The sequence below is a fragment of the Rhinatrema bivittatum genome, chromosome 1 (assembly GCF_901001135.1).
Source record: "Rhinatrema bivittatum chromosome 1, aRhiBiv1.1, whole genome shotgun sequence".
Lineage (NCBI taxonomy): Eukaryota > Metazoa > Chordata > Amphibia > Gymnophiona > Rhinatrematidae > Rhinatrema > Rhinatrema bivittatum.
In genome coordinates, this window is record NC_042615.1 from 694,805,239 (window position 1) to 694,949,417 (window position 144,179).

The following is a 144,179-nucleotide window of genomic DNA, read 5'->3' on the forward strand; positions in this document are numbered from 1 at the left end:
TCATAGAGCAGGAGCCTCCTCCAAGACTCTCCACTCACTCTGCCCTCTGTTTTGTATTTTTTTTACTGGCACAGCAGCGGTGGGAGCAGTAACAGCAGTGGTGGCTCCATGCGCCTTTTGCCGCTGCTCTGCTCAGGCACCTCTTTCTCACCAAGGCCACCTTCCTGGCTTCTCTCCTCATGTATTTCTGTTGACAGCCGACGGGAGGCAGCGAGCAGGCCTCTCACCGCCAGCTCAACTCCTATCCTGCTCTCAGCCATTGGGTTCAAGCTGGGCCAAGGCAATAAGTAATAATTGGAAAAACAAAAAACAAACCTAGCATTGGGGCCTTCAAACCTGCTCCTTCCCACACTAAGGGGGGAAACCAAGCAGCAAGAGGCAGCCCACCTAGAGTCCAGACCCTATTCGTCGGGTCCTACCTGGATCCTCCTGACCACCAATGTAAGTCAAAACTAATATGTTTATTTATTCAGAGGAGAGAATAGAGAGAAGGGAAAGCACCTGAGTCAGTGAATATGTGTGAGCTTTTGAGTGAGTGTGTGTGTGTCAGTGAGTGCATGTGAGAATGCATGAGCCAGTGAGCATATGCAACTGCAACATGACTGCATGTGAGTGTCAGTGAACAAGTGAGAGTGTATGTGTGTGAGGGTGAGAGAGCATGATACAGTATGTGAGTATGGGAGAGAGAGAGCATATGTGTAAGTTGGTGAGCATGTATGTATGAGCATGAGAGCATGTGAATGAGTCAATGATGTATATGTGTGAGAGCAAGTCAGGAGTCAGCATGTGTGAGTGTCAGGGAGCATCTGTGAATGAGAATATGAGAGAGTATGTGTAAGAATGAACATGTGTATTAGAGAGTGTCTCTATATGAGAGAGAAAGGAGAAAGTTTGTATATGTCACCACCTCTGAATAATCTCAGGGAGCTGTAATCAAAGGTTTCTAGGTATGGAAAGCAGGAGAATTTTTTAAAATCCTTTATTGTTTTTAATTATTGGATGGTATTTCATGTGTCTCTTGCTTTAAAATATTATATAGATATTAGATAAAATTTTAAAATGTTTTCAGTTTTTGATTGGATGCTCTATTCATCAGCTGTTTTGAAATATTCTTTTTATTAGTATGGTTTTAGTATTATAATTTATATTTTGTGTTTTCATTGTTTGATATTTTATAAGAAAAATGGATGGTGATGTTTCTGTTTTTCCATTGTTGTAATGCTTGTCTGACTTCCAGTTCAGTTTTCTCTGCATGTTTCTATTTATACTTTATGACCACCCTATTTTGTACTTGGTGAGCTTCTGTCTGTGTTCTAATTGTGTGACTGAGGTGAGGTATTCTCTAGTGTGTAGTTTCTGTGTGAGGATCTATATATTTATAAATGATATGGAAAGAGGAATGACGAGTGAGGTGATCAAATTTGCAGATAACACAAAATTATTCAGAGTAGTTAAATTACAAGCAGATAGTGATAAATTACAGGAGGACCTTTCAAGACTGGAAGATTGGGCATCCAAATGGCAGATGAAATTTACTGTGGACAACTGCAAGGTAATGCATATAGGGAAAAATAACCCATGCTGTATTTACACGATGTTAGATTTCATGTTAGGAGTTACCACTCAAGAAAAAGATCTAAGCATCAAAGTGGACAGTACATTGATTGTTGGTTCAGTGTGCTGTGGTGATCAAAAAAGCAAACAGAATATTAGTAATTATTAGGAATGGAATGATGAATAAAACAGAGAATGTCATAATGCCTCTGTATTACACTATGGTGCGAGCGAACCTTGAGTAGTGTGTTCAAATCTTGCTGCCGCATTTCAAAAAAGATAAGGGGCGGATTTTCAGAGCCCTGCTCGCGTAAATCCGCCCAAAACCGGGCGGATTTACGCGAGCAGGGCCCTGCGCGCCGGGAAGCCTATTTTACATAGGCCTCCCGGCGCGCGCAGAGCCCTGGGACTCGCGTAAGTCCCGGGGTTCTCCGAGGGGGGCGTGTCGGGGGGCGGGCCCGGTCGTCGCGGCGTTTCGGGGGCGTGTCGGCAGCGTTTTGGGGGCAGGTACGGGGGCGTGGCTACGGCCCGGGGCGGTCCGGGGGCGTGGCCGCGCCCTCCGTACCCGCCCCCAGGTCGCGGCCCGGCGCGCAGGAGGCCTGCTGGCGCGCGGGGATTTACGCCTCCCAGAGGGAGGCGTAAATCCCCAGACAAAGGTAAGGGGGGGGTTTAGACAGGGCCGGGCGGGTGGGTTAGGTAGGGGAAGGGAGGGGAAGGTGAGGGGAGGGCAAAGGAAAGTTCCCTCCGAGGCCGCTCCAATTTCGGAGCGGCCTCGGAGGGAATGGGGGTAGGCTGCGCGGCTTGGCACGCGCCGGCTATACAAAATCCATAGCCTTGCGCGCGCCGATCCAGGTTTTTAGCAGATACGCGCGGCTCCGCGCGTATCTACTAAAATCCAGCGTACTTTTGTTTGCGCCTGGAGCGCAAACAAAAGTAGGCTATTCGCGCGCCTTTTAAAATCCGCCCCAAAATTTGCACTGGAGAAGGTACAGAGAAGGCAACCAAAATTATAAAGGGGATAGAATGGCTCTCCTTTGAGGAAAGGCTAAAGAGGTTAGGGTAGGGATGTGAATCGTTTTTTGACGATTTAAAATATCGTCCGATATATTTTAAATCGTCAAAAATCGTTAGAGGCGATATATAATAGGAATTCTCCCGATTTATCGTCAAAAATCGTAAATCGGGGGAAGGGGGAGGGGAAGGGGGAGGGCGGGAAAACCGGCACACTAAAACAACCCTAAAACCCACCCCGACCCTTTAAAATAAATCCCCCACCCTCCCGAACCCCCACAAAATGTCTTAAATTACCTGGGGTCCAGTGGGTGAGTAATAAATCAGCCGCGTTTTGGGGCGCAGACCGACACACGCGCACACATGTGCACCTGCATGCCGGTTTGAGTTGCCATCATAAGAGGCAGAGCAACACCGGTGTTCTGCTCTAATCCCTCCATGGCCCCAGGAAGCCTAATGAGAAGAAGAAGGGAGGGGTGAATTTGGAGAAGAGAACAGCCACTTTGCTACCTAATCTAGCCCTTCCACTCCTATACTGCAAGGAAGAGGAGAAGAAGGAATGTGATCCTGAAGCAGAAAGAGCAGAGTACAGCCACTCTGCTCCCAAATCTAGCCTTGCCCTCCTATTCTGCAGGAAAGGAAGTGAAAAGGGTGGAGGGTTGATCCTGACGCAGACACTGCAGAGCAAATAAACCCCAAAAAGATTTAGCACAAGTATGAAACTTGTAACCAGCAGTGCCAATAATTAAGGCTTCAGCCTTGGCCTTGATGATTGGAACTACTGCTCACAAGTTTCACATTTGTGTTAATTCAACCCTTTATGGTGTCTGTTACCCAGGGCTTAATTTCTGACAAAATGACCGAGAACAGATGTTCTGCTACCTTTTTTTTCCTGGACTCAATGAAGCGGAGCAGGGTGGGTGGTGTAACTCAGTTGTGGTGCCCCAACATAAATGGAGTGAGAAAAGTATGTTCACATATATTTGAGTAAGAAAGAGAGAATTCACTCCTAGCCCTTACCCCACCCCCTTGCATAGCTCACACCTGTGCTTGGCCTCACTCCTTCATCTCCCCATCCCTCCATCCCCTCAACACACTCCTGCACCACAGTTCCACTCCCTTTCTGTCTACAAATTAAAGGGGGTCATTTTTCAAAGCGATCGCACGCGAGTGCGATCACTAAAAAGGGGTGGCGTCAAGACCGGAACAGGAGGAGTCGGGGCGGCACCGGGGGGGGGACGCCGCGAGGACATTGTAGACAGGGAAAAGGTAAGAACCCTTTTCGCTGCCCATTTCGAGCCCAATAGCACCACTTTTTATGATGGCACTATTGGGTGCAAAGGCCAGCAGCGATCGCACTGCAGAGGTGCAATCGCTGCCAGCTTTCGCAGGCCAGCCACCCGCTTCCCCCCCCTCCCCGCCCCCCTGTACCGCGCGATTCATGATGCTGCAGTGTCTTAGAAAATCTAGGCTTAAGTTTGGCAATAGTCCAAAGAATTTATTACTTTAGGCTACACCACAGAATGAATATCTTAAACAATAAGGGGTAGATTTTCAAAGGGTTACGTGAGTAAGATACGCACGTATCCCACGAAAACCTACCCCTGTGCGTGCCGAGCCTATTTTGCATAGGCTTGGCGGCGCACGCAAGCCCCGGGACACGCTTATAGAAATGAAACATAGAAACATAGAAATGACGGCAGAAGAAGACCAAACGGCCCATCCAGTCTGCCCAGCAAGCTTCACACATTTTTTTCTCATACTTATCTGTTTCTCTTAGCTCTTTGGTTCTATTTCCCTTCCACCCCCACCATTAATGAAGAGAGCAGTGATGGAGCTGCATCCAAGTGAAATATCAAGCTTGATTAGTTAGGGGTAGTAGGGGTAGTAACCGCCGCAATAAGCAAGCTACACCTATGCTTATTTGTTTTATGTTCCGGGGCTTTCCAAAATGGGCGGTTCGGGGGCGGGACCTGGGGCATGGCGGCGGGCTGGGAGCGGGCCGTGGGTGGGGCCAGGGGCATGGCGGCGGTCCGGGGGCAGTCCTGAGTGCTCTGGCACTGTGCCTGTGCCGGGGCATGGCGCGCCGGCAGCTGACCAGCGCGCGCAAGTTACGCCTGCCTCAGGCGCGCACAAATGTACCCCGCACAAATGTGCCCTGCCGGGTAGTGCGCACAAATGTACCCCGCGCATGTAACATTTAAAATCTGCCCCTAAAAGTTGAATTTTCAAAGGAGTTACGCATGTATATGTAACATACTATCCTAGCAATTTTCAAAAGCCATTTACCCATGTTGTGCACGTAACAGGTGAGACCCGAATAAAAAATGATTCTTGGATCCTCCGCCTGGTGCACAGCTCAGCGCATGTTTGGGCATGTATTTTGGATGGGCTAGAATAACTCCCAATGCAATAATGGGATTAGCACGTCCAAACAAGCGCATAGCTAATAGCACCCATCACATGTAAATGCCATGAAGATGAGGCTATTAGCTATTGCCCCGAATGTAGTAAATCTCTGCCCGGCTAACTTATCCTTTTTAACGTGGCAGATTTAATGCCAGCCCTGGAGCTGATGTTAAGTCTCACTGCGAGTCAAGGGTGCATTGCTTTTAGTTGTGTTTTTTTTCCTGGCCAGCCTTTTTTTCTTGGCCAATTTTCTGGTTCAATTTAAATGTTCCTGCCTATTCTCAATATCATGCAGCAATGTTTATCCACATTTTTTTTTTTTAGGTTGCGATGATGTGACTGGCACTTGGAGAAACGAGAAGGAACAGACTGGAAGGGGAAGGCATAAAAGCAGAGCTCCAGATCTGCATTGCTTATTGCAGGTCGAGAAAACGGACACTCATATAGAACGCCCGTTTTTCTAACGGGGCACAGCCACAGCTCTCCTGGGTGTCTGCGCTAGGAATGCAAAATTTCCCTAGCACGTCCTTTTTAATGCGGCAGCTTATCTACATATTGCATTGGGTGCCCAAGGTCTGTGGAAGTGCGCGCGTTAGGAAAATGGGCTCCCAATACAAGTGCCCATTTTACAGTGCACTTTTATTGCATTGGCTCCCTTGTTCTTTAATCTGTAAAGAACTTGATTTAGCTTGAATAGGGTGTCGGCTGACCCAGAGCAGGGCCAGTTTATTTTGAAACATCCAGCTAATTCCTAATAACAGTCCCGTCTCTTTATCATGTATTGTAGTCTTCTTGAGTGGAGGAGTAGCTTAGTGGTTGGAGCAGTGGGTTGCAAATCAGGGACGCGAGAACAATTCATTTAAACCTACATTGCTTCAGGTACAAACTTACTGGGAGATGCATCATGCTGCAGTAATGCTCTAACACGCTTTAAACAGCATATATTGTGGCAATATACGTGATATTTTGCATGGCCCTGCCCAGGTTCCCTCCTCTATTACAATGACAGGCTTTGCATGCGATTTGCATGCAAGAATAATACAAATGCTCGTAAAGCAGGGAATTACTAGGCAATTTCATGTTAATATTTTATCGCGGCCGACCGAGATAAAGTGGTCAGCTACGATAAAATAACTACTGCCAGAGAATCGGTAAATGTGATGCTGGAGCCCCCGGGACCCTAATATGAGTCCTAAGTCACCAGCATTTGTCAAGACAGAGTTGGGGGTGTGGGGAGGGGGGTCCATCGCCTCGCCTCGCATGAAGTTCTTTTTTTTTTAACTTTCAGGTGTCAGGGCTGCCTCGAGTGGTGATCCTGGGTTGAGCCGGGAGTCAGCCCTGCCCCTCGCTCAATGTGATCTTTTTTTTTCCCGGCTATTTTTCAGTGATCGGCCCTTTAAGACAATGGCGGTCCCTTGAGGTTGGGGCCGCCATTGCACCTAAAGGGCTGCTAGTCGCATTGTTTTGCCCCGCAGTGTTTGGCCACGAGACAAAACCAAATGCCATAGAACAGCAATATTTTTTCGGGGGAGGGGGTCCCACTATTGTGGTGACGCCCTACCGTGATACTGGGACCTCTCCCATGAAAAACATCATGGCATAGTGGATCTAGGTATTAGATTGTAAGCCCTCTAGTGACAGGGAAATACCTACTGTACCTGAATGAAATTTACTTTGAAGTGGCAAAAGGCAGATTGTAAATAAATATTAATATTCTGAGTTAGAGTTGTGCTTTTTCATTCCCTGTTTTTCCCTGAACTAATGCTGTAACTTCTCTGCGTGCTCTCAATGGTTTGTCTTGATGTAATATTTTAAAATCAAATAAATAGGAAGCTTAAAAAATGACTTTAAATCAGGACAAAAAGTAAAGTAGTACTTTCATGTAATCCTACAATTGGTATATAACAAGAACAGAGGTTCCACAGCCAACTAACCAAAATGTAGTCTCTTCCACTGCCTTGCACTTAGGGAAGGTAATTTTATAACTGTGTAGATGGGGAAAAAGTTTGCAAGTAACTTTTAGATGCAGACTTTTCCCTCACATTTTCAAAGTGAACTTATATGTTTGGAGGTGAATTTTTAAAACATTGCATGCATCAAAATTAGCATAGGTATGTGAGGAGGAAGCCTCTATTTGTGTACTCCATATTTTATAAAAGTCGAAAAATACATGCATATTTCACTTTCATATGCATATATACGTGCGTAAAAAAAAAGGGACGGTCTAGGGGTGTTCCGGGGTTATTTGGAAAGACCCTTAAAAGCACGTACATTTCCCCATTTACTCGCATTTTTTTACACCCGCTAATTATCTGGCATAAGTGATATTAAATGTGTTTATTATATGGTACTGACTGGTTGGGAGGTCGGGGTGAACTGGGGGAGAGTTCAGACTGAAGAATCAGGAAAGTCTCAATGACCTGCAGAAGGACTGGGTGAACTGGTGGACTATTTTATACTGGTGCACTATTTTATAAACTGGTTAAATTCATTTACACACGCATATTTTAATATTGGCTGATTTACACACGTACATTGGGACTTACGCCAATAAGTACTATTTTACGTTCATGTAAAAAGGGATGTAACTTTCCTACTGGCACTGGGTGCACATGTGTGCGCATTCGTTGGCCCATGCCTAGCCTGTCTGCGCAGATATGTGCACTCAATTTTAAGTGGGCGCACATCTGTGGATGCAAATCTTGCTTCTACTGCGTAAGTGGGGGGATTTTAATAGGGATGCGCGCCAACACATTTGCCAGTTTTCTCAGTTTGCTCCCAGTTCGCCCCGATAAGGGATAGGTCTTCCAAACGTCCCTAGTTTAATAGCCTTCCTTCCCCCCTGTGAGTCCTGACCCTTAAAACCCCACTGATTTGCCTAGATTTTTTTGTTTGATTACTTACACATCATCCATAATAGACGTAAACCTACGCAGCAGGGGAGCCCCGGTGCATGCGAGATCACATAAATATTTACATACTAATTTCAAGTTAAAATCCCTGAATGCCCAGGTCCCACCCAGACCATGCCCACGCCTCGCCCCTTTTAGGAAACTTTTCATTTGTGCACAAAGCGGGAGACACATGCCTATCCAGGTGGCTTTTAAAATCCGCTCGGCGCACACCAACGCGACTTGTTTGTGCATCCCCTGACTGATGCACACATCAGGCTTTTAAAACTCACCTTTAAATGTGCGTGTATTTTTAAAATAAGTAGGAAAACTATGCACATTCAATGCACTGAAATATGCAGTTTCAATACATTGTATGCATCTGTGTGTAAGCCTACATATGCATATTTATATAACACACGTATTTCATAAATGCGGGTTAAAAATACTGTTGGAAATCTACGCAGGCCCACAAACATGCATATATGCTGCCACATGCAGATGTTTGAAAGTAATCCTGAGGACAATTTTCAAACAACTGCACATTATGGAATAGAGGCACATTTAAGGCTGCACATAGAATTATGATACAGTTTTAAAATCCGAGCATCTCAAGTACCTGCGTATTATAAAATATGTGTATCACTACCTTTGTGTGAATGCACACAATATATTGAAAGTGAGTATTTCAAAGTGCTGAACAAGTGTACTTTTTTTATGTACTACAAATTTTGGGCCAGATTTTAAATCACCTCCACACGCTGGGCAAATTTTCAAAGGCCCGACCACGCGCGTAATCCCCCAAGACTAGTCCCGGGGCTAGTGAAAGAGGCAGTCCGGGGGCGGGGCTAGAGGCACCCAGCACAGCGCCATTTGCCGCTGTGCTGGGGGATCGCGTGCTGGCAGGATGCCGGCGAGAGCAACTTGCTCCTGCTCAGAAGCAGGCGCAAAAGGTGAGTTAAAGATTTTGGGGGTTTAGGATAGGGATAGGGGGAGTGCAGGATAGGGGAAGGGGAAGGGAGGTCAGGCTAGGGGGTTGGGAAGTTCCCTCCCAGTCCGCTCCTTAATTGGCATAGATGCGCGTTTAAGGCTGCACATATGATACGGTTTTAAAATTCGAGCGTCTCACGTACATGCGTATTATAAAATAGGTGTATCTCTACCTTTGTGTGAATGCACACAATATATTGAAAGTGAGTATTTCAAAGTGCTGAACAAGTGTACTTTTCTTATGTATTAAAAACTTTGGGCCAGATTTTAAATCACCTACGCGCTCCGGGCCAGTTTTCAAAGGCTCGGCCATGTGCATAAATCCCCAAGACACATGTAAGTCCCGGGGCTAGTGAAAGGGGCCATGTTGGGGGCGCTCCTTAATTGGAGTGGACTGGAAGGGAACTGGGGAAGGTCCCAATGCTTCACCACGCGTAACTGCAAAAAACCTCCCCCCCCTTGCACGCACTGACCCGGCATGTTATAAAATCGCACGCCCATGTACGGGTGCCAGGTAGCGCACACACATAGAAGCATGCGCGCAATGTTTTAAAATCTACCCCTTTTTGCGCATATATTTTACTTGCAAAAATAAAATAGGACTTATTCTCATAAAACCCAAATTCAGTGCATGAGTGGGCATATTTTAAAACATGCAAAAAATTGAAATTACCAGTTTACCAAAGACCACCAGTTTGCGCAATCTTTCTCAATTGAGACCCTTCTGGTTCTTCAGCCTGAGCTCCCCTGATTCACCTAGACTTCCCACCAGCCAAAAATAAGCAATAAAAAAATCTGATATCACTTACACCAGATACTTAGCAAGTATAAAATTACACAAGTAAGTTGTCAATTGTATGCAAATAAGTGTCTCTTGAAATAGAAACGTACGATTGTAAGTGTTGGCCCTGCCCCAGAATGCTCCAGACCACTCCATTTTTATGTATGTATATGTATAAAAAGTACATTCGTATTTTTTACTTTTATAAAATATCGATTACGCAAATACAGACTACTTATGCACTTATATGCTAATGTTTTTATGCATTATCTCTTTGTAAATTACTGCCATAAAGAATAACATTCAGAGAGATCTGCTTGGTCCCATATATATATATACTTATTAGGGATGTGAATCGGGCTTCGGACGATTGAAAATATCGTCGATATTTTCAAAATCGTCAGAAATCGGGGGCTCCCCCAAAACGATAGGAAAACCCCACGATATTGTTTGTGTAGGTTCTCTTGTCATTTTGGGGGAGGGCGGGAAAAACGGCACACAAAAATAACCCCTAAACCCACCCCGACCCTTTAAAACTAATCCCTTAGCTTCCCCCACCCTCCCGACCCCCCCCCCAAAAACGTTTTACAGGTACCTGGTGGTACAGTGGGGGTCCCGGGAGTGATCTCCCGCTCCCAGGCCGTCGGCTGCCACTAATCAAAATGGCACCGATGGCCCTTTGCCCTAACCATGTGACAGGGTATCTGTGTCATTGGCCGGCCCCTGTCACATGGTAGGAGCACTGGATGGCCAGCGCCATTTTTAAAGATGGCGCCGGCCATCCAGTGCTCCCTCCATGTGACAGGGGCTGGCCAATGGCACGGATACCCTGTCACATGGTAAGGGCAAAGGCCTTCAGCGCCATTTTGATTAGTGGCAGCTGATGGCCCGAGAGCAGGAGATCGCTCCCGGGACCCCCACTGGACCATCAGGTACCTGTAAAATGTTTTTGGGGGGGTTGGGAGGGTGGGGGAAGCTAAGGGATTAGTTTTAAAGGGTCGGGGTGGGTTTTTTGTTTATCGGCTTGGGCGCAGCCGATAAACAAAACCGCGATCGGGCCGGACGAAAAAACAAACACGATGTGAATCAGAACCAGAATCTGAACAGATTCTGGTTCGGATTCACATCTCTAATACTTATATGGGTGCACGGAGATATATTATAGTATTATATAACCTGCATGTATCTGGTCCTTACAAAATATAAAATATGCATATGTCATATCACACGTGAATATCAGCAAGGAATTGAAAGTGTGTACTTTTTCTATCTATTTTATAAACACATGTGATTATTTAATGCATGATAAAAAGATAACTTGTTTACTTAAAACCCTGATTTATACTCAGAAGTAGGTATAATTTAAAATGTTCGCTTACTTTAAATCACCAGTTTTCCGATACATCTCTCAGTTTACCCAGTCCATTTCCAGTTTATTGAGACCCTACTAGCTCTTCACTCTGAGCTCCCCCCCCCCAGGTCACCCAGACCATCCACTCAGAAATAGCAGACAACAGATAAGTCTGATATCAATTATAGTAGATAATAAGCAGGTGTAAAATTGTGTGAATAAATTGCCTAATATAGTCACATAAATGTCTTATAAAATAGCTACTTACACGCATATCTCATGGCCCTTCCCCAGAACATCCCTTGATCACCCCTTTTTTGCACTGTAAATGTGAGCATGAAACCGAAAATATGCACATACAGAGGACCCTTGACTTATGAACACAATTGGTTCCAGAGGGCTGGTTGTAACTCAAGCTGGTTGTAAGTCAAGACTATTTATTCCATAGGAAATAATGGAAATACCCATAATGCGTTCCAAACCTCCCAAAAGCACCCCTTACCTAACCATTTCTATAATAAAAAATGGTTGTATAATGTCTGTAATTACCAGAAACACCAATAATTTCCTAGTGTACTCACCAAAAAGTTATAAAATGTGCCTAGCCTACCAGAAACAATAATTTCACCTCCTCGACCAGTTCCTTTACGATATCTGCATATGGACTCTCTACCTGGGTAAAATCAAGCTAGGTTGAGAGAACATTGCACAAATCTCATCTTTGGGTGAGTTTCCTCACTCTGAAGGTCATCAAATCTTCACAAGAGTGCACTGTTCTGTTCATACTTCACACTCTGCATGTCAAAGTGGCCCCTAACCCTACACTAATACCTACACCTCACCTCGAGTAACTAGGTGGGCCTCATATAGGGGTACAAATACCAACCTAGTATGAGGGTCTCTCTCTCTCTCTCTCTCTCTCTCTCTCTCTCTCTCTCTCTCTCTCTCTCTCTCTCTCTCTCTCTCTCTCTCTCTCTCTCTCTCTCTCTCTCTCTCTCTCTCTCTCTCTCTCTCTCTCTCAAAAACAAGTTATTTGTAACTCAAGGGCCCAATGTACTTTTGATCTTTATAAAATAGCATGTACCTCATAAGCTACTTGCAAGTGTATGTGTTATTTTTACATCTGGAACTCCTTTGAACATTTATTCAATAAGCTTGCTTTTAAAATTCCTGCATAAGTGCCCTGGCTCATGCACAGACTCACCCATACAAAGTTATGCCTGCTCTATTGAGGGTCAAAGTTGTGTGGGTTAACTTGCACAGGTACTTTAGCATGTAAGTCTCATCTCTGCCTCAACTCTGCCCCCTTTTCCCTGGAACATCCCTCCCCAAAGCACACATAAAGGTATGCATATTTTGAAAATGGCCTGGCCATGAGGGTATCTCCCTGTATGCGCGGAGGTGCCAGGTTCTTTGAAAGGGGCAAGGCTGGGGGCCGGCCAGGACAGCGGCCATTAGACCCTTTCCTGGGGAAGAGCGCGCCGGCCACTTACTGCAGCTCATCAGAGCCAGTAAGTTTAAAAAAAAAATGGTAGGAAGAGGGATTTTAGGGGTTGGAGAGGAGAGGGGAAAAGGGAGGCAGAGTTGAGGCAGAGATGAGACTTACATGCTAAAGTACCTGTGCAAGAGGGGAACTGGGAATGGGCTGCTTGCATCGCCGCACGTTTTAAAAAGAAAACACACACCCCATACGCATGTGTTGAGACCCACCTGCACATGCGTGCACCGATATAAAATCGGGCACGCATATGTGCGCGGGTATCCAATTTTATAACATGTACGCGGCGATGCGCACATGTTATAAAATTGGCGCATCCATGTGCGCGCCGGGAATTGCAGGGATATGGACTCGCACGCATCTTTAAAAATTTACCTTTAAGTTTACAAGTTCCATAAGTGAGATAAAAACAAAGAAATTTGAAAACAATAACAATTTATTATATACCAGGTGACCTTGTGTCTAATTAATTAATAAAACTCATCCCCCTACCCTAAGCATTCCCTTCCTTCCTCCAGCCTGATTTTTTTTACTTCTCTTAACTAGCAGATTTAACACAAGTTTATCATTCGTTATCTAGGGGTATTACATTTACATTGGGAGATTTTTGCCCTGGAATAGATTCCTAACTCTTACAGGTAATGACAACAAGAAAAGTCCCCAGTTACTTTGGAAAACTGCCCACTTTCTAGAGTTGCCTTCCTTGGCTGAAATCCATTCCTTTGCAAGCTTGTTATATAATTGGCATTTCCACAATTTACCATATGATGTGGTGTCCTCCACTCATTTTATATCCATGAGAGGCTGTTCTGAAAACTGGTGCATCTTCTACACATATTTGCTGACATTTTTTTTGCAAGATGTTACAAATTTACTTCCTGTAAGGTAAATTTTAAAAGCCCAGCGCAAGCCAAAATAGGGAGATGCGCACACACGTCTGGCTCTTGCACCCACCAAATTTTTAAAGCCACCCAGACGCCCACGCTGGGGGCGGATTTTAAAAGGGTTACACGCGTAAATCCTCAGGATTTACGCGTGTAACCGCTCCTGGGCGCGCCGAGCCTATTTTGTATAGGCCTGGCGACGCGTGCAAAGCCCCGGGATGCGCGTATGTCCCGGGGCTTTGTGAAAGGGGCGGGACGGTGGTGGGGCGGGGGCAGGGCATGGGCAGGGCGCCGGTCCAGGGGCGGTCCGGTGACGGGATGGGGGCGGGTCTGAGGCCTCGGAAGGAACTGGGAAAGCCATCGGGGCTCCCCTAGGGCTTGGAATACGCAAAGTGTGCACCGCCTTGAGCACGATGACCCTGGATTTTATTTTATTTTATTTTTCATTTATATTTTATTAATTTTCAAATAATATAACAAGACAGCCTTGTAAGGAAATACAGAAACTCAAATCTTAAAGATATTATACGTACATCCACATGTATTTACTAATACAAATATGTGAAATCCTATTTTCAATTGCATTTCAATGGAAAAAAGGAGGGGGAAGAATCAAGGGGGAAATCAAAGGAGATCAAAGGAAATTTAAACCACTTAAATTGCTGCTGTATAGGCCTCTATTTTCTATATGCCCCTTTTAAACATGGCTTATGTCCCCCATCCAGGAACTGTCTCAGTTGCTCGCGCATGAAGAAAATATATGTATTTCCAGCAAACTTTATAACACATTTGCATGGAAACCGTAACAGGAAACATGTCCCTATAAACATCTTCCTCCGCTGTTGGGTAGTCCTGGAAAGGTCTGGATAGACCCTAACTGTACCTCCCATAAAGGGAGTACTGATATTTTGAAAATATGCTTTCATCATCTGTGCCCTTTCTGGTTCGGTGAAAAAGGAAACAAAGAGAACTGCCCTTTCTATAACTTCTAGGGATGTGAATCGGGCTTCGGACGATTGAAAATATCGTCAATATTTTCAAAATCGTCAGAAATCGGGGGCTCCCCCAAAACGATAGGAAAACCCCACGATATTGATCGTGGGGGTTCTCTTATCGTTTTGGGGGAGGGCGGGAAAAACGGCACACAAAAATAACCCCTAAACCCACCCCGACCCTTTAAAAGTAACCCCTTAGCTTCCCCCACGCTCCCGACCCCCCCAAAAACTTTTTACAGGTACCTGGTGGTCCAGTGGGGGTCCTGGGAGCGATCTCCCGCGATCTCCCGCTCCGAGCCGTCCTCCCGCTCCCGGGCCGTCGGCTGCCACTAATCAAAATGGCGCCGATGGCCCTTTGCCCTTACCATGTGACAGGGTATCCGTGCCATTGGCCGGATCCTGTCACATGGTAGGAGCACTGGATGGCTGGCGCCATCTTGTGGGTTACTTTTAAAGGGTCGGGGTGGGTTTTTTGTTTATCGGCTCGGGCGTAGCCGATAAACAAAACCGCGATCGGAACCGGAATCCTAACCGATTCCGATTCTGATTCACATTATTATTTATTATTTTATTTATTTCTTTTATATACCGACATTCAATCGAGATATCACATCGGTTTCCAGATAACCAAGGGAATAGGGCAAAGTCCGCCCTATTTTACAAAAAACAATTATAACATATTATAACATGTCTAATAACTTCCATATTTGTGTTTTCTATATACTCCGTTAAGTTTACTAAGTCAACCCTATTATCCCCAAGAGGTAATTGAGAAACTTCTCTTCTAGCAGGTAAAAATAAAACTTTCTTTAAGGAAGGCAACATTTCTGCAGGGATCTTTAGTGTCTTAACCATGTATCTTTTAAAAGTCACTATTGCAGGTTCTCCCATTACTTTAGGAAAGTTCACCACTCTTACATTCATATGTCGCAAGTAGTTTTCAATTGATTCAATTCTTCTTTGAGATATAATTCGATCTTTCATAAGAGAGGTATTTAAATCTTGAACCTGTTTTAATTTAACAGAAATATCTTGAATAACGATAGCTTGCTCTTGGAATTTTCCTTTTTGTTCTTTATCCACCAAATCCAGTCTTTTATCAATATTTCCCATCTGCTGAGACTGCTCCCCTGAGGGTCCGGGAATTTACCATCATTAGATCCCAAAGGGACTCTAATGTTATTTCCGCTGGTTTTTTAAACTCCCAGGGCTCCAAAATATCAGTTCCTACCTCCTCCCGTCTAGGCTTCACGCCCGATGTGCCTGGCGAGTCGGCTCCCAATTCGAGGTTTCCCCTCTCTGAGGTCTCTCGTCCTTTACCCGGGAGAGATAGCGCGCATGTTATAAAATCGGGCGTATATTTGGGCGTGCGTGTAGGTTTTAAAATCTGCCCCTTGGTGTGCATCTCATTCAGTTTTAAAAAGGGCATGGTGTGGGTGTGGGCTGGGTGGGGCATGGGTATTTTGGGGCGTGGCCAAGAGATGTGCATGAAAAATACATATGTGCTGTGGCCCCCGCCCAGGTCTACTGCTGTGTAGCTTTACTTCTTGTATGGAGGAGGTGTAATTTAAAAAGAAGAGATTATCCATTTCTGGAGGGTTTAAAGGGTCTGGGGGTAACTGAAGGGAGGGCAGGCTATCAAACCAAGGGGTTTGGAGGACCTAACTCATAACTGGGTGAACTTAAAATTGGGCACATGTGCATGTGGCCAGGCTATTTAATAACTTGCACACATATGTGCATGTAAGTTATAAAATGGCCACATATCCTGGCGCGCATTGAATTATACATGCCAAGGTGAACCCGCATGCCAGTTTTAAAACTAAGACGGTAACTTTTAAACAGCCACGATGGCACACATGTACTCATGATTCCCAGCTCTCGCCAAAGGACACATCCATTTTATAATATCCTCCTGTATATGTGCACATGGTATAAAATAGACTGCATGCGCATACATGTGTGCACAGTTTGATATGGACATGCGTATGTGTGCACAAATGCTTTCTGTACCGCATAAGTGGGGGAATTTTAGTAGATTCACGTGCTGACGCAGGTACCAGTTTCCCAGTCCGTTCCCAGTTCACCCAGGAAAGGAATAGGATTTCCTAATCCCCCTAGTTAAATAGCCTTCCTTTTACCCTGTTAGCACCAACCCTTAAAACCTCGCTGACTGGCCTAGATTTTTTTATTTCTTACATGCCATCCATAGCAGTAGTAAAGTTACGCAGCAGGGGATCCTGACGCACTCTTGTACGTGTAAATACTTACGTGCACATTTCATGTTAAAGTCTCAGAACACACATGTCCCGCTCATGCCCCTCCCATTCACCACCAGGACCACGCCCAGTTCTTGCAACTTCTTATTTGTACGCATACCGGGACATATGCGTGTACATGGGTGGCTTTTAAAATGCGCATAGTGTACTCCGGCCTGACTTTAGCACATCTCTCCCGGCTTTGGCGTGTGCTGGCCTTTTACAGTTCACCCTTTAATGTAGGCACAGTCTGGTCTACAATATACAACTTAATGTTTCTACCTATCGCACGGTAAATTTTGTTTCAGTGTCTATCATGGCTAGTAAAAATCTTTTTAAAAAAAGGTCTTAAAGAGGGGATTAAATTAATTGTAGAAGCTTCCCTGGTGGAGGAGATGGTATCAGAGGTGTTGAAAATTGTGGCTGTTCACCCTCTCATTAACATGAACTCTTTTCATCCAGAAAACAGAAAACTTTGATTTTAGGTCATTTTCTAATACTTCTTTTTAAAACTAAGAACATTAAAAGAAATAGTTGCAGTAATTTCTAGATGAAGTCCATTACTTTAGTTTCAGTTCAGTCTGACTTTAGACCAGGACTTGGGATGAATACATCAGTGGTTTTGTTGCTTAATTTGAGATTGGAGCTGGTTAGGGGTACTGACTCATTATTGGTCATTTTAGATCTAAGTTCAGCATTTTACACCATTGATTATGCTTAAGGCTTCTGATTTTAGGTGTTTATAAATTGTAAATATAGGTCTTTATTTTCCAACTAATTGGGGTTCTTTGGGGGTACCAAAAATCAATGCTTAATCAGTATTTTCATGGTGCAGAAACTATTATTGGGTACCTTTTCTAGTTGAATCAAATGCATACATTTGTGCAGCTGAGGAGTTGATAATGTGGAAAAGACACAAAAACAAAGCACAGTATCCAGGGTAGGCAAAATTGAGAGAGTACTAGGGGAAGTGGTGGTTTTCCATTATTTTTCTAATAAGCACCTATTTTATATTTTAGGCATTGGAGGTGTTTTACTGGGGTTTATCAGTTAAAATCAGAAACTCTATAATTATGCTATTTTATTAGAGTGTTTACAACAGGAATGATTGGTATTGGTGAGCTAGCGCTACAATGGTTCTCTTTTTTTTATTAGGAAGAACCCAACACATAGTTATGGGAGAGTTTTCATTGACTTTTATCATGCAGGGGTCCTCCAATGTACTACTATTCAACATTTACAAGTATCCTCTGTGTAATGTTCTGCAGATATCATTTATTTATTTATTTATTTATTTATTTAACATTTTTTTATATACCGATAGCCGTTTGCACATCGTATCGGTGTACATTTAACTCAGAACTAGTAGGCGATGCCTTTACATGGAACAGAAACTAAAACATAAACAGTAAAGTATAGTAACAGATATTACAATGGACAAGTTAAACAATATTAATAAAAGTAATGTACAGTATATTTACAATAGCGACAATAGCGTCAACAGTCATATAGACAAAAGATTTTTGTACGTCCCATATCATATGGGAATAATGTGCATTTACATGTGATTTTGGGTGCTGGACAGGTTGACCCCATCTTAAGATTAAATCAGTGTTTGGTTGAGGATAGAGAATGAATGTTTGCAACTAAATGAAGGCTTTATACCTCATAATTGGAGTTTCTGTGGGTACATAAACATAGAATGCAAGAAGTTTTTACTTCTTAGAATCTGATGGGCTGTCTTAAGTGGCAAACCCACAAATTTACAGTCCGGTGGTTATTTTAGATTCTGATTTATGTATGGAACCAAAACTGTTGGCATTCTGTTGAATATGTTTTTCTCAGCTCCATCTGGTGCGACAGCTTTGCTCCTTTCTGGAACAGCAAGATTTAGCAAAATGTATTCATATTTACATCACCTCCAGATTGGATTACTGTAGTATGCTTTATGTTTATCTGCAAATAAAAGTTATCAATAAACTCCAACTAGTTCAAAATGCAACATTTTGCATTTAATTGGCACAAATTATAGAGACCATGTTACCCTAACTTTTGTAAATTTGCATTGGCTTCCAGTTAGTTATTGTTGCCATTTTAAGATTTTAAATTTGTTTTTAAAGTATTACAAGGGATTAATGCTATCTAGTTAAAAGCTAGGCTGGCCTTATAGAGACTGTCTTCCTTTAAGATCTTCTCAAGGGGATTGATTGCAGGAGACTAAGGAGATGAAATTGGTCAGAACCCAGGCGCAGGCATTTATAAATTCTGTACTTTACTTTTGGACTTTGTTGCCAGTAAAAGCATGTGTATTCAGTGGTTCCTTGGCTTTTAGAAAGCTGATTAAGACTTGGCTAATTCAGCAAGTTTTTATGTAACTTATTATTTATATGATGCAATATTTTTTATATCTGTCTACTGCCTTATGGGATTTTATAGGTGTGAGATTGTTGTGAGTGCAGGTATACGTTTTGACTGATGTTGTATCTAGGGCTTTACAATAGGATATTTTATTATATAATAATATTTAGTTTATTGTGGGGTTTTATCTGAATGCAAACATTCAAAAAAAAAACTTAAGACCTGGCTGTTTCACCAAGCTTTCCTGTAACCTTCCCAGTACCAGCTAGGCTATTGATTAGGTTGCAGACACCAGTCATGTAACTAGACAATCCTTAGCAAAGTCACTGTTACTGTACAGCTATTGTTATGGAGTTATATTTTCCGCCTCTAGCACATTCTTCTCTACCCATTACCCCTGTTTTATTGTAACTTTCCTACAACTTGTTTATGCTTATTTATGTTAAGGTTAAAGTTAAAGTTTCTTATCACACTGTTCATTGTAAACCAATTTGATATGATATTTTTCATGAAGGTCGGTATAAAAAAAGTTTAAATAAATAAATAAATAAATCTGTTTTATATGACCAATGCATTAAGGTATGTAATTTTAATAGGGCTTTTATTATATGATAGTCTTTGTGAATCTTAGGGTAAGGTTTTATGTTTATCTTTGTTTTAGATGATTATTGTGATGAAGTTATATTTTACCTCATCTAGAACTTATTTTGGTAGGTAAATTAAAATCAAATCAAACAAAGTTATGTACCTCAGTATTCCAGCTGTATGCACAAAATCTATTGAATTATGATTGAGAACAGATTAAAGCATTTGTTTTCCAAATGTTTTGTCCATTGCCATAATATGAGAGAAAACCTTTGAAAAATAAAGCCCTCAAATTAATTAATAGCTCTCAGAGAGCAAAATTGTCTTCTGCTACCCTAGTGTTGTAGTTTCATTTCACAGACTAATTACATTCAGAGTAATATTCAGAAACCAAAGCCATCTCTAGGTTTGCTCTGCAAATTAGAATTTGGAATGTAAGACTGAAATAAATGACTCACACAATAATTTTGCATAATTAAATATAAATCTGTATCTGTTTAAACCTATTTTGAATGGTTGCAGTTTTCAGTATATGCACATTGTTCAAGGGTATGCATTCTTATACAAAGAAAGAATATTTAGAAAAATGAAAGTAGGGACCTACATTGGTAATAGCTTATTTTAACAGATTTTTATACTGTGTGTTCATATTGAATATCACTAAGGCTACTATGTTGCTATGATCCAATTTAAACTTTTGGTATCCTGTGTCACAAATCTGCAAAACTGTTAAAAGAAATTATAGAATGGAACTATTGGAGTTGTGGAGGGATTCTAATGTCCAGCATTATTTTACATTGTTCCTCAGATCTGCGATTTAAAACATTAAGTAGGCTCAGCCTAGTTAGCTGTTGTTGCCCACTCCATGTGCAGGCACCTGGGCTCAGTTCCCGAATCAGGTCTTCCATTCCTCAAGTCAGCCAATGCAGAGAAAGCTGTGGAGGCAGCATTCACAGTCCCTGGCAGGGAAACGAAGGAGTCAAACTCATTGCACAATGGTGACACATAGCGGTCGGATTTAGGGCTCATAATTAATTACAGGGTCCTGATGTAAGATCTCTGGTAAAGGACTGTTGTTGCCATGACTGGTCCGAAGTAAACTGAGAGGGCATATAAAAATAGGGGAAAAATTCCCAAGTAGTAGTAAATGAAAGCTCATGGCCCCAGATCCCAGTCCTGTTTCCAATTGTGGTAAAAAAAAAAAAACAACAACAACATTGAGTAAAAACAGAAAGCATCTCTAAGTTTATATTGCTATATATTGCATTCCTTTCCATCACTCTATAATCATGAATGCACGGCTCTTTATACCTCTACAAATATCATTTCTGGCATCAAAATACACAGGGCTCCGATGAAAAATAAATGTGTTTGTGAGTCATGCTTTAAAGCATTGCAGTGGTGGACAGGCAAACAAAATCACAAAAATTTAAACTAAACTAGAACATTTCAGACACCATCAAGAAAGGAAGCATTTTAAAATTCATTTTATGACCATAAAAACAAAGAATGGATAAACACGACTGTAGAAATAAATCAAGCTCTTTCTCCTTCCAAAGAAAGCCCAGATACTCAACACATAACAACATTTTAAAATAAAGTCTTCCTTTTCAGTAGTTTGTGATCTCGAAGGAGTATGGAGCAAACATGGACTGTTCAAGAGAGTTCAAGAGAGCGGGATGCATTTTCAATAGAACCTCAAACTGCCAAATTTTATAGGTAGTTATAAGCCAGCACAAAAATGGACAATTTTTAAATGCCAGAGGACTGGCTAAATTGAATTGGAAAAATTAGATTGATACAAGGCTAAATATACATGCATATCTTCAGGTGATCCAAAATGGGGGTGTAGAGTTAGGAATATTAGCACAGCAGTATAGAGTATGTGCATGTACCATTTGAAAATGCAAAGTGCATACATACATCAAATACAAATCCTTGGGACATCTCTTTTTATGTAGTCAAGTTTGTGTGTTTTATGAAACTATGAGCATACTTTTAGGTGGCTGAAAATCTTGCCTATGGCTGATTTATGCAGATTAACTCTATTTTTACCCACTTAAAAGGTGGCTAAATCTTTGAAAACTTACTCCAAAAGTTTTGCTCTCCTTTAGGGTTTAGTATAGTATAGAAAATGCTTTACAGGGAAAATATGATGAGACTTTCCTTGCAGCCTCTTAATAAATTATATTTTTTATTTATATAAATCTGTATTGATCTAAAATCTACAGTGGTCTTATTTTGTAAATTGAGAAAATTGCATTTGATTTGTGTGAGATGATTTTGCATGAAAAGATGGTATCTGTCTAAAAGGGCAACCGTATAGTCTTATGCCAACTAGTATCGTCTAAAAAATACCTAACTGCATTGGAAGTGTTGCAGTAGATTGGTATAGCAAAGAATAATGAACTGCTGCACCCCATTGAAATGTAATTACACAGCACTCTTGTTCTTAAACCCATAAGGTGAAAGAAAGATGAATAGGGAAAGTAAAAATCGCTGACCCTTCAAAGTTTAATTTACGTTATGCATTCCCTCGCCCTTCTGATAGGTTTTAGAAAGGTCATAATTTAGGGTATTTTGCAGTTGATAAATGATCTGTATGTTTGTGTTCACACACACACACCGATTGATTTGTTATAGCCAAAATATTGTTTCTATAACAACCTGCAGGTGTTTAACTAGGCAAACAGCAGACTAACAGGAATCTAAGTGGGAGGCAAAGTGAATTACTGATCGTTTCTGTAAACAGAGTGCAGTGTTTAGAGGATCCCTTATTTTTGGGGGAGGTAATCAATTTATCCGGGTCTCGGTAGATCATCTGTTCACATTTTCTATTCTGAACCCTACAGAAGTGGTATGACTCCTATAACAAAGCATTGCTTCAACAGATGATAAGTCTTGAAACTTTGCCTCCCTTGATGAAAAGAAACCAGCAGGGTTGTTAGGGCAATTTTCCCGCCTTTCCAGTCTTGGATGAGGCTCCAGTTTCCGGGCACAGTTTATGCATTATGCATCAGGGCTGCCTTCAACTGACAGCCCCTCAGCCAACGTCTACTTGAAAAGCAATGGTGCTAATCAAAGTAGACACATTTGAATGTCCAGACACACACACAGAGAAATTTACTAATCAAAAAGTGTATTTCCTAGGGCTGTCTCCAGAGAAATCCACGGGAAGAAATTGGAATAATTTATTAGCTTACAAGTTTTCGTTGACAGTTAGCCCAAGGCTATTTATCTCTGTAATAGAGAACGTCTCCAATGTGGCAAAATTGACCAAATCAAACAGCTTTGATCAGAAAATGAATCTGGCAAGCCTGTCTGTCTGAGTGTCCCAGGAGAATGGCGGGAAACAAACAAAAAGATTTAACAAGTGGTCAATATGAGAGAGAGAGAGAGAGAGAGAGAGACAGACAGAAAGGAAGAGGGAGAAAGAGTATGTGTGTGTATGTGAAAGAGAGCACATTTGCAACCTGGAAAGCCATGAGACTAGAATATCTTCACAAGTACTGCAGTGAAATACCAGAGAAATAAATTATGTTTCACATCATAACATTTAACATTTTGTTTGTGCATAATCTAAGTGATACAGTCTGAGCTGAAATGTAATTCTAGCCTAAGTAGAATGATAAATAGCTGCATGAGAACACCACTGCCTTCCCATAAAAAAAGAAAGAAAAAAAAAAGACAGTAAAATGTAATCAAGATCATTATGTCATCACCAGCCTCAACTTTCATATATTATCCCTAGTGTGTCCAGTAATTACATATCTGGTGGAACAACAGGGGGTGGGGATGGGGGAGAGAGAATGTGTTACAAAGGATAAAAGTGCTTCTGAAAGACACACCAAAATAAATGGTTACGTGAACTGTGGCGCACAGAACAATTATGAAACATTAAATAATACTCAATGTAGGGTAATTCTGAATAGCCCGCATTGTTTGCAATGTATGTGGACCTGTTTAGCCTACATACAGTGTAGCCAGTTTTCAAAGGAAAACCATTGTTGTTGTTTCTCTTTAAAATTTAGCGTCCTTAAAAGAGTGCATGCTAAAAGTGTGCACTGTGCTATGCTCTTTGTGTGTGTGTGTGTGGGGGGGCGGGGGGGGGGGCACTGAGTGAGGACAAAATAGTAGGGCTGTGCTGTCATTTCAAATGGGAAATGTCAACGGCATGTCAAATGACATTTCTGATTTTGTTTCAATTCAGAAAGAAAAATGAATGATATTTTGTTTGTTTTTCATTTCATTTCATTTTGAAACCACCGCTTGCACCATTAAAAATTTTAAAAAAAAAAAGCTATCTGGATCCAAACCATCTTAAATACAAGGCCCCCTCCGGCTCCCCCACCCCTCCAATCCAGCTCTTATCCTATTGGCGGGTCTCCTAGGGGCAGGATCTGCAATGAAACATAATGTCTCCAGCCTCAGGTTGACTGGTGGCCACTTTGAAAACCAGGAGCTGTGGGGCAGGAGCAACTGGGGATAGGGCAAGTGCTGGCATGAAGGAGGCTGGTGGGGTCCAAGGGGCCAGAGCGGCCCTTTTAATTTCATGGGTTTGATGGGAGGGAGAAGACGCTTTTGTTTTGTTTTTGTTTTTATCTGGGGGGGGGGGGGGTTCATTTTGTTTATTTCATTTTGTAGAAATGAAATAAATGAAATAAACAACAAATTGAATGATTAAAAAGACACAAAAAAGAGAATGAAATGAAACATTATCAAGAGCACACTCCCACAAAATAGCACATGTACATTTGAAAATTGGATGTACATGCCATGTTTTATTCCCTCAATCTAAACATGCCTATGGGAACAGCTCTTTTTAACCATGCTAAAAGTGCACATACTATGGAAGTCCATGGGCAGAGGTGGGCAATTTTCAGTCAGATCAATTTACCACAATAAATTGATATTTATCCAGGTATAAGGCTTTGAAAATTGCTCAAAGAATGTACAACTCTCTAGTATTTATAAAGGGAAATTAACCACGTAACAGATAGTAATCAAAAAGCAAAGCCAAACGCTCCACTTAAATGTAGTAATGCAAAAAACACCGTGTTACGGATTTTTATCTCATTATCAATGGGCCTCATATATAGGCATAAAACTCACTGTAGATGAGCAAAGATTGTTCAATGCCAGATTTTTAATCATAGGTCCAATATTAATTTTTTTCTTCACTTGTGAATTCACCAGTAGTGACCCAGCAATTGCAACATTCAATAGTCCTTATAATAATTATAATGATTATAGTAACATATTTCAATTCAATGTTACTTAGCTTCTTTGTAATTCATAGGAGAAATGCTAGCAGCTGGAAGGAATGCCGCCAACCTATTAGCACACTTTTCGGCCCCTGGAAGAAGGCTTCCGCCGAAACGGTCTGTGTCGGGCCCCGAGATTCTTAGCCTCATGAATTCAAAAACAGCATTTCTCCTATGAATTACAAAGAAGCTAAGTAACATTGAATTGAAATATGTTACTATAATCATTATAATTATTATGACTATTGAATGTTGCAATTGCTGGGTCACTACTGGTGAATTCACAAGCAAAGAAAAAATAATTTTTGGACCTATGATTAAAAATCTGGCATTGAACAATCTTTGCTCATATACAATGGGGTAGATTTTTTTAAAAAGCGCGATCGTGTACTTTTGTTCGCGCAGCAGGCGCAAACAAAAGTACGCAGAATTTTATAAGATATGCGCATAGCCGCGCGTATCTTATAAAATCCTGGATCGGCGCGCGCAAGGCTGCCGATTTTGGGCAGCCTGCGCGCGCCGAGCCGCGCAGCCTGCCTCCGTTCCCTCCCCTCACCTTCCCCTCCCTTCCCCTACCTAACCCATCCCCCCAGCCCTATCTAAACCCCCCCTTACCTTTGTCCCTAGATTTACGCCTGCGAGAAGCAGACGTAAATCTACGCGCGCCAGCAGACTGCTGGCACGCCGTCTTCCGACCCGGGGGCTGGTCCGGAGGCCTGGACCACGCCCCCGGGCCGGCGCCACGCCCCGGTCCCGCCCCCGAAATGCCACGTCATCCGGCCCCGCCCCCGACACGCCCCCTTCAAAAAACCCCGGGACCTACGCGCGTCCCGGGGCTCTGCGTGCGCCAGCGGCCTATGCAAAATAGGTGCGCCGGCGCGCGAGGGCCCTGCTCGTGTCAATCCGGGCGGATTTACACGAGCAGGGCTTTTAAAATCCGCCCGAATGAGTTTTATGCCTATATATGAGGCCCATTGATAATGAGATAAAAATCCATAACACGGTGTTTTTTGCATTACTACATTTAAGTGGGACGTTTGGGTTTGCTTTTTGATTACTATTTGAAAATTGCTCTCCAGATAAGTTTTGTTTTTTGTAAAAATCATATTTACTGCTAATATAGATAGATACAGTATATAAGAATGTATTCACAGCAGATAATTGATTGTGACCTATCTAATCTTCCCCCTACAATGGCTATAAAGGACATTATCCTTACTTATTAAATAGGCGGCACTATAGGACTTTTCTGACTGGTAGATAGTGCTTCCAAGTCATGTATACACAATGGGGTAGATTTTAAAAGATGCGTGCATCCATGTGCAGGCAGGTGAATTTTTGCAAATTACTCGTGGCGACGAAATCGGGCCTTTCCACATTCCCTCCCTGTCCGCTCTAATTAACGAACAGACTGGGAGGGAACTTCCCTACCCCCCTACCTAAATTCCCTCCCTCTTCCCCTCTCTTCCCCACTCCCTAAGCCCTTCTTTTCTTTCCTATTTTTTTGTTTTGCAACTTACTTCATGGCCGGAGCTGAAGTAAGTTGCGCATGCCAGCTGGCTACCAGCTGCCAGTCATTGGGACAGCGTACAATGGTGCCGCCCGGCCTGCCCAACCCCACCCCTTCCCACCCAGACCCTGCCTCCGGGCCCACCCCTTCGGAGAGGCCCGGCACTTGTGCGCACACCGTAGTTTACGTGCGTGGTGGGGTTTGTTTTAAAATGCGCGCAATGCGCGCAACGCGCACAATGCCCAATCACACATGTAAACCCCCGGTTTTACACGCACAGGTCTTTTAAAATCCAGTCAAATATTTTTACAGCACAGACTATATTACAGTTTGGACCTAATTTTGCATTTTTTGCATCCCTGATATACATACATCCAGAAATATAAAGATCTATTGGTCAAACCAGCTGTGAGTCAACACAACAAAAATTCCATCACAGAAGGAACTGGACAACTTTTTGAGGAAGGGGAGACTTTTCTGAAAGGATGGGCTCCACCTTAACCAGAATGGAACCAGGCTGCTGGTACTAACTTTCAGAAAGGAAATAGAGCAGCTTTTAAACTAGAACAAGGGGGAAAGCCGACAATCATTCAGCAGTGCATGATTCAGAGGAATGTATCTTTGAAGGATACTAATGAAACAGGAGAGTTAGGACATCCCAATAGAGAGGTTCCAATAAAAGCAAAAGTAGCCCATGTGGCTATAAGTAAAGAATCACCTGAGCTAAAGAATTCCAAATTATTCATATCAACTGAAAAGAAAGTTGTTAATATAAACAAAAACACACTTTGAAATGTCTGTATGCCAATGCCAGAAGTCTAAGAAGTAAGATGGGAGAGTTAGATTATATAGCAGTGAATGATGAGATAAACATAATTGGAATCTCAGAGACCTGGTAGAAAGAGGATAACCAATGGGACAGTGCTATATTAGGGTACAAATTATACTGCAATGATAGGGAGGATCAACTTGGTGGGGGGTATAGCACTTTATGTCTGGGAGGGTATAGAGTCCAACAGGATAAATATCATACAAGAGACTAAATGCTCAGTAGAATATGGGTAGAAATCCCATGTGTGCTGGGTAAGAGTATAGTGATAGGCATATATTATCATCCACCTGGCCAAAATGATCAGACAGATAATGAAATGCTAAGGGAGATCAGGGAAGCTAACCAATTTGGCAGTGCAGTAATAATGGTAGATTTCAATTACTCCAATACTGACTGGGTAAATGTAACATCAGGACATGCTAGAGACATATAATTCCTGGATGGAATAAACGACTGCTTCATGGAGCAATTGGTTGAGGAACCAACAAGAGAGGGAGCTATTTCAGATTTAATTCTTAGTGGAACGCAGGATTTGGTGAGAGAAATAACGGTGGTGGGGCCACTTGGCAACAGTGATCATAGCATGATCAAATTTAAACTAATAACTGGAAGGGGAACAATATGTAAATCTACAACTCTAAAACTAAATTTTCAAAAGAGAAACTTTGATAAAATGACAACATAAGAACATAAGAACTAAGAACATGCCATAATGGATCAGACCAAGGGTCCATCAAGCCCAGCATTCTGTTTCCAGCAGTGGCCAATCCAGGCCATAAGAACCTGGCAAGTACCCAAAAACTAAGTCTATCCCATGCTACTGTTGCTAATAATAGCAGTGGCTATTCTCTAAGTCAACTTAATTAATAGCAGGTAATGGACTTCTCCTCCAAGAACTTATCCAATCCTTTTTTAAACACAGCTACACTAACTGCACTAACCACATCCTCTGGCAACAAATTCCAGAGTTTAATTGTGCGTTGAGTGAAAAAGAACTTTCTCCAATTTGTTTTAAATGTGCCACATGCTAATTTCAAGGAGTGCCCCCTAGTCTTTCTACTAACCGAAAGAGTAAATAACTGATTCACATTAACCCATTCTATACCTCTCATGATTTTAAACACCTCTATCATATCCCCCCCCCCCCCCCCCTCAGCCATCTCTTCTCCAGGCTGAAAAGTCCTAACCTCTTTAGTCTTTCCTCATAGGGGAACTGTTCCATTCCCTTTATCATTTTGGTCGCCCTTCTCTGTACCTTCTCCAACGCAACTATACCTTTTTTGAGATGTGGCAACCAGAATTGTACACAGTATTCAAGATGTGGTCTCACCATGGAGCGATATAGAGGCATTATGACATTTTCCGTTTTATTCACCATTCCCTTTCTAATAATTCCCAACATTCTGTTTGCTATTTTTGACTGCCGCAGCACATTGAACCGATGATTTCAATGTGTTATCCATTATGATGCCTAGATCTCTTTCTTGGGTGGTAGCTCCTAATATGAAACCTAACATTGTGTAACTATAGCATGGGTTATTTTTCCCTATATGCATCACTTTGCACTTATAAAGGATTTATTTTAAAGGAATTATTTATTTTAAAGGATTTATTTTAAAGGGTCGGGGTGGGTTTTAGGGTGCCGGTTTTCCCGCCCTACCCCCTCCCCCGATTTACGATTTTTTGACGATAAATCGGGGGAATTGTTATTGTATCGCAGCTCTAACGACTTTTGACGATTTAAAATATATCTGACGATTGTTTTAAATCGTCAAAAAATGATTCACATCCCTACTGCTGACTGACTCCTTATGCACGCACAAAAGAACTGTTAGAAAGTTAAACAGAATCAACAAGGCTGGCAATCTGGTAAGACTTTTGTTAATCTTCACTTGTCAGTGTGCTAATCTCACTGCACTGCACTAGACACTCATACAGAAAGAGAAGTACCTCCTGAATCTCCACGGTCATATCCTCCCCTAATGAAAAGAGAAATTACAGTAGCGTTGCTTCTATCTTTCTGATACAGTGAATGAGATCATTGCAGCAGAGAAGATAAAAAAAAGCTATTTCCCAGTGACAAAGGCAACTTTTTTTGAATTGTCAGAGAGTTTCTTAAAACCAGATACTTCTCTATCAATTGCTAGAGAGGAAATAGAGACTTTTATGTACATGCTCAGACCTTTCAGTAGGAAGAAATCAGCGTCACGTGATCTAGATGGCAACTATAGGCTAGTTAAAAAGATGCTTCACCGTTATTTGACCTCGGTCTGGTCTCTATGCCAACTTTCATGCCTTGGCTCCCAGGTGGGTGTGATGTCATATAGGCAACAGTTGGTTAATATAGTTACTTGAACTTGTTTGTTGGTTCAGTGCTCACAGCTCATCCAGAGACTTGAAAAAGCAATATACACAAATGAGATGAAAGTTTTTGTTAAAATTCATGGGACCTGTCCATTTATTTTGGAAGTCCATGTATGAAAGAAAAATTGACTCATTTATTATATTCTACCCATTTTTTTTTAAAACAAATGCACATCATTATACCACAGTAACAGTGGCACAAACACCTTCTATTAGCAGGCATTTTGTGAAGTACATAAGAACATAAGATATGCCATACTGGGTGAAACCAAGGGTCCATCAAGCCCAGTATCCTGTTTCCAACAGTGGCCTATCCAAGTCAAAAGTACCTGGCAAATACCCAAACATTAGATAAATCACAAGCTACTATTGCTTATTAATTGCTGAAATAGCAATTTATGGATTTTTCCTCTAGGAACTTATCCAAACTTTTTTTAAACTCAGTTATACTAACTGCTATAACCACATCCTCTGGCAATGAATTCCAGAGCTTAACTATGCACTGAATGAAAAAGAATTTTCTTCGATTTGTTTTAAATGAGCTACTTGCTAACTTCATGGAGTGCCCCTTGGTCCTGCTATCATCTGAGAGAGTAAATAACCAATTTACATTATCTTGTTCAAATCCTTTCATGATTTTGTAGACTTCAATCATATCCCCCCTCAGTCGTCTCTTCTCCAAACTGAATAGCCCTAACTTCCTTAGCCTTTTCTCATAGGGCAGTCGTTCCATGCTCCCTGTCATTTTGGTCGCCCTTCTCTGCATTTTCTCCAGTGCAGGAATATCCTTTTTGAGATGCGATGATCAGAATTACACACAGTATTCAAGGTGTGGTCTCACCATCGAGTGATACAGAGGCATTAGGGCATCCTCCATTTTATTTGCCATCCTCTTCCTAATAATTCCTAACATTCTGTTTGCTTTTTTGACTGCTGCAGCACACTAAGCTGACAATTTCAATATATTATCCACTATGACGCCTAGATCATTTTCCTGGGTGGTAGCTCCTAATATGGAACCTAACATTGTGTAAATACAGCATGATTTATTTTTGCCTATATGCAACACCTTGCACTAGTCCACATTAAATTTCATCTGCCAATTGGATGCCCAAACTTCCAGTCTCGCAAGGTCCTCCTGCAATTTATCACAATCCACTTGTAATTTAATTACTCTGAATAATTTTGTATCCTCTGCAAATTTGATTATCTCACTCGTCGTATTCCTTTCCAGATATTTATAACATATTGAAAAGCACCGGTCCAAGTACAGAACCCTGAGGCACTCCACTGTTTACCCTTTTCCACTGAGAAAATTGACAATTTAATCCTATTCTCTGTTTCCTGCCTTTCAACCAGTTTGTAATCCATGAAAGGATACCGCTTCCTATCCAATGACTTTTTAGTTTCCTTTGAAGCCTCTTATGAGAGACATTGTCAAACACCTTCTGAAAATCCAAATACACTACATCTACTGGCTCACCGTATCCACATGTTTATTAACTCCTTCAAAAAATGAAGCAGATTTGTGAGGAAAGACTTGCCTTGGATAAATCCATGCTGACTGCATTCCATTAAGCCATGTCTTTCTATATGCTCTGTGATTTTGATCTTTAGAATACTTTCCACTATTTTTCCTGGCACTGAAGTCAGGCTCACTGGTCTGTAGTTTCCTGGATCACCCCTGGAGCCCTTTTTAAATATTTGGGTTACATTGGCCACCCTCCAGTTTTCAGCTAGATGGAGGATTTAAATGATAGGTTACAAAATTTAACTAACAGATCTGAAATTTCATTTTTTAGTTCCTTCAGAACCCTGGGGTGCATACCATCCGGTACAGGTGATTCCTTAGCTTGTCAATCTGGCCTACTACAGCTTCCAGGTTCACAGTGATTTTGTTCAGTTCATCTGAATCATCACCCTTGAAAATCATCTCTGGAACTGATATATCCCCAACATCCTCATTAGTAAACACAGAAGCAAAGAATGAATTTAGTCTTTCTGCAATGACCTTATCTTCCCTAATAGCCCCTTTAACTCCTCGCTCATTTAACGGTCCAACCAACTCCCTCACAGGTTTCGTGCTTTGAAAATATTTTTTAAAGTTTTTATTATGAGTTTTTGCCTCTATGGCCAAATTCATTTCAAATTCTCTCTTAGCATGCCTTATGGATGATTTACACTTAACTTGACAATGCTTATGCTTTTTCCTATTTTCTTTAGATGGATCCTTCTTCTAAATTTTGAAGGATGTTTTTTTGGCTAAAATAGCCTCTTTCACTTCACCTTTTAACCATGTCAATAATCGACTTGCCTTCCTCCCACCTTTCTTAATTCATTGAATACATCTGGACTGTGCTTCTAAGATTGTGTTTTTAAAAAATGTCCATGCCTGTTGTACACATTTAACCTTTGCAGCTGCACCTTTAAGTTTTTTTCTATTTTCCTCACGCGTCACCTAGATAGGATTTTAGACAGTGCTGGGGAGGAGCCGGTTGTCATGGTACACGTGGGCACCAACGACATAGGAAAATGTGGGAGGGAGGTTCTGGAAGCCAAATTTAGGCTCTTAGGTAGAATGCTTAAATCCAGAACCTCCAGGGTAGCATTCTCTGAAATGCTCCCTGTTCCACACGCAAGTCCCCAGAGACAGGCAGAGCTCCAGAGTCTCAATGTGTGGATGAGACGATTTTGTAAGGAACTGGGGAACCTTTTGGGGAAATGGAAGTCTCTTCCGAAGCGATGGGCTCCACCTTAACCAGGGTGGAACCAGACTGCTGGCGCTAACCTTTAAAAAGGAGATAGAGCAGCTTTTAAACTAGAACAAAGGGGAAAGCCGACAGTTGCTCAGCAGTGCATGGTTCGGAGGGAGGTATCTTCAAAGGATACTAGTGATGCATTAGAATTAGGGCATCCCGACAGTGAGGTTCCAATAATAAGAAAAGTAGTCCAAGTGCCTGTAACTAAAAACTCACCTGAGCTACAAAATTCTAAATTATCCCTATCAATTAAAAAGCAGAATGAAAATACAAGCAAAAAACAAACTTTGAAATGTTTGTATGCTAATGCCAGAAGTCTAAGAAGTAAGATGGGAGAATTAGAATGTATAGCAGTGAATGATGACATAGACTTAATTGGCATCTCAGAGACATAGTGGAAGGAGGATAACCAATGGGACAATGCTATACTGGGGTACAAATTATATCGCAATGACAGAGATGAGCACCCAGGAGGCGGTGTGGTGCTTTATGTCCGGGATGGCATAGAGCCCAACAGGATAAACATCCTGCATGAGACTAAATGCACAATTGAATCTTAATGGGTACAAATCCCTCGTGTGTTGGGGAACACTATAGTGATAGGAGTATACTACCGTCCACCTGGTTAAGATGGTGAAATGGACAATGAAATGCTAAGAGAAATTAGGGAAGCTAACTAAAGGGGTCATTTATCAAAGTGCTATATGGCGTTTTCACATGCGTTAAGGCGTTTTCACATACAAAAAATGCCTTTAACGCATGTGAAAACACCATAACATTTGGTGTAATGCAAATGAGAAAAAGGGGAGGAAATTTTGGACAAATGGGCTCACAGTTTTGCAAAGCTGTATCACACAGCTTTACCACAAATTGTAACTATACCTTTTTCATTTGCATGAAGCCATGCAATAGGGCTTTATCACAGTTCCAATGTTTTTCACACATGAGAGAGAGAGAGAGAGAGAGAGAGAGATCAATAGAGGTGAGGTTTAGGTATTAGTGTAGGGGTTAGGGGCCACTTTGACATTCAACGTGAGACGTACGAATAGAGCAGTGCTCTCCTGTGAAGATTTGATGACCTTCGGAGTGAGGAAACTCACCCAAAGATGAGATTTGTGCAATTTTTTCTCTCATCCTAGCTTGATGGACTCTCTCAGACCTATTAGTAAAAATTTGTAACCTATCATTAAAATCATCCATTGTACCTGAAGACTGGAGGGTGTCTAATGTAACCCCAATATTTAAAAAGGTTTCCAGAGGTGATCCGGGAAACTACAGACCAGTTAGCCTGACTTCAGTGCCAGGAAAAATAGTGGAAGTGTTCTAAATATCAAAATCACAGAACATATAGAAAGACATGGTTTAATGGAACAAAGTCAACATGGATTTACCCAAGGCAGGTCTTGCCTCACAAATCTGCTTCACTTTTTTGAAGGAGTTAATAAACATGTATTATAAAGGTGAACAGGTAGATGTAGTATATTTGGATTTTCAGAAGGCGTTTGACAAAGTTCCTCATGAGAGGCTTCTAGGAAAAGTAAAAAGTCCATGGGATAGGTGGCGATGTCCTTTCATGAATTACAAACTGGCTAAAAGATAGGAAACAGGATTAAATGGACAATTTGCTCAGTGGAAGGGAGTGGGCAGTGGAGTGCCTCAGAGATCTGTATTGGGACCTGTACTTTTCAATATATTTATAAATCATCTGGAAAGAAATACGACAAGTGAGGTAATCACATTTAATTTCATCTGCCATTTGGATGCCCAATTTTCCAGTCTCAGAAGGTCTTCTTGCAATTTATCACAATCTGCTTGTGATTTAACTACTCTGAACAATTTTGTATCATCTTTAAAGATGGCGGCGGCCATCTTTAAATACGGCAGCGGCCATCTTTAAATACGGTGGCCATCTTTAAATACGGCGATGGCGGCGGCCATCTTTAAAGATGGCGCCGGCCAGCCAGTGCTCCTACCATGTGACAGGGGCTGGCCAATGGCATGGATACCCTGTCATATGGTAAGGGCAAAGGGCCATCGGCGCCATCTTTATGAGTGGCAGCCGACGGCCTGAGAACGGGAGATCGCTCCCGGGACCACCACTAGACTACCAGGTAATTTTAAAATGTTTTGGGGGGATCGGGAGGATGGGGGAAGCTAAGGGATTCGTTTTATAGGGTCGGGGTGGGTTTAGGGGCTTTTTTGGTGTGCCGGTTTTCCCCGCCCTCCCTCCTCCCCCGATTTACAATTTTTCACGATAAATCGGGGGAATTTCTATTGTATCGCGACTCTTAATGTTTTTTGACGATTTAAAATATATCTGATGATTGTTTTAAATCGTCAAAAAACGATTCACATCCCTACTATCCCGTACAACCAATGCCATAGTCACATCCAGGTGAAGCTGGTTAAGGCAGAGGAAAGTAGCATACATTCCACCAGTGGTATCTGGACCTGCACATATGCTACACATGCTTAAACTCTCCCTGACAGCACACTGGTGAGACCTAGATGAGGCAGGGACAGGGAACAGCTTTAATGGGGACCAAGCATTTGGGTACAATTAGGCTATGCTGCACAACCAAGTGATGGATAACCACCATACCTCTTGCAATATTTTATCAGCCATAAGAAAGATGTTGGAGGGTTGGCAGTAAGACCAGAGAGGCAGGAGTTTTCAGGCAGGTTTTTTTGTGACACACAGTGGGAAAAATATGATAAAGGTAATAGATGAAAGGAGCTTTCAGAGTAACCATTGCTTTGCTCAGTTGCTGCACTTGGCAGGGATGAGTGCCCTTGGGCTGAGGCTCAAGGACCATGGGAATCTATTCCTGAAGGACCTGATAGAGAGGTGCAAGAAAGCAGTGGGGCATTTTTCTTGATGTGTGAAGGGTGGCAGCTTCTTTGCATCTGATTCAATATGTTGGCACCTGCTGGAACTCTACCTTTATAATACTGCAGTGGCTAGTGGAGCAGCAGACATGTCTTCATGATCTGCCTCTGAAAACAGAGATAGATGTGGATTGCGCCCTGGAGCATCATGATTGGGTAGTGATGAGACAGCTGATGGAAATCCTAAAGCCCTTCAAGGATGCTACTGAGGATCTTAGTTCCAGAAGTGCCACCCTGGGCGGTGTCATCCCTATAGTAAATATTCTGGAGGAAAAATTAGAGGGTTTCCATGAGAAAGAGGGAATGGAAGCAGAGATATTACAGTTTGTGGACTCCTTGCAGCAGCAGGTGAAAATGAGGCTGAAACCTCTGACAGAAAACAGTACATATATGTTTGCCACATTTTATAATCCACTGATCAAAGAGTGTCTCACCTTCTAGTTCCAGCATCTCATATACATGAAGGAGATGCTGATAGCTAGGGTGTGTGAACAGGAGCACCAGAGGCAGAAGCACAGAGGGATGTACAGGAAAGAGTGGCCACCCTAGAGAGTAGTGCAAGCATGAGCAGCACCCTGTCAGCTATCACTTCCTCCCCCAATTCAATATGCCAAAGCCACATTGCCCACAAAGAACTATCTCTCCTGAGGCAGGCCATAGCAAAAGCAGTTTGCTAGAGAGGATCTTTGGCCCAATCTAGCAAAGGAGACAGCAGCAGAAATTTCTGTGACACGCTATCTCACTGAGCCCATCGAGGACATGGACATGATTATGCAGTTTAGCCAGACCTAGCCAAGGTGGCTTAGGACTATCTTTTCTGCCCACCAACTAGTATGCCCAGTGAGCAGCCAGCCAGGTACTGGTGAGGCTGCAGTCCATCTGCATACTTCTCCCAGCTGCCTTAGTGGTTAACTCTGGAAGTCACCACAACACACCTCAGACCTGAGCTGTTCTCACTCCATGCTCTTCCAGGAACTGGCCAGGAATAGGGGAGGTTCCAGATCTCTCTTCTTTTCTATGGCTCCACTACATTTTTCTACTTGATGCTAATTTTCCCCAATCTTATTCCTTGCTGAAAACCCATACTAGCACTGAATTCACTTTTCTCATTTTCTGTATCTCACCTGCCATTCTGCCATCTGCAGTGTCCACTACTCTTAAACTTCAAAGATTTCTTCCTCTCATTCAGCCATCTCCACCCTCTCTGACAGCATCTCATCCTTGTCGCTTTTGTTACATCTCTACCTCTCTTCTATGTATTTTCCTGCTTCTCCTTCTACTCTAAGCTGGGGATATGAATCCCAATCATGACCCTCCAAGGCAACTTTTACCCCATCGGTTCATATCAAACCATTACCCCTCCAATATTATCACTATTATCTTTCTCTCTCCCTCTTCATTTCTTTTCTCATGCTTCCTATGGAATGCAAACTCTATTTCCAAGAAGCTTGCCTATAATCATGACCTCTTTTTTTCTCATACTCTTCATCTCTTTGCCTTGACTGAGACCTTGCTTTCCCTTGAGAACATTACTTCAGTTTCTGCTGTCATGGAGGTTATCTCTTCTCCCATATACCTTGCATAGTAGGCTGCAATGGTAGTATTGGATTGCTTTTCTCCCCCTCCTGTAGGTTTCAACCCCTTCTTCCACCTCAGTTCCATTCTTTGTCTTCCTATGAGGCCCACTCCATCCACTTAGTAATCCAACTATCTCTCTAGGTAACTATCATTTTTCAATGCCCTAATAAATTCTCCTTCTTTCTCATGAACTTTGATTCCTGGCTTTCCTTCTTCCTTTATTCATCTTCCTTTCCCTTATTCTTGGTTACTTTAACCTTCATGCTGATGACCCATCTGACTTTTATACCTCAAAACTTTCTTTAACCTTTAATCTTCTCATTTGAGCTCCAACTTTTTTCTACCATCCCTACTCCCAAGCATTACCATTGCCTCGACCTAGTTCTTTCCTCCAACTGCTATTTCTCAGACTTCTCCATCTCACATTTTTCTATCTCAGACCATCATCTAATAACTTTCACACTAAACCATCCTTCCCCATAGCCTTATCACCATCAACATCTTCAGGAATCTCCAAGCTATTGACCTTTGTATCATCTCTATTCCTGTTTCATCTCTCCTTTCCTCCACTATATTGTTTGAATCAGTTGATGAAGCAGTTTCTTCTTACAACACTATACTCTCCTCTGCTTTAGACACTCTTGTCCCTCCCTGACTCATTCTGGGTAAGGCACACTAAAATCCAGGCTTGGCTTACCACCAGTAATCACTTCCTATGTTCCACTCTTCAGAATGAGTCTTGCTAAAATCCTGTGCCTTTGCAAACTTCATACATTTCAATTTATGCTAACTTCATTCAAATCTGCTATTGCACTTTCCATGAAAGACTACTACATCCATCTGATAAACTCTCTTGCATCTAAACCTCAATTTTTCTTTGCCACACCCTATTCCATCCTCAAACTTCCTTCACCTCCTTCCACTTCACTCTCTACCCAGATTACGATGTTAGGGTTTTGATGAATTTGTGAACCACGGGCCGGGATGAGAGATGTCTCTGCCCACAGGGAGGAGCCCTGTGGGCCTCATCATCAGTGGGCGTGGTCTCAGTGACATAGGACACAGCTGTGAGAGAGACTTTATTAAGGAGAAAGATAGAACATAACCCGAGGAGTGGGAAATTTAATAAACACAGTCTTATAGTACTTACAGTGGTCAGGATGATGAAGTATATACGAAGGTCCTGGTAGTGACCTGCAGTGCGGGGTACACCTGGGAATTCCTGTAGGCTGATGTAAATACCTCTGAGTGCAGATCCGATAGTGGCCCGTAGTGCAAGGTATGCTGAGGAAGCTGTACTGTAGAAGTTAAAGAGGCAGAGGTTGGTGATACAGGAACCAGGCCGTAGACCTGGTTCCTGAGGCACAGATAGAATAGCGTGGATGGACTGAAGAACGGTAGTGGCCCGAGGAACGGGGTACGCCATGGAATCTTCAGTAGAGATGATAGAAGTTGGAGAATGTACTCACACAAGGAAGTCCCAGTAGAGATACCCGAGGAGTGGGTCAGGATGTCCCAAGCAGGAGGGCCCTCCGAGGAGCGGATAGCCAAGACGCAGAAAAGCCCTCGAGGAGCGGGTACTCAGAGCGTCCAATTGCCTGGAGGAGAGTCTGGAACAGAAGATCCAAGTTAGAGAGGATTTAACAAGCAAGAGAACTCCTTGCTAACTCGTCTTAACAAGGGGCCGCCATTCTCCCAATGATTCACAGTACAGGGAAAAAAGAGGTGAGCATGAGAGGTTGCAGCCACCTGCGACCAACGGGCGCAACAGTACCCCCCTTCTTAGGGCTCCTCCACAGGGGTTTCGGCTTCCTGGGATGAGCCAGATGGAATTGCCTGATTAGGTCTTTTTCCAGAATATTACTTGCAGGTTCCCAGCTGTTTTCTTCTGGTTCGAACCCTTCCCAGGAAATAAGATATTCCCATCATCTCCCATGTCGCCGCACATCTAAGATGTCATCTACCTGGTAGGTGATGTCTTCTTCTGCAGGGAAGGGCTGCGGTTCAGGTGTCTTCTTGGAATACTTTTACAAGATGAGCGGTTTCAGCAGGGAAATGGGGAAAGCATTGTGGATTTTTAGTGATGATGTTAACTGCAAGCTGTATGTGACTGGATCCAGGCGACGTAGTATAGGAAATGATCCTATATATCGAGGTGCAAATCATGCTGAAGGAAACTAATACAACTAATACAGAAATGGAGTAACTATTTACAGGTTCGATGGTAATTTATAGCGGCAATTTACAATTTCCCAGGTACGGTGGCATATAAACATATAAACATAATTTTGTGTCATCCTCAAATTTGATCACCTCACTTGTCATACCCCTTTCCAGATCATTTATAAATATATTAAGAAGCACCTGTCCAAGTACAGATCCCTGAGGCACTCCACTGTTTAACGTTTTCCACTGTGAAAACTGATCATTTATTCTTACTCTCTGTTTCCTGTCTTTTAATCAACTTGCAATCCACAAAAGGACATTGCCTCCTATCCCATGACTTTTTTGTTTTCTTAGAAGCCTCTCATGCAGGACTTTGTCGAACACCTTCTGAAAATCCAAATACACCACATCTACTGGTTCATCTTTGTCCACATGTTTATTCACCCCTTCAAAAAAATGTAAGAGATTTGTGAGGCAAGACTTCCCTTGGGTAAATCCATGTTGGCTGTGTCCCATCAAACCATGTTTATCTAAATGTTTTGTGATTTTATTCTTTATAACAGTTTCCACAATTATTCCTGGCACTGAAGTCAGCTCAGCTGTCTATAGTTTCTCAGATCACCCCTGGATCCCTTTTTATATATAGGGGTTGTATTAGTCATCTTCCAATCTTCAGGTACATCAGATGATTTTAATGATAAGTTACAAATTCATTTAAATAGGTTTGAAATTTCTTTTTTTTTTTGTTCTTTCAGAATCCTGGGGTGTATACCATCCAGTCCAGATGATTTACTACTCTTCAGTTTGTCAGTCAGGCCTACCACATCTTCTAGGTTCACCATGATTTGGTTCAGTTGATTTGAATCATCACCCATGAAAACATTGTTTAATATTTCCACGTTGGCCTTATCTTCTCTAAGTTCCTTCTTAACCCCTTGATCATCCAACAGTCCACCGACTCTCTTGCAGGCCTTCTGCTTTGGATATATTTTAAAAAGTTTTTATTGTGAGTTTTTGCCTCTATGGCCAACTTCTTTTCAAATTCTCTCTTAGCCTGTCTTATCAATGTCTTACATTTAACTTGCCAATGCTTATGCTTTATCCTATTTTCTTCTGATGGATCCTTCTTCCAATTTTTGAATGAAGATCTTTTGGCTAAAATAGCCTCTTTCACCTCACCTTTTAAACATGCCAGTAATCATTTTGCCTTCCTTCCACCTTTCTTAATGCCTGGAATCTATCTGGTCTGTGCTTCTAGGATGGCATTTTTTAACAATCTGCATGCCTGTTGCACACTTTTTACCTTTGTAGCTGCACCTTTCAGTTTTTTTCTAACTATTTTTCTCATTTTATCAAAGTTTCCCTTTGAAAGTTTAGCATTAGAGCCGTGGATTTATTTACTGTCGCCCTTCCAGTCATTAATTCAAATTTGATCATATTATGATCACTATTACCAAACGGCCACACTGCCATTACTGATCTCACCAAATCCTGGGCTCCACTGAGAATTAGATCTAAAATTGCTCCCTCTCTCTTTGGTTCCTGTATCAATTACTCAATAAAACTGTCTTTTATTCCATCCAGGAACTTTATCTCTCTAGCATGCCCTGATGTTTTACTTACCCAGTCAAAATTGGGGTAATTGAAATCTCCCATTATTACTGCACTACCAGTTTGGCTAGCTTCCCTCATTTCTCTTAGCATTTCACTGTCTGTTTCACCGTTTTGGCCAGGTGGTCAGTAGTATACTCCTATCACTATTCTCTTCCCTAACACACAAGAGATTTCTACCCATAAAAATTTGATTGTGCATTTAGTCTCATGCAGACTGTTAATCCTGTTGGACTCTATGCCATCCCAGACTTAAAGCGCCATCCTACCACCAAGATGCTTCTCTCTGTCATTACGATATAATTTGTACCCTGGTATAGCACCATCCCATTGGTTATCTTCTTTCCACCATGTCTCTGAGATGACAATTAAGTCTATGTATCATTCACTGCTATACATTCTAATTCTCCCATCTTACTTCTTAGACTTCTGGTATTAGCATACAAACATTTTAAAATGTTTTTTTTGTTTGTATTTACATTCTGCTTTTCAGTTGACAGGGATAAATTGGATTTTTTTTAGCTCAAGTGAGTTTTTAATTATAGGCACTTAGACTACTTTTCTTATTATTGGAAACTCTCTTTTGGGATGCCCAACGCTAATGCTTCAATCATTAGTATCCTTTGAAGATACCTCCCTCTGAACCATGTGCTGCTGAGCGACTGTCGGCTTTCCCCTTTGTTCTAGTTTAAAAGTTGCTCTATGTCCTTTTTAAAGGTTAGCGCCAGCAGTCTGGTTTCACCCTAGTTATGGTGGAGCCCATCCCTTTGGAAAAGACACCCCCTTCCCCAAAACATTCCCCAGTTCCTTACAAAACTGAATCCCTCTTACTTGCACCATTGTCTCATCTACACATTGAGACTCTGGAGCTCTGCCTGCCTCTGGGGACCTGCGCGTGGAACAGGAAGCATTTCAGAGAATGCTACCCTGGAGGTTCTAGATTTCAGCTTTCTACCAAAGATCCTAAATTTGGCTTCCAGAATCTCCCTCCCACATTTTCCTATGTCATTGGTGCCCACATGTACCATAACAGCTGGCTCCTCCCCAGCACTGTCTAAATTCGTATCTAGGTGTTGCGTGACGTCCGCCCCTTCACTCCAGGTAGACATGTTACCAGGTGATACTCATTATGTCAAATTATGTTTTTTACAGAATTTTCCTGGGATGACCACAGTTAATGACTAACTTTTTTTTTTCCATTTTAAATACAAGGAAAGAAACAAAACAAAGAAAAAAAACAAAAAACAAAGCAAAACAAAAAAAATGTCTGTGCACACCACTAACAGATATACACTCAAAGGAAGGTTTTTACATTTTTTTACTCTTTTGACTTCTAGAGCCTTTTCCACATGCTTTAATATTCCTCCTGATTCTGTTTGTTTTGCCAACTAACAGTATTATATTACTTATTTTAAATAATGTTATTAGGAGAATTCCATTGTCCACATCTGGGTCTGCCATATTTCAAGTACAATAGATCAGGAAAAAAAATGAAAAAAGATTGATCTGTGTGATTTGTGCTACACTCATGTGTAGCTTTTTCAGTAATGTATATACTGTATACATGGAAAACATTTTTGGTTTGGTTCATTATTTCAGTTCAGTTGCCATATTTTATTCAATTCGGTTCCTAAGTTCATTTGTTTCATTGATTATGTTGTTTCATTTGTTTTCATTAAAGTTAATGGGGAAAGCAATGCATCCTATTCTAGACTCTAGCATTGAAGTTTTCTATGCAAGTTTATTGAAAATTGCAAGTAGGCATCAGCAGCAGAGGGAACAGCAAAACAGTAAGAGTGAAGAAAAGTGGCACCAAGATTGACATAAACAGCTCCAGACACCATGATAGGAGAAAAGCATCACAAATAGTAGCAATTGTACTCCAAGACACCACAAAAAGCATAAAGTGGTATCAACAGTGGCATGAACACCCAATGGCATTGTTAGAGGGACAAAGCAGCACCACCAGTGGCAGGAACATCCCAAGGCTCCAAAACAAGGGCAAAAGATAAACAATAGTGCTATGGAGACCCCCAAGACACCAGAAAAAGGGGGGAAGTGGCATATGAACATCTCAAGGTACCAAAAGAGAGGCAAACCAGTACAAACATTAGCATGAAGAACTTAAGGCACCAAAAGAGGGGCAAAGAGCACCATCAAGAATGGCATGCCTTGGAGTGCTCATGCCATCAAGAATGGCATGAGCACTCCAAGGCACCGAGAAAGAGGCAAAGAAGCACAAATATTTGATAAATATATTAAGTCACCCAAAGAATGGAAAGTGGCACAAGCAGTGTCATGAACACTCCAATACATAGAGTTAGGGATATGGCAGCAAGCACAGTGGCAATACATCTTAAGATACTGAGTTAGGGAAAAAGCATCAAGAGGACTGGCATCAATATACCCAGGCAGTGGCACACAGTGCAGAGTGAGGCAGCAAGAGGAGAAGCACAACAAAATACTGAACAAACAGAGTGGCAGGGCTTGAGAAGGAGGTTGGGTGGTAGGCAGCAGCAGCTAAGGCTCTAAGATCTTAAGACAGCCAGAGTGTTATGGTTTCGAGGTTTTTGAATGGATTCTTGAGTACTGCGGAGATGGCCACCCCCACGGGGAGGAGCCCCATGAGTAATCGCAGTACTAGGCTAGACTCTATACACGCAGACACAGATAATTCGTGTTTATTATACAGCTTGATGGTACTGCCCAGGGGTGGCAGCAGTGAGGTAACCCAGTAGAGTAGTCCAGGGGTCCTCGGCAGAGGTGACCCGTCCCACACTCCAGTGATGGTAGGCTGCGCTGGGTAGAAGAGAGCGTCCCGGATGTAGACTTGCAGCGCAGAAGCTGGAGGTGAGACAAGCTGACAAAGGTTAGTTTGCTCACTGAATAGATAGTTGTATTTGTTGAAGATCCTGGCAGGCAGAAGTAGTTGGTTTGCAGGGACCAAGGCAGGGAGAGCAGGACCTTGAGAAGCGAGTACCCAGTATCCCAGATAGGCACCTGAAAGAAAGCATAGGGCCCCCGAGGAGCGGATACCCAGGTTAGAGGTGAATGGCCCCGGAGGGCAGGGAGAACTTCCAGCAGCAACAAGGAAGTGGCAGAGTAGCTTAGACCGGAGGGGCCGCCCCCGAGTAGCTTAGATCGGAGGGGCCGCCCCTGAGGTTTCCGCCATGACGTGGATAAAGACATGGGTGGTGTGTGCGGGCACACCCTAGGAGGCCCTCAGGAGAAACATGGTGAACACCATCGCCGTAGTCATTCCGGGGATGCCGGAGAGAGCAGCCTGATGATGCGGCAGCAGCCATCTTCCCAAGGCTTGTGGAGAGAGAAGGAAGAAAGGTGAGGCACAGAGGTCGAAGCCATCTGAGACCAATGGATGCAACACTTGCCACTCACATGGAGATTCAGAGAAAACCAGTAAAGAGAGGTTTATCTTATGGAACACCAACTTTTCCACCAACTCTGGTACCATCCAATGATGTGGACTCATGATGTCCCCTGCTGTTGAGAATATCCATTCACTTAGGCACACTGGTTGATGATGTAACACCACCGTGACCGCTTACCTCGTGGGGTGCTCATGGGTCCAGGACTGACCTGGCAGGAGCCCCTCTTAGGGAAGACTCTGTCGGTCCTCACATTCTTGGCGCCTGGTACCTCCTCCTGGGGAAGAAGTTGTTAGTGGCTTAGATGCCCCTCCCTTCATCCCAGGAAAACAAATGGGACTGTGAACAAGGCTGGCAGTATGTACACATATATACAGGTTTATTAGACTATATATGTTGCGCCGGAGATGGACCCTTGGGCCGAGGTGGGTTGACGATACCCATAGGAGGGATCCTACGGGTCCCCACCGTCAGCAGGCAGAGTGAGCTGAAGGACGGAGGCCAGCTGGCGCTTCACCAATAACAGGCCTTGTTCCCTCCGGGTTGAGCCTTTGGGTACCAGGGCCGGCTGGACTTAGGTGGGTCTCCATAAGTTGTGGTCGATGGAAGGATCGAGAGGTCAGCCCAGAGGCAGCAACAGTGGAGAGAAGAAGTCTGTACTGGACGAGGCGGAGTCCCGGAGACTTGGGCGCCAATAGAACCAAAGTCAGACAGGGGGTGCCTAAGCAAGAACAGGCCGAAGCCTGAATAGGCCAAGTTCAGGATGTAGACTGAAGAAGCATCATAGAGCAAGATGGAGTCAGGGCCAGCGGCAATCTGGAAGCAGTGGCAAGTACTTTTGCCCTCACTATGTCATACGGGTCGTATGACATAGTGAGGGCAAAGGTAACGCCGGCGCCATTTTGAATATTGGCAATATGGCGCGAGTGCAGGAGGTCGCTCCAGGACCCCCGCTGGACTTTTGGCAAGTCTTGTGGGGGTCAGGAGGCCCCCCATAAGGAGGCCCCCCCAAGCTGGTCAAAAGTCCCTGGGGGTCCAGTGGGGGTCCGGGAGCGATCTGCACTCGTGACGTCGGGTGACAGGAACCAAAATGGCGCCAGCACTACCTTTACCCTGTCATATGGTAAGGGCAAAGGGCCACCGGCGCCATTTCCATTAACGCAGCCGTGGCCCGAAAGCGGGAGATCGCGGGAGATCGCGCCGGGACCCCCCCCCCCCCCCCCCCCCTGGACCCCAGGTAATTTAAAACATTTTGGGGGGGTTCGGGAGGGTGGGGGATTTGTTTTAAAGGGTCGGGGTGGGTTTTAGGGTTGTTTTGGTGTGCCGGTTTTCCCGCCCTCCCACCTCCCCCGATTTACGATTTTTTGACGATAAATCGGGGGAATTGCTATTGTATCACGGCTCTAACGATTTTTGACGATTAAAAATATATCTGACGATTGTTTTAAATCGTCAAAAAATGATTCACATCCCTAGTGGCAAGCAAGGCTGAGGTCTGGATGAGGAGAGAGTCAAGAGCATAGTCAGGTGATGCAGAGGTCCGGGCTTGGAGAGAGGCAATAGAGTAGTCAGGCAATGCAGAGGTCTGGGGTTGGAGAGAGGCAATGGAGTAGTCAGGTGAAGCAGAGGTCTGGGCTTGGATAGAGTCAATGACGTGGTCAGGCAAAGCAGAGGTCCGGGCTTGGAGAGAGTCAATGACATGGTCAGGCAAAACAGAGGTCTGGGCTTGGAGAGAGTCAATGGCGTGGTCAGGCAAAGCAGAGCGAGTCAATGGCATGGTCAGGCAAAACAGAGGTCATATCCAAGAAGGCAATCCAAAGATAGGTTAAGAATCAGGAACACAGGAACAAAGAAACCAGGAACAGGAGTCAGCGAGGATCAGGAACCAGGAACGAAGGAGAATTACCAGGAGGCAACGAGTACACGACCAGCATGGAGACCTGTTGCTAAGGTAATCCTTGGGAGCAGAGCCTGGCCTTAAGAACCGAAGCTCCGCTGATGTCATCATCCAGGGCCGCGGCTAGGTTCCCACCGCGGGTCCTACTTAATGCTCAGTGATGCATGCGCGCACTAGGGAGAGGCGTGGAGCTGAGTGGCAGCATCTCTCCGCGTACCACATGGAGAGGCCCAATGCGGAGCACAGGGATCTGCAGCTGAGCCAGAGGCACCGGGGGAGTCCGAGGATGGAGCCGGCAGCCCACCGCCACCAGGGACGAGGAACCAGGCACTGGATTCGTCTGAGAGAGGTGAGGGAGCCGGCTGCGGGTCAGCCGCAGCCGGCATACATAACATATAAGTATATACATTTCTACATGACTATGTAAATCACTAGTAGGATGTCAAACAGCATACTTATCTACTCGTGGTTAATAGTCTCAGGCCACACAACTATATACATTTCTACAAGGTAGTGAGAACATTTAATATTTGGCAATTTGGGGTTGTTGGACCCCCACAATATACCAACACTTTAAATGGAAGGGACCTCTTGAGTTTCTGCTTAAGTGTTATTATTATCCTCCCCATTTTTTCCCAAGTCTCACCCATGTGAAAAGATGCAACTGGGCTGGTAGGCAGCGTTGGCCTGGGGGGTCTATTGTATCTAAACCTCTGCCATTTCTTCAGTGCCACTTATGCTCTGCTGAAAATTCCGTGCCAATGCTGGGGTCCATGCACTCCTGGAGAACTGACTCCAGCTCTCTGTCTGTTACTTGAGTCCACATCCTCCTGGGGGATCCAACTCCACCTCCTGGAATGCTACTGGGTTCCACAACCTACAGGGGAACCCAACTGTGCCTCTGGACATGCTGCTGTCATCCACACCCTCCTGGGGGACCACTTGATCTTCTCTGGGGTCCACATCCACCTGGGGGACTCTACTCTGCCTCCTGGAATGCTGTTGGGGTCCATGCCCTCCTGGGGAACCCAACTGCACCTCTGGACCTGCTGCTGGGGTCCACACCCTCCTGAGGGACCACTCAATCTGCCACTGGGGTCCACAACCTCTGATGGGACCACTCAATCAGCCACTGGGGTCCTCTTGCTCATGGAGGACCTAGTATCATATCCTAATCTGCCACTGGGGCCCACACCCTTCTGGGGGACCACTGTACCTCCATATCTGCCACTGTCCTTCAGTTCTTCTCCCTTGATAGAAGGTTTTTCCCTGGCTTGGGTTTGCAGCTCCATGGTTTGTTTAATGTTCAGTGATTCAGGCTCTCTGCAGTCTCAGCTTTCAGTAATTTTAGCTCCACTAAACTTATGACCAGTCATTCACTGTTATCTAGCCTAGATGAGTCACCTTCTCTCAGCCAAAAGCCAAGACCCAGGCAGGACCATGAAAAGAGAATATGTGTATACCTTTCCATCCTGCCGAGGTTTTCTTTCTGTTGTCTGAGAACTAAGTACCCAAAGGTCTGACTCCTCTTATTAGTCAGGGTGAGTATCTGTTTGCTTCCTAGGACTGCTTTTCAGTGTATTTCTCTCAAAAATCCCTTTCTCATTCAGAATTCTTCAATGTAGGATTTTTCCAGTCATAGTTCTGTAATTTAGGATTTGGCTATCCTTTGATTTAAAGTGATATTTCACTGCAAGTTACCAACAGTAGTCCAGGGGGCTGTGACATGAAAAATCCCCTACCTGAGTTTCTAACTCATCTATTCAATGGTTATTTAATCACCTTCACAGTTGGGGGTCTGGCAACCTTTTCAATCTCATTCTGGGTGTCCTGGGTTGGAGGCTTATGTTACATAGTTGCATTGTCCTATTTATTTTCTCTGCTGCAGTTCACTTAAATGGTAGCATGCTCTTTAACCTCCATCTTCCTTGGGAGGTGTATTTCAGTGAGTAAGAAAGGAAATTCTGGGCTACTTTAGTAAAGTTCAACTAGATCATGGCCATGTGTGCCCAGTATGACAAGTGGTTTCTGTCCATTACCTTGGTGGGCTTTCCAAGGTACTATGTGATTGCAATTTGCCCAGAGATCTCCTTTGTATGGGGGAGATACTGGTCTCTGATGTTAACTGTTAAAGCAATGGCCTGTGACAGGAGATCCTATTGTGTGGTGTTGAATGGTGGATAAAGTTTGTGGAGGAAGTGGTACCTTTCATGGTGCTGCTGATGCGGACAGTATTGCATGAAGAGCCTGCGCTTTTTCTTTGCTGCACCTCCACTGCCCCAATGCCTCTGACACTCCCATTCTTTCACTTTAGCTACTAACTTCTCCATTTCCAGTCAGTCAGATTATTGGAATGAAGAGCGATATTCCCTTTCACCCATGGGTAGTATGGCTAACATATAAGGATCCAGCTGCGTGAGGTAAGTGAGCTGAACTTTCAGTTGCAGCTGTGAGGAGTCCAGAAGTATGAAAATTTCTGATTTCAGTCCCTGTTCCTGCTGGAAACCGTGTAATTTTTCCAAGATATTAATTATGGGGATGACATTGTCTATTATGGCTGTTGTTGAACTCAGATCCTCCATGGCATCCTTGATAGCTTCAGGACTTCTATTTAACTAATCCTGAAGCCCCAATGGGCAATCCACACCAATCTTGGCATCCTTACACAGCTCATAATATGGTATCTATTGCTCTATTAGCCTTTGCAGCAGCATCTAGATGGAATTCCACCTGATGGCTACAACCTGCATAAGATGGTGCATAGGTTTCCTGACTGCTTCTTGCTTTTCATGGAGCTGCTGTCTACTCTTCACGATCCAGTTAAAATGACCTGCTATTTCCTGCATCTTTCTATCAGTTATTGCTGGACAAAGCTGCACCTTCCTTGGTACCCAGCCCCAGGGAGTCCCTTATTGCTAAATGTAGCAAGCGTGCAAAGAATCAAAACCCCTAGGAGTTCCCTTCGCTCACTGCCTTTGTCATGTTCCTGTCACTGTCAGTAACCATAAACCAGGAATAGTCATGTGTTTCCAGCCTAGCCACCAGTCCTCCATGACCTCCCTTATCACCTCTAAGATATGGGCTGAAATATGATTCTGGTCCATTACCTAATGTGAAGCTTAGTCACACATACCCTGATAGCGTGCTCCTGCTAGAACTGCTGTCTGCTTCTGACTCATCCAGCTGCCACCAGTGTGCTATCAGGGAAGGGTAATCATGCATAGTGTTCTGGCTAGTACAAATGTTGCTGCTGCTACTTGTCTCTGATTTAACCAACTGTGTCTGCATCCAGGCACAGTACTGAGTATACAGAGTAGGGATCACCCACCTTCTAAATATTGTCCTGCAGGGAATTTTATAATTTGGGGCTAAGACATGCAGCAGCCACTTAACTCCCATGTTCTCAACAACCTTCAGTGACTGATCATCCAGGGCAGTCATTTCCACAATTATCCACCTGTGATGCTGCCTGCCTTTCATCCCAGGACAGTAATGAGGAACACCACCTCATCTTCTCCCTGGTGACTTTCATTGATGCAAGGGTAGGGACTGCTGGCCTGCAGCCTCACTCAAGAAGGAACTGGGGGTGATCTTGAGAGGTAGACTTCCCCTTTGCTGTGACTTTCCTATGCCTGCTGCTGCTTTGAATGGAGGACAAGGACACCAGACTAGTAGCAGCCTCTCTTAAAACTACTAACAGGTATTGTTTTTGCAAATGATAGAGCATACCACTATTTGAAAGGTGCTAATGACAACAGAATTTAATAAAACAGATCACCAATGATTAGGAGATTTTAGTGTTCCAATTTTTGATCACTCCTAGTGTGTGTAAATATTGATAGTGGACTAGTCAGTCACTTTTTTGCCCCTTACCAAACTGGCAGTAAAAATAAGAGCAGACTGCTGCTAATCTACCTTTTTGATCAACCCTCTCTAGCTGTTTTCCTCCTCTTAAGAAACCCCTTCTGATCTTGGTAGAAGATCTTCTGGTTCTCATACTATAGTGTACCTCTCATCATCTACTACTTGTTCTGGACTCAGGTCTCTCAGAAGGAAGCGCTTCCCTCTTCCTCACCCATTGCTAATTTGCCCCTTGATGCCAGTGATATGATGGAATTTATTAAAACAAGCAACTATTTTGTCAAAAATTGATTACTGCAATGCTCTATTACTGGGTCTACCTAAAGCCACCATTCAACCTTTGCAAATGCTGCAAAATGCAGCTGCCCGCATTATCACTGACACAAGCCGCCATGATCACATCACTCCAGCTCTTCAGTCTTTGCACTGGCTACCCGTGGCTTACAGGATAATTTATAAATCTATGTCGCTGATACACAAAGCCATTCAAAACAGAGAAATGCTCTGGTTCACAGATCAACTGCAATTCAAAATGTCTTCCCGCCCAACGAGATTCCAGAATTTAGCCAAACTAAATATCCCAGCACCCAATCTGACTAAACTCTCTAGTACAAAAGAACGATCTTTCATCATTGCTGGATCAACTATATGGAACACCATGCCCTCTGAATTACGCCAGGAACTCTGCCACAAAAAATTTAAACAAAACCTTAAAACCTGGCTATTTAAAAAAGCCTACTATCAATGATCTGTATCCTCAACTACTCTTCCTATCCGCCACAATCTCTCATATATTGCTTATATTCTTTTAATACATAGTTATATACTGTATTGTATTTGTTCAGTTACCATGTTAAATTGTAAAGCGCAATGCTGTATTACTGTTTGAATGTAAACCGAGGTGATGTTTTTTACGTACCCCGGTATAGAAAAATCTATAAATAAATAAAACAAATAAGATTGAGGCTTTTAGTGTTACAAAGTTTGTACATTCTAGTGTGGACACACATACAAATTGCAGGCCAGTCACTTTTGTTAGAAATAGAGCATGGTGATAATTCTTGCTGAGTGACTATGTACACTAAAAAAAATAAATCAGACATAGTGCAATAGTCACACACATAAGAATCAGTACACTGTAATACTGACTCTAACACAGATAAAGCAGGTGAATGTCTCTAAGTTACTGCAGTACACAAAGCTCTACAATCTCTCTCTCTTTATCTTTTCTGCAACCACTGGCACAATGTCAGCTGCAGAGGTAGACTTACCCTGATAATACATACTATAATCCTCTCACAGAGATTACAGATGTTCTTCTGCTACTAGGAAGTCCCCCTCCCACCCCCCCAACCATAACTAGGCAAAATGTCAGTGAGTAACTCTAACAGAACACTTTCATTCTCCTGTAAATTAAACATTTTTTCTAATCTTTTCTTAAGTTTATATTTTGAAGCAAGGAGCTTCAGAACCTCTGTCTTCCCTCTCTGAGATCCAACAGAGGAATGACTGAAAACTATATGGTCACTACTCAAAGGGGTAGATTTTCAGACCGCGCGAATAGGCGTACTTTTGCTGGCGCATCAGGCGCAAGCAAAAGTACGCGGGATTTTAGTAGATACGCGCGTAGCCGCTAAAATCCTGAATCGGCGCGCGCAAGGCTATCGATTCTGTATAGCCGGCGCGCGCCGAGCCGCGCAGCCTACCCCCGTTCCCTCCGAGGCCGCTCCGAAATCGGAGCGGCCTCGGAGGGAATCCTCTAACGCCCTCCCCTCACCTTCCCCTCCCTTCCTCTACCTAACCCACCCGCCCGGCCCTGTCTAAACCCCCTCCTTACCTTGTCGGGGGATTTACGCCTTCCGGAGGGAGGCGTAAATCCCCGCGCGCCAGCGGGCTGCTAGCGCGCCGGGACGCGACCTGGGGGTGGGTCCGGAGGGCACAACCACGCCCCCGGACCGCCCCGGGCCGTAACCATGCCCCCGGGCCCGCCCCAAAACGCTGCCGACACGCCCCCAAAACACCGCGCAGCTCAGGCCCGCCCCCCGACATGCCCCCTACACGCCCCCCTCGGAAAACCCCGGGACTTACGCGAGTCCCGGGGTCTGCGCGCGCCGGTAGGCCTATTGAACATAGGCGCACCGGCGCGCAGGGCCCTGCTCGCCTAAATCTGCCCGGATTTAGGCGAGCAGGGCTCTGAAAATCCGCCCCAAAGTGCTCTTAGATTCTCTTTTACCAAAATAAAATGATGCAAGTCATGACATACAGCTACCAGTTGGAATAGGCTTGTTGAAAAAGTAATAAAACATGATTAAGTACCTGAATGTAATCTGTTTTGAAGTGCCTGAAAAAGCAGAATATAAATCATCCCCAACTGGCTCTGTTCTGTTTGGCTTGGAATACAAAATATGCATTATCTTGCTTCCCCCATTGACTGAATCAAATGAGAAAACTATTCACATTCTTTAGGTAACCATGGCCATTTGATTTAGTTGACCCAAACCAAACTGAAATTCATTTATTGTATTTTTTCATTTGGATCAAAATTAATGCACATTCATATACCATATGTTGCTGCAAGTACTCACTAATTACTGTAGCAGACTTCTCTCTGCTATTGCATTCATCATAATAGCATCACCCTAATGATTCCTAGCTTAAATAATAAAAGTCAAAGCTTGTCCGAGACTGGGTCATTCTCAGTGTAGGCATACTTGATAATATAAGGACATTTTTCATACTATCCACATAGCTACAAAGTTCACAGATACTTTTTATCCGTGGTCATTGCACCAATTTTCAAGTACCTGCAGAGTCTTCCACCTACTTTTTCCAACTAAAACAATGTGTGCTGGTTTGAAAATCCCAAACTAAGTGGTAGATTTTCAAAAAATATGTGCTCGCATCCATGTGCGCGCGCTACCCGGCATGCCCATATGGGCGCACAATTTTATAACATGCGCGCGCCGGTGTGTGCATGTTATAAAATCAGTGGCAGCGCGCGCAAGGGGGGGGGCGTCAAAATTGGCAACTTTCGTGCAGCGACACATCAGGGCTTTCTCCATTTCCCTCCCAGTCTGCTCCAATTAAGGAGCAGACTGGGAGGGAACTTCCCAACCTCCTACCCTAACCACCCTTCCCCTTCCCTTCCCTACCTTCCCCCTAGCCCTATTCTAGCCCCTCCCCATTTTTTAAACTCATGTCTTTCTCCTGCTAAGGAGCAGGAGCAAGTTGCACGCATAAGACCCGGCCACGCGCGTAAAGCCCGGGATTTACGCGTGCCAGGGTTTTAAAATCCGGCCTTATATATATTGTTTTCTACCCAAGGAAAAATGTTGTTGCAAAGGAGGCAATAAAACAAGCAGTCCCTCATCTAAAATAAAAAGGGATTTTTTCAAATCCAAAATGGCAGGAGAGCCAGAAGACATTGAAATATTGAGAGGAGAGGGGGCGCTCTTGAACAGCAACCAAGATGGCTGCTTGATCCAGCTGCTCTTCAAGATCCTTTTTTGAACTTATCCTATGCCCTTCATATTTTTTGAGTCCGTCTTCAGAGCACTTCATCCCTCCATGCCAGGATATGACAGGCTCAAAATCCGGGAAGACTGAGGCAGCCTTTGCAGTGGCTGCTGGCACTAAGCACTCAAAACAGGATTCTCCATCACCGGATAAAATGACTCACCCTAAAACAATGGCATCTGCCGAGCTTATTCTTATGGAGCTGAAACAACCGAAAGAAAAGCTTCAGATTATTATGGAAACAATGTCAGCTATCCTGCTGGATTTGTCAACGGTGTCTCAGCAAATGGCAGCCTTCCAAATGCAGATGGATAATGTGAAATTGCAAATGGCGTCCTTGTTGATTGTGACGGGTCCGCTTCCACAGTTCACTCAAAAGGTGCATCACTTGCAACGGGATTTGAATGATTTAGCTAACCGGAACCACCAGAATAATGTTCAGATCCTTGGAGTTCCAGAGGGCACAGAGTGATCCGACATGATAGGATTTTTAACTACAATGATTCCTGCCTGCCTTCAATTATCTTTGACTTACCTTTTGAGATTGAGTGGGCCCACCGGCTGGCATCCAAGTACCTGCAAAATTCTTGGCTCCCGAGACCAATAATTTTCAAATTGCTCTGTTACCCACAAGCTTCTAGCATTATTATCCGTGGCTCGCACCAGATTGCTAATCACATTTCAGGGGCACTCTTTTCTCTTTGTGCTTGACCTGGCCAAAACCATGGCGGTAAAGCGCAAGGCCTTTCTGGCCTTATGTCCATGTTTGCAAGCGCTAGGTACTTACTATGGTCTTCTTTATCCCGCGCGGATGAAGGTGACCTGTCATAACCAGATGAAGACCTTTGATATGCCTGAGGATCTTGTTTCATTTCTCACCTCCTTAGAAACCATGCAAGAAATGATGACCTTACTTTCTGGAACTGTAATTATTGTCTACATTGTTTTTATTCATGGATCGGGGTCCCGTTTATGGTTTTTTTTAGCGCTTTGCTTGGTGCTTTCAGAACTCTCTTTTGTAAATTTTGTGCTACATGCTAACGCTTTTGTGAAGGACAATAGTCTCCTTTTGCTTCAAGATGGTCTCATATGAATCGTACAATTTTCTCTGTTCAAATGCATGGGCGTACTCTTATAATTTTAGTTCCAGGTGGATCTTGTTTGGCTACTGGCTTTTGTGAAGGACAATAGTCTCCTTTTGCTTTCAGATGGTCTCATATGAATCACACAGTTTTCTTTGTTCACACGCATGGGAGTAATCCCATAATTTTAGTTCCAGGTGATCTTGTTCGGCTACTGTCTCTGCCCTGAGGCTCATTCTATTCAAGTTGCCAATTGTTTGGCTATGGTTGTTTATCACTGTGTGCACTCTCATTTTTTTTCCTTTTTTTTTTTTACTGTATAGCTTTTTGTTGGGCTGTCATGCTGTTTTTCTTTAGTTATTGCTTTGTATTGTATGCCTTACCATTATATAGGTTGTGCTTCCCATTTTTCTGTCTCACAGTAATATGGCTATTGCTGCTTCTTCTTTGCAAATAATTTCCCTGGTCTTGTGTGTGGTCTTTCACACACAATCAAATATTAAAAAATATTAACAAACTTACAATCTCTGTAAGCCGATGGGGCTATACTTCAGGAGACGCATATCTCCTCTGTAGAATCCCTCAAACTGAAACAGGCTTGGGTAGGGGAGGTTTTCTTCAGACCCGAGCAGCATAAGAAGAAAGGGGTGACTATCTTATTTCATAAAAGACTGGGTGTTAAGGTTACTCACCATTCACCAGTTCTTGAAGGTCATTGCGTCTCTGTATAATAGGGATGTGAATCGTTTTTTGACGATTTAAAATATCGTCCGATATATTTTAAATCGTCAAAAATCGTTAGGGCCACGATACAATACCAATTCCCCCGATTTATCGTTAAAAAATCGTAAATCGGGGGAAGGGGGAGGGCAGGAACTTACTTACTTGCCCCAAACCAATGGCAGGAAAACCGGCACACTAAAAACCCCTAAAACCCACCCCCGACCCTTTAAATGGCGCCGGCAGGAGATCGACTGCAGGAGGTCGTTCAGCGGCGGTCCGGAACCCCCCCTGAACGACCTCCTGCAGTCGATCTCCTGCCGGCGCCATTTTCCGTACGGAAAACGATTCGTGGCAGGAGATCGCTCCCGGACCCCCGCTGTACCCCCTGGGACTTTTGGCCAGCTTGGCGGTCCGGAACCCCCACTGAACGACCTCCTGCAGTCGATCTCCTGCCGGCGCCATTTTCCGTACGGAAAACGATTTGCGGCAGGAGATCGCTCCCGGACCCCCGCTGGACCCCCAGGGACTTTTGGCCAGCTTGGGGGGGCCTCCTGACCCCCACAAGACTTGCCAAAAGTCCAGCGGGGGTCCGGAACGACCTCCTGGAGTCGAATCGTGTTGGTCTATGGCCGCCGCCATTTTGCGGCCGCCATTTTGCAAAATGGCGCCGGCTGAAGACAACACAATTCAATTGCAGGAGCCCGTTCCGAACCACCGCTGGACCCCCAGGTAATTTAAGGCATTTGGGGGGGGGTTCGGGAGGGTGGGGGATTTAATTTAAAGGGTCGGGGGTGGGTTTTAGGGGGTTTTAGTGTGCCGGTTTTCCTGCCATTGGTTTAGGGCAAGTAAGTACTTCCCTCCCAAAGTTGATGAAGTATTAAGGCATTTGGGGTGGGGGATTTAATTTAAAGGGTCGGGGGTGGGTTTTAGGGGGTTTTAGTGTGCCGGCTCACGATTTTAATGATTTTCACGATATTTTAAACACCCAAACGGCAACAATACGATTCCCTCCCCCTCCCAGCCGAAATCGATCGTTAAGACGATCGAGGACACGATTCACATCTCTACTGTATAAGCTACCCCGGTGTCTGAATATTTAGCTTTTTTCAATCTTTACACGCCTAACACTGATGATCCTGTTTTTTTCAGGATGTTTTTTCTCAGATATTGGAAATGGGTTCTTCTAGCTTGATTATAGGTGGTGATTTTAATCAGTCCCTAGACTTCCTCTTAGACAAACAATCCAATGCTAGAATTTCTTATACCAAGGCATACAAAGTCCTGCATAATTTTATTAATGCATCTGGTCTGGCAGATCTGTGGCGATTATTGCATCCCACCAATAAAGATTACACTTTTGTTTAACTCTCCTCATTCCACGTACTCCCGTATTGATTACTTTTTTGTTTCTGGGTCCTTGGTCCCTCATGTCTAATCTGCTACCATTCACCCCATTTTGGTTTCAGATCATGCTGCAGTTTCACTTACTATCACACTTACTTCACTTTCAGAGGAAGATAATCTTTGGTGGTTTAATTCAGCATTGCTGGAGGGTCCCTCCTTTTCTGATTTCTTCCAGGATAAAATTGCTGAATATTTTTTGCATAATGATGTCTTATCTCCAACAGTTTGGCTTACATTTAAGGCAACAATTAGAGGCAAGATTATAAACTATAGCATTCAAACTTGGAAGACACAGAGAGCAGTTCTCTCCTCATTGCAAACAAGTGTGGCTAAGCTAGAGAAGGCCCGCATATCCTGTCCCTCTCACACCACCTTAATGAGCTTGCAGAAAGCGCACTATGAGTATAATAAGCTTTTGAGTTCCCATGCTGGTAAAATCATATTTGCTGAACACGCTCAATATTATGCAGAGAATAATAAATATGGTCACCTGCTGGCCAATTATCTGAAAAAGAAAAGGGAAAAGAAGCACATTTAAGTAATTACATCTCCATCTGGTGCTGTTTTGCTGTCTAATATTGATATCTTGCATGCCTTTTTTGACTTTTATTATGATTTATACAAATCTGAATCTTCCTCCTCTGAATCAGACATTAACCAGTTTCTTTCACATTTACCTCATCCCTCCTTCACCAAAGATCAACGACTGGCTCTATATGGTCCCATCACTTCAGCAGAGATCATCACAGCTTTGTCCACCTTGAAGGGCAGGAAGGCTCTTGGACTGGATGGTTTCACTCTGGACTTCTATCGGGCCTTCCAGAAGTTTCTTGTTCTTAGATTACTTATTTTCTGATTTGGTATCTCATCCAGCCTCTAATTTTTCCTTTACAGATGCCTGTATTATGGTGCTTCCAAAGCCAGGAAGACACCCCCCAGTTAGTATCTAACTAATAGATCTATTTCCCTTTTGAACACAGATTAAAGCTGTTTGCCAAGATATTGGCCTCTAGGATAGCGGATGTTATGGGGTTTCTCGTTCACACTGACCAATCTGGCTTTATTACAAATTGGCTTATCTCCAATATTTTCTGGGTTTTTTCAGTTAAAAACCAAAAAAACCTAATTTTCTCATTGGGGTGTTTTATTGGGGTTTTTTTTAGTTTTAACTAAAAATCAGAAGCCCTAGTTATCATTTACAAGCCTACTATCAATGATCTGAATCCTCAACTACTCTTCCTAACTGCCACAATCTCTCATATATTGCTGATATTCTATTAATATAAAGTTATATACTGTATTGTTTTTCGTTTAGTTACCTTGTTATATTGTAAAGCGCAATGCTGAATTACTGTTTGAATGTAAACCGAGGTGATGTTATTTACGTACCCCGGTATAGAAAAATCTATAAATACATAATAAATAAATAAATACATAAATTCCAGATGCCTTTCCAGATAATAATTCCTTAAAACCTTTTTAAACTGTTGCTACGAGCTGACTTTTGTAATAGGGGGAGGCTTGGCTTACATTCAGGGGCAGATTGTAGGAAAATATCAGCTCAGGGGTTATCTGTCTGACTCTATCCTGTGCTTTCTGTGTTGCATGAGCTTCAACAGTTCCCAAAAGCCCAACAAACCGATGCTGTGACCTGGAGCAGATAATGGCAGAACTAAGTCAAAATTTTCCAACACAAATTTCATTTTTTTCCAAAATAAACAAGTAGTAGAGCATCCCTAGAACAGAGGTATGCAAAATACAATGCCCTTTCCATCTATAGTATTGGTTGCTACCCCCTCCCCTCCAGGTATGGTTACATCTCTTATATATAAAAAAATATATATGTACATGTAGCAAGCTACTGTAAACCAGGTTCCTACCACCACAAGCTTATCATATATTGGAGTCTTACAATGTGGACCGAGTTGCATCTGGATCTGAGTGATGTATTTTGGACCTGCTCAAAAGGGGTTTTCAGCCCTGCAGAGACTGCAAGTCACTGCAGCCACAGTGAAGGAATATAAAAATACATCAAAACCCCTGTGTGCTCTCCTGTGAATGACAAATGTTCTGCAAGAACCAACATCCAACACTCTCTGTGTTAACAAGTTGGAAAAAGGGCTGCACTATTTAATCTGCCCCAAGAACAGCACTACATAGCCAGCAGAGGAGGAAGTCAAAGGAATGCTGGGAGACCATGTAAGGTAGAAAGGACACAATTTGGCTGGCTCTGTCTGTGTGTGCAGGGTGGGGATGGCCAGGAGTTGGAGCCAGAAAGAGAGGAGTGCATCTGGCAGTTCTGCAATAAATTATTCTCCTAAAGAGCTAATTATCAAGAGGGAAGAGATGGAGGTCTGCACTCTGAGGAAATAGAGAGCCAGACAGCTGTTCTCACTTCATAGCTGAGCTACATATAAAATCCAAATATGGGACAGAGGAGCCAAGAGTTGAGAGACTGAGTGATTTGCTTTCCAGAGATATCCAGGCCCAAGAACATATGGTTGGATCACCTCCTAAGAGACTGAATTAAGTATTCTAAACTTTGCACCGAGAATATTTTAGCAGAGAAGGGAGAAGGTTTATTTCCCTGCCTTTAGTACCCAAATTCAGTATCTCATCTTAATCATTTCAGCCTTTCAGCCTAATTTAAGCATAAACCCCTGCTGGCAGGTACTGGGAAAGGAAAACTGTTGGACCATGGTCTTTCTGCATGAGACTGAAACCAGGCCAGCTTTCTGATTAGTACCAAGTAAACCATTTAGCTTCCCAGGAGAAGCTTCCCAGGAGAGAGACCTTTCACACAATGCAGTGCTCATCTATTTGGTTTGTCATCTAGCCAGCTACACCATCAGGAGGGACTTCTTCATTTTCTTCATTGTTTATTTTCCACACAATTTTGTGTTTGGGATAGGGTGCACCCTTTACAAAATTGTGACAGGGTCCATTAATTTTGTCATCATTAAAAGCGACAGGGCCATTTCTGATGACATTTTAGTGGGTGTATTTTTTTTCGGTGGGTGGGTTGGACTTCTGGTGATGTAATCAAAAGGCAGCCAAGAGTCATTTCTGGTGACATCATAGAGGGTACGGTTTGGGGATAGGGCATTTTTGGGGGTGGAAGGGTTGTAGCTTAGGGTAAAGCATGGGAGGGGCTACTCTATTAACTTCTATGGGGTGGGAGGGACATCTGGAAGAGTTATGGGCAGGGTATGGGTGGCTGGAGGCAGCGGCAGGGGCAGGTTGGAGGTGGGGGTTTTGGGTAGGAGGGGGTGTGGTTTATAGCGGTGCTTGGGCAGGGCTACATCATTCATTTCTATGGGGTGGGAGGGGCTAAGGTAGAGTTTGGGGTGAGGTGGGTGTGGGGTGGGAGGGGCTTATACTAGAAGTGAATGCTGATTGGCTGATATCAATTTTGAGTGACAGTGTACCCATTATTCTATCAACAGAACATCCAATAATTAAATATTCCTTATATAAAAAATGTTAAAACTTTCTCAAATACCAATAAAATATTTCAAAACAGCAGACACAGCAAATAACACCCAATAATTAAAACTAATAAGTATTTAAAAAGTCCTCTACACTCCATACCTGGGAACTTTAGATTTCCAGTATGCAAACTCCCTTGAGATGACTCTTGTTAATGCTTGATCTTATAGATGGCGATAGAGATCATGGAGGGGACTGAGGGGATGTCCTCCCTGCCCATACAGTAAACAGAAAAGGAGAATTATGGTTAAAGTACAAAGCTGTCTGGGTGGGGAGACCCTACAAAAATCATGTTCTGACTTGTTAAAGTATGGGTTAATAGTTATCATATAGTACCATGAAATGACCACTGGATGGCATTTCTAGGGAATGAGTCATAACGTAAATTTGTTTAAGGTGCTTGTGGAGGAAAAATATGTATATTCCATTAACAGTTGGGAATATTTTATTGGTGGATTCTAGAGAGCAAACAGTATAAAGGGGGAAGATTTTGTCTGTTTTTTGCGCTTTCTGTTATAATTAGTGAGGTTTGGGTGGACCCTTGGACACTGTGGCAGCTGACCATGCCCACGGGGGGACATCCCGTGAGGGGCCACAGGTCAGGCTCAGCTCTGGACACACAAACACAGATAGTTCTTTATTTAGACAGTTTGAGAAGCCATCAGAGGTGGCAGTAGTGAGTAGAAGATGTAGCCCGGCTGGGCTAGTATTCCCCAGGGCCCTGGAACAGCGGTTACTCTGGTAGCAGTGCTGTAGTGGAGAGAACTGAGAAAATGAGTACAATAAAACATTCACAGAGTCCCACGTATGGAGAAGCCCCGAGATAGGGAGAGCTGGCCCTCGAGGAGCGAGTACCAGATCCCCGGGAGCAGAGAGACTCGTTGGCAAAGTACTCACACAGCGGTTCCACGTAGGAGATAGCACTGATGCTGGAACGGAGGCAGGCCCTGGAGGAGCGAGCACCTGGTTCAAGGGAGACAGCTCTAAGGAGTGGATGACAGTAGTACTCACTGAATTCGCTACAGTAGTACTCACTGTAGCGAATTCTTCCAAGTAGAAGAGGAGATAGATGCAGGCAGCGAGTCAGGGAACATGGGCCCTTGAGGAGCGAGTACCGGTTTCCTGATAGCGACCTGAAAGAAGCAAAAGAGGCCCCTGAGGAGCGGGCACCCCATTAGCAGAAAAAATACAATGGAAGTTGGAAAGGCAGAGTAGCTGGGTATGGAGAGTGAATCCCATCCGTAAGAATCCCCTTGCTAACTCAACGGCTAGCAATAAACTGTAGGCTTAAATATCCGGGCAGCGTGATGTCATCACAGGGGGACGCCCCTGAGGAATGTGCCAATGCGGAAATAAGAATGAGGGCTGCACGGCGTGCGCGCCCTAAGGTACCTGTAGAACATGGCGGGAGGCAGCGCCCAAGCCGGTCCGGGGACACCGGAGAGGACGGCAGGCGGATGCCGCGGCAGCTAGGCGTCCCTGAACAGCAGGAGGAGCCACAAAAAAGGAAAGGTAGGCGGAGTGAAGCCGTTGGGAAGTGACGGTCGCAACATTTTCTTCCCCTACCCTTTCCTGTATTGGGTGGTGATTAGAGACCTCCAGCTATGTAATTGTCTGGAGTACACAGTCTGAGGGTTGGGAGGCCCAGGGACCTTCCAAGGGTAGTGGGACCCTGCAGGGGCTCTCTACCTCAAGGGAGAGGCCTGAGGCCAAGAAGTGGTAGAATAGAGCCTGCCCCCTTTCAAGGATGGACTGGAGCACAGAAATACCAGAGTGGCAAGGAGTAGATTCTTTCCCCCTCAGGAAAACTGCCATATAAGCAATAGGAGAGAGTGAGTTAACCAATTGGGAAATTGCCCTAGAATGTTCTTGACATGCAGGATCCAGGGACCCTAGCACAGACGGAAAGGAGACGTTTTCTCCTCCCTCAAGGAACTTACAATAGTGATGGAGTGGAGAAGCCAGTGGCTGGAGTGTGGAATGTTGTTGCCTTCCTCCAAAGGAATTACCCAAAAGGTGTAGAACAAGATGCTTCAAAAAAAGGGAAAATCATACTGAGGTATTTTCTTAAGAAATCCTTACCTGGCTGTATCTGGGGAAACCAGCTTGGCAGAATGGTAATGTGGGGGACTTAGTACACTGAGGTCCATGACCACTGTGAAAGAGCAGAGTTGCTTACCTGTAACAGGTGTTCTCCCAGAACAACAGGATGTTAGTCCTCACAGATGGGTGACATCATCAGATGGAGCCCTGTCACGGAACACTTTTGTCAAAGTTTCTAAAACTTTGACTGGCACACTGAGCATACCCAACATGCCACTATCCCTGTGGCCACACGGGGTCCCCCTTCAATCTCATTTTAAAGCAGAAATGTATGAGTGAAAAATAAAATAATAAAACGTAAGTGAACCCAACTCCACGGGGTGGTGGGCGGGTTTCATGAGGACTAACAACCTGCCGTCTTGGGAGAACACCTGTATCAGGTAAGCAACTCTGCTTTCTCCCAGGTCAAGCAGGATGGTAGTCCTCACAGATGGGTGAATAGCAAGCTACAGGCTGCCTCAGAACATAGCGAGCCAATCAGCACCCAAAAATATGCAACAGGCACAACAAGAGGGGTGCTGTTGGCAAAGAAGGGGCAGCCTGAAATTCACAGTGGGCCCTAGGTAGGAAGAGTTGGGTTCTTACACTGGAAACAAATTACGTAGGTCAGACTGACCAAAGATGCTGTCTTCCTGACCAGCCTTGTCCAGACTGTAATTGACTGCGAAGGTGTGGAGAGTAGAGATGTGAATCGTGTCCTCGATCGTCTTAACGATCGATTTCGGCTGGGAGGGGGAGGGAATCGTATTGTTGCCGTTTGGGTGTGTAAACTATCGTGAAAATCATTAAAATCGTGAGCCGACACACTAAAACCCCCTAAAACCCACCCCCGACCCTTTAAATTAAATCCCCCACCCTCCAGAACCCCCCCCCAAATGCTTTAAATAACCTGGGGATCCAGCGGTGGTCCAGAACGGCGGCAGTCCAATGGCGCCGGCTGAAGACAACAGGATTCAATTGAGGGGGCCGTTCCGGACCGCCGCCGTTCTGGACCACCGCTGGATCCCCAGGTTATTTAAAGCATTTGGGGGGGGGGTTCTGGAGGGTGGGGGATTTAATTTAAAGGGTCGGGGGTGGGTTTTAGGGGGTTTTAGTGTGCCGGTTTTCCTGCCCTCCCCCTTCCCCCGATTTACGATTTTTAAACGATAAATCGGGGGAATTGGTATTGTATCGTGGCCCTAACGATTTTTGACAATTTAAAATATATCGGACGATATTTTAAATCGTCAAAAAACGATTCACATCCCTAGTGGAGAGAGCTCCACGTCGTGGCCCTGCAGATGTCGGCAATAGGTACTGAACGGAAGTGTACTACTGATGTTGCCATGGCCCTGACTGAGTGGGCTTTCACTCATCCCTGAAGCGGAAGGCCTGCTTGCTGGTAGCAGAAAGCAATACAGTCCGCCAACCAGTTAGATAGGGGCTGCTTGCCCACCGCAACTCCAAATCTGTTTTGGTCAATGGAGACAAAGAGTTGGGTGGACTGCCTGTGGGTGTGGTCCAAGTAAAAGGCGAGCACACGCTTACAGTCCAAGGTATGCAGAGCCCGCTCACCTGGGTGAGTATGCGACCTTGGGAAAAAGGTGGGCAACACAATGGACTGATTCAGGTGGAAGTCAGTTACCACCCGGTCATGGAGGAACCTTGTGTAAGGCAGGTAGGTCACCAGGGCCTGCAGCTCACTGACCCTGCGAGCGGATATAATCACCACTAGGAAAATGACTTTCCAAGTGAGGTGTCTGAGTTCACAGGAGTGCAGGGGCTCAAACGGAGGCCGCATAAGCCATGCTAGCACAATGTTGAGGTCCCAGGCCACAACCAGGGGATGTAGTGGAGGCTTCAGCTGTAGTAAGCCTCTCATGAAGCGCCCCACAAGGGGTTGCACCAATATCGGGGCATCTCCTACCCCTCGATGGTAAGCAACGATGGCACTCAGGTATACTTGGATGGATGAAGTCTGGAGACCAGATTCCGAGAGGTGCCAGAGGTAGTCCAGGAGTCTTGGCGTGGGGCAAGAGAAGGAATCAAAACTTTTCTGCATGCACCACGAGGAGAATCTCTTCCACTTCGATCAATAAGATTTCCGTGTAGAAGGCTTTCGCAAAGCTACTAAGACCTGTGAGACATTAATAGAAAGGTCGAGGAGTTGTAGTATTAAGCTTTCAACATCCAGGCTGTCAGGGACAAGGACTGGAGGTTTGGATGGCGTAGTTTGCCCTGATCCTGTGTAATAAGTTTGGGCGCCATGCCCAGGTGAATGAGTTCCTGGACAGAGAGGTCGTGAAGAATGGGAAACCAGACTTGGTGCGGCCAATATGGGACTATGAGTATCATTGAGCCTCGGTCCTGTTGTAGTTTCACGAGAGTCTTGCTTATCAGTGGAATCAGAGGGTACACATAAAGCATGTTGTGAACCTGCCCATGAGAAGTGCGGGCAGGCCCCCTACCTCCTGCGGCCAGTCGGGCCGCCAGCGCTTGTTCTTCTCGGCAAGCCTGCCGCTGCTTCCGGGCTCCTCCGCAGACGTCCTCGGCCCTGCTCAGCAGGGCTGAGCAGCCAGGATCCTTCCCTCGTGACCGATGCCGCTCCAGCTCCCCGACGCTCCTCCTGGGGTCCTCAGACAGCAGGGAGCCGTCCTCGCCGCTGCCGGGGTCTTCGACCGGCAGGGAGGCTGTCCCTGCCAGTACCTGCAGCCAGCCTGCCTTTCCCTGCGTCTGTGTCTGCACGGTGGGGACGCCGCTGTCCAGGGTTCTGCTTCTCTTCAGGGCCTCCTCCTAGGCGCCGGCGCGCGCCTCTTCTCTGTATTTAAACGACCTGCGGCCGGATATGCCCCGGGACCCACCTGATGACAACTTCCTGCTTTAGTCCTATAAAAGAGATTCCTCTTCAGTCACTCCTGGCCTTTGGATTGGGTTCCACAGTTGTCTATGTCTTCTCTCCGGTCCAGGTCCTCCGTGGTCTTCTCCTGTTTTGATGGCTTTGCCTTCATGTTCCTGATGTCCTTTGTCCGTGCCTCCAGTTGTCTTCTTGTTCCTGATGTCCTTCGTCCGTGTCTTCAGATGTCTTCATGTTCCTGATGTTCTTTGTTCATACCTCCTGATGTCCGATGTCCTTCCTGATGCTTTTGCCTTCGGCTCTGCCTCCATGCCTTGGTTCCTTGATGTCCACTTTCCTGGCATGCCGTTGTCGTGATGCATGACCAGCCCACGGGCAGGCTGTGTAGGGTGCCTCATGGTACAAAGGCCATCTTCATCTCTGCAGTGCTAACCTCCAGAAGACTTCTGCTTCAGTTCTAAGTCTTGAATCCTGAGTTTTCTTTGAATCCTAGAGAATCTTGAATCCTGTGCTTGAACCTTGCCCCAGTCTTTGGAGCTCCTTGCTTTTGCGTCCGTCCATGCCAAAAACTCTGTTCGAACCTGATCCACTCCAGTGTGGTCCGTGACCAGTCCCGCAGGTGGACTTTGTAGGGCGCGCCCCGGTGCAGGCCTCTTCAGTATCTTCGCCATGTTCCAGTATCAGCTTCCATCATCTCTCCTAGAGTCTGCTTCGAGCCCAGCGTGGTCCGCGACCAGTCCTGCGGGTGGACTGTGTAGGGCACGCTGTGTTGCAGTCTCAGCCCAGCGTTTTGATCCTTGGTCCTACATCTACAGTGCCTTGATCCTTTGCCTACGTCTACAGTGTCCTCACCTGAGTCTTCGTCTACAGTGTCCTCGTCTGATGCTTCTTCCAAAGTCTTCTGTGTTCTAAGGATTCCATCTGCCCTCATCCTCTGTCCTGCCTGCCGCCTTTTGCCATACCTAGTGGCAGGTCTGAAAGAGTTTGGAACAGTCGGAGGACTGTTCATTGATCAACATTGCGTTGTTGGTCATCCTGGGGCGTGCAGGACCGGTAGAGGGTCAGACCTCCATCTCCTTGTCTTCGCTTCAGCCTTGTCCTGCTCCTTGTTACCCTTGCTCGCACCAGCTCACCTCCCGTGGTGTGTCTTGGGGCTCCTCCTGAGTCATGCCATGGCCCAAGGGCTCACAACACCTGTTTCAGAAATGACCGCGCCTCCTCACTCGTAACAGTATCCGAAGGTCTCGAAGCCCTCGGTTTGTAACAGCAACCGAGGCTGTGCTTGTAACATAGCAGGCCTGTACTCCAGGGGTGGGCAAAGGCATCCATGGCTGGTGCCCTTTGGCCCCTGTGTAGGGAGCAGAATCGTTCCACTTTGCGATTCTGCTTGGACGTAAAGAGGTCAATGTCCAGCTGACCCCACTAGTGGAAGACCCTGCTCGCAACAGAGGGATACAGAGACTACTCGTGGGGCTGGAATATCTGGCTGAGGCAGTCTGCTACTACATTCTTTGTGCCTGCCAGGTAAGTGGCTTGCAGTAGTATGGAATGCGATAAGGACAAGGCCCAAATCTGCGCCGCCTCTTGGCAGAGCAGATATTAGCCCATGCTTCCCTGTTTGTTCAGGTACCACATTGCTACTTGGTTGTATGTCTGAATCAAGATGACCTTGTTGGACAGGCAGTCCTGGAATGGGTAGGGGGCATACCACATCACCCGGAGCTCCAGGAAATTGATTTGGCAAGCTGCTTCAGCTTTGGTCCAAACCCCCTGTGTTTGCAGGCCATTGACATGGGCTCCCCAGCCTAGGCTGGAGGCATCCATAATCAATGTCATCTGAACAGCTGGTGGGTGGAAGGGAAATCCCTTGCACAAGTTGGCTTTGTGCATCCACCAGGTGAAGGATAATCGAAGTTGGTTGGTTATTCAGACAATCGCTGAGAGTGGCTGAGTGGCTTGGTTCCACTGAGACCTCAGGGTCCATTGCGTGACCCTCATGGCTAGGCAGGCCATTGGGGTGACGTGGACTGTTGACGCCATATGACCCAGCAACGTGAGTAGCAGGCGAGCAGAGGCTGTCTGCCAATGGCAGATTGAGTTGGCCAGGTTGGATAGCATGGTTGTGCATGCATTGGGGAGGAACACCTTGGCCACGGTGGTGTCCAGGTTTGCTCCGATAAAGGACAGTTGATGAGACGGAGTCAAGTGGGATTTCGGGTAATTTACCAGAAAACCCAATGACTGGAGAAGTCGTATGATGAGGTGGAGGGAGTGGAGGGCTCCTTCTCTGGATGGGCTTTTGCAGAGCCAGTTGTCCAGATACAGGAAGACATGGATGCCCTTGCAGCATAACTGTGCTGCTATGATTGCCAGGCATTTGGTGAATACTCCGGGCTCTGAGGCGAGGCCGAATGGCATGCGTCCCACTACAAATCGCAGGTATTTGCGATGAGGAGGAAAGATTGCAATATGGGCATAAGCATCCCGTAGATCCAGAGAGCAGAACCAATCTCCTTGTTGTGGAAGCCGGAGCATGGTGCCTAAGGACACCATTCTGAACCGTTCCTTGTGGAGGAATCTGTTTAAGGCTCGAAGATTGAGGATAGGATGGAGGCCACCGGTCTGTTTTGGGATAAGAAAATACCGGGAGTAGAATCCTCATCCCCGCTGAGTCCAGGGAACTGGTTCTACGGCTTTGGCATACAGTAGGGCTGAGAGCTCTGACTTGAGGAGCACTGTGAGATAGGCCAGGCTCCACACCTGGATGGGCAGGGAGTCTGGGGGCACAGTGAGGAAATTTAGGTGATAACCGTGGGTTATGGTGGACAATACCCATTGGTCGATGGTAATTGGGCACCAATTGATTGCAAAGTGGCACAGGCATTTCTATTTGTATTTATTAAAATTTGTTGATCGCTTAACACAAAAATAGGTCTAAGCGATTTACAATAAAACATACATAAAATTAAAATTGACGACAATACATACATAATAAAAAACATATCAATAACTAATGAACAGCAAACAACAGCCCAAGGTAAACAAGAAGATGAAATGGAGGAGAGTTCATCGGAAGGAGTCTATGTTTTATAGAACTTGTTCAATAAACAAACATCACCTGCTCAAGCCAATATTAACTTAGTCTAGCCATAGGCATGCTGTAGAAGGAATAGTTTTAATTGAGACCTAAATTTTTTTAAGTTGTCTTGAATATGAAGCTCAAAAGATAAGGAATTCCATAAAAATGGCGCTGCTACTGAAAATGAGGTTTCTCGAGTTGATATCAGACGGGCAAGACAAACAGACGGTTTGTCTAGTAATCCGCTTTGAAAGGATCTTAAGTCACGAGTTGGCTTATAGATACTTAGCAAAGCATTAGACCATGAAGGAGAGTCTGAACTGAGCAATTTAAAGATGATCAGTTTAAAGGCAGCCTCCCACTGGTGAATTTGGTGGTGTGGTCAAGGGGGGAGGTGACTGCTGCTCTCTGGATGTGAGTCAAAAACCAGCTGCAGGTCCAGCTTGGGGAGCTGGCTGTGCTCTAGAAGTCCTCTGTTGATGAGAATGGCCTCTCTGAGAGGGCCGAGCTGTCTGAGCATGGGATGCAGGAGGGTAGTACCTCTGTGGTCTGTAAAGGTTTTTCCTAATGTTCCTACTTGGGCCTATATGGGCTGCGGAAGGGGCATCTGAGGTGGCAGTGGACAGTTGACGCAGGGTTTCATGATGGTCCTTAAGCTGGGCTACTGCATCCTGGATCTTGTCCCCAAACACGTTTTCTCCTGTCCAGAGGAGATCAGCCAATTTGTCCTGCCCCTCTGGGCGTAGGTCGGAGGCTTTGAGCCAGGTCCAGCACCTGGCACTAATTCCAACTGCCAAGACTCTGGATGCTGTCTTGAAAGAGTCATAGGCTGCTCTGACCTCATGTTTCACCACCTTCAATCCTTTCTGGAGGATGGAGGCTAAGCCCTCTTGGAATTGTTGTGGCAGGATCTCTGAGAATTCTTGGACTTATTTCTAGAGATTCCTATTATATTGGGTCATGTAGGGTTGGTACGTTGCTATGTGAGCAATTAACATCGACCCTTGAAACACTTTGCACCCTAAGGCACCCAACACTTTCTGGTCTTTTCCAAGAGGGGCAGAGGAGTGTGGACGGGTCCTTTTGGCTTTCTTTTGGGCTGATTCCACAACCAGATTGGTGGGATAATTGGCTCTTTTGAAACCCCGGGGCTTGCTGTACTAGGTACGTGGCATCGGTCTTTTTATTGACTAGAGGCACAGAACCTGGATGTTCCCAGAGGCTGTGCAAGAGGTCGAGGAGAACTTCGTGCTCTGGCATTGCCATTGCCTCTTTTGGAGCATCTACACATTGTAAGACCTCCAACAAATTGTAAGATCTCCTAGCATCCTCCTCCATTACAAGTTGGAATGGAATAGTCTCAGACATCTCCTTGACAAAACTGACAAAGGAGAGGTCCTCCGGAGAGGAGTGACGCCTTTCTTCTGGGGGTGAAAGCTCCAGGAGAAGTTCCTCAGAAGCTTGTCAGGAGTGGTCAAAGGATGCATCGTCCCATGGATCATAGGGAGGCTCCTCTTCATCCACTGGACCTCCAGATGGAGGGAAAAAGCCAAACCCGAGGGGATGGGAAGGCGGCCCCAATGGATGGTGAGGCGGCATCGAAGCAGGCGGTGCAGGCACCGAAGCAGGCAGCGCCAGCACTGAGGGCACTGGGGTCAGTGAGGGGTGCCGAGGCACTGGTAGACCTGATGGCCCTGGAACAGGTTTGGCAGATCCCGTGCAGGGGATGGGCCAGGGGCCGCATCCTCTTCCTCCGAGAAACCTGAATCAGAATCGAGACCGGGGAGGCATCAGTGGTTGGCTTGGTACCAATGGACCCGACGGAACGGGTTGTGTTGGTAGGGCACCGATGAGGATGTCCAAATGTTCAAGGAGCGGTGCCAACACCAAGGGCACCGGTTCCGGTGCCGGTATGGGAGCCGACGCTGGTGGTGATTGGAAGCTCCGAAGGGCATTCAGTACTGCCTGTTGGACTACACGTTCCAATTCCTCCCTAAAGGCTGGCGTGGATAACATGGTGCCTGGGGTAGGAGGCAGGCTAGGCATCACCTGAGCCTCCACGGGAGTCTGTGGAGGCTCGGTACCTGGCACCGATGTCGGTGGGAAACGCCTCAGGGTCCCGGGTCCAGAGGAGGATGGGGACTCCTTTTCGGAGGTGGCTCGGTGGAGGTCGTTGCCGCTCCAGTATTGGTGCCGGCACCAGATGGGGATCCACGTCGATCCCAGTGGCGATATTTTCTCCGGTGCCAAGAATGATCACACAGAGGTCTTGGAATGGGTTGATGTCAGTGACGGACCGTTAACCGCTCCACAGTCCTCCTGGCGGGGTGTCAACGGAGAGGGGACTGAGGAAGCAGGACCTCCTCAACTCGCTGCGCCCTGCACCGGGGTCGATGGAGCAGAGCGTTTTGAAGCAAACATGTGCTCCATCTTTTCCAGTCGGGTGCGCCAGCCTTTGGGGGTCATCTGTGTGCAACTCGGACATCAACGGATATCGTGGGAAGGCCCGAGGCATATAACACAGACATTGTGCGGGTCCGTTATGGACATAGTCCACAGACACTTGGGACACTTCTGAAAACTGGTCGCCATGTTGGAAAAAAGCGGCACGCGGTCGGTGGCATTTGGGCACCGAAAGGTATATCATCGGGAATCAACCACAAAATGCAGAATGGACTTACCGAGCGTCAGAGGCATCAGTGCGTGACGGGGGACCCCGGGAGGGGGAAAGAACTGAAGAAAAACTTCAAAATTTCTGTGAGGAAAGTTTTGAGGAAAACTCTCACAGAGCTCCTAAAAACCACAAGGCAACTGCTGTGGAAAAAATTAGACTTAAGGGGACCCCGTGTGGCCATAGGGTTAGTGGCATGCTGGGCAAGCTCAGTGTGCCAGTCAAAGTTCAAGATACTTTGACAAAAGTGTTCCGTGACAGTGCTCCATCTGATGATGTCACCCATGTGCCCTGGGAAAAGCGATGATGATGATGCATTGTACTATCATGGATTATGGTAATTTATTTATTTGGTGCCTATCAAATGAGAGTTTTGATATGGATATGTTTGAACAACTCAACCTCCCATAAGTCTGAGAGAAAGAAAAGACGGAGAGGAAGAACCAAGCTGATGCCTCTGGTCAGCATTAATAGAAATTCTCACTGTTATGGGATCTTTCTGACTTGTTCAGTATTTTATCTTGTAAAAAGTCTCATCCATGAATATAGTTCTTATTGCTGGCTGGATATTCCAGAGAATAAAGTTACAGTTGTTTTGGAAGCTGATCTTTATTCATCCTGCTTGATTTTATGGATGGAGTCAGAGATTATGCAGTGGAGTGAGGGTCACCCTCCCTGTCCATAAAGTAAAGAGTAAAGGAGAGTTATGGTTAAAGTATGCTATCCAAATCAGATTTTATTTATTTATAGCTTTTTATATACGACGTTTGTTTGCACATTACATCGGTTTACATTGAAACAATGGTGGTAGCAGGAAAGGAAATTACATCTTAAAACCTTTTAAAATTCCCAATATTTCAGGGCAGAAGGGTTGCAGTTAAGTTATAGAAGTAGTGTGGAGAATCATAGTAGACAGTGAATAGGAAGAGGTTACAGTATATTGACTTCACCATCTACATTACCAAATTTTAAAAACCTACACAGAGGATGGAAGAGATGAACTTGAATGACAGGGAATTCCCCCCTATCATTTTATGTAGGGGGTTACATCATTCATCTTGAGATTGTCCAAGATAAGTGGGGAGGAGGGATTGCGCACAAACATTCTCCTCTCTCTCTCTCATTTACACACACTTTAGCACATACATGTTCATTCTTGCACACATGCACACTCACTCTCTCAGCCATACACATAATCTCATACATACTCGCTTTCAGTCACACACATGCTCCCTCTCTATATCACACACTCACACACATACACACTTTCTCTCACTCGCACATACATGCTCACTCACTCTTCTCTCCTTCTGCAATAATCAGCATCCATGGCTGATGGGTTTCCCCCTTCTTTCTTTTAGCCATATAGCTGATGCTGCTCCCTCTCCTCTCTTCTGGCTCTTGCTGCTCCCTCCTATTCCTTTCTTCTGGTCCCATGTATCCACCAATGCTGCTCCTTCACCTTCCGACAAACATGGTGATTGTGCCTCTATGCTTTCAACACCCATGTGGGTTCATGCAAGAGGATTTTCTCTTCTGGGCCTATGGTTGTGACAGGGGCAGCCCTAGCTTTGATGGGGACAGCTGTCCAACTGCTCCATGAGCCCTTTTGGACTGGTTGTAGGTTGATACTTGAACCCTTGGGACCGGTGCCAGAAGGAGAAGGCCCAGTATGTGAACAAACTGGTGTCGGTCAGCTGATGGGTCATGAACAGGCCAGTGGGAAAGAAGTCGATAGAACAGGCAAGGATTAAAGCAGAAGGTAGGCAAGGCAAGGTCCGATAGCCAGACAAAGGTCAATAGAGGTGGCAAATGAGGCAAGAATCCAAGGCTCAAAGACTCAGGGCACACAGTAAAAGGACCTTACTCAGGCATCACCCAACAGAATGAGCAAGCTTATATGCTGGAAGAACAATAACATCATCAGGGCTAGCCAGGGTGCTGGGTCTATAAAAACAGGTATTAACATAGTGACATAGTAATGACATCAGCAAGGACCATCCAGTTTGCCCAGCAAGAGAGACTAAGCCAAGCAGGAAGCAGACAAGCAACTGATGCCAAACACTATGCCAGAACTCACAACTGCCAGAAGTCAATGCTAGAGGTATGTTAATGTACCCCTCTCTTAAGTTCCCCACCCTGAGGTTTGTAGGGGAAGAGGTGATGGAATTTCTGGACTAGACATCGAGCACTGAGGTTTGTTGCAGGTTCCCAGAATCGTTCTTCAGGCCCAAAATCCTTCCAATCTAACAAATAGTGGAGTTTATTCTTCATGAACTTGGAATTAAGAATGTCTTGGAGTTTGAATTCCACATCAGACTCCAGTGAGACAGATGTGGGAGTAGTAAGTTTTCCAGAGTAATGGTTGACGCCTAGGGACGGAAAGAGGCCATGAGCAGTCATAATATGAAAGCACTAATGTAATGACTTGGGGTTTATCCAATGTAACATGATGAATCACTCTAACCAGGCCAGCATTGCTAGAATTTTGCATGCTGACTCTGGTTCCAGTCACTTCCCTCTCATCCACAGATATCAAGGCCTGAAGCAGGGGGGATTCCAAATTGCCTCCATCCACCAATGAGAAAGCAAGTTAAATGTAAGACATTGATAAGACAGGCTAAGAGAGAATTTGAAAATAAGTTGGCCGTAGAGGCAAAAACTCACAGTAAAAACTTTTTAAAATATATCCGAAGCAGAAAGCCTGTGAGGGAGTCAGTTGGACCGTTAGATGATCGAGGGGTTAAATGGGCACTTAGAGAAGATAAGGCCATCGTGGAAAGATTAAATGATTTCTTTCCTTCGGTGTTTACTGAAGAGGATGTTGGGGAGGTACCCGTACTGGAGAAGGTTTTCATGGGCAATGATTCAGATGGACTGAATCAAATCACGGTGAACCTAAAAGATGTGATAGACCTGATTGACAAACTGAAGAGTAGTAAATCACCTGGACTGGATGGTATACACCCCAGAGTTCTGAAGGAACTAAAAAATGAGATTTCAGACCTATTAGTAAAAATTTGTAACCTATCATTAAAATCATCCATTGTACCTGAAGACTGGAGGATAGCTAATGTAACCCCAATATTTAAAAAGGGCTCCAGGGGCGATCCGGGAAACTAAAGACCAGTTAGCCTGACTTCAGTGCCAGGAAAAATAGTGGATAGTGTTCTAAACATCAAAATCACAGAACATATAGAAAGACATGGTTTAATGGAACAAAGTCAGCATGGCTTTACCCAAGGCAAGTCTTGCCTCACAAATCTGCTTCACTTCTTTGAAGGAGTTAATAAACATGTGGATAAAGGTGAACCTGTAGATGTAGTATACTTGGATTTTCAGAAGGCGTTTGACAAAGTTCCTCATGAGAGGCTTCTAGGAAAAGTAAAAAGTCATGGGATCAGTGGTGATGTCCTTTCGTGGATTGCAAACTGACTAAAAGACAGGAAACAGAGAGTAGGATTAAATGGACAATTTTCTCAGTGGAAGGGAGTGGACAGTGGAGTGCCTCAGGGATCTGTATTGGGACCCTGACTTTTCAATATATTTATCAATGATCTGGAAAGAAATACGACGAGTAAGGTAATCAAATTTGCAGATGATACAAAATTGTTCAGAGTAGTTAAATCACAAGCAGATTGTGATTAGTTGCAGGAAGACCTTGTAAGACTGGAAAATTGGGCATCAAAATGGCAGATGAAATTTAATGTGGATAAGTGCAAGGTGATTCATATAGGGAAAAATAACCCATGCTATAGTTACATAATGTTAGGTTCCATATTAGGTGCTACAACCCAAGAAAGAGATCTAGGCGTCATAGTGGATAACACATTGAAATCGTCGGTTCAGTGTGCTGCTGCAGTCAAAAAAGCAAACAGAATGTTGGGAATTATTAGAAAGGGAATGGTGAATAAAACAGAAAATGTCATAATGCCTCTGTATCGCTCCATGGTGAGACCGCATCTTGAATACTGTGTACAATTCTGGTCGCTGCATCTCAAAAAAGATATAATTGAGATGGAGAAGGTACAGAGAAGGGCTACCAAAATGATAAGGGGAATGGAACAGCTCCCCTATGAAAAAAGACTAAAGAGGTTAGGACTTTTCAGCTAGGAGAAGAGATGGCAGAGGGGGGATATGATAGAGGTGATTAAAATCATGAGAGGTCTAGAACGGGTAGATGTGAATCAGTTATTTACTCTTTCGGATAATAGAAAGACTAGGGGGCACTCCATGAAGTTAGCATGTGGCACATTTAAAACTATTAAACTCTGGAATTTGTTGCCAGATGATGTGGTTAGTGCAGTTAGTATAGCTGTGTTTAAAAGAGGATTGGATAAGTTCTTGGAGGAGAAGTCCATTACCTGCTATTAATTAAGTTGACTTAGAAAATAGCCACTGCTATTACTAGCAACGGTAATATGCAAAAGACTTAGTTTTGGGGTACTTGCCAGGTTCTTATGGCCTGGATTGACCACTGTTTGAAACAGGATGCTGGGCTTGATAGACCCTTGATCTGACCCAGTATGGCATGTTCTTATGTTCTTATGGTTTAATGAAACACAGTCAACATGGATTTACCCAAGGGAAGTCTTGCCTAACAAATCTGCTTCATTTTTTTCAAGGGGTTAATATATGTGGATAAATGTGAACCAGTAGATGTAGTGTATTTGGATTTTCAGAAGGCGTTTGACAAAGTCCCTCATGAGAGGCTTCTAAGAAAACTAAAAAGTCATGGGATGGAAGGCAATATTCTTTTGTGGATTACAAACTGATTAAAAGACAGGAAATAGAGAGTAGGATTAAATGGTCAATTTTCTCATTGGAAAAGGGTAAACAGTGGAGTGCCTCAAGGATCTGTACTTGGACCGGTGCTTTTCAATATATTTATAAATGATCTGGAAAGGAATACAAAGAGCGAGGTTATCAAATTTGCAGATCATACAAAATTATTCAGAGTAGTTAAATCACAAGCGGATTGTGATCCTTTATAGGAGGACCTTGCAAGACTCGAAGATTGTGCATGCAAATAGCAGATGAAATATTAGGGATGTGAATCGTTTTTTGACAATTTAAAATATCGTCCGATATATTTTAAATCGTCAAAAATCGTTAGAGCCGCGATACAATAACAATTCCCCCGATTTATCGTCAAAAAATCGTAAATCGGGGGAAGGGGGAGGGGAAGGGGGAGGGCAGGAAAACCGGCACACTAAAACAAACCTAAAACCCACCCCGACCCTTTACAATAAATCCCCCACCCTCCCGAACCGCCCCAAAATGCCTTAAATTACCTGGGGCCCAGAGGAAGGGTCCCGGTGTGATCTTTTACTCTCGGATTTCCGGGTGCGTTGTAGAAATGGCGCCGGCGCTACCTTTGCCTTGTCATATGACAGGTCAAAGGTAGCGCCGGCGCCATTTTGTTTTTTGTCTCCCGACGTCAGGAGCATAGGAGATCGCTCCCGGACCCCCGCTGGACCCCCAGGGACTTTTGGACAGCTTGGGGGGGCCTCCTGACCCCCACAAGACTTGCCAAAAGTCCAGCGGGGGTCCGGAATGACCTCCTGCAGTCGAATCGTGTTGCCTTACGGCCGGCGCCATTTTGCGCAAAATGGCGCCGGCCCGCTGGACTTTTGGCAAGTCTTGTGGGGGTCAGGAGGCCCCCCCAAGCTGGCCAAAAGTCCCTGGGGGTCCAGCGGGGGTCCGGGAGCGATCTCCTATGCTCCTGACGTCGGGGGACAAAAAACAAAATGGCGCCGGCGCTACCTTTGACCTGTCATATGACAAGGCAAAGGTAGCGCCGGCGCCATTTCTACAACGCACCCAGAGGTCTGAGAGTAAAAGATCACACCGGGACCCTTCCTCTGGACCCCAGGTAATTTAAGGCATTTTGGGGGGGTTCGGGAGGGTGGGGGATTTATTGTAAAGGGTCGGGGTGGGTTTTAGGTTTGTTTTAGTGTGCCGGTTTTCCCGCCCTCCCCCTTCCCCTCCCCCCCCCACTGGACCCCAGGTAATTTAAGGCATTTTGGGGGGTTCGGGAGGGTGGGGGATTTATTTTAAAGGGTCGGGGTGGGTTTTAGGGATGTTTTAGTGTGCCGGTTTTCGATTTACACGATTTACACGATATTTAAAAAACCCAAATTGCGACGATCCGATTCCCTCCCCCTCCCAGCCGAAATCGATCGTTAAGACGATCGATCACACGATTCACATCTCTATGAAATATAATGTAGACAAGTGCAAGGTGTTGCATATAGGGAAAAATAACCCTTGCTGTAGTTACATGATGTTAGGTTCCATATTAGGAGCTTTAACTGAGTAAAGAGATCTAGGCATCATAGTGGAAAATACTTTGAAATAGTTGGCTCAGTGTGCTGCAGCAGTCAAAAAAGCAAACAGAATGTTAGGAATTATTAGGAAGGGAATGGTTAATAAAACAGAAAATGTCATAATGCCTCTGTATCGCTCCATGGTGAGACTGCACCTTGAATATTATGTACAATTCTGGTCGCCGCATCTCAAAAAAGATATTATTGTGATGGAGAAGGTACAGAGAAGGGCAACCAAAATGATAAAGGGAATGGAACAGCTCCCCTATGAGGAAAAGCTGAAGAAGTTAGGATTGTTCAGCTTGGAGAAGAGAAGGCTGAGGGGGGATATGATAGAGGTCTTTAAGATCATGAGATGTCTTGAACTAGTAGATGTGAATCAGTTATTTGCACTTTTGGATAATAGAAGGACCAGAGGGCATTCTATGAAGTTAGCAAGTAGCACATTTAAGACTAATCGGAGAAAATTCAATTTTTCTCAATGCACAGTTAAGCTCTGGAATTTGTTGCCAGAGGATGTGGTTAGTGCAGTAAATGTAGCTGGGTTCAAAAAAGGTTTGGTTAAGTTCTTCGAGGAGAAGTCCATTAATTGCTATTAATGAAGTTTACTTAGGGAATAGCCACTGCTATTAATTGCATCAGTAGCATGGGATCTTCTTGGTGTTTGGGTACTTGCCAGGTTCTTGTGGCCTGGTTTGGCCTCTGTTGTAAACAGGATACCTGGCTTGATGGACCCTTGGTCTGACCCAGCATGGCAATTTCTTATGTTCTTATGTTCTTAAGTAGTCAGGTATATACAAGTTCTGAGCTGAAGTCAAAACCAAGAATCCATCTGAAGGAGGAGAAGAGGGACAGATAGGCAGGGCAGGCAGGCAAGGGCAAGAACAAGCGAGTAACGAAGATGGAGACAAGCTGGATGGAGACTGAAGACAATCTGGATGAAGACTGAAGACAAGCTGGAACACAGGGAAGCAACACGCACTACTTGAGAGTGGCTGGACCTGTTGGACCTGTTGCTGAGGCAAATTGTGTCTGGAACACTGACTTCTTATAGGGCATGGAGCTGACGTCATCATTAGGGGCCACGGAAATTTTCCTGCCTTGGTCCTTTTAAGTGCCAGCGAGAGGCACGTGCATGTGCCTACAAAGACTCGGCATGTCAGTGACACCAGCGTTCTGTTGCATGGATTGCTGATAGCATTCTCTGTGCCAAGAGGTAGCATGGCATGCTGATGGTGCTTCTCCGTATCGTGATGTGGCATGGCTGACCCAGGGCTGGAGATAAGAGTGGTTCACAAGGGAAGCCTACAGACCGCTGAGCTTAACAGTATTACAACAAAGGACTTGTTTACATGTTCTCTGTTGTCAGTTTAACATGCTGGTTCTTGGTGTTCTGATCCAGAGGTGTTGCTCTTTTTGGCTGAACCTGTGGAGGTTTCCAGATTTCCCAGATTTAAAGAGTAACATACAACTGGGATGCAAGAGATCTGATACTCCCTGCTGCTTAAGAAAATGAACTGTTTGAAAATAAAAGAAACTTCCTGAACAGTTGCCAGATGTTGATTTTTTTATTGGGAAATTGTACTTAGCCCAGGGTTTAAAGAGACTTTGCTGGAGGCCGTCCTTCGCCCGTTGGAAGGGCAACATCAGGGAGAACAAATCTCCACACTGCAAGGATCTGCGCAGTGCGAGCAAGGTAATATGGAGGAGGGAGAAAACCGTTTAAGGGCTATGACTGCTGGGATTGGGATTTCTACATCAACTAACAATACACTAGAAGGGATTTGGGCTGCGTTGAAATCTATAGAAACTTCTATTAAATCCCTTTCTCAGATAACTTTGGATACAAGAGAGCAAACTATAGCTAATACTAAATTGATAAGGACATTCAATGAAAAAATGGATGGTTTGGAAAAAAGAGTGGATTCCATAGAGAAAATTCAACAGAAGTTGATAACTTCTGAGAAAATTGCTAATAAAAGATTAGAGGGAATAGAGCTCTTTAAGAGCTCACAATTTGAGAGTTCTTAATTTTCCGGTCCAACATTTAACATCCCCTCTAGATATGTTCAAGATTTACATGAATCGTATACTAAAGATTCCAGAAGCAGCAACACCTGTTATTGTTAAGGCTTATTATTTACAGCAAAGAGAAGAAACTACAGAGCAAGCTGCAGCTGGGCCTCCAATGGAGAATCTGGACTTAACCAATTTTCTGGAAACCTCACTGGACTCTGAGATTAAATTAAGGAAGCCTCTCCTTATTTCATTTGCTTTTGTTTCTGAAAGAAATTATATTTTAAAATTATTCCTAAGAAATAGGCAGGTATCCTTTTTCGGTCATCCAATTTGGATTTACCCGAACGTTATCAAAGTAACTCAGATGAGACGTAAGGAATTCTTATTAATGAGATCAGAAGTTATACAGCTTGGTGCAAGCTTTGTGTTAAAATATCCAGCAAAATGTTGTATAAGATACAGGAATGTACAATATGTATACTTAGAACCACAACAGCTCAGAGCTTTTTTACAGCTATGTAGAATATAGGCTTAGTACTAGTGTTTAGCGGCCTGATATGTAATATAGAAATTTGCTTATACTGGATGCTCTTTATTTCTTTCCTCCTTTCCCCCCTCTCAAATTCTTACAATTTTGTTGTTGGTCATTTTTGTACCTAATACCAATTGTTATTTTCTTGTATTATTTTACTTGTAATGACAACAGCTTCTTTTCTGTACAAGTTTGATCTTGGGTATATTTTCAAAAAAAATTTGAAAAATAAAGAATTATAAAAAAAAATAAATAAATAAAGAGACTTTGCTATGCAAAAATCACATTTTAAGTTTGTTTGAAATAAATACGAAAAATATTGAAAACAAGTACAAAATTATGAAAAATTCCTGAAGAATTTCATAAAAGGAAAAATCCTTTCTATAAGAACCTAAAAATATTTAAAATTATTCACTGACAAATTTTGTATTCATTTGCATTTTTTCAAACATATGTCTGCTTAATTTGAATTTTATGTTCCAGATTGCCAGAACTTGATACATAAGGAAATGGTGGCTGTTAACATGGATTTTATTTATAGAACCTAGTATGCAGGCTCTTTAAGGAAGATAGATTGGGAAAATGAAGTGCGTATTTATTCTTTTCTTCAGGTACTTGGATCTTTAACCCAGAGTGTCCACAGTAAGGTGTCCTGAATGAAGAGGTGCTGAAGAAGTAGAGAATCAGATGGATTGTCACACAGTCAATCATTTCAATGAATGACTCTGCTCTTGTCAAAGAAGTGGAAAGTCTATATGGTGTAAAGGTAGTGGGTTTGCATTGTGGGCCCTTTGCCAAAAGTTAATTTGATTTAACCTATGACTTTCTTTGCAGGTGAGGCAAAGAGCAGCCTGGAGGGCTAATGAGAAATAGGCCCATAAGGGATTTATGCTTGCAGGTCACAACCCATGTCTGCACCTAAAAAGAGGGTGATATAATATTAATATACGTAATGGTATCTAAATGTTATATGAAATTTGGAAATGTTGTTGATGTCTAACGTGTTTTCTTCTATATCTTGAAAGCATTTCTCCATTCTGTACAAATGCATTACTTTGTGGGGAGAAGATGTAAGGGGGTGCTATTTTTACTGCCCTTAGCATTAGTTTTGCCCCACACAAACATGCATTTTGTGGTTTCAGCTGGTCTGTTGCCCATAGAGTGACAAAGGACTCACTAGATTTTGCCCTTTTGTTATGTCAGTATAGTTAAGGCTTCTCATTGGGAAGGATATTGTAAGGGTACAAAAACCCCACATCCATGGGAAGTACTAAGGAGAGAGGATTCCAAGAATTGTAGTGTTGCTTGAGTGCTAGAAGGGTGCCGGTGGGCCTGCTCATCCATAGGGAAGATTCTGGAGAGTAAAAGTGGTTCCTGGTCAGAGAGTGTGGCTGATATCTAGGAGATCTTGGCTAGGAGGGGAAATTTTGGGAGTCCAGAGTTTGAAAGAAAGAAGGTTCCTGATGAGAAGTAGAATCTGGGGAGATGCAAGGGAGAAGAGGAATCTATCAGAGGTGTGAATGAGTGAACTAGAAAACTGTCAGAGGAGGGGTATCCTGACTGGGAAAATCCAGTCAAAGAGTGATCAAAAACCAAATCAGCCAGAGACTCCAGAGAGAGATAGAGAAACCAAGAAAGAAGAACTCTTGAGAAGTTATTCCTCCCACCCAAAAAGTACTGGAGGGCCCGGTATGGGAGGGCACCTTCCCCTGTGAACTTACCTGTTTGGAGACAGAGTGTAAGAAGAGACTGAGATTAATTTTGTACTGTGGACTTGTGTTACACTACTGCAGTACTGGTGCATTGTAAGTTAGTGTGCCAGAATTTCATTGGACTTTGTTTCCCTATCAGTTGCAGTAAAGAACTTTATTTTTGAACAACAGCCTAGGAGTACAGAATGTTTTTTTGTTTGTCTGGACTGGTGAGCAAGAAGAGCCCCTATGTGAAAAAGAAAACCCTAAGGACCTTGAAAAGCAAGACATTTCCCTCCTGTGTAGGAGTTCTGGGAGGTCATGGAGCCTTGCCAGGGCTATGACCCTCCCTGTGTGCCCTCGTGGTCATGAGCTGACCGGGGCAGGGCTACAGGAAGAAGAAAAATGTATGCACCCACAAATCAGCTAATTCTCTAGCAACTCTCCTCAAAATGCTGGATGGGAGCAGAGTGACACAAGATAATGCATATATAAGACTCATGACAGGATGTGGGGAACCAGGCTCCACAATGAATGACTACGCTGGCATCACAAAACAATTGCACATTCCAGGAATTACAGAGCTTGAAACTGCAGTACTCTGCTCCCTTGTTACGGATTGGTGTCAGTGCCACATGCATGCAATTCGTTGCTTCCATCATGTTAGGTAGGACAAAGATGTCATGAAAGTGTCTGATTAAAGTGACATAATTTGTTTTTTCTGGTGGAAACTTATGGTGAAGATGGATTGCCCCATTCCACCAACTACAGCTACAGTAATTTGAAAAACCAGAAGCAAGAAAATGTAACTACCTCAGAAGTTTGACAAGGCCAGGTATGGCACAAGTCCTGATTATCAGAGGATCAAGGCCTCCCCTCAGTTCCTCATTGAAATCCCTAAAGGCTACTGAGCTCAGCTGGTACCTGAAGATTCTCTCTCCATCCAAGAAATCTTACAGGGTAGTTCAGAGTGTGAATATCTCAGGTATAATTACCCAATGGCTCTCTTTGCCCCCTGTCCTGCTGCCATACTCCTCTTCTTTTTTCTTCTTCTTCTCTCCCTGTTTCTCTTGTTGCACCAGTACTCTGGCACATGCCTCCTCCTCCTGTACTTTCCTTTTCCAGATTTAAATAAATAAATTAAACAGCACTGGTCCTAGTATTTATCCTTGGGGAACTTCATTATTTATTTATTTCTATTGGTAAAATAAGCATTTAGTCAACTGTTTCCCATCTTTTAATTGGCTACCTATCCACAATAGGTCATTGCTCCTATCTCTTGACTTTTTAATTTTGTGATAAGTCTTTCATGAGGGACTTTATAAAATGCTTTCTGAAAATCCCAATATACTATATTGACTAGCTCACCCTTATCCACATGCTTATTTACACTTTCAAAGAACACACGTCTCTTTGTTAAATCCATGCTGGCTCTTTCCATTGAGTTATGTTTATCCATATTACCAGTAATTTTGTTCTTCACAATAGCATCCCCCATTTTAATCATGTTTGTTTTTATTGAGTGGGTCTGGGTATTAGGGGAAGGGACCATTTTTACACAAACCCCCTTCCCTTAGAGATGATTGAGGGTGGATAAGGGAGAAGATGGATTTGAAACTTGAGGAGGTGTATGGGACAGAAGGTTGCTTCTCCCACTTTTCCATTTCTCTTCCCATTCCTTTTATGTGTTCAGGATCCTGCCACATGTTTGCTTGCTAGGACACTGTATTCCAGGGGCCCATGCCACTATCTATTCCCTCTGTCCTCCCAACCCAGTACTGGCCTCCCTTTCTTCCACCCAAAGTCTATTCCTTAACTCCTTGTCCCATACCACAATGATCAGATGAATTAGAAAGGGCTCAAATGCTTCCATTTTTCTCCACAAACTATCTCTGACCAGTTGATGTCTTTTATAGCATGTGCAATAAGTGCTTAATATGTGGTTCAGAATGACTGATACATTTTTGGCATTAGCATATGGTTGGTAAATTGTGCATGGTTTGGTGACTACAATGAAAACGTTAGTATACTAATTATGCATTCATTCGTATACTATTTTGCTTATTAGTATATGCCTAGATGGTATGGTGTACTGTTCACATGCTAAAGTGTTGGCATCTTAATTAAGGGGTGAATTTTGAAAGAACTGCATGTGTTAAAAATTAGCATATACTACTACTCATGTATATGCTATTTTAAAAACCTCAAACACACGTGTGTATTTTTGCTTTGGCGAGCACTTATATGTGTGAAGAAAGGGGGCGGTCTAGGTTTATTCTGAAGCAAGGCCAACATTTACAGTTGTAAGTTGCTATTTTAAAAGACATGCACATACATTTTCCAATTTGCTTGTGTAATTTTTCACCTTCTAATTATCTTGCATAAGAGATATTACACATGTTTATTATGTACTATTGGCTAGATAGGATGTCTGGATGAAATAGGAGGGTTCAGGCTAAAGAACCAGCAGGATCTCGATGACCTGGGGAAGGACTAGGAAAACTGGTGGAGTAGTTGGTAAAACTGGTAATTTCACTTACGTGCGCATGTTTTAAAATATACTGATTTAGAATCGTGCATCCTATATATACAAATATATTTTTAAATAGATAGCAAAAATATACATGTTCATGTGTAAGTATACTAATGCACAAATGATGCAATGTAAAAATATACACAGTTTATAATTCCCTTGTATGTGATGCATGTGGGTTATAAAATACTATGGTGAAACTACATGCGGCCATATACGCGCATATATATAGCCACATGCAGTTGTTTGAAAATCAGCTTCCCAAATGTTAGCTGCTTTAAAAAAGTTTTTCTTGTAAAGCTATTACTGCACTGTGTATGTAGACTGATTAGACTTGCAGAATTATTGAAAGTCACTGACATGCCAGAATATCTTGAGATGTGCAGAAGTCAAAAAGTATGTCGAGTTCAGCCTTAAGTTTCATTCCTGCCTTCTGGTCTCAATTTACAAGAAATCACATTACTTCCAAGAATCTCAGCTTCATTAATATATATGAAATAAAATTATAATATCATCCTATTAATATTACCCAATTAGAAAATTGTTATAAAAACAAACTAACTTATTGGTGTGTAAATTGGATTTTATTTATTGTGTAAACAATGCCCTCTCAGACTGCTTCTAAATTGACTCTCCTGAAATACTCCAGTATTCCAATACTTTAGCTAAATAAAGATCTTTCTTAAGCTGCTAGTATGAAGTGTTTATTTTGGTAACCCACAACACTGGCTTTAGTTAATACAACCACATTAGCATGCACACTTTTAGTGACCTTTACTGAATCAGTCCCAATATGAGGTCAAGTTTTAATATACATAGGTACTATGTAGATGAAAATAGAGTTAACATATGTAAGTCTGCCATATCCAAGTAAGTGGATTTAGAGACACCTGAAAGTTTGCATGTACTTTCATAACATACACATTTTGCCTACACAGAAAAAAATGATATGGGCATTTTAGAAGTGTGTTTGGAAATTTCATATGTACATTTAATTTCCAAAAAGTATACACATCTTTTAGGCATGCTTCTAATACCATCATTTTGAAACATGAAGAGTATAAGTATACTTTTAACTTCATAGCAATCTGATTGATATTCAAACACAGTGAGGGTAATTTTGAAAGCCATCTCCAAACCCCAGTAGGCACTGCACTTCCACAAATTCCATCATGTCCTGAAAAGGGAGAAGAGAGAATGTTGACAGGGTTGGCAGTTTTGGTAAGGGCTGAGGGGGTGGTATAGATCCAACCCAGTCTACATCTAGTAGCAGCAATAAAAAGGACTAATCCTTCTCCAAAATTGAAGAGAGATCTTTTTTAGCCTCAGGAATGCAGACATGAAAGATAGATCAAGGCCAAATAAACTTAAATTTGGAGATCATGTGCCACTGCCACCTGTTCCTCTCCCTCTTGTTTTGCAGCAGACAGAAAAGGGGGCAGAGCAATTCAAGACACATAGTAGCAGGACAGGGGGATGGATTGGGGTAGCAGAAGTACAACAGCCAAAATCAGCTGCATGCTGCTTTACATTGGTTACTGATTCAGAGGCAATGGAAGCAGTATTTTCAACAAATGATTCTGAAGAAGAATCTTGTACAGGGTTCCCTGAATCAGAATTTCAATAGCTAGTAGCTGGAGAAAATTTAGGAGAATTAGTCAGTAGCACTCTACAGACCCTGATTTTCTCAAATCTAGATTACTGTAATGCATTTTTGTTAGGTTTATCAAGTAGTATATTAAGACCATTGTAGATGCTTTAAAACCCAGCTGATTGCATTACACTGGTGGTTACCAATAAAATTCCAAATTCACTACAACGTTCTATGTGTCATTCACAAAACAATTCATATCACAGAATTTGCATTGAGTCATGTTTATCCATATTACCAGTATTATGGTTGAATTCTTGTGTTCTATGTTTATCTATGTTTATCCATATTTCTTGTGTTCTATGTTTATCCATATTACCAGTAATATGGTTGAATTCTTGTGTTCTGGGGGCTGTCAGGACTTAAACGAATGGCCCACATGGAACAGGTAGAAAGACTGGTAGGCACTATACTATACTTTCACATTCCATCTATTCAAAGTAGTCACTTATTTACTTATTCACATACCATCTATTCAAAGTGCTCACTTATATGAAGTCAGAGATAGAGCTCCTTTGGCTGCAGGACCTAAATTATGGAGCACAATGCCAGAGTGCTAAGAATACAAAAGGATTTCAAAACCTTTAAAATAACATTGAAAACCTGGCTCTTTAAAATATCATTTGAGAGCAGCTGATCCATCTAAGAAACAGAGATAGAATGTCCTTAGAATAGGACTTCTATCTGCCCTATTAAGCAGATTTTTTGCCGAAATAGCAAAGGAGATTAACCACATGTATTTTGTATAATTGATTTTATTGGTTATGTTCTGTTGTAATACTTTTACTTTATGTATGTTAATTTTTGTAAACCACCATGATTGTTAACCATAATGATGGTCTATAAACAAACAAACAAACAAATAAATACATCTTAGCCTCCAGTTCAGTGATGGGGTGGAGATAGACGAAGACATTGATAATGATGAAAGCAATCCCCAGCAACAGAAGGCAGTGTAGGTAGAGAGTGTGAATGATGCCATTGGGAGTTTTCCTCACTGTCCACCTCAGCCTCAACTCCAGTGCCAGCATCAGCTTCCAAGGATGAGGAGAAGAGATCACATACAACATCCCTAATCTGGAATCACTTTAAAGTGAGGGTGGAATTACGTTTTGCTTTTCGCACTGCAATTTAATATTTTGACCCCATTGTTCTTGAATTTTCTTTTCTAAATAGGATTTCATCTTCCTGTACCTTATTAAAGTCTTCAAAATATTTCATAATTTCTGTCATGTACAGCCATCCCTTCTTTTATCCAGAGAATATATTTTAAACATCTTAATCCTTTCTTTGTAAGATTTGTGTTGTAGGGCCTGCATCATTTTAGTAGCCCTTCTCTGAACTAGCCGCATCCTTTCAATGTCCTTACAAAGGTACAGCATCTAGAAATGAAAACATTACTCAAGGTGGAGTCTTACACGTGACATATAGAAAGGCAATATTATCTTCTTTTTTCTGCTGATTATAATGAATAGTGAACCCTTGTACTGTGGCGAGGTTGACGCAACCTAGTAAGTGAACCTACTAGGCCCACATCGACAGCTGGTGGGAATACCCTGGGCGGGGATTGGACTGGGGCTTCACCTATACTAGCCCCTTTCCCCGCAGGTTGAATTCTTGTGTTCCGGGGGCCGGCAGGACTTAAGCGAATGTCCCTCAGGGAACAGGTAGAAAGAATGTCCAGAGGCAAGCTGAGGTTGAGGCAGGCTGCGTTCAAGGAATGTTCAGGCACAGGTCGATGGTCAGGGCAGACGGCAGGCAGAGAATGATCCAGGTCCAAAGCAAGAAGTCAGAGGCAGGCAGCAGTCAAAGGAAAGGTCTAGGTCTGAATCAAGAGGTCAGAGACAGGCGACAGTTAAAGGAAAGGCCCAGGTCCGAAGCAAGAGGTCAACACCAGGAGATCAAGCCATGGAGAAGACAAGGGCGGGCAAAGCAAAACTGGAAGAAGCAAGGCTGGACAAGGAAAGGAGTAGGCAAAGATGAGGCAAGGCTGGACGAGGCAAGAACGAAGGTACAGCAATGCTGGCAACACACACTGCGCAGGAAGGCAGGAGACCCATTGCTGAGGCCAAGATCCAGGGCATTGCGGCATTTAAATGGCCTGGAGGACCTGATATCATTAAGAGGCACTGTGCTGAGTTTCCTGCTGTGGATCTTTATCAGGCACACGTATACTCGTACATGTGCTTAAGGGGAAGACCACGGTCTTGCAAAGTTGGCGGCATCAGCAGTGGTCGATGGCATTCAGAGTAAATACAGCCAATCGAGGGATCATCCCGCAGCTGGCCAAGAATAACACTGATAATACAACTGATTATGCATCCCAGCATATTTTTTTAGCTTTTCCAATTGCTTTTTTCTTTAATGAGCTGATCACTCCCAAATCTCTCTCCTCTTTGACAGCTTCCAGTTTTTGTCTTTCCAATCAATATATGTGGTTAATGGATTTTTGCAACCCAAATGTATGATTTCACAATTGTTTGCACCTTTGACCATTCTTTCACTTTTTTCAAATCCCCTTTCATTTTTTCCACCCGTCCTGGCATGTCTACTTTGTTGCAGATTTTTGTATCATCTGCAAACAAGCATATTTTCCCCTCGAGTTCCTCAACAGTGTCACTAATAAAGATAGTCATTAATAAGATAATGTTTCATCTTGTAATAAATAAAACATTTTCACTGCATGTCAAAATGCATTATCCCAGAAAAATGATGCACTATAAAAGAAAGGATTTTCTTGAAGAATAGTATGTTAATATAGTTTTGTTATATATAGTGTCCTAATTTATTATATTGACTGTAGGGTTTATTATGGTAAAATGTACTTTATTAAATGTACTAGAAAACATTTATTGTAGAAAACAGTACATTATTAAACATAGTCTGCACTACAGTAAATTGTGATACAATAGATTCCCCTAATAAGAACACCCGTAGGAGTAATACGCATATTTTTGTGAGCACAATGTTCTTGGAACAGGAGTTCTTATGAATGGAATCCATTTTAACTGGTTGCATATTCCATTATCTTTTTTTTTTTTTTAACTTAGGTTTGATTCATTCCAATTTAGAAAAGTTTCTGAGATTAATATTATTCATAAACTTCATCCTGTTCTTTCCCTCTGTTTGTCTTCCAGAGACCACAATGTTTTTGGGTGAAGTGAGCCCTGTCTATGTTGAAAAACCATTCTTCATGCTTTGGATTGAGCATCTATGGTGTATATTGACAGTAAAACTGTACCCAGTTTTTTTTATTGCTTATATTTAATGTTGGTATTCAAGGCTGAAAATAACCCATTCCAGTCATTTCAAAAACTTTTTAATGAAAGAATGCCTAAAACCATTTTCAGTGCAGACTAATACAATCATGTGGTCATTCTACATTTTTGTTTTTATATGACTTCATTTGTTAGGTGTTTGCTGAATACCACTGTAATAGATTTTAAGTGCTCTATATTTCTCAACAGACATATCCGGCAACTTGTAAATGCTATGCTTTACAAAATAAGTATGACTCACAATCCTCATGCATAATATGTGAAGGCAGGGAATAAATGTTATGAACACATTTGAAAAACATGGAATAAACAACATAATTTCTAAAAATACATTTTTTTGTACAAAATTCAGATGTGTTCATTGCTGAATACACAGTGTATATTAATATAGTTTTCATAAAAATAATATGTAGAAAATAAAAAAATCCCATATAAAAATTATTTTCTGTTTTTTCTGCAAACTGTGAAAAAAAAGAAATGAGTGAACATATTGGTGGCCCTTCATGGACTGGATCCTATTTTCAAAAGAACATTTTCATAGGCATGGAGTGAGCAAAGCTCTTTTGAAAATGGAACACATTATCTGCTAAGAATGTTTATTTAACATTATAAATAATGTATGGGGGTCCATTCAATTCCACAAGTTTAGGCATATATTTGAGAAGTACCTTCCACATTTTGAATTTCCCTGAATGTCTTTTGTCATAAAAGGGGATATTTTGAAAGCCAGACGTTTGTTCTGGTAGACCAGAGAAAAAAAAAATATGGGAATGCAGAAGGCATAGCTGCCGCCATAGCTGCTCCATTACCACCCTCCACTCTGCCTCTAACCCAGTCCATAAAGTGTTATTCATCCATCTAGTTATGCATGTTTTATTTGCCATTCCTACTCCCCATGAGCTCTACCTTGAATATATTTATTCTTTTCAGAGCAGGAGTAGGTCCAGGCAGCCTGCTTGTGGCCATATAGAGGAAAATATTTTTATTTTCATTTTCACCCATAGAAAATCATGAGAAATATCCTACATTTGTTCCTTTTACTTCTTATTATTCTGAATAAAGTGTTAGGAAAGAGATTTTACATCGTTCTGTTTTTGAGCTGTTTCTTTATGCTTTTAAAGAGATAGAACCCTAATCTCTATAGCACATCACCACGCTTGTCTTGGGAACAAGTCTCACAATTTTGGTTGCCAATGGTAAAAATGGTGCCATTAATCCTTCATGTACATTCTGTGTGAGAGTGCAGGAAACAAAAATCTCTTCCTTTCAGGGCATCTCTTAGATCAGGAAAATATTCTATGTCTTGTGCTCGTTACCTTTCAGTCCCATCAAGGTCTTTCCTACCGGTGAGGACTTCATCACACTAGAAGCTTTTCTCTTTCCAATGCGAACAGCACAACATGTAGGGCCCACATTATCCATCCTCATTGCAGCAAGCGCAATCATCTGTGAAATACAAAGATCAATTTTCATATTCCAAGCATCCAATCAACGCTATTAAGTGAGTCCTGCCTGCTAACAAAGCCCTGTAGTATGCCAGAATCGTTTCGGTCAGATATACAAAGACGTTTTTTCAATAGAAATAAAATGGGAGTGACACTTTAGTACTGGCCCATGAGTTAACATTTTGCAAATGGAATATCCACAATTATTGAAAGTGGATAAAATGTTTTGGAAGTAATTGATTTTAGCCCATTTAGGTCAGAACCAGCAGCAATTGCTAGAAGAAAATTCTGATAAAAATATTACACCTATGATGATGCTTACTACTTTCCCTTCCGAACCTGATAAAGAAAGATTACATCTTGGATCTAGTTAAAAAGAAACACCTACCTGTGAAATTTGTAGAATTCATATTTCACAGGATTTATCTAACGTTACACAATTAAGACACAAAGAGATACCTATTCAAAAGCCATTTAGAAGGATAATGTAATAGTTATCCGTCTAAGGGCCTCATTTTCCAAGCCGCTTGCATGCGATAAGGGACCTTTCGCACGCGAATAGGCCCTTATCGCGTGCGATACCAGGATGGGGGCGGAGTCGGCCCCGGAAGAGGAGGAGTCGGGGTGTCACCGGGGCCGATGCCGCAGACAGCGAAAAGGTAAGTGCCTTTTCGCTGCCTATTTCGCTCCCAATAGCTACACCTCCTATGGTAGCGCTATTGGGTGCGAAAACGGAAGCAATCGCACCGCGATGGTGCGATCGCTGCTGGCCAGCACAGGCCCGCCCCCCCCCCCCCCCCGTTTCAGCCCCCCGCCCCTCATCTTCTAAAGTATCGCAGGCCTGCGATACTTTAGAAAATGAGGCCCTAAATGACTTACTCATATTAAAAAAGGGGCATTTCATGGGCATTCCGGAGAGAGGTTAAGTTGTCCAGCTAAGCAAGCTGAATATCAGATATATCCAAGTAGGGTAGCTGGGTAACTTTAGATCTGCTCAGAAGCAGGTCTAAAGTTACCCAGCTTTGTGTGGTCAGATTAACACGCTAATTAACCAGCTAAGTAACGCTGTCCTCACCTAAGAAAATGGGTTATCAGTAGCCCAATCCCCTTCCTCCTCCACCAAAGCTAATGCTGAGGTCTTGTCAGGTCTTACACTTCTAACCCTCCTCCCCCCCCCACACACCCCTTTTTTAAAGATTTAAGTCTTTCCTACATTTAACCCAGTCCCCTGTCCCGATTTTAACATAAATATGGAATCTGACCACCTTCCTTCCTCCTCCCCTCCCCCCCCCCCCCCGGAAGAGGACAAATCGGGCCACCTGCTCTCCATCCCCTGCTACCCTCCCCAACTTCCCCAAAACCATTTTTATGCAAGCCGAGAGTGAGGAATCCTCTGCCCCGCTCACTGGCTAGAATTTTAGCTACATAAGTCACTGAATATCTTGGCTAAGCCATATAGATGGGTAACTTTTCAGTTATCCATCTAAATGGATTGGGCCTTGACAGATCGATAGCTGGACATGTCTGGGAGGGGCTCTGGTGGGGTCTGCTGCGTGACAGTCTGCCCAGGACCCCTCTAGTGAAGGCAGTCGTGATGCCTGTCGGGGGGGGGGGGGCTTGCAGGGAGCGAGACCCTCAGTTCCACTTGGGCGGAGAGAATCAAAAATATCAGCACCTACCCGGTGGGTGAGAGTAGGCAGTGGTGCCTAAATTACACTCCCCGTTAGGGTCCTCTAATAAATGACTGCAGCCATTTCATCCAAGTTACATGTCATGTTCTCCTTGTGTGTGTAATGTTGCCTTATACAGCCGGGATGGGTGCGGGTAGGAGTAGAACAATGGGTGTCTGGGTTACCCGGTTAATGGGCGGCCCCCCAGCATGGACATGCGGGTGCCGCTAGTAACTGGGCGCCTGATGCATCTATGTGGGCAACCGCACTCACCCCAATGCAGCTTGAATGTTCGGGGCATGGGGGTCCCTCCCCCCACGATGGTGTCAACATCGTGGGTTCGCGTGCGGCTCCTTCTTCATCGGGCCGCACTGCCTGATGGCGCTTCTCCTCCTGGATGCTCCAGCGTCGGGCACGGTGACCTCATCTTAATGCACCCCGATGCCGGACCATGTTTTTTGGACTGAAGAAGCAACACGACGACATCACTGGGTGGGCAGCCGATGGGGAATTTAAAACCCAGCAGCTTCTTTATTTGGCCTCTTCCTCCTTGGCCCAATGCAGCATGATTCCCCGCCCAATCCTCCCTTTCGTTAGCCAGAATAAATTGTTAGTTAGCAGGTTACTGTTCATTTGTTATTATGTCACGCCAGTGGTGACCGAGTCCAGGAGAGGCTATTGAAAGATGGAAAGCAATAGAAGGGATCAGGGAAGGTGCCAGTAAGGAAGAGAGGGGATTGGGCGAGGGGATTGGGCCTTGACGGATTGACGGCTGGACATGTCTGGGAGGGGCTCTGCTGGAGCCTGCTGCATGGCGGCCCCACCACAGCCCCTCCCGGATGCCTGTTGGGGGGCTCGCAGGGAGCGAGAGCCTAAGTTCTGCTTGTGCGGAGAGAATCGGAGATATCGGCACCTGCCCAATGGTTGAGAGTAGGCAGTGGTGACAGGACGCTGCGCAGCTGCCATTTCTTTCAAGTTACATGTCACGTTCTCCTTGTGTGTGTAATGTTGCATTATACAGCCTGGAAGGGTGGGGGCAGGAGTAGAAACTGTCACTTGACTCCCAAAGATGTCAGGTCCTCTCAACATTTTATGTGCCCCATCACGGGGAGGGGGGGTGGGTGGGTTTGTGTCACAAGTACCACTTAAAAAGACAGATTTCTTTGAGATGACTTTTAAATTAATAAACCTTGTTTCTTCTGATCTTGACCTTCACACATTAAATGTGTTTGTACTGTTATGTATGTGATTACCAGTAATTGTTTGTCTTGTCTGTGTGTCTCAACTAGATAGTAAGCTTCATTGAGCAGGGATTGTTTTTATTTTATGTGTCTGTAGTGCTATAGAAATGTTAAGAAGTAGTAGTAGTAATAAATCATAATAATGTTTGTATTCATTGCCAACTAAACTTTGTGTTGAGTAGTGGAGCCAGGCTTCAACAAAGCAAGACATACTTCTTCAGAGCTTTTCTACCTGTAGCCTTACTAAGACAAGTTTTTTGATCATGGTGTTCTAACGCTGGTTAAGGTTTCTGACTAAAGACCTACTGTGTTAAAGCGAAAGAACAGAATAGATAAACTGAGTATCAGGAGCCTCTCATAAGAGCATAAAAAAATTGCCATACTGGGTCAGACCAAGGATCCATCAAGCCCAGCATCCTGTTTCCAACAGTGGCCAATCCAGGCTACAAGTACCTGGCAATTACCCAAATAATAAGATCCCTTGCTACTGATGCCAGTAATAGCAGTGGCTATTCTCTAAAAGCAGTTAATGGACTTCTCCTCCATGAATTTATCTAAACCTTATTTAACCCAGCTACATTAACTGCACTAACCATATCCTCTACAACAAAGTCCAGAGCTTAATTGTGCAGTGAGTAAAAAAGAATTTTCTCCAATTAATTTTAAATGTGCTACTTGCTAACTTCATGGAGTGTCTCCTAGTCCTATTATCCGAAAAAGTAAATAACCAATTCATATTTACCCGTTCTAGACCTCTCAGGATTTTAAAGACATCTATCATAATCCCCCTTCATTCATCTCTTCTCCAAGCTGAACACCCCTAACCTCTTCAGCCTTTCCTCATAGGGGAACTGTTCCTACCCTTTTATCATTTTGATCGCCCTTCTCTGTACCTTCTCTATCGCAACTATATCTTTTTTGAAATGCAGTGACCAGAATTGTATACCTTACTCAAAGTGCGGTCTCACCATGCAGCGATACAGAGGCATTATGACATTTTCTGTTTTATTCACCATTCCCTTCCTAATAATTCCTAACATTCTGTTTGCTTTTTTGACTGCCACAGAACATTGAGCTGATGATTTCAATGTATTATCCATTATGACGCCTAGATCTTTTTTCTGGGTGGTAGCTCCTAATATGGAACCTAACATTATTTAACTACGGCATGGATTATATTTCCCTATTAGCATCACCTTACACTTGTCCACATTAAATTTCATCTGTCATTTGGATGCCCAATCTTCCAGTCTCGCTAGGTCTTCCTGTAATTTATCACAATCCGCTAGTGATTTAACTACTCTGAATAATTCTGTATCAATTGCAAATCTGATAACCTCACTCATTGTATTCCTTTCCAGATCATTTCTAAATATATTGAAAAGCACCGGTCCAAGTACTAGAGATGTGGTTCGTTTTTCGCCCGAAGTAGGAAATTACCCGAAATTTCCTACTTCGTTGTTGTTTCGGAGACCCCGAAACCCGAAAAGAATTTTCCCCGAATTTCGGGGAAAATTTCGTTTTTCGGGTTTGCCTGGGGAGAAGGGCACAAATTTTTTTTTTTAAATTAAAAACCACCCCAAACCACCCCAAACATTTAAATTAACTATAAAAGAACACCCCCCCCCTGATCCCGATCCCTCCCCAAGACTTACGAAGTACATCCCTGGTGGTCCAGCGGGGTCCCGGGTTCCATTTGCCCTCCGTGCCCATGCTACTGCAAGCCGTGCTCTTTAAAATGGTGCCGAATAGCCTCTGAACTACCATGTCACAGGGGCTATCGGCTATCTGACCCCCCAAGGCTATTGGCAAGCCTTGGGGGGTCAGGAAGAGCCCCCTCCTGACCCCCCCAAGGCTTGCCAATAATCCCTGGGGGTCCAGCGGGGGTCCGGGAGCGATTTCGTTGTCGGCTGCCAGTAATCAAAATGGCGCCGATAGCCTTTGCCCATACTTTGCCCACAGAGGCTTTTGGCGCCATTGGTCAGCTCCAGTCACATGACAGGAGCACAAGATGGCGCCGATGGCCATGTGACAGGGGCTGACCAATGGCGCCGATAGCCCCTGTGACATGGTAGTTCAGAGGCTATTCGGCACCATTTTAAAGAGCACGGCTTGCAGTAGCATGGGCACGGAGGGCAAATGGAACCCGGGACCCCGCTGGACCACCAGGGATGTACTTCGCCTTGGCTAAATCCATGCTGACAGTTTCCCATTTGTTACGGTTCGGCGATAGTCAGGTGTGGTGAACACCACCTACAGGAGTGACTCAGGATAGGGAGAACAGGAGTCACAGCAGAATCTCTGATAATGGCTGGAGAGGAGTCTCTGGTGCTGGCTGTGAGGAGTCTCTGATACCAGGTGCTAGCTGGAAGGAGTCTGTGGTGCTGGGAACTGGCTGAAAGGAGTCTGGTGCAGGCTGGAAAGAGTATCTGGTGCTGGGTATTGGCTGGAAGGAGTCTCTGGAGCTGGATGCTGGCTGGAGGGAGACTCTGGAGCTGGGTGCTGGCTAGAGGGAGTCTCTGGAGCTGGGTGCTGGCTGGGAAGGAGTCTCTGGAACAAGGTGCGTGGGGGTAAGGGTGAGCTTCGGGAAACACTAGAACAGCATGGGGATACACGTGGATGTGAGTGCAGAATCTGCAGATAAGCATAGTCTGAACACCAGAACTGAGTGCAGGTATGGGTGGAATCAGGATAGCATGCAGGTAAGTGTGAGACTGAATGTAGGTAAGTGTGAGCTGGAATGAGAGAACCAGGGAGAGCAGGACAGACAATGACTGGACTAGACAAACCAAGGCAAGACATACACTGAACAGAAAACATAAAAGCCCAAAGGCAGCGAGTCAAGTAAGCAGGGGGAAATATAATGGCAACAGGTAAGGAATCAGGGGGGAACAATGAAGCAGGCAAGGCAGAAGACTAGAGGACAAGAAGAGCAGGGGCCAAAGGCTACGGAGTAAGACAGGTAGCGAGAAGCCTGGAAGTACACAGAAAGTAACAGGAGGCTAGAGCAGGGAGCCCAAGGGAACTCAATGCTGAAGAACTGAGGCATGGGCTAGGTGGGGTTAAATAGGAAGTTTGGGACATGGAGCAGACAGGTAGGACAGACTGGGCCAGCCAAGAGAGCGTGCCTCTGGAGGTGAGGAGGCTGCATAGCAGCCATAGTCGTAAGTCCATTAAGCCATGTCTTTCTATATGCTCTGTGATTTTGATCTTTAGAATAGTTTCCACTATTTTTCTTGGCACTGAAGTCAGGCTCATTGGTCTATAATTTCCTGAATCTCCCCTAGAGCCCTTTTTAAATATTAGCGTTACATTGGCCACCTTCTGGTCTTCAGATGCAGAGTATGATTTTAATGATAAGTTGCAAATTTTAACTAATAGATCTGAAATTTCATTTTTTAGTTCCTTCAGAACTCTGGGGTGTGTACCATCCAGTCCAGGTTATTTGCTACTCTTTAGCTTGTCAGTCTGGCCTACTACATCTTCCAGGTTCACAGTGATTTGGTTCAGTTCATCTGAATCATCACTCTAGAACCAGTATCTCCCCAACATTCTCATTAGTAAACACAGAAGCAAAGAATTAATTTAGTCTTTCTGCAATGGCCTTATCTTCCCTAAGAGCCCTTTTAACCCCTCGGTCATCTAACAGTCCAACTGACTCCTTCACAGAATTTTTGCTTCAGATATATTTTTAAAAGTTTTTATTATGAATTTTTGCCTCCGTGGCCAACTTCATTTCAAATTCTCTCTTAGCCAATGCTTTATACTTAACTTGATAATGCTTATGCTTTTTCCTATTTTCTTCAGATGGATCCTTCTTCCAATTTTTGAAGGACTTTTTTTGGCTAAAATAGCCTTTTTCCCCTCACCTTATAACCATGCCGGTAATCGTTTTGCCTTCCTCCTTCCTTTCTTAACGCATGAAATACATCTGGATTGCACTTCTAAGATTGTATTTTTAAACAATGTATATGCCTTTGTTGTACACCTCAAAATGATATTTGAAATTTTCCTATCAAATTTTGCCACTCCCAGGTCTATATGAGGTAATTTTATAACTGCCCATATTAGTGTAAAGTATATGTGTACTTTCCTGTTGAGCAATTTTGCAAAATTCATTTCCTTGTGTAAAGCACTCTTTTACCAGTTGAAAAAGTTTTGAAAATTACCCTCCCAAGGCTCCCAAATGCTATAGCATTTAGTATACCTTCCTAAGGAAAAGTCATAATTTCTGATCCCTATCTTTTCCTACATTTACCATTTCACTGATTATCCCATCATTGATACTAACCCTATAGAAAGAAAAAAAACATTTTGACTGTTCATCATACTCCTTGTCACTTTTTTCTTCTGACATTACACCCTCTTGACTCCATTTCTACTTGAAAACAGAGCTTCGGTCAAGAGATTTTTTTAAATTGTGTTGGAGGTCCTAATTTGTTATCATCAGATCTCCTTCTTGGAAAGCTATCAGTTTACTGCATTGAGAATCAAATCATTTTTCAGAGATTTTTGTTTATGCATTATATCTGAAGAGTAAAAATTATGGATTTCAATTAGCTATAGACTAGTAACAATGCCAGCATATGATATTTTATAATCAAGTAGAGCAGTATAAAATGTTATTCTTAAATTATTTCCTATGCTGTTTATATTTTATTTGCTGTGTATTTGTCACAGTTTTTCAATATGTATGCACACAAACAAGCTAGACACGAGTCATGGTAAAATGCGGATATTAAATTAGTTATGACGGACCAGGGGCGGATTGGCCTATCAGGGCTTTGGGCATGCCAGTCACGTGGTTGCAGGGCTAACTTGTATGGGCTTTCTGCAGTCAGGGCATCATTAGCACTGGATACATTCCTAGAGGCTCAGCCACAGTTTCCGCCTATCTATTTTAAGCCTCAATTTAGACCCGATTCCTCTGAGGGAGTATTTTGCTCTTCTAGGTCCCTCCTCCCTGTGGACCAAAGAGGCCACTGTCAGCTGGGCCACACAACCAAAGAGAAGAAGCTGCTGTCGGCCGGGCCGCGCAGCAGAAGAGAAGGAGCCCCTGTTGGCCAGACTGCACAGCAAAAGAGAAGGAGCTGCTGTCGGCTGCGATATACGGCTGAAGAGAAGGAGCCGCTGTCAACTTATGACAACACGGGATCAGAGGTTCATTATTCTTTAATGCAACCATGAAAAAAATTATAATTTATTGATAATGGTCAAAATAGAAAAGAGAACCAGATCTCTAGAAATGCAGATGCATTATTACCGTTCCTAATAGGGATGAGCAGAGAAAAAAAATTGATTTGGTCCTTTTTTTTGTTGTTACCATTTCTTATTCATTTCATTTTTCCTAGTTCCCAAATCAATTCTTTTATTTCGTTTCATTAATTTCTATTAAAATCAATGAGGGACTCTATACTTCCTGAGCACAATATTCAAAGATATACAGTTATCCAGATATAACTTATAATGGATCACCATTAATTCCAAAGTCGCGAAATCCAAATGCCCAATCATCACTAAAGAAATCAAAACTGATAACCCCCACAAAGCACCATGGTACAAACCAGAACTGAAAAACATCAAGCGACTCCTCAGATAAACCGAAACAAAATGGAGAAGATACCCATCCCCACTCCACCTGGACAAATTCAGAACGATACTCTATAATTACAAAACAGACACTGACAAAGCCAAACGAGAGCACTATGCAAAGAAAATCCATGACCACCAATTCAACCCCAGAGCCCTATTTGCCTTTGTCTCCAACCTGACATAACCAAGCCACAACCCACCCATAACAGAAAACCCCCCAAGGCATGCAAAGACCTTGCCCAGTTCTTCACTGAAAAAAAATCGCAAAATTAATATCATCCACCCCCCCAGGCAAACAAGGGAATGCTGAACCCTCTAGACACAACAGTCTCCACATGGACCAACTTCGAGCTCATCGCCTCGACCGAGGTTATAAAAATTATACAAAGAATAAATCCAGTCGCCCATCCCCTTGACCCCATCCCAGTTAAAACCCTCAAACTAATCCCCGAAATCATTGCCAGACCAATAGCAGACATAATTAATGTACCCCTCGAACAAGGTATCTTCCCCGAAGCCCTAAAATGCACCGTAATCAAACCCATACTCAAAAAACCACAACTTGATGCCTCCGACCCAGCAAATTTTAGACCCATATCCGATCTGCCATTCATAGCGAAGATTCTGGAAAAAATTGTAAACCACCAACTCTCCAAACACCTGGAAACCCATAAAATACTGTACCCCACACAACATGGCTTCAGGAAGTCACTCAGCACTGAGACACTCCTTTTAACCCTCACTGACACAACACTCAGAGGACTAGACGTAGGTCACGCCTACCTTCTGATATTACTGCCGCCTTCGACACTATCAACCATGAAATCCTCTTATCCAGGCTAAAGGAGATTGGCCTATGCGACACCACCATAAAATGGTTCGGCTCTTATCTTTCAAACAGATCATACAAAGTTAGACTCAACACCTGCGAATCAAAGCAATTCCCCCTCTCACATGGCGTCCAACAAGGATCATCACTCTCCTCCACCCTCTTCAATATATACATGCTCCCCCTCTGCAAACTCCTCTCTGACCTAGGCTTCTCCTACTACGTCTATGCAGATAATGTCCAAATCCTGCTCCCCATGAAAGAGAACATACAGTATACCCTACTATAATGGGAGTCCTATTCATCTCAAATACAAACACTCCTAACTCGGATATCTCTCACACTCAACCACAAGAAAACCAAAATACTATACATAGCAAACAAGTCCTCCATGAAAAACAGTCAAGACCCCTCAACCATACAACTAAACAGTCAATTCTTATCCGCAGTAAAAGACTTAGGCGTCACATTAGACTCCGAACTAAACCTAAAAAAACACATCAACGCAATAATAAAAGAGGGCTACTTCAAACTACAGGTCCTCAAAAAACTCAAACCTCTCCTCTTCACCCACGACTACTGGACAGTGCTCCAGGCCCTTTTATTTTCCAAGCTAGACTATTGCAACTCCCTTCTCCTAGGGCTCCCAGCGTCTACCCTCAAACTTCTGCAACTACTCCAAAATGCAGCAGCCAGATCGCTCTCTAACAGCAAACGCTCCGTCCACATCACCCCCATCCTGAAAGACCTCCACTGGCTCCCCTTAACCTACAGAATACAATACAAAGCCCTAACCCTCATACATAAAGCCATCAACAATGAAAAGATCGCTTGGTTAAAAGACACCCTCCGCTCTCGACTCACAAAGAAACTTCCGATCCACGAACACTGGACTGCTCACAATTCCTTCTACAAAACTGGCTCACCTTACCACTATAAGAGAACGCTCCATCTCAATAGCAGGCCCCTCACAATGGAATAAACTACCCACAAAACTCAGAATGGAACCCTCAACCCAGACTTTCAAGAAGACCCTGAAAACATGGCTATTCCAGAAAGCCTACCAGCCAGCGGGTTAAATCCTCCCGATCACCATGAACCTACCTGACCACACCCCACATTTATGGCTAACACACTCCTTCTTTCCGACTACTTGTAGCACACCCGAACCAAACCCCCAAAAAAGCCGCCCCTCCCTATTCCACCCCCTAGTCCTCCACCTAATTTTAATTCTGAGACCTACTCAATTGTTTAAGTTTTGTTTAAGTTGATTAGACACCATTGTCATAATTATTTCATGTGTTGTCCTGTAAACCGATGTGATATGCCAGATCGAATGTCAGTATAAAAAAACAAATAAATAAATAAAATAAATAACATATCTGGATATAACTTATCTGGATAACGTAGATGGGCTGTTTGGCAGCGGCTTCTTCTTTTACTGGGCACAGCCTGGCTGACAATGGACTCTTATCTTCATCCACGAGACCCGGCTGACAGTGGCATCTTTTCCTCTGTGTGGCTGGGCTGACGGGCCTCTTCTCTTATCGAGAGAGAACGTGTGCACATTGGAGAATATGGGTATGTGTAAGAGAGAAGAAGGTTGTACCACTCCCTTCCCAAACTAATCCATGACAATCTCAGGGTGACTTGAAATCAAAAGTTCTCAGGTATGGAGAGCAGGAGATTTTTTAATCCTTATTAGTTTTAATAATTGGGTGGGATCAGGAGTGTTTGCAGGGCTGTAAGTTTCGCCTATGACACCTAATACCCTTGCATCAGCTCTGGCTGCACTGGCTCCATGAGAGAAAGCAGGATTCCATCTGTAGCTGTGCTACTTTGGGTTAGTGGCTTTCCCCAATCTCGGCCAAGGCTTAATTTTTTCTTTTTATAAGCCCAGAGGGATCACTTCTTGTCCCTTCTCCCCTGGAGTCCATAGGCAGAACAGAGCCTGAGGAACCATAAAAGCAGCAAACGGTGTAGCCTGCAGTCAACTGGAATGCACTAGACTGATGGGAGGGTTGCAGAGAAGTGGAAGCAAACTACAGGCACAGGTCGGAAGGGGATAAGCCAGGAGAAAGTGCCTGTGCAGTGTTGGGGAGGCTTCTGTCTGAGATGTCACTACTAAGCTCTGAGAAAAGCAGCTGGCTCTGGAACCAGTGAGTCGCTTAGAGAATGAGATTGTGAAAGAGGGGGTTGCTGCAGATTAGGGAAGGGCTGGCAGTAAGCAAGAACTTTACACCATGATGCAGCAGTGCTGAACTGGGAGCACTCACAGTGTGAGCACATACACAGCATGTCAGATAGAGTGTTTGTGTGTCTGTATCAGAGAGAGTGAGAGACACACACACCCATACACACTTTGGGGTAGATTTTAAAAGGCCTGCTGGATTTACGCGCACAGGGTACTTGCGTGCCTATTTTGCATAGGCCGCCGGCCCGCGCAAAGGCCCGGGACGCGCTTAAGTCCCAGGGCTTTGCTTGGGGGCATGTTGGGGGGGGGGGGCGTGCCGGGGGCAGTGCGGCATTTGGGGGCATGTCCAGGGGCGTGGTGGTGGTCTGTGGGCGGGGCCAGAGGCATGACGGCGGTCCGGGGGCGGGGCCGAGTGCTCCGGCATAGAATCTTCACTTTAGTCCCATGTTTCCCAAGCCTCTCATGGAGACACACCTATCCAGTCAAGTTTTCAGGATTGCCACAATGAATATGCATGAGTTGAATTATCATATACTGGATCTCCAATGTATGCAAATCTATCTCATGAATATCCTGAAATCCCGACTGGATAGGTGTGCCTCCAGGTGAGGATTGGGAAATACTGCTATATTCAACAACAGTTGCATTAAAGATTTGATACATTTATTTTTTTATTTTTTTAATGTATTTAGCTCAAGCCTTTTCACTGTAGTTCAAGGTGAGTTACATTCAGGTACTGTAGGTATTTTCCGTCCTCCATATCTGAATATTGCTTAGGCACCCTGGTGAACCTTAATAGAATTGGTTTTGAGACCAGACTCTGAAAAATATAGAAAGTATTCTAGCAGTTTTTGTGTAGAGTCAGAGATAGTTTCTGTTGCTCCCTTATGAAGAGAGGTTAAACAAATTATGGCTCTTGAGCTTGGAGAAAAGGTAGCTGAGAGGGGATATCAGGGGCATCGTTAACCTTAGGCACAAGGGGTCTGTTCCCTGAATCTCCGGCAGTTGTCAGTGTCAAAAAGAGGCCTGGCTACTGTGGATCCCAACCTGAGGCAGCCCAAGAAAAAGCCAGATGGGAAAGAGGGAGTGTTTGTGTTTGAGAAAGAGATAGAGTGTATGTGAGAGTATGTGTGTGTGTGAGCTTGTTTGAGTGTGTATGAGAGCGTGTATTTTGTATATCACAGGATTTGTTTATCTTTAGCATTTTTAATTATTGAATATTATTTGATGTGTCTGCTTTTTTGAAATATTTGATTGAGTTTTGGGAGCTTATTAAAAATTGCTCTATGAGTTTTTAATTATTGGATGTTATTCTTTTCATCAGCTATTTTGAAATATGTATTTTTTTATCAGTATGGTTTTACTATTGTGATTGATGTTTGATATTTCTTGATTTTATTGTTTGATGTTTTATGAGGAATGGTGATGTTTCTGTTTTTCCATTGCTGCATTGCATACAAAGCCTGGCTTTTGTGGTTTCCAGTTCAGTTTTTGTCTGCACATTTCTGTTTATATTTTATAGTCTCTTTTTTCTGTATTTGGTATGGGTCTGTGTGTTCTGTATGTGTGACTAAGATGAGGTATTTGGCTAGCATGCAATTTTCATGTAGGAATCCATAGCAACCTGGTTTGTTCTGATTTTATAAAGAAAAGTGTATTGTTGTTTTAGGGCCTGGTGTAATATTTGCAGTGTTGCCATTTCATAGGTAGGATTGTACTGTTTGAGTCTAGCAGTTAATGTGTTATTGTATGGCAGGATTACTATAGATTCTCGGCACATTTTTTGCAGGGAATTTGTGATGCTGTTAATGAGATAACATCTTGTGATTATATGCGAGTAGTTCTTGGCTTGCCACATAAAAATGCAGTCTGGACTCCAGCTCTCCTTACACATACTTTTATTATTTATAAGGTAACATGAACCAAAAGGCCTGCTTATCTCAGCAGTACTTGAAAGAAAACATGACACAATTACAGCAATAACAATAGGTCAGCGTTGTAGGAACTGCCTTCTCTTCACCAGCAATTGATCAATAGGTCAGCGTTGTAATAGGAGATGCCTTCTCCTCACTAGCATCAATCAATCAATAGGTCAGTGTTGTAGAAGGAACTGCTTCTCCTCATCCTGGGTTCTACTTGTTCCTTCTGGGGCTAGCTTCTTACCCCCTGATAAGGGAAACACCCTGGGACCAGAAATCACTTCATGTGTGGTTTAAGGTGGACCGGGCCAGATACTTAATCTGGTCCTTTAAAGTATTCCAGGGATTTCTGTTATATACTCAGTGACAAACCCTCCCCCACAGCTCAATCTTTGTAGATTGAATGCCTGCTTGTACTAGGGATACCTCTCGAAACAGAAACTTAGTATTTTTCTTTTTCCATCAAAAGGCTTTGTAATCTGTCAACTTTCACTTATCTTTCCTTCCTCTATTTATCCTGTGCCTTCTGAACTCTACCATGTGTCGTCTTTCAGACATTTTAAAGGACTACCAACTTCTACCTTTCCTAGTTTTACTAAAAGACATAGGGCCTATGTAATAATCAGCTGCTCCCCTTTTTCTTACAACTCTTCTCTCTGGTTATCTATAGGAAGACCTTGTATCTTACCCTCTTTTTAACCTTTCTTTGACTACCACTGCTATGATTATAGGTTACTGTTAGGACCCCCTACTTTCCTATGAAACTGGCATTTTCCTTTATGACCTAAACTCTGGACCCTTGCAGATCTACCTCTTTCCCAATTTGTCACCCTCTGCCGGTTGTTTATTATATACAGTTGTTCTAAGGTTCCCCGTCATTACTTTCCTCTCTAATAGTATTTTGGCCTTTTTCTCTCTATTAACGTTCTTGCTGGATCTGGCTTGCTGAGCCCTTCTAATACCACTATTGGTATCAGCAGTTTAGCTTCTCTTTCGTGTTCCTTTCCATTTTCCTCATTTTGTTTCTAGAAAGAGGCCGGGGGTAGTCTTCTCCATTTTCAAGCATATCTCCCCCATTCCTCTAGTTTCACTTCATCTAGATTCACTTCCTAGCAGAGACCCTCTGTCACCCTGGTGACTTCACTTTTATCTGACCTCATAGCTATGGCCTTGAGCTCTTCTTCCTTTAGTTTATCATAAGCCTCTTCCTGTGTTTATCTTTGAGCCTCTTATAATTGTACCCTTAATATAGAGACCTCTTCATTAGTTGAGTAACTTCACTCTCCATTTGAAATACCCTATTGGTGGTTGCATATAACTCATTTGTGCGTGGATGAATCCCTTTTACAAGCTCTACCTGAGCCTGCTCACTCTCTAGGAGCTTGTCCTGGAGCTCCCACAATCTAACTTCTTGGTTTCTTTGCTACTTTTGGCAAGCATCCTTCTCCTCTTCTAACTGGCAGATCCTAAATTTCATATTTAGCTTCTGTTAAACCTTATCTTGCAGCAGCTTCTGAATATCTTTAAGCTGAGCTTCTAGGAATTCAGTATCCTTACAGAACTTAGCCTTCATGACCTGTAACTTCTCTTCTTTCTTGGCTAGCTATAGGAAATGGACCTCAATTTGAGTTTTTATCAATGTATTTTCCTTCAGAAATTTGGAATTTTGGCTTTCTAGAAGTAGGATTGCCTCTTCCTTCTCCTGAATCCTGACCACATATACCTCTACCTCCTGGACCGGTGTCCATTTCAATCATGCAACTTCCTGCTCGGCTATCTCACAAGGTTCCTGCTGGGTGGCTGCAAGGCATGAGACCACTTCATATTTTATATCTAAGGTTTTCAAAATCTCCTAGCTTGCTTGCTTCTGCGCATCTGTCCCTTCTTTCCACTTTGCATCAAAGTCAAGGTGTCTCTGGTAAGTTTCTTGTGACTGATTCTGGTGTTGTGTAATTTCAGCACAGCTTGCCCTGGAACTGTTAAGAATGTCTGGAAATAAAAGATTTAACTACTCCCGTGTAACATTTCATAATTCAAGGCAAAACATCACTAGAGACAGTCTCTCACTATGAACGATGAGCTTAATACATTTAGATATTCATTTAGGAAAAGGAATATCAACAAGTTAGGAACTTTTAAGTCCTACTTTCAGATCTAGCACAGGTATAAACTGGACAACCCCGAGCTACTCAATCATTCATTCCCAATAATTGTCCAAGTCCACATAAACTTTATTTTTATATTTTTTGTTGCATATAAAATTACATTAATCTAAGCTACGAAAATTTGTCAAATGAGACATCAGCTCAACTCTATCCCATAAGTATAATGAATAAAATACCCTGACATCAACTGATGTTTTGGCACATTCCTGCATTAGGGGGAAACATTAAAGTTGGCACTTATCTGATTAACATGCTTCTGTTCAGACATAGCTGTTTCATCCTTCTAAGGAATGGAGTCCATGTGGGTGTGTGTGTATGTGAGTGAGAAAGGATTGGTGCTTCTGGGTGGGTGTGTGTGTGTATGTGAGTGAGAAAGGAATGGTGCTTCTGTGTGTGTATGTGAGTGAGAAAGAAATGGTGCTTCTGTGTGTGTATGTGAGTGAGAAAGGAATGGTGCTTCTGTGTGTGTTTGTGAGTGAGAAAGGAATGGTGCTTCTGTGTATGTGGTGTATATGTGAGTCAGGTAGGGTGCTTGTGTGAGTCAATGCTTGTGTATGAGAGAGAGATGGAACATGTTTTTGGCTGGCTTGTGGCTGTGAGAGAGAGGGCATGTGTGTGATTGAGAACTTGTGTGTAAGTGAAATAGAGCATGTGTGGGATTGAGAACTTGTGTGTAAGTAAGAGGAGCGAGAGCATTGTGTGATTGAGAGAGACTGGCCAGAGAGGTGAGGTGTGTATGTGTGAGACTGATCAGGGAGATGACTGGTGGTATGTGTGTGCTTGTGTGTGAGAGAGAGATACTGGTTGGGGAGATGATTGGTGTGTGAGAGACAGAAACTGGTCTTGAGGGTGTGACTGGTGTGTGTGTGAGAGAGAGAGAGAGAGAGAGAGAGAGAAGAGACTGGTTGTGGTCCCTAAGGAAGAGGACCATGAGGACAGCTTCAGCAGCTACTGCTGCTTCTGGTGTGGCCTGCAAGGGAAAGAAGTAGGAGAACTGCTGGAGACGGTAAGTAAAGGTGGCTTTTTAAGTTCATTTTTCTTGACTGGCTACCATTTTAATTATTGGGTAGTATGTGATGTGTCTGCTGTTTGAAATATTTTATTGGTGTTTGGTAAAGGTTTCAAAATTTGCTTGAGTCTTTAATTATTGGATATTCTATTCATCAGCTGTTTTGAAATTATTTTATTAGTATGATTTTATAATTATGATTCATGATTTATATATCTTGATTTTATTGATTGTTTCATGAGGAATGGTGACATTTTTGTTTTTCCATTGTTGCACTGTATAGAGTCTGGCGTGATACGTTTTACAGTTTATTTATTTATTTATTTGGGTGTTTTTGTATACCGGGATACGTTGGGAACATCATCTCGGTTCACAGATAACTTAAAAATAGCAACAAGCTTTACAAAGAACAAGGAATAGAGTGAAGGTTAATAATAAAAGTAACAAAGAAATTCCAACAGGTAACACAACAGGTATTGTAACAAGCTATTTACAAAGTGTACATTAAAGTGAGGTCATCGTGACTGAATGGAATAGGTATCAGAATGAGTATTGCAGTGAACATATTGTTGCGAGAGAGTTAAGGAAGTTAACATGAATGTAACAGGCGGCACATGAAAATCAGGTTATTAAAGGTGGTAAAAGGGAGATTGTGCTGGGGGGATTAGGTGAATGCCTGTTTAAAGAGCCAGGTCTTTAGGTTCTGTTTGAATCTTTTATGACAAGATTCTAGGCGAAGGTTTGGAGGCATTCTGTTCCAGAGGGTGGGTCCGGCTAGGGAGATGGCACGTCCCCTGGTGGATTTAAGTTTGGACAGCTTTGGAGAGGGGGTGTGCATTGTGGCAAGGTGTTGAGCCCTGGTGGGTCTGCTATGGGTACGGATTCGGAGTTGATCTTTGAACCAGGACATGTCATGGTTGTAGGTGGTTTTGTGGATCAGGGTTAGTGTTTTGTAAATGATCCTGGAGTTGATTGGCAGCCAGTGTAGGAGCTTGAGGACGGGGGTGATGTGATCATTTCGGTGGACATTGGTGAGGATGCGCGCTGCTGAGTTTTGGAGCATCTGAAGGGGCCGGAGGGTGCTTTTTGGGAGGCTGATGAGGATGGCATTACAGTAGTCAAGCTTGGCAAGGATGGTAGCTTGCAGTACTGTGCGGAAATCGTTGATGTGGAGCAGGGGTTTCAATTTTTTTTTTTGAGTGTGTGGAGCTTGAAAAAACCCCCTTTCAAGGTTGAGTTAATGAATTTCTTCAAATTGTGGTGGTTATCGAGGATGACACCAAGGCTTCGCACTTGTTGAGTGAAAGTGGAGGTAGGAGGGGGTGGGTTGAGGGTGGAGTAGTGGTTGATGTGGGGGGGTGAGATGAGGAGGAGCTCTGTTTTGGAGGTATTGAGGGCTAAGTGGTTATTGGCGAGCAGGGAGCTGATGGTTGCAAGTGCGGTTTCCCAAGTTTTTAGGGCATTGGGTATGGTATCAGTTACAGGAATGAGAATCTGAACATCGTCGGCATATATGAAGTGTGGGAGGCTGAGTCTTGATAGCAGTTGGCAGAGGGGTAAAAGGTATATATTGAACATGGTAGAGGAAAGGGCGGAGCCTTGGGGAACGCCTTGTAACAGGTTGACAGGTTTAGATTGACAGGGCCCACTTTTTACCTGGTATTGCCTATTGGCAGTTTAGTTTTTGTCTGCACATTTCTATTTATACTTTATGTGGCTTTATTCTGTATTTGTTGAGAGTTTGTGTTCTGCATGCAAAGACTGAGATGAAGCATTCTTTTAGCATGTGGTTTCTCTGTAGGGATGTGTAGTAGCTTGGCCTGTTCTGTTTTCCTGATAGGAGGTGTATTGATATTTTAGATTCTGGTGTAATATTTGTGGTATTCTTTTTCATAGGTGGGGTGGTTATTCTTTGAGTTTTGGCAAATAGTACTGTGTTGATACGGGAGGACCATGCTGAAATATAGGGGTGTGTACACATATATGCAAATTATATATGTAAATTATATATTCTTTCCTATTTCTTCCTCTTCACCAAGTTTTGCTACCCTTGTTAATTGTAACTGTACCTTCGGTCACCTCAGTTCTAGTTTGATGTATTTAATGCACTCCCGTTTCATGTAAACCAGCAAGATATGTTCTCATGATTGCCGGTATATAAAAACCTTAAATAAATAAATAAATAAAACAAATAAATAAATTATATTGTATATGTAATTGGGTACCCATGGGCCAGTATGGAGAAAAATCCCCCGGGCCACTATTTTCCCTCAATCCGCCCTTGGAAGAGCTCCAGTTATGTAGGGTTACTTCACCAGGTAAGGGCTCCCCATGAATAGAGGATAACAGAAGCAGAGGGTTCATAGTCATAGTGGGGATTCGCAGATGTTCCACTAGACATCTCAATATAAAATTTCCTCCAACTCCAGAGCCCACTAGGGCAAGAGTCTGGAATTCAAGTGGTCCATTTATCAAGGAGACTGGCAGAGAGAGTGGAGGAGAAGGTGCGATTAGATCTAAGAAGAGTCCTCCCACAGGACTTAGGTCTGCCCGTTTCCCAGACAGATAGGGCATTTTTGTACTGCGTGGCCTGCTTGGCCACAATACATGCAGAGGCCTAATCTTCTCCATGGTCTTCTCTCCTTAGAAGTCAGGTGATTACAGCCCAGTTGCATTGGTTTTTCTTCACCAACAACCGCTTTAGACTGAATAGGTTTAAGTATTGTCTTGACTCAGATTTCACCCTGGCTAGGTCTCTTGGACCCTTTAACCTCTTGAACCTTATCCCGAAGTTGTTGTGACTAACTTCATCAGGTCCTCCAAGGTCTCAGGCATTTCTTGAGCTGCCAATTCATCTTTCAATCGGGAGTTCAGGCCTTCAAAGAAGAGAGTCTTCAGGCATCTCGAGTCCCAGTTCAACTCTGAAGCCAAAGTCTTAAACTCAATGGTGAAGTCTGGTAAAGATTTATTACCTTGCTGTAGATGAACCAATGTGGATCCTGTGATTGTGTACCTGGCAGGGTCATCAAATTCGGACTTGAACAGTTCCAAAAACCCAGCAAGGTCCTTCAGGATGGGGGTCATCACGCTCCCACAGCAGTGAAGCCCAAGTTAGTGCTCTTCTGTCCAGATAAGACAGGATATACGTAGACTTGGCATAGGCTGTGGGAAAATTGTTAGGTTGAAGTGCAAAATGCATTGGTTGAGGAATCCCCTGCATCTCCAGGCTTCCACTGAGAAGTGAATAGGAGCGGAGAGGGGTACAACTGTTTTAACCGCCACTTCTGGCGGTGTGTCTTCTTTACCTGAGATAGTAGAAGCGTTCATCTGTGAGTGCAGTAGATTAAAGGCCACATTCAAGCTATCCAGCGAGTTCTGTTCAACATTTGCTGGGCCAGGCCTGAAATGGCCTGCAACGCGGTGAGCTGAGCCAAATCCATGGAGTTAGCAATCTGTTATGATATTGAGGTGTTTGGTGGATTCTCAGGGGCAACAGTGATGTTATTTCCTATGGGGAGGAGCCCCATAGGGAACTGAAGCAACGGGATAGACTCAGATGCACAAACACAGAGAATGTATCTTTTATTATACAGTTATTGTGGTCCACCAGAGGTGGCAGTAGAGAGTAGATAGATAGCAACAGTCTGTGATCCTTGGTGTAGGAGACCCGTCCCACAATGGTGGTGTAAGGTCCCGATGCAGATGTCCAGTAAGGCATTTTAGAAGAGACAGACTGGCAGATGTTATACACACTCCTTGTGGCTGAGTAGATAGAGTTCCCAGTGAGCAGTAGAGAGAGGATAGGTATCAACAGTCTGAGGTCCTCGGCAGAGGAAACCCATTCCACAATGGTGGTGTAGGGCCCGATGCAGATGAACAGTGAGGAGCTGAAGATGGACAGACTGGAGAAGTAGTACTCACTCTCTGTAGCTGTAGGTAGTGTTCCAGCAGGTTGAAGAATATGGAGCAGGCACCAGGATAGACACACAGGCCCTCGAGGAGTGAGTACCTGTATCAGGATAGGCACCTGGAAATAAGCAAAGGGCCCCTGAGGAGCGGGTACCCAGCTTAGTAGACCCAGAAGGGTGAAGGTGGCTTCCAGCAGAGTAGAATCGGCAGAGCAGCTTCAGGCTGGAGTGAATCCAATCTGTTGCTAACTCGGAGAGAGTCAGCAAATGGGCAACCTTTTGAAGGAGGAAGCAGTGACGTCACTCGAGGGGGACGCCCCCGAGGTTCGTGCCACACTGCTACAAGACGAGAAGCGTGCGCGCGCGTGCGCCCTAGGAGGCCTCAGGTCAACATGGCGGGACGCTGCGCCAGAGCCACTCGGGGAAGCCGGAGAGTAGGCAAGGAGACGCTATGGACGCCATTATCCCGAGGCTGGTGGAGAAGGCTGAAATAGAGGTGAGACATGTCGGGCAAAACCATCCAAGACTGACGGACGCAAAGGTTCTCCTCAGAAATAGACTTTTAATTATCAGATTTGGCAGGATATAGCATTTAAAAAATAACAATTCCTGGCCATTAAGCACAAGTTTTCTCTAGAGATAGTTCTGTACCATGGGTGGTTACCAAAAAGCCATAAACCTTAGCCTGCTTAAGAACATAAGAACATAAGAAATTGCCATGCTGGGTCAGACCAAGGGTCCATCAAGCCCAGCATCCTGTTTCCAACAGAGGTCAAACCAGGCCACAAGAACCTGGCAATTATCCAAACACTAAGAAAATCCCATGCTACTGATGCAATTAATAGCAGTGGCTATTCCCTAAGTAAACTTGATTAATAGCCATTAATGGACTTCTCCTCCAAGAACTTATCCAAACCTTTTTTGAACCCAGCTACACTAACTGCACTAACCACATTCTCTGGCAACAAATTCCAGAGCTTTATTTTGCATTGAGTGAAAAAGAATTTTCTCCGATTAGTCTTAAATGTGCTACTTGCTAACTTCATGGAATGCCCCCTGGTCCTTCTATTATTTGAAAGTGTAAATAACCGAGTCATATCTACTCGTTCAAGACTTCTCATGGTCTTAAAGACCTCTATCATATCCCCCCTCAGCCGTCTCTTCTCCAAGCTGAACAGCCCTAATCTCTTCGGCCTTTCCTCGTAGGGGAGCTGTTCCATCCCCTTTATCATTTTGGTTGCCCTTCTTTGTACCTTCTCCATTGCAACTATATCTTTTTTGAGATGTGACGACCAGAATTGTACACAGTATTCAAGGTGTGGTCTCACCATGGAGAGATATAGAGGCATTATGACATTTTCCGTTTTATTAACCATTCCCTTCCTAATAATTCCTAACATTCTGTTTGCTTTTTTGACTGCTGCAGCACACTGAGCAGACAATTTTAAAGTATTATCCACTATGATGCCTAGATCTTTTTCCTGGGTGGTAGCTCCTAATATGGAACCTAACATCGTGTAACTACAGCAAGGGTTAATTTTCCCTATATGCAACACCTTGCACTTGTCCACATTAAATTTCAACTGCCATTTGGATGCCCAATCTTCCAGTCTTGCAAGATCCTCCTGTAATGTATCACAGTCTGCTTGTGATTTAACTACTCTGAATAATTTTGTATCATACACAAATTTGATAACCTCACTCGTCGTATTCCTTTCCAGATCATTTATATATATATTGAAAAGCACCGGTCCAAGTACAGATCCCTGAGGCACTGCACTGTTTACCCTTTTCCACTGAGAAAATATATATAAATATTACTACATATAGCTAACTTACTTACCCCTGGTCCCAACCTCAGGTGATACCCCTCTGTTTACCTTTGAAGCAGACTCCAGTTAGAGAGCTGGAGAATATGTGCAGGGAATGAGACTTGCTTCCTGGGTTTGGTACTGGCAGAGCTGGCAGTGATCTGGGAAGGATACTTGATTCTGGCTCTGGTACTTGCTGGGCTGTCTGGGGTTTGCTCTCATCCCTCACCATCTCAGACTCCATGTCACTCTCCGCATCTGAGCAGGGTGTCTCCTCTCTCTGGTCTCCTCTTCCCAGTCTCCTGGCCATACTCTTCTCCCTCCTTGATAGCAGGCGGTGCTGCTCTGCTTAGGGCTCCCCTTTTGCTCTTCTGTTTCCTTTTCTTTTAGGGGTCATTCTCAGGGTTCACTCTTTCATGGTCTCGTTCCCCTTTCAAGGTCTCACTCCCAGGGTCGCTTCCTCCTCCTTATTTGCCCCCCCTGTCTGTTATGCCTGAGTGTTTTTCTCCCCCTTTCTTCCAAGGGTGGGGGTTTTTCTGACCTCTGGACTTGCTTGACCGATCTATGATTCCTGCTTATGAGCTTAAGTTGTTGCATTGTCTCTCTGTCTTCTTTTTATTTGCACAGGTACTTACAAACAGGCAGATCTAGATAAAATGTCCTTCAGTGTAAAGTTCTCATCAGGGCAAGGTCTCTTGTTTTTCCACCGAGAGTGTTTTGGGGGCCTGTCAGTATTTGACTGCATACTTCTTTGGCTATTATGATTCATATTTGGTGCTTTCAGTGGTAAAACATGGGATATCTCTCTACAATTTCATACTTCAACATATTAAGAGCCTTCTCTAATTGAAGCTCCGCCTTTTTCTTTACTTACGTGGACTCTGCCAGCTGTTTGGCAAGGGTCTTCCTCTCAGACTCCTTATCTTCCCATTTCTCCTCAGCTCCCTTAGGTTCTGCCCTGTACCTGAAACTTGTCTGGTTGAGGATACTTTCTCTTCCTCTATCCTATTATCTGCCCTATATTTCTTATTTTTCTTTTGCCTTTTAAACCTAGGTCTTTCTGGGAACAATGTAATAAAACCTGCACTAAAATCTGAGTTAGATTTCAATGCGGGTTTAATTTAATGCACACATTAAAACTTTGGGTTCCCTCAGGATGTGGGAAGCTCATGACATGCAAATAGACCAGGAGTAAAAGAAAGCACGCTAAACAGAAAAAAACACGTTTTTTTTACTCTTGGTCTATTTACTTGCTAAATCCGTAAAAAGAAAAAAAAAAACTCCAGTGGATGGTAGCGTGGCCAGACTGGCAAATTCTATCTCCCTCCCTGCTTTCCCTCCCAAGAATGCAGAACCCTCCCCCCCCCCCCCCCCCCCCCCCCCACCTTAAACAAAGAGGTCAAGGTCTGCAGTCTGGGGTCAATCCCTCTGTCCCTCTTTGACACTCCCACCTCTAGAAACACACCCCTCATCCAGGGAACCCCCAGCTAAAGAAGATCTTACCACTTCTGGCTGGGCTATTCCCTTTCTGGCAGCTGATTGGTCTTTCCACTGTCACATGTCAGTGAAAGAACCAGTCCTCTTTCAGAATTCTGAAAGGCCAGTCTTCTGAAAGGAGATTGGTCCTTTCACTGACAGCTGACAAAGGAAGGACAAATCATCAGACAGTGAAGGAGTGAATAAATTAATCTTAAGTGTCAGGCCCAGGGGTTTTTTTTGCTACTTAGAAGGTCCTTCTGTCTAGAGACACCACTGACATGCATAGCACCTTGAGAGAATCTTGTAAAATGTTTGTAGCAGTGCCTCCTGCTTAATGAGCAGGGGTGTCCGTCTCTGCTTGGATAGAATTTGGTAAGAGACAGGTATAGAAAGATCTAGTAGATCCCTACCATGATGGAGGCTTAAAATCATGAGTAGGGTGCAGCACATAAATAGGGAGCTTTTATTTACCTTTTCAAATTGTACTAGGACTAGGGGACACTCCATGAAACTAACAGTACTGGCTCTCAGACTTGAACATTGATGGGGAACAATGTTGGTACTCCGGTGCTTTACCTGGTGTCTGTTACCATGTCATGTTGTGCCTAGGGCTTCAGCATGCTTGACTCTATGCCCTCTTGACTCTATGCCCTCTTTAATATACTAATTTGATCCGCCCAAGGTACAAACTATATCGACATGACAGATACAGCTTTTTCTATCTGGTCAAACTGAAACTGTTGGGCAAGGCCAATAACTACTGTACAACTTGTGCACCTACCAGGGAGAAAGATGTCTCAAGTCACTCGGTGAACACCACATATTAACTTAAAAATTATATGCTTGTGCCTGATTTGCTAAGACAATTCTACATGTTTATATGAGTTTATCCCTGACTGGTTGACGAATGCCACAGTGAAAAGAAGAACCTAAAAGTAACAATGTAACTGTCTTAGGAAAAAAGAACTGATCTTCTAACTAGGAAAGATGCTGTCAATTTCCTCTGAGTAAACTCTCCAATAAGAATATACAGACCTGAGTATTTTCTTTCATTCTTGCCCCAAATAAAGGAATCATATCTGAAGTTCCATGCCTAAATGCTGACAGACAACAAAGAAGATAGTACTGGCACAGGTATAAATGTAGAGTAGTGACACTCAAGTCAGAGGATCAGACGGATGCGTGTGGGTACTGAATAACATTTATTTAGACACTTTCAAGTAAATTTTAAAAGGAGCATGTGTGCACCCATAAACACACGTGTTAGGCATGCAAGCAAAAATACACTCAATTTTATATCATGTGTGCAAGTACACGCGTACAATTTAAAATATCCCTACCACGCGTATGTGTTTGGAGCCTTTACGTGCATATTCACAAGAGAGAGAGAGAACCTGACACTCTATATATATCTCCCACTGTAAGAGGGGCACTTTCAACTCAGGTAGGTTTTCGGGGGGCAGTGTTGCAAGGGTCTTCAGAACCTTGCGCCCTAGAGAGACCAATATAATCACCCCCTCCCCCCCCCCCCCCCACACACACAAACCTACCCTGAGTTGAAAGTCTCCCTCTTACAGTGGGAGATATATAGAGGGTCAGATTTTCTCTCTGTCTATCTCTCTGTGTTCAGGATCCCTCTGGCCCAATCTCTCCAGATTTGCAGCTCATCAGGACCAGCAGTAAAGTTATGCAGTTACATGAGTTTTGAAAATTGCTCGTGTGATGGTAAGATGCATGTGATTTTACCCATGGTGGAAGGAGGCATTCCCAGGGTCAGGGTTGGGGAGGATTGCATGTAATTTTTTTCAAAAAATAAAAATAAATGCCTGCATAAAAATCAGGTGCAGAGTTGTGCAGGTACTTTTTCTTAGGCAATTTTCAAAGGGAAAGCTTTCCCTTTGAAAAATGATACAAAATCTGATGGTAAAAAGCATCTGTGGACTTTGCACTTCTGCAGTACCTTTGAAAATTGCCCTTTTATATGTCACTGTAAACCAGAGATCGTAAAAAAAAAATATAGCAGCCAGAGGTGCATAGTTCATGAAACCAATAGGGAGAGACCAAATAAACGTTTGAGGAGGATGAAGCTTTGAAGGTTAGAGTATACTTCCTTATAAAAGTGAGGTTTTGGAACAGAAAAAAAATAGATTTACATTTTAATTAAGCTCACCATCCAAAGATAGTATTGAAGAACTGATGGTCTGATCTTAACTCTCTCTCTTAGGAGTCAGATTCTTCCCTGTTGTATAGCTTTCTGGCTATTACACTGACCCCCAACTATTAAACAATATCGTCCTCCAAATCTAAACATGGCAGGAAAAATAACACTTGCCATAATGATAGCACACGGTCTCTCATCAGCTATACATTTGATTTTTAAATAATTTTTGTTGGCTATTCTTACAATTTTTTATAATGTTTGGTAGAGTTAAAATTTCAACAATGGATAATAGTGTAATGCATTAAATACTTACGGGTATGTTGTGCCTTCTGTTATAATATAAAATCCATCTATTCTGGTTGATGGGTTTTAACCTCACACAGAATACTTTAAACTCCATTTGGACTTGTGCCTACAATCACCTTAGCAAAGTCTCTTAAGTAACTGCGCACTGCCTAATTAGTATGCATTACCAATTAACAAACTTAATAGCCGGCAGATTGATTAGATCCTCTGTTGCAGGGGCAGAGCTGAAGCGAAACAGAATGAAAAATCATTGCACACAGAGACTGCAGCTTTGTTATTTTCTCAGATCCCCTCCTCTTCCTCCACATTCTTTTAATTAATGCATGCATAGGGTTCTGGATATTCTGTATACCGAAGCTTACTCTAACTTTAAAAACTCATTCATTTGAGAGATACCATACCTCGTGTTTATGCATGTTTACAGTATATGAAATTCTAAATGCATTCACGTTTGTTTTCCACAAAAAAAGACTACCCAGGGTTTCAGTTTAAAAATGTTTCTCCCGGAATCTACCTCTGGAAATAATCCTTTGAAACAGAGCCCTGTGATTTTTAAAATGTCTGCTCTTTACAGAATTACTTGCAGGAGTGAAAACAATTGAAGTGGAGACCTATATAGACAAGTGGAAACTTTCTGCATCTCTTCATGAGCCACTTGGCGAGAGGAAGGCTGCAGAAAGTCGCATTGATGGGACTCTGACGGCTGTGAGGCGCATCCAGTTATCGTTTCAGTGGGCGGCACATATAATACATTTGTTAAATGTTTGCTTCCAATGGGTTGATAAAATATATGACTGAAAGAAAATCAATATATTCAGAAAGATGAGGTCATTGTGAAATAAACCGAGCATTTAGCACTACAGTAATGTCTATCCAAGTGAAACTCCTTCTGGCCCCTAGAAGTGAATCTTCTTCCACAGCCCAAAGCCCTCTGGTAGAACTCCTGAAGTTCTTTTCTTGCCCCTCTGTTTCTGTCTTTCAGCCTGCTCGACTCTACATCCATTCCCACAGCCTGTGTAATGCAGCAACCTGATTTATGAGAGTGCAACCGTATTATCCAAGGTATCAAGGCACGTTTGTTCCCATCACAAACATATTTGCATGGTTTGTGCTTGGAGCTTTTTGTTCAATGTATTTGAGCAGCAGATAGCTCTTCAACAGATGCATCAATGTTAAAATATCAAAGGGCAGGTTCATTTTCTCTCAGATGACTAATTGTCCATTAGGGATGTGCGTGGAAAAAAACCCCATTCAATTTGGTTCATTATTTTAGTTTACTTAGCTCAATAATTCATTTTGTTCAGCTCCCAAAATTTCATGTTTATTTCGTTCATTCATTCATTCATTCGTTTTCCATTAAAATCAATGGAGGAAGCAATATACCTTATTTTGTGAGGATGCTGTACTGGTTGCTGCCTGTTCCTATATAAGGAGAGCCCTCCTTATAGGTATGTGGATTTATATTTGGGCATCAGGGAGGAAGGGGTGTTTTCTGTTGAATGTTGATTATGAGTTTGAGAAGAAATCTTAGGCCCCACACTATGGGCTTGGATTGGGAGAAACATTGATAGATTCTCTTTTGAGGTTTGTCCCTTTTTTGAGGAGGTGAGAACTGCTTAATTTAGACTTTTGTTGAAGGAAGTTTTTTCACCATGCCTTCCATCTGTATCTCTCCAACTGAGATATACATCTACTTAACCAAATCGGGAGTGGAGCTCAGACATTAATCCAATGTCTGAGGGGAGAAGCAGTGCCAAGAAGAAAGGAGAAGACTGGAACCCAACTTGTTTATCACCACTTAAATACCCCTTTAGTATTCAGGAACTGGAGTAAAGAGGCACCCCCTCAGGTACCACAGAAGTAAGGAGGTGATTACCAGGACATCTGAGCCAAGGTATGAACAATGGGCATTAGCTTTTAGCCAGATACCGCACCAGTAAAAAAGCCAACTACCAGTAAAGAGGGAACCATTTGAGAACATATTATTATTAAAGGAAAATCCAGAGTCACAGGTTTACCAAACAATATTATTTATTGGATTTCTGCAACAAAATAAGAAACTTTCAAGAAACACTATCTTTCATCTTTAAATCATCTTTCAGTAAAGCTGTATTGGAACACCCATCTGTTTCCAGTATAACTGTTACTATTATAGACATGGTGTTACGAGCGCGCGGGGGCGCGGTCGTCGTAAGCGGGTGGTGAGCCCTTGGGCCACGGCAGGACTCAAGGAGGAGCCCCAAGCCACACCGTGGGAGGTGAGCTGAGCAGGCATGGTGAGCCAGGCAGGCAGGAACAGAAGCAGGGAGTCCGACCCTCAGCCGGACCTGCATGCCCATGGTAGCCAACACGGGGAAGTTGACTGATGAACGGTCCTCAGACTGTTCCCGGCCCTTTCGGACCTGCCGCTGGGAACGGCAATGGGCAGCAGGCCGGACAGAGGCGAGGGCAGACAGAGTCCTTTACAGAAGACATCAGATGGGGGCTGAAGCAGACATCCAAGACAGGCTAAAGCAAGACGTTGGAGACATCAGGGCAAGGGCTGAAGCGAGACATAGGAAAGATCCAGGCGGGCAGGAACTCCGATGCTGGGATACTAACATCCAAAGCCCCTTCGGCTGGCAGAAGCTCAAGAGCCCGTGGGACGAATCCCTCCTGTTGGCCACTCCAGGGCCCAACAGGACAGAAGGCTCAGGAACCGGATGAGGACGTAGGTCAAGGCAGAGACACAAAGACATCAGGGCAAGGGCCGAAGCAAGACATCGTAGACAAGGCAGGACGGAAACATGGCACTGTCCAACAGGGCGTCCTACTCAGCCAGCACAGCTAGACTGGTCACGGACCACCCCGTCCCAGACGCGCCCTACACAGCCAAGGAAGGCTGGTCGCGGACCACGCTGAGGAAAGGAGGGTGCAGGGAAACTCCAGGCGAACAGGAACTCCAATGCTGGGATACTGACATCCGAAGCCCTTACGGCTGGCAGGAACAGGAACAGACATCTAGGCACGGTCAGAAACAGACATCGAGACAAGGTACCATCTAGACACGGCAGATCATGAGAGGCCACAGACAACTGTGTAACCCAATCCAAAGGCAAACAGGAACTAACAAGCAAGTCCTTATATACTGGAGGTTGTAGGCAACTCCCTGGGAGGAGTTAGACAGGACCGCCCCTTGCTGGCCCTATAACTGGGGAAGAGAGCTGCGGGCCAGCCCCTAGAGAAACGGGCGTGGCTGGAAACAGGAAGTCCAAACACAGGCACGAAGCCACAGGAACAGCTAGGCCTCTCCGGCCCTGGAGCAAGTCCCGGACGGTGCGTAGGCGAGGCCCTGGCTTCAGAGCGGCCTCTGGAGGAAGGTAAGATGCCTCCTGTAGCGCAGCAACAGGGGGGATCGCAACACATGGTTATAAAATGCCCAGGAATTAGGAGGTTATTCTTCCCCATAATGGAACAATTCTGTAAGCATAGGGCTATTGAAAGTGCATAGGAATTGAAGAGTGTAATAGCCCCAGTGTGTGTGTGTGTGCCCCATGCACTCCTAGAGAGGATCTCAGTCTTGGGCTTACATAAGAAACACATTCTGACATCCTGGGGCAATCCACATATATTTTGGTTTCTAGAGATAACTCTTGCTCCACTAACTTCTGCAACACATCATAAAAGTAGAATTCCACCTGGTATCTAAATCCTGAATAAGCCAAGTCAGAGATGCCTCCGTTGCTTTCTGCTTCTCACAAGACATGCTGCCCACTCTTCTTGCCCTAGTTAAAATGCCATGCTATTTTCTTGAACCTCTCTATCTGTTCCTTCAGGCAAGAATGGATTTAGGATTTTTCCGCTTCCAGGCATTTTTGTTGTTTTTACTCCCTCATCTTCCATAAGGATCTCTTACAAGGTAGCAGAGGGCTATTCTCTGCTGAATGAGCTTCAGCAGAACTAGAAGCGGAAAATCTTAGCCAGCCTACTGCCCCTAAATGTTTGCCACACTAGACGCAAACATAATGGGTGCCTGCCCATTGAGAAATCCAGGGCTACCTTCAGGACTAAGCTGCTGCATTCCTTGGCCCCAAGTCTCAGGGTGTTCCTTATTGCCAGTTGCAGCAAGTGTATATAGCCCTGTTCTGGCAGCTGTCCTGGAAAGCAGGGGGGGTCACACAGGATCCTGGGGCTAAATCCTCTCTCTGACCCATAGTCCCAGGGATTGGATTCTTCTGATGGGGGGAGGAGTACTCCAAAACCCAAAGTGTGGGGGTGACTTTCTCCCTCTCTCTCTCTCTCCTGGGAAAATCTCTCTCTCTATCTCTGTATGTTGGAGGGATGTGAGTGCCAACAAAGTACTCTGGACTCTCAGAATGGGTGTCCAAACAAAACTTTACTGCAGCAATTCTTCAAAAGCAAGTTGTGGCCTTATACAGACCAATTCTGGGCACAGCCAATTGTTATCAGAGTTCTCCAACTTTCCATATCTGTAGTGTCCCTCAGCAGATGGCCAGAGAATGAACTATCATCCAGGGCATGGAAAAGTAAGATTCCCAGATGGACAGGGGTATTCTCTTTGGGGTAGATTTAAAAAATTTGCGCGATCACGTACTTTTGTTCGTGCACCAGGCACGAACAAAAGTATGCTGGATTTTATAAGATACGCGCGTAGGCGCGCGTATCTTATAAAATCCGGGGTCGGCGCGCGCAAGAGGGTGCACATTTGTGCAACCTGCGCACGCCGAGCCCAGCGCGCGCTGCCTGTTCCCTCCGAGGCCGCTCCGATTTCGGAGCGGCCTCGGAGGGAACTTTCCTTCGCCCTCCCCCCACCTTCCCCTCCCTTCCCCTACCTAACCCACCCCCCCGGCCCTATCTAAACCCCCCCTACCTTTGCGCGTGCTGGCCGGCAGCCCCGCTCCGTATTCCGATCCCAGGGGCTGGTCCAGAGGCCGCGGCCACGCCCCCGGAACACCCCCGGGCCGAAACCATGCCCGCGTCGCCGCCCCCAAAACGCCGCGTCACTCCGGCCATGCCCCCGACACGTCCCTTTTAGAACGCCCTGAGACTTACGCGCGTCCCGGGGCTTTACGCGCGCCAGCAGCCTATGCAAAATAGGTGCGCCGGCGCACAAGTGCCCTGCGCACGTAAATCCGGAAGGATTTACGCGCACAGGGCTTTTAAAATCCGCCCCACAGTGTTCAAAAATCCCCTTCCAAAATACTGGCTGACAGTAACAAACAGGGCCTCAACACTGCATGGCTCCCATTTATACCTCAAGAAGACTCTGGATGCAAGTTTCCCAATGAATCAAAATGGTCTTGCAGTTCTCTTTTTCCAGATGACAAACAGGATCTTTTGAATGAAGGGTCCAGATAACAGGGAACAATTCATTCTTCCAATTTTCCCCATTATAGGACAGGAAGGGTGACAGCAAAGATCTTCCTCTCAGATTCCTTAAAAGCAAAGTCCTTACACAAATGACCACAACTGGCATTCCCTGCTACCCTCTATAGAATGTGTGTTAGAGAGGGCAGAGTTTTCCATACCCTGGCCACCTCAGGAGAGTGATTTCCATGTAATTCCTTTCTAGGCCAAGAAACTTCTACCTCTAAATTCATAACAGAATAGTGATACTGCCACACTGATCTATGAAACAACTTCCTTTTATACAGGCAAGGGGGATGACCACTCCAGCAACCTCACTGGAGGTATTGTTCCAAGATGGTATGCTCCTCCCTCCACTGTCTTAATCATCCTAGTCCTAGCTCAAATGTTGGGAGCCAGGGAAAGCTAGTGGTGATCCCAAAGGATCACTGCATGTGCAAAGCAATGGATCCCCTCACAGCCCCCATATTTCACTGTCCTTTTCATGTTACTGTCATAGTGTCATTGTCTATAAAAAAAAAAAAATATGAACAGGGTCTCTCTGGCCTAGCTGTCAGCCCTCTGCCATCTTCCTCATTGATGCTAATATATGAACTGAGGTATGGCTCTAGTCCATTAACTAGGGGGGCATCCCAACTGTACCCTGATAGCCCATTCTTGCCTGTTGCCACCAGTGTACCATCAAAGAGAGGAAGCAGTCTGGTTGGACCAGATATCACTAATAAGAACATAAGAACATGCCATACTGGGTCAGACCAAGGGTCCATCAAGCCCAGCATCCTGTTTCCAACAGTGGCCAATCCAGGCCATAAGAATCTGGCAAGTACCCAAAAACTAAATCTATTCCATGTTACCATTACTAGTAATAGCGGTGGTTATTATCTAAGTCAACTTAATTAATAGCAGGTAATGGACTTCTCCTCCAAGAACTTATCCAATCCTTTTTTAAACACAGCTATACTAATTGCACTCATCTTCTGGCAACAAATTCCAGAACTTAATTGTGCGTTGAGTGAAAAAGAACTTTCTCCGATTAGTTTTAAATGTGTCACATGCTAACTTCATGGAGTGCCCCCTAGTCTTTCTATTATCCGAAAGAGTAAAAAACCGATTCACATCTACCCATTCTAGACCTCTCATGATTTTAAACACCTCTATCATATCCCCCCTCAGCCGTCTCTTCTCCAAGCTGAAAAGACCTAACCTCTTTAGTCTTTCCTCATAGGGGAGCTGTTCCATTCCCTTTATCATTTTGGTCGCCCTTCTCTGTACCTTCTCCATCGCAATTATACCTTTTTTGAGATGCGGCAACCAGAATTGTACACAGTATTCAAGGTGCGGTCTCACCATGGAGCGATACAGAGGCATTATGCATTTTCTGTTTTATTCACCATTCCCTTTCTAATAATTCCCAACATTCTGTTTGCATTTTTGACTGCCGCAGCACACTGAACTGACAATTTCAATGTGTTATCCACTATGATGCCTAGATCTCTTTCTTGGTTAGTACCGGTAGCACCTAATATGGAACCTAACATTGCGTAACTATAGCATGGGTTATTTTTCCCTATATGCATCACCTTGCTCTTGTCCACATTAAATTTCATCTGCCATTTTGATGCCCAATTTTCCAGCCTCACAAGGTCTTCCTGCAATTTATCACAATCTGCTTGTGATTTAACTACTCTGAACAATTTTGTATCATCTGCAAATTTGATTACCTCACTTGTCATATTTCTTTCCAGATCATTTATAAATATATTGAAAAATAAGGGTCCCAATACAGATCCCTGAGGCACTCCACTGCCCACACCCTTCCACTGAGAAAATTGTCCATTTAATCCGACTCTCTGTTTCCTGTCTTTTAGCCAGGTTGTAATCCACGAAAGGACATCGCCACCTATCCCTTGACTTTTTATTTTTCCTAGAAGCCTCTCATGAGGAACTTTGTCAAATGCCTTCTGAAATTCCAAGTACACTACATCTACAGGTTCACCTTTATCCACATGTTTATTAACTCCTTCAAAAAAGAGAAGCAGATTTATGAGGCAAGACTTGCCTTGGGTAAAGCCATGCTGACTTTGTTCTATTAAACCATGTCTTGCTATATGTTCTGTGATTTTGATGTTTAGAATACTTTCCACTATTTTTCCTGGCACTGAAGTCAGGCTAACCGGTCTGTTGTTTCCCGGATTGTCCCTGGAGCCCTTTTTAAATATGGGGGTTATATTAGCTATCCTCCAGTCTTCAGGTACAATGGATGATTTTAATGACAGGTTACAAATTTTTACTAATAAGTCTGAAATTTCATTTTTCAGTTCCTTCAGAACTCTGGGGTGTATACCATCCGGTCCAGGTGATTTACTACTCTTAAGTTTGTCAATCAGGTCTACCACATCTTCTAGGTTTACTGTGATTTGGTTCAGTCCATCTGAATCATTACCCATGAAAACCTTCTCCAGTACGGGTACCTCCCCAACATCCTCTTCAGTAAACACCGAAGCAAAGAAATCATTTAATCTTTCCACGATGGCCTTATCTTCTCTAAGTGCCCCTTTAACCCCTGGATCATCTAACGGTCCAACTGACTCCCTCACAGGCTTTCTGCTTCGGATATATTTTTAAAAGGTTTTACTGTGAGTTTTTGCCTCTAGGCCAACTTCTTTTCAAATTCTCTCTTAGCTTGTCTTATCAATGTCTTACATTTAACTTGCCAACGTTTATGCATTATCCTATTTTCTTCTGTTGGATCCTTCTTCCAATTTTTGAATGAAGATATTTTGGCTAAAATAGCTTCTTTCACCTCCCCTTTTAACCATGCCGGTAATCGTTTTGCCTTCTTTCCACCTTTCTTAATGTGTGGAATACATCTGGATTGTGCTACTAGGATGGTATTTTTTAACAATGACCACACCTCTTGCACACTTTTCACTTTTGTAGCTGCTCCTTTCAGTTTTTTTCTATTTTTCTCAATTTATCAAAGTTTCCCTTTTGAAAGTTTAGCACGAGAGCCATGGATTTGCTTACTGTCCCCCTTCCAGTCATTAAATCAAATTTGATCATATTATGATCACTATTGCCAAGCGGTCCCACTACCTTTTCCTCTTTCACCAAATCTGTTCTCCACTGAGAATTAGATCTAAAATTGCTCCCTCTCTCATCGGTTCCTGAACCAATTGCTCCATAAAGCTATCATTTATTCCATCCAGGACCTTTATTCCATCCAGGAAATTTATCTCTCTAGCGTGTCCCGATGATACATTTACCCTCTTCATAAAAATGGTAACAGAGAGGAGATTGGAAACTAGAGGCCAATTAGCCTTTACTCATTGGTGGGAAAATTAATGAATACTTTCCTGAAGAAAAGGATCGTGGACTATCTGTAATCTAGTGGATTGCAAAATCCAAGGCGGTATGGTTTTACCACAGGCAGATTGTGTCAAACAAATCTCATTGATTTTTTTGATTGGGTGACTAGAGAATACCTATACTGCATGAATGTAATACATCTTGAGCTACTAATTATAAAGCGTGAACTAAATCCAAATAATTTGATCAAATACATGTGCTGGATGTGGTTTATTGGATTTCAGCAAAGTTTTTGATATTGTTTAACACAGGAGGCTCATTAACAGAGGCATACTAAGGGTGGGGGGTGATGGTGGTGGTCCGTCCCTGGTGGCAACAGGGGGAGGGGTGCCATTGCCACCAGCAGGAAGGTCCTGCGGTGGCGTGGAATAGTGATGTGGCAGGGGAAACCCCGCCAGTAAAAGCAAGGACCTGCAGTGGCAGAGGCCAGCAGAGGTGCCAGCATTTCCTGGAGCCGGCATGATGGCAAAGAACAGACCCAGCATTGCCACCAGCACTTCCGAGCGATGGCAGAAGAAGAGGCCCTATGGTGTCACCAGCATTCGAAGAAGGGAGAGACTGGCCCTGTGAAAGTAAGTGCCAGTGTATGAGTGAGTGTGTGTGTGTGTGTGTGTGTGTGTGCGTATGTGTGTGTGTGTATGTGTATGTGTGTGTATGTATGTGTTTGTGTATGAGGGTCTGTGTATGTGTATGTATGTGTGTGTGTGAATGTGTGTTTGTGTGTATTGGAGGGTGTGTATGAGAGGGAGTGTGCATGTGTATGAGAGTGTGTGTATGTGGGGGTGTGTGTGTATGACAGGATGCCTGTGTGTGTATGAAACAGTGAGTGTATAGAAGAGTGAGTGCATATGTGTGAGAGGTTGCCTGTGTGAATGATGAGAGGGTGCCTTATGCGGGGGTAGGGGTGGAGTGAGAGAGAGGAGTCATGTGTCTATGCGTGGGTGAGACAGGAATTGTGTATGAGAGATACAGAGGAAGCATGTATGTATGAGATAGAGATGGAGGAAACATGTGTGTCTGTCTCTTTCACACACACACATACACACACACATATACACACACACACGCTTAAGCTCCCTCTCTCTCTCACCAAGCATGTATGTGTGTGAGAGACAGAGGGAGCATATTTTGTTTGTGTCTCTTTGTGTGTGTGTACCCCCAGTTCACGACAATCTCAGGGTGACGGGTATGGAGAGTGGGGGATTTTTAAAATCATTATTAGTTTTAATTATTTACTATTTATTATTGACACTATTTATTTATGACACACTTTTTCAGCTGGAGAGTTCAAAGTGAGTTTCAATCAACAGTGTAATTAGAGAAACAATGGCAGGTATAAAATATGGTAGAGCAGTGGTCTCCAACCATGTCCTGAGGGCCCACCAGCCAGTCGGGTTTTCAGGATATCCACAATGAATATGCAAATTTTCTCTCATGCATATTCATTGTGGATATCCTGAAAATCCGACTGGCTGGTGGGCCCCCAGGACAGGGTTGGGGACCACTGTGGTAGAGTATTACAGAGTGGGTGATAATATGGAAAATCTTTCAGGGTTCAATACGGTATTGGTAATTAGCTCTTGATTAAAAGCAGTTCTGCCTCAACTATTTGGTATAATTAGGGCTTTTGATTTTAGGTTTTAACTGATGATAAACCCCCAAAAAACACCCCCAATGCAAAAAAAAAATAAAATTGTTGTTTATTAGATAAACACCATTTCCCCTAGTACTCTCTCACCTCTCCTTTGCCTACCCCGGTTCCTCTGTTTTATTTTTGCACCTTTTCCACACTAATGACTCTCAGCTGCACAAATGTATATATTTGATTCAACTGGAAAAGTTACCCAACAATAGTATCTGCAAAGTGAAAACATTGCTAAGCACCAATTTTTGATACCCATAAAAAAAATCCCTAATTATGCTGGAAAATAAACACTTAAATTTGCAATTTTAATTAAAATCCCTAGATATAATACAAAGCATACTTAAGTAGCTGGTCTGAAGTGTTTTAGCCAATTAGGGATCCCTGTGCCTAGTGGATCAGTCAGAATAGTGGAAGAGGGCAGTGTCACGAGCGCAAGGAGCGTGGTCACCTCTAAAGCAGGTGTTGTGAGCCCTTGAGCCACAGCACGACTCACGGAGGAGCCCCAAGACACACCGTGGGAGGTAAGCTGGTGCGAGTATGGGTAGCCAAGAGCAGGTCAAGGTAAAAGACAAGAACTGAAGGTCCGACCCTCAACCGAACCTGCCCACCTCAGGATGACCAGCAACATAGTGTTGGTCAATGAACAGTCCTCCGACCATTCCAAGCCCTTTCGGACCTGCTGCTGGGTAACGGCAATAGGTGGCATGCTGGACAGAAGATGAGGGCAGACGAAGGTCTTAAAACATCGAAGGCTCCAAAACAAGGTACTGAAGACGAAGACTCTGGGGCAAGGTACTGTAGACATAGACTCTAAAACAAAATACTGTAGACGTAGGCTTGGGTCAGGACGAGGACTTGGGAGGATTAGACATTGGCACTGTCCCTCAGGGCGCCCTACACAGCCAGTACCACTGGTCTGGTCATGGACCACCCTGTTCTACACCCGCAGGGGTGGGGCCAGGGCAGGAAGGGTAAGAGGTACTGAAGAATCAGGAACAAGGTACTGCACGCGTAGACTCTGAAACAAATACTGTAGACGTAGACTCTGAAGCAAGGTACTGTAGATGTAGACTCTAAAGCAAGGTACTGTAGACAAAGGCTTGGGACAGGACGAGGATTTGGGAGGATTAGACATTGGCACTGTCCCTCAGGGCACCCTACACAGCCAGTACCACTGGTCTGGTCACGGACCACCCTGTCCTACACCCGCAGGAGCGGGACCAGCACAGGAAAGGAAAAATGCTGCACAAAGCAGTCCATCGGCAGTCTGAAGCAAGGACTGGGACAGGAACAACAGGAACCAACATCAGGGGACATCAGGAAACATGTATAACAGGACATGGAGCCATCATAAATAAAGAAACCAGTGGAGACCTGGATCGGCACAGGAGAACCTGGACGAGCACAGGAGAACCTGGACGAGCATGGCATCCAATCCAAAGGCCAACAGGAACTGAAGTGAAGATCCTTTTATACTGCTCTATGCAGGTAATTCCCTGGGAGGAGTCCAGATGGGCCGCACCTCGCTGGCCCTATAAGACTGGAGAGAAGCCACAGGCCCGCCCCTAGGGAGAAGGGCGTGGCCCAAACCAGAACGTCCAGGCTGCAGTAGAGCAGGCCTCGAGTAGGCCCCGAACAACACCGAAGGCCTCCCAAACCGTGGAGCAAGATCCTGGCAATTGCTCAGGCGAGGCCCTGGCTTCAGAGCAGCCTCCAGAGAAAGGTGAGATGCCTCCTGTGGCACAGCTACAGGAGGAATCGTAACCGGCAGAGGGATTGTATACATACTTTTGCATAGTTCACGTTACTGGTTGATAAAGCAGTGGCCAGAGTCAGGAGGATGCTTGGATGCCTAGGGAGAAGCATAACCAGTAGAAAAAGAGAGATAATATTGCCTCTTTACAGGTCATTGGTGCAGCTTCTCCTGGAGTACCATGTTCAGTTCTGGAGGCCATGTCTCAGAAAGGCTATAGAAAGGATAGAGACAATCCAGAGAAAGGTAACCAAAATAGTGCAGGATTTGTACAAACAGCCTTATGACATGGGATTGTAGGACCTTAATATGTATATTCTAGAAGAGAGGTGAGATAGGGAGGACATGATAAAAGACATTTAAATACCTGAAAGGTATTAATGCACAAGAAGCCAAGCTTTTTCAATGGAAAGGAAGTTATAGAACTAGAGGTCACAATATGAAGTTTTAAGGGGGTAGATTCAGAAATAATATCAGGACATATTTTTTCACAGAGAGGGTGGTGGGTACCTAGAATACTTCCTGGAGGAGGTGATAAACAAAAATATAGTAACTGACTTCAAAAAAACATGGGATAAACACAGATGATCCCAAGTGGCATGAGAATGATAATGAAGCACTGGGCAACCTTCACTGACCCAAATTTATATACACCATCCTCAGTAAATTCTGTAAAAATAGAAACATTTTCAGTTTCTTTTTAGAATTTTATCCTTTATTCCCACTAATTCATATGGAATTGGAGCACATAAGTGGTTCAAAGTGTTTATAAAAGCCACCCTGATAATTGTAGTATGGGCAAGCATTTTTAGGTTCATACTCATGGTTTATAACTGAAATCAGCATTTGAGCATGATCAGTTCACTTTATTCTGTTACGGAGCACACCCTCAGGCCCTGTTAGGAGTGCGGAGGCGTGGTCCCATCTCAAGGGAGGATGTGAGCCCTTGGATCACGACGCAGCTCAGGAAGGAGCCCCAAGATACACCATGAGAGGTGAGCAGGTACGAGCATGGGTGGAGCAGGAGCAAGGCTGGACTGAAGACAAGGTGAGGATTATCTGGAACAGGAACAAGGCAGGCTCAGCCCTCCACTGACCGACGAGTGCATGAGGCCAGACGGAGGCTGAGGGCAGGAACACGAAGACTCAGATGAAGATTCAGGATACTAGGAGGATTCAGACGTAGACTTGGATAATCAGGAGACTCGGACGAAGGCTTGAATAATAGAAACATAGAAACATAGAAATGACGGCAGAAGAAGACCAAACGGCCCATCCAGTCTGCCCAGCAAGCTTCACACATTTTTTCTCTCATACTTATCTGTTTCTTTTAGCTCTTGGTTCTATTTCCCTTCCTCCCCCACCATTAATATAGAGAGCAGTGATGGAGCTGCATCCAAGTGAAATATCAAGCTTGATTAGTTAGGGGGTAGTAGGGGTAGTAACCGCCGCAATAAGCAAGCTACACCCATGCTTATTTGTTTTAACCCAGACTATGTTATACAGCCCTTATTGGTTGTTTTTCTTCTCCCCTGCCGTTGAAGCAGAGAGCTATGCTGGATATGCATCTAAAGTGAAGTATCAGGCACATTTGGTTTGGGGTAGTAACCGCCGTAACAAGCCAGCTACTCCCCGCTTTGTGAGTGTGAATCCTTTTTTCTTCTCCCCTGCCGTTGAAGCTATGCTGGGTATGCGTGAAGTATCAGTTTTTCTTTTCCCCTGCCGTTGGAGCAGAGAGCTATGCTGGATGTGCATCGAAAGTGAAGTATCAGGCACATTTGGTTTGGGGTAGTAACCGCCGTAACAAGCCAGCTACTCCCAGCTTTGTGAGTGCAAATCCTTTTTTCCACATTTCCTCTTGCTGTTGAAGCTTAGAGTGATGTTGGAGTCACAGTAACCATGTGTATGTTTATTGAATAAGGGTATTGTGTCCAGGCAGTAGCCATCATTCTGGCGAGTCACCCACTCTTCATTGGCGGCCTCTTGACTTTATGGATCCACAGTGTTTATCCCACGCACCTTTGAAGTCCTTCACAGTTCTGGTCTTCACCACTTCCTCCGGAAGGGCATTCCAGGCATCCACCACCCTCTCCGTGAAGAAATACTTCCTGACATTGGTTCTGAATCTTCCTCCCTGGAGCTTCATCTGTCCATGCCTAAGACTCTGCCAGAACCTGGTCTCAGACAGGCCACAGGTGGCTGTGTAGGGCGCGCCCTGGTACAGGCCTCTACTGAATCTTCGTCATGTTCCAGTCTCAAGTTCCACTTCAGGAGACTCAGACAAGGATTCAGGTTTCTCAGAAGACTCGGACAAGGATTCAGCTTCTTCAGAACTTTCAGGCAGTGATTCAGAAGTCAGGCGAAAGTACTGACTAAGAACTGCATCGCAGCGCGCCCTCCACAGCCACCCATGGCTGGTCGCGGACCATGCTGAACGCGAAGCAGACTCCAGGCGAAGAAGTGGAACTTGAGACTGGAACATGACGAAGATTCAGTAGAGGCCTGTACCAGGGCGCGCCCTACACAGCCACCTGTGGCCTGTCTGAGACCAGGTTCTGGCAGAGTCTTAGGCATGGACAGATGCAGGCACAAGGGACTCTGAAGACCGGGACAGGATTCTCGGAAGTAAGGCATTAGAAACAGAAGTCTTCCAGAGGCTTGCACTGCATACGAGAAGAAGGCCTTGTACTATGAGGTGCCCTACACAGCCCCCCATGGGCTGGTCACGGACCACGACGGTGGCACGCCAGGAGAGGTGGACAGACGAGGGACCTGGGAACTAGATGAAGAGCTGAAGATGAGACAAACAAAGTCAAGACAGGAACATCGGACATCAGGAACATGGAACATGGCACCTCAGGACATGGGACATTAGGACATCTGAACATCTGGAACATCAGGAGTAGGAGACAGGGGACGAGGGAGCTCCGACAAGGGACGAGACCAGGAACATGAGGAACATGGAACAAAGATCCATCAAGGCACAGGAAGAGCATGGAAGACCTGGATCCACAGAAGACTACAGACGCTGTGAAGACTGGATCCGAAAGCCCTGAGGCACAGAAGCAGGACCCTTTTATAGGGCTGACCTAAGAACAGGTCGATGACATCATCGCTGAGGGCCGTGGGGCTTTTCCCACCGCTGGCTCCTTAAATGTGAAAGAGAGGCGCGTGCCTGCGCCTAAGATGAAGCAGGAAGGCTGAAGATAGCGCTGGCTATCCCAGCCGCATGGAAGGCCCGAGAAGAAGTGGCGCCCTGCCGCAAAATGGAAGAAGACAGGCAGGCACCGGCAGAGTCGGCTTCCCTGCTGCTCAAGGACCCCGGCAGCTGCTCCAGCCGCGAAGAAAGAAAGATCGAGCGGCTCAGCCTGCCACACAGAGCAGGAGACAGCCATGGCCTCCGGACCACGGAGGACGGCATCGGCGGCGGCCGGCCGCGAATCAGGTAGAAGGCTGTCTGCGGGACTGCCGCGGGCAGGCTTATAACATCTTCACTATATTCATGATACTGGTGACAATACAAAAACAACTCAGATCAGATATAATAAGGTATAATGAGGCTTATAAATAGTGAAATGAAGCTGATAATATATTGGGGCCTATCTGCTGAGCATTTTCCTCATAGATACAAAGAGATCCATATTCAGAAGCATTTAGTTGGCTAACTCAGAAGTTAGTTGACTAGATTTTATTTATTTAGTTATTTAAGCATTTTATATACCATCGTTCCAAAAAAATGACCACGGTTTACAAAAGCAACATTCATATTCTAGTTCAACAATCATATTCTAGGTCAACACAACAACTAATACATATTCTAGATCAACACAATATCATATACATGTCAGCTAGGGGGCTAGGATAGTATTTTGTAATCTATCAGTTTCACTTTAATTTCATTCACACATTAGTCTGTAAGTTGTCATAATGCACTTTATTTTGCTCATTGTTTATTACTCATTCCACTAACATTATCTATGATTTTTGAAAGTAAAGTTATCGGCATATTGATATTTTAAGTTAAATCATATGCATTTCTGAAGAGCCAGGTTTTCAGTTCACATTTGAAACTCTTTCTTTCTGTTATCATACATAATGCCTTTGGTAGAGAATTCCATAAATTTGGGCCCACAATGGAGAACATTCGGTTTCTTATTTGTGTTAGATTTTTTCTGCATTATTGGTACAGTTAATAGCCCTTTGTTTTGCGATCTTAGTGTTCGCTGTGGTGATTATGGTTGAAGTGTCACTCCTAATAGGCGGGGGTTTATGTTGTTGATGATATTCAAAATTAGTGTTAATACTTTATAATGGACTCTTGATTATATTGGTAGCCAGTGTAGTGCTATCAGTGAGGGGGTTATATGATCAAATTTCCTTGTCCCTAATAATAGTCTTGCTGAGGCATTTTGTAATAACTATACTGGTCTTAATAGTCCTGAAGGTAGGCCCAATAATAGGGAGCTGCAGTAATCTATTTTTGAAAATATTGGTGTTTGTAAAACTGTGCGGAAGTCTTGTAAAGTTAGTAATGGTTTCAGCCGATGTAATACTCTCAGCTTGAGAATCCTGTTTTAATATGTTTATGTGTTTTTTCATTGAAAAGTTCTCATCAATCTGTATTTCCAGGTCCCATTCTTGATCTGAAGGTGTAATGTTAAAATTACCCAGGTCTAGGGGTGGTGGTTTGATTATAGAGGAGTATCTCTTTAGCCATACGATTTCAGTTTTTTTTGTGTTAGTTTCAGCTGGGGTAGTTCTTGTTGTATTGCCTTCATGTATATAGACAGAGTCGATGTACTTTTTTCAAGTGATTTGTTGAATGGGATGTAGAATTGAATGTCATCTGCATATAAGAAGAAGTTGATTCCTAGTTTCAATAATTCTGTACATAGAGGCAGCATATAAATATTGAATAGTGTTGCCAAGAGTGCTGAACCCTGGGGGACAATTGTATTGATTGTGAAGGTGTCAGATATGTGATTGCCCAGTCTGACTTGGAATGACCTATCTGATAGGAAGGAAGAGAACTATTTGATAACATTTCTGTCAATTCCAATTTTTCTAACTGTTGGCAAAGCAGGGTATGGTCCACAGTATTGAAGGCTGCCGTTAAATCAATTAGTACCAGGATATAAGATTCATCATTGTCAAATCCCTATAGTACAGGATCTGTTAACAAAATGAGTAAAGTTTCTGTTGAACGATTTTTTCTGAATCCAAATTGATTTGGATATAGAATATTATTGTCTTCTAGGTGGTTTTCTAGTTGAGATAACACTGCTTTCTCTAGGAATTTTGCATTAAAAGGCAAGTTGGATATTGGAGGAGTGTTTACGCTGTGTACTATTTTTAGGGAACTTGTGGGAATTGGGTCCAGTGGGTATAGCAAGCATAATTTTTGTTATGATTTGGTTAATTTCGAGTGTAGATACTATGTTGCATTCATTCCATTTTGCTTGTCCATGTTTTTCTTCAGGTTCTTTTGTTGGCGAGCAGCTGGAGAATTGTATTTTTAACCTATTGATTTTATCTAACAAAGAAGTGGCATATTCATTGCAGGAATTCTTTGAAAAGAAGTTGTTGTTCGAGATGGAGGAAGATGAGTCCTTGATTACATTTTTAACTGTTTCAAAGAGTAATTTGTAATTGAATATTACACCATGAATCTGTTTAGCATAATAGTCTTTTTTGCTTTAATAACTTGTTTGTAGTATTTTGTTAGTAGGGATCTGTATCTTTCTAGAGATTCTGTAGGTTTGCATTTCTGCCATTGCCTTTCAGATTTTCTTAGTGTCTGTTCGGTGTGTTTAACTACTCGCTGTACCATGGTTTTTTTTTGTTTAGAAGTATTACATTCTTTTTGGAATGTTTTTGTCTGGACTGGGCTTAGTTTATTTCTTATTTCATTGATGATTTTATCCCAGGAATCAAAAGCTGTAGAGGCATTATCTGTTGTGGACCTAGGCCTGGTGCAGGATTGGTACAGCCCTCTGGTTGGACCCAGAGAGCGCTTGCCACCAGGAGGTGGAGCACAGGAGGAGACAGAGGCTAGCTGGAGCTTCGCCAATAGCAACCCAAGGTTTCTGCAGGTTGAGCCCTTGGGTACCCGGGCCGCCTGGTCTTAGGTGGGCCTCGCAGGGTCTCCTAGAAAGGAAGCGCAGGGGAGTGCCCACCACGAACAAGGGTGCGCGGTCGATGTTCAGGCAAGAATGTCCAGAGGTCACAGGAGGCCAAAATAGAGAGTCCAAGTAGATAGCGAGGATCAAGGCCAGAGTATCAGTCCAGAATGGTCAGCCGAAGCAGAATAGTCAATCCGGGTGTAGTCAGGTCAGGCAAAGGTCAAGTTCCAGGCAGCAATCAAGAGTGGTCAGTGGTCAGGCAGAGGTCGGTTCCAGGCCACAGTCAGACGAAGTCAGTGAACAGGCAGAGGTCGGATCCAGGCAGCATTAAGACGAGGTCAGGAGCAAGCAAAGGTCAGTACCGTGAGATCAGTCTGAAGGGTACTACCAGGAATGGAGAGATGAAGGAACAGGAGACACTGGAACAGGAGACGCTGGAACAAGAGATGCTGGAACAGGCAAACTAGAGAACACCGGAGTGTATGACCTGATTGCCAAGGCAAGGAAGTGATGTCTGACCACTTCCTTATATCCTGCTGTCAATCAGGGTGCGCCGCGGAACTGGGAGCCGCCTTTGGCCCTTTAAAAGGCTGGTTGAGAGACTTCCGGGTGATGACGTCACCAGCAAGGAAGCTGGGATAGCGAGCTCCGCGGTCCCCCCCCCCCCCCGGATTTCCCCCGATAGACCCTTTATAATGCGGCGTTTTGGTGGTGGCATACCGGGAAGGGTCATTTGAGGGGTCCAGGCTCCCCCACCATGAAGTTTGTGCTGCTCCGAAGATCAAATGAAAGAGGCAGGGGCGAAGTACGCTGTGGCGCTGCAGGATCGCGCCAAGATGACGTCCGTGGCTGTGCCTGGCTTTCCATAAACGTGGTGCTGTACATTCTGCTTCGGCGATTCAGCTGGGGCATGCCCGCGTTTTTGACTGAGAGTCTCTGCGATGCCTGAACATCTGATTTTTTTGGTGCAGATGACAATCGATTACTGGGGGGAGTGGAGAACGGGCGGAGCAGGCAGCAGCATGGTTAAGATGGCGGCCGGCAGCGTGAGTTTCTTCTTGAGGGACTGATTTTTAAATTGCTTTGCCGGAGACCGCTGTTCGTCGCGGTGGGATAACTGCGCACATTTGAGAATCTTGTTCTGCCTGTCCCTCCGCATAATATTTTCGCCATGAGGAAACTTACCTGAAAATTGGAACATTGCTAGCTGAGAGTTGGGGCTGCTAGTAAATGCAGGCAGCCTTTGCTCCCTTTGATCAATATCAACACTACGACCAAAGCTACCATAAAGGTCCTGTTTCAACTTTTGCCTCTCCCCAGGTGAGACTCTCTGCAAATTGATGTCTGTGGGGGGCAGTGCGAGGGGCAGACTAAGCACCCACGTTGTGAACGTAGCGTCCGATAGAAGGAATCTCCTCCTTGGATAATCTCTGCGGGCATATTGACTGAGCTATATCAGTGAGAGAGCGGGGGCATTCTTTAAGGACACTCCCGCCTTCCTGCATCTATCTATATCAGCTATTGTTGGGATTAACTTTTACCTCAATCAAGTTTGGGAACTATAGCGGCAATAAATCGAACTGTGGTCCTACAGGGGTGACATCACCCGGAGCGGATGCGTGTTTGGTGAGCTCTGTGCTCCCTACTACACAGCTCCCCCTTTTTTTTTTTTTTCCACTTCTGCTGGTGTTCTTGACTGCTGGCGCACGGAGTACCGCTGAGTCTCGGGAGCCTCTGTGGTGGGGGGCGTGGCATGCGACCACGCCAGTCGCGATCCGTTGCGGAGCGCCGCAGCTCGAAACCTAAAATGGCGTCCGGAGCCGATCAATCCAAACAACTGGCGTCGGTGTCAGAAGATGCGCTGCTTTTGATTTCTTCGCGGGTGTCCGCAGCCTTGGATGATCGTTTACTTAAATTACAGTCTGCTATGGATGAGGTAAAGGCGGCGGTGGAGGGCCAGGCGCGGCGGCTGGATGGTGTGGAGCAGCGGGTTGGAGACCAAGAGGACCGCCTCGTAACCGCTGAAAGACAGGTTCAAACACTTACAGATCAGCATGCCGTATTATTTGAGCGACTTGAAGACCAGGAAAACAGGAGCCGCAGAAATAACCTAAAAATAGTGGGGATGCCTGAGACCGTCCGGGACCCTGACTTATACAAGTTTTTGGAGGACTGGTTGCCACAGCACCTGGGACTTACAGCTCTGGTGGGGCAGCTACGTTGTGAACGAGCACATAGAATGGGAAGACAACCGGAGTCCGGAGGCAGGCCGCGCCCCGTGATGGCGAGAATTCTCAATTGGCAGCACAAAATCCAGATAATGCGAGAATTTCGAAAGCAACCTAATATGGAATATATGGGCTCCCGCATTCTACTTTTCAACGATTTCTCCGCCACAGTGGCAGCGCAACGCAAAATTATGGCCCCAACCTGTACCGAGCTTCACAAACGCGGAATCACCTTTGCATTGCTGTATCCAGCTAAGCTGCGGGTTCACTATGCGAATAAAACGGTGTTCTTCACATCCAAGGAGGAGGCGTCAAAATTCATGGCAGACCTTCCGCAAGATGAACATACTTGATGAAGCAGTGGTTCCATTTTTCTTGGAGCAGGAAATGAGTCTTCTCTTGGCTTTTGGTCTGCCAGTTCGAAGTTCAATGTTGGAACTTGGTTGAAGGCGAGCTGTGGTGCTCTCGTGGTTTGTTCTGCCTCCTTGGGCTGGGGGCACCTGGCCGCCAGCATTGATGCTCTGGAATTCGTACGGCCCACTTATACTTCACCTACTGACACTGGACTATGGGGCCGATGTATGTTTCATACTGTTGCCTTTTAGTATTTGTTGTGGATCTGTTGACTGCACTTTGGATTGAGCTATAGATGTGACTTGGGAACATTATGCCGCTATGCTCTGGTTGACCAATGTTCATACCCTGTTTATATGCTCATTAAGGAATTAGTAAAATTGATCTCACATTGCTGGGATGTTGGTGGGGGAAGGGGGGGGTTGGAGGGGGCCTGTGCCTCTTCGAGCGATGTATATGGAACTTTGGAGTGTCTGGATATGTGTGGGGTATGTATGTGTATGGCTGTGGGGGTGGAGGGGTCTTGGGGGGGAGGGGGGGAGGGGGCTACGAGGGATTAGTGCATTACAATAAAACTTGTTGCTGTAGAATTGGTTGTAGGCCCTGATGCTATGATGCCAGTTGTATTTGATCCCGGTGGCTCAGGCTGGGGAGCCCTGGGTGCCCATGTGGCGGCTTTCTCTTTTCTTTTTTCTTCTTATGCTGCTCTGGTGAGTGGTTAGGGCCTCTCAAATTTTTTCAAGATAACTACAATTAAAATTACTTCACTTAGGGGCGGATTTTCAGAGCCCTGCTCGCCTAAATCCGCCCAAAACCGGGCGGATTTAGGCGAGCAGGGCCCTGCGCGCCGGTAAGCCTATTTTACATAGGCTTACCGGCACGCGCAGAGCCCCGGGACTCGCGTAAGTCCCGGGGTTTTCGGAGGGGGCGTGTCGGGGGCATGTCGGGGGCGTGTCGGGGGCGTGTCGGGGGCGGGCCCGAACCGCGCGGCGTTTTCGGGGCGTGTCGGGAGCGTTCCAGGGGTGGGCCCGGGGGCATGGCTACGGCCCGGGGCGGCCCGGGGCGTGGCCGCGCCCTCCGGACCCGCCCCCAGGTCGCGTCCCGGCGCGCAGGAGGCCCACTGACGCGCGGGGATTTACGCCTCCCAGAGGGAGGCGTAAATCCCCCCGAGAAAGGTAAGGGGGGGGCTTAGACAAGGCCGGGTGGGTGGGTTAGGTAGGGGAAGGGAGGGGAAGGTGAGGGGAGGGCAAAAGGAAGTTCCCTCCGAGGCCGCTCCGATTTCGGAGCGGCCTCGGAGCGAACGGGGGTAGGCTGCGCGGCTCGGCGCGCGCCGGCTATACAAAATCGATAGCCTTGCGCGCGCCGATCCAGGTTTTTAGCAGATACGCGCGGCTCCGCGCGTATCTACTAAAATCCAGCGTACTTTTGTTTGCGCCTGGAGCGCAAACAAAAGTAGGCCTATTCGCGGAGTATGAAAATCCTCCCCTTAATGTTGACGGGATCCACTCTCCTGTTAAACGGAAAAAGTTATTGCAGCTTTTCCGTCGATTGGGATCTCAAATAGTATTTTTGCAAGAGACTCACCTTACTGCCGAGGAGCATGCTAAACTGCAGAGAGAATGGGTGGGACAATGCTATTCATCCTCTTATTCCTCCAGAAAGAGGGGAGTAGCTATTTTAATCCACAAGCAGGTGCCCTTTCAGATGAAGAAGGTGTGGCACGATGTGGAGGGACGGTATGTTATAGTTCGAGGACAATGCTGCCAGCAACAAGTGATTCTATGCAATGTGTATGCACCAAATGTATATTCACATGAATTTTATACTCATTTGACGGGGCTATTGGCCGAGCTCTCCTCTAATGCAGTGATTATGGGAGGGGATTTTAATATGGTGCCAAATAAAATGGAGGATTGTAAACCCTCGAAACCTATTACACCTAATGATTGCCGAGTGGGCGCTAACTTTATTAGCCAAGAGTTGGGTCTTATGGATGTGTGGAGGGCTTTGCATCCTGGAGAACAAGATTATACTTTCTTTTCCCATCCTCATGGTTCTTACTCCCGCCTTGATTATTTTTTGCTTTCTGATTTTTTGTTTCCCAGGGTGACTACAGCCACTATTGGTACTATATCCATTTCTGACCATGCGCCAGTGTCGGTTGGCATCACTCTGGGAACCTCCCCTAGACCACCATTCTCCTGGCGAATGCCCCCGGGACTTATGTTAGATAAACAATTTCATCAATATCTACAGACTCAATGGGGTGACTATGTGCGCATTAATACAAACCCGAGACGTCACCCACTGTTTTGTGGGAGGCAGGCAAGGCCGTAATGTGGGGCGCAGTGATCGCTTATGTAGCAACCCAAAATAAGAAACGGAATGCGGCCATCTTGCGCCTTACAGCAGAACTTAAAAACGCACAAAGGCGTCATATGCAAACAATGACAGATGCTAGTAAGATGGAGGTTGTGCAACTAAGGGAAACTCTAAATACTCTTCTATACCAGCGGGCCACCAAGTCCCTCAGATATTACCAATTGCAGCTGTATAAACATGGTAATAGGCCAGGTAAATTGCTAGCCAGGTTGGTCCGAGCACGGAGACCGAAGTCTATTATTTCCAGTATTAAGGACAGTCAGGGACAACAACAATTTGCGCCTGAGGCAATTGCGGCTCGCTTTTTAGAATACTATAAGAATCTCTACGGGGAGAAGCCTCACCCATTGGAGGCGATGGCTAACTTCTTCAAAGACCTCCTCTGGCCGCGATTGAGCTCATTGCAGTTAGAGGCGTTAAATGCCCTGGTTAAGGATTGTGAAGTACATGCCGTTATCCACACATTAAAAATTGGAAAGGCGGCGGGGCCTGATGGCCTGGGGCCTGAATTTTATAAAATTTTGAAGTTCCCCTTACTGCCAATTCTGACTTCATACTTTAATGATTTACTTAAAGATAGGTCTTTAAGCGACCTAGCGAACCAATCTACCATTGTGCTTCTCCCTAAACCGGGGAAAGATCCTTTTTAAGTAGGCTCTTATCACCCTATTTCCCTGATAAATAGTGACTTAAAAATATTTGCAGCAGTGCTGGCGGCTCGGTTGGCCCTGATTCTCCCAACATTGATACACCCAGACCAGACAGGCTTCGTTAAGGGTAGACAGGGGGTGAAGAATGTCCGCCGACTAATAGCTGCTCATAGTTTTCATCGCCAGACAGACGCATTAATTTTGAGTCTGGATGCTGAAAAAGCGTTCGACTCTCTCTCCTGGGGTTATTTGTTTTGGAGCCTGCGTCAATATGGCTTTGTAGGCAACATTGTCACCTGGCTGGAGGTGTTATACAGTAATCCTGGTGCACGCCTCCTTATTAATGGAGCACTGACTGAGCCTTTCTCCTTACATTGTGGAGTGCGCCAGGGTTGCCCCCTGTCCCCGTTGCTGTTTGTATTGGCCATTGAGCCGTTAGCTATTAAACTGCGCTTAGATCCCGAGTTTGTTGGGCTGCGAATGGGGCGACATCAGCTGAAGTTGGCGATGTTTGCAGACGACATTCTGTTATTCGTGGGACGACCCAGAACTAGTGTACCTGTGATTATTAGGCATTTTTCTCTCTTTAAAGAGATAGCGGGCTTGACCATTAACTACGCTAAATCTGAAGCATTGGCGCTCGTACCTGATACTGTTCGACAGTGGGGTGCAGGGTTTCCCTTTGCTTGGGCCCCGGATAAGTTAAAATATTTGGGGGTGTGGATACCAAGGAATCTATCGGCTCTTTATGCCCTCAATATTAAACCCACCATGTCTGCTTTGGGGGCCCAGCTGAATGCTTGGCGTTCCTTGCCGATATCTCTTTTTGGGCGTTGCGCCTTGATTAAGATGATACTGGTCCCCAAATTGCTGTATAAACTTCACATGTTGCCCTGCTGGCTCACAAGGGCTGATGTCCTGTGGCTACAGCGCTCTTTTCAAAGGTTTTTGTGGGGGGGGGAGGAGAGCTCGGCTGAAATACTCAGTGCTGGTGTATTCTAAGGAGAATGGGGGCTTGGGTATGCCAGACTTCCGCATGTATAACGCGTCTTGTCAACTTCGCTTTGTGGGGGAGTGGATCTTGGACCAATATTCATATTGTGAGAATAATTTGCTTATTAGTATGGTGGCTCCCTGGTCTCCAGTATACCTTGTTCAAGCTGATACAGTTACTTATAGCGCTCTGAAAATCCCTAAAGAGCTCCTGCAACCATGTCGGCAGGCGTGGCATTGGCCACGTCAGCAGGAGGGGCTCAAAGGTATGACATCATTGCTTATGCCGCTCATGGGAAACAAATATTTTTTGCCCGGCCTGGATTGCTGGGCAGTTTTTCAAGATTGGCTTCAGAAAGGATTACCATTTATATTCCATTTTTATCTTTTGGATACTCCGACGATACGGGATTTCGCTTCTCTGGCCCGGGAATACATGCTTCCCAATAGACATTTTTTCACCTACCTACAGACTCGACATTATCTACAGTCGTTTAAGTGGACGGCGGAAGATTTTCGCAAGGAGTCCAGTTTTGCCCAACGTTTCTTTGATACAGCTTATGGTCAAAACTCTATCAAGGGCTGGAGTGGCGTGGGGCGGCGATGCAGAGACCCGCGGCATGTCCGTAGCCTAGCCAGTTATTGGACGGAAGTCTGGGGGAGAACTATTTCTCATACCGACATCATTAACTGTTTTAGAACTTTATCTCACTCAATACCTGATCTCACCCTGAGGGAACTTCAATTTCGGATCTTGCACCATGTCATCTGTGATGATGTTTGTCGTTACCGTATGGGTCGATTGTAATCCCCCCAGTGTATTAAATGTAAGGGCGCACTTGGCACACTGGCTCACAGGCTTTATCAGTGCCCGACTCTCCAGACATTCTGGGACGGTGTCCTTACTCACATAGCCTGCTGTATAACTTCTACTCTTTCGAGGTCGGGCAGGCTGCTATTGTTTGGGATGCGAGGCAATATGTCGTTCTATACTGCGGCTGCTGATCGATTCGGTCACACTGGAATTTTATTAGCTTGCCGGACGATACTGGCCTTTTGGATAGAGCCTACGACACAGCCTACTATGCAAGCTTGGTATTATAGGCTGGCGTCCACCATGCAACTGGAGCGTTTAGATGCTCTGTCAACAGGACGCACATTGAACAACTCCTATGTGGCCTATTGGGCTGCTTGTTTTGCCTTACTACCTATGGATATACAAACCCAACTTTTAAATACTGGATATAATACCACATGGACCTGAACACGTCATTTGTCTGAATAGTTGAGTGTTTGAATATTTACCCTCACTTGCTATTAGTTTGTGGTGCACCAGTCCCCCGGGGAAGGGGGGGGGGCCTTATAGGGGGGTGGTTTGGATGACTGCTTGTGTGTGAATGGGATGGATGGCATGAGGGATGAGTGAGGGGAGGTAAACACATATTAGAAAATGGAGACATATATGCAGTTGCAGCCCATGCATTGTTTTTCTTTGTTCTCTTCCAAATGTCTTATAATATGTTGATGTTTGGTGGCCGCTTTGGGCTCCTATTGGTCATTTTGTCTTGCGGCGGTTGTAGTTGTGTTTATGCGTTCTCAATAAAAATGATTTTGAAAAAAAAAAAAAGGCTGGTTGATACGCGCGTGCCTAGGGGCAGGGCCGACGCCATGGAGGACGCTGAGCCCCGCCATGAGGTCTGGACGGAGACTGAGAGCGGAGGAGCCGGGGGCGCCGTGAACTGGCTACAGCGAAGGAGAGACCAGAGCTCATGGACGGGAGAGCAAGGTGAGCAGGGCCGGCCGCGGAGTGGACGCGGCTGGGACACACAACATTATCTTGATTAAAATCAATTATTTTTTATTGTTTCTTCAAATATTTTTGGTTCTATCTTTTTTTCTGTAGGTGAAAGATTGTTATTTGAGTTTGTTTGCTTTATGTTGAGGAGGGTTATTTCTGCTTTTATTAGTTGGTGATCAATCTAGGGCAATATATTGTGAGAAGAATTGATGAGGCAATTACTGTGATTGGCAAATATTAGGTCAAGGATGTGTCCTCCTTTATGAGAGAGGTAGGTTACAAAGTATCTAAAAAGATTTCACATGCTGCAGTTTTAGGTGTCTTACCTACATGTAGGTTACAGTCCCCTACGATTATTGTAGAGTCAGGTGAAGGGAACGCTTTAGTAAATATTTCAATTAGAGATGAGCAGTCTTTTTGTAGTATTCCTGGGGGGGGGGGGGGGGGCAATAGATGAAACCTATGTTTAGTTGTGGTGATTTTAGTATTGCCACCTTGTAGGGAGGGTTAATCTCAATTTTATATGTTTTAAGTTCTTTTTTTACTGATTATTAGTAACATACCTTTATGTATGTTACAATTCCTCCTGTAGCTGTGCCACAGGAGGCCTCTCACCTTTTCTCTGGAGGCCGCACTGAAGCCGGGGCCTTGCCTGGACAGTCTATCCCGGTTTTGCTCCATGGCCTGGGTGGCCTTCCTTGCCATCTGGGCCTGCCTGAGGCCTGATCTGCTTCCTCCTGGATTCTCTGGTTTGGCCTATTTTTGAAGGCTGGGAAGGAGGCGGGGGCGGCCTGCAGCTCTTCTCTCTAGTTATAGGGCCAGCTGGATGTGGCCCATCTAAACTCCTCCCAGAGAGTTGCCTGCTTCCTGCACTATAAAAGGACTTCTCTTTCAGTTCTGCTTAGCCTTGCATTGGAGTTACTTGCTCCTGGATGTCTCACCTTCCAGCGTTCCGTCAGGCCTTCGTTATTTATTGGAGTTCCATATCTTATCTTGATGTCCGTCGCCTGTTCCTGATGTCTGTGATCCAGTCCTGATGTTCCTTGCCTGTTTCTGATGTCCTGTACCCCAGGTTCCTCGTCGCCTCCTTTCCTGGCATGCCATGTTGTGGTCCCCGACCAGCCCATGGGTAGTGGCTGTGTGGGCACTCATGGTACAAGGCCATCTTCACCTG